The sequence below is a fragment of the Anomaloglossus baeobatrachus genome, chromosome 4, assembly GCF_048569485.1.
Source record: "Anomaloglossus baeobatrachus isolate aAnoBae1 chromosome 4, aAnoBae1.hap1, whole genome shotgun sequence".
Classification (NCBI taxonomy): Eukaryota; Metazoa; Chordata; class Amphibia; order Anura; family Aromobatidae; genus Anomaloglossus; species Anomaloglossus baeobatrachus.
The window spans coordinates 213,773,777-213,917,955 of record NC_134356.1 but is presented as its reverse complement, the minus strand read 5'-3'; positions in this window follow the sequence as shown (position 1 = coordinate 213,917,955).

The following is a 144,179-nucleotide window of genomic DNA, read 5'->3' as shown; positions in this document are numbered from 1 at the left end:
ACTCCTAGGCAGCAGGCTAGCTGTCTGGGTGTTATATTTGACACTGATCCTGCCTTCACATCCTATATACAATCTCTTGACCGCTCTTGTCGCCTGCACCTCAAGAACATCTCTAGAATCTGCCCCTTTCTCACCATGGAAAGTACAAAAACCCTGACTGTGGCACTGATCCACTCCCGCCTTGACTACTGTAATTCCCTATTAATTGGCCTCCCCCTAACTAGACTTTCTCCTCTACAGTACATCCTTAATGCAGCAACCAGGGTCACCTCTCTGGCTAATTGTTACTTGGACGCTTCTGCTATGTGCTAGTCATTGCACTGGCTGCCCACACAACATCGGATCCAATTCAAATTGCTTCTTCTCACCCACAAAGCTCTCCATAGTGCAGCACCTCCCTACAACTCTACCCTCATCTCTATCTATCATCCTACATATTCTCTATGCTCCACAAACGACTTTCGACTAACATCTACACTAATTCAAATGTCCCACTCCCGGCTCCAAGACTTCTCTGAGCTGCACCAGTCCTCTGGAATTCTCAACCCCAAGAAACCAGGACAAACCACAACTACATAGCTTCAGATGCTCCCTAAAAGTACATCTTTTTAGAGCGCCCTATCGCACTCCCTAATGGCACTCAATTCAGAGTCCATCCACTAATTCTCAGAACAGAACCCTCCATCAAACTGCATGGCATCCAAAAGCATCACAAAGATTGGCTAAGGAATGGTTCATGCAGCCTTTGTTTATCCCCATTTCTTTGAGATGGCTGGATTGTCACTGTAAATAAGAATCTGTACCTCGACCCCCACCCCTACCACACCTGTTATGATCTGGTAACCGTGGACTATCACAAAAATCCCATCAGCAGAAAAACACAAAAAAAACCCACAAGAGTAGTTGGAATCTGAGCTGACCCCAATCCCCTATCTGTCAGACCACACTAGAAGTAGCCGTGGAGCGTTCCTAAACACTCCTAGATGCCTCATCACAGCCTGAGAAACTTACTACACCTCACAGATAGAAATGAGTAAACCTATCTTGCCTCAGAGCAGTCCCCAAAGGAATAGCAAGCCCCCAACATATAAAGCCACTAGTGATGTAAGAAAACGCAATACACAGATAGGAAATATAGATTAGCAAAGGCGATTCCCAACTTCCTAGATACAACAGGAAACGAAAGAAAACTGATTATTGTCAGTGCAAAACCATGCGGAAAAATACCAATCTCCTGATATACAAAACCCCTGAGACCACACGGTTTCTTCCCCACTATATCAGGTACGCTTGTAAATAATGGAATAAACAAAACACCAAAAAACACAAGAAATACAAAAGTTGCAAATTATCAAGTAGAACAGGGAGAATCTCCCTTTTCTTGCCGGGGGGCTTCCAGAGGGGGAACCCCCATGCTCATCAAAGCAGAAAGACAATTCCTCTCCTGCAAGAAAACAGACCTTAAGCAAAATGAAAAGAAACACAAACACCCTTAGGTGTGGATCAGGCAATAAGCCAAAGAACTTGCAACTTATCTAGACTGGTACAGGCACAGGATAAATGGAAGGACAAATTCCAAGCCAATTCAGAGACTGAGGAAAAACATCTATCACCACGCAAAGCCAGCAGACACTGCTCTTCTATATAGCACAGGCTGATCTGCAATTGGACTTCCCAAACTCCCAACTAACTGCCACACCTGTAGAGTCACAGTCAGCTCCAAATCATCACGCTCTCGGATGACATTCATAACACCTACCTCATTGTAGATTATAAGCTCTTAAGAGCAGGGCTGTGTTTAATTTTGCTCTAATTATTTTATTTTTCTAGAACTGTTACTTGTATGTGAACCTCTAAATTGTAAAGCGCTGCGGAATATGTTGGCGCTATAGAAATAAAGATTATTATTATTACTGATATCTTACAGATGTTCAACCATGTAATCAAGAAAGCTCATCATTTGTCACTAAGAATCCAATACAGTATTTGGGCAGGCTAGATACTAAATCACTCTTCATTGGTGATATATGGGAATAAAAAGTATCAGTCATACAGTTTATTGATCTGTTTTGGGTATGGATTTTACTTAGGAGCCACCACGCAGCCAAGGCATGACTGTGATTGTGGGCATGTCTGTGTGGTTTTCAAATGGACTGTTTAAATTAATCCAATTTTGCTCCTCGATTTGCAGTGTCATGCATACCCTTTCAGCATGCCTTAAGGACTTTTCAATTTTTCAGTTTTTGTACTTTAATAGTTTTTTTTTTATGTGGGACAAAATGTAACTTTGATTGACATAATTAATTTTTCCAAATAATGTTCTGAAATATAATATATACTATTTCAACATGATCCTTCAGGTTTTGACAATTCCATTGAAAGAGTTTAAAAGTAATTATTTGTATTACTTTGCTGCAATGGGTTGTTCCTCAAGTTAGGAAAATTGGTTTCTGCTATAAGCCTAGGTTACGCTGGCCAACCCATGGCCATAAATGACCACCAATAGGCTACATCGGCAGACATTTTATAGCCTGTATAGACAGTATGACTGTACTTTCCATGCACTGAGAACAGTCAGCGATGAATCATTCTGTGTTCATAGGCTACGATTATTTTTGGCAGGATGTGTCAGGCTTACCCAGTTTTATGTGCTGCCAAAAACATTGATTTTAACAAAGCAGAAAAATTATTTTACTCACAAGTGATTTGCTTATTCGTAGAGTGATGTTTCCATTGCCGATTACCAAGATGTGCCTGATAATCTGTTTCTGTGGTGATATTTCTGTGGGTGATGTTTCCATTGCCATTACGAGGATGTTCCTGATAATTGTACATTGTAAATACACCCTTATTCAGGTTTCTGCGTTCCTCTACATCAACCTCAAAGATAAGAGTTCAAACCTAAAAGAAGGACCAGTAGTGGACATGTCCTGTATCAGTTAACATCATACAGTTCTGATGCATTCTTCATAGATTCTGTTACAAACGGAACTGATGGGCAATAACTAATGAAGGGTACAAGCTTTAGTTATCCTTCAAAGAACTATATAATTTATGATGTCTACCCTTTAGTTGACCTGTGAACATTTTTAGACTATTACTGTTCTTTCCATAGCTCTCAAAGGATTTCCATTACTGCTGCTGAAGACATGTTATAAGGATACCATTCTTAGCTTGCGTTATTAAGTGAAAGCAAATATAGAACATTTTAACTACATAACACTTTATTTAAAAGAAAAAAATCTATATTAATTTTAATTATAACTTATTGCCCAGATTTCTGATTAGCTGTTAGTCTCAACACATTCCAATTAATTCTATAATTTGTTTAGATAAGTGAATATTTTTTTTCCTTCCATTGATTCCATCGAATGTGGGTCACTCAATAATTCATGCCACCATCTATACCAGCGAAATAAATCTTAAGTAGTTATGGTTATTTTAATTATTGTAGTTGTGTTTTGCTGAAGAACATATTGCATTATATAGTGCATATTATATTACTAGGCCTATACTAAAGCCAACTAATACCATTATGTAGCGCCCCACGGAGCAGGTGTTTTAACCTACTCGTCGCCGAGCCGGGGGTGCACATCCTCTGCATCATCACTGGGTAGCCTGGCCTGGTTCCGTTGCTCCGAGGCGTACAGAAAGGAGAGTTGGAGGGTGGTAGGGAGGATGGAGGTGGTAGTTGGAGGTTTGGAAATTCTTTTTAAGGATCGTGATGCCACCTGTGGTATGCGGCCAGTGATGGGCCGCCACTGCAGAGTCTCTCACCAGGGCAGATGTTGGGTGCAGCTGGGATGGTATCGCTCCCCACAGGTGGAGGGGGCCCTGGGAGGATGGCGGAGGTGCTGGTAGTCTCTGTTGGTGCCACAGCACTGGGCAACAGCGACGGTAAAGGAAAGGCAGAGACGGAGGCTGCAATTCCAGGTCTTTTACTCACAGGTAGTTCAGGCGCTGCCCCAGAGTACCGATCTCTGCTACGATGGGCTCCAGCCAATCCTGACTAGTCGGCAGTCAAAAAATAAAATAAAAATTATCGGTCTTGAACAAGGTTCTACGTTTACTGCATAGTGTTCATTCTTAAAAGTTACCAGAAAGTGAAGTTACACTTTAAATATTATTTTTTCTTAGTTCAATGTAAAAAAAATATATAATTTCCGTTGCTTAAGCAAAGTGATTGCAATCAAGTAAAAAGTCTCTTCACAAGAAATGAAAGATGTAGACTGCATGTGCATAAAATATTTTCTAATATATGATATCTTAACTGCATTGTCCAGTCTGACAGGACCTTGCCATACTGTCCTTGTGCTGAGAAGTCATTGCTTTTTGAATATCAGTAGAATTAGACAAATAAATAAATAAATTAAATGTCCATTGTTCATAAATTTAATGCGTGCCTGTCACTTTAGCTATTTTTTTCAGAATAAGCTGTTTTGTGTGTACATGACGATTAGCATTATTTCTGGCCTTTATCTGACTTGTATTCTGCACTTTCTCCAAGATTTCCTATATATAGGCTTGAATTCTCAGTTGTGTGTACTATGATGTCACCCATAAGCAGCTGAAATGAAAAATGAAAACTCCAAATTTATTGTTGTATAATTAAAACAGTGAGGGAGGAGGCAGGGTGCGCTAGGATGAAGGCTGTTTTGCATCTGATCACTCTTCAAATTGTCCCACGTCAAGGTGAAGCGTGATTGGATGCAAACGGCCGTTGTCCTAAAGCACCCTGCTACCTCCCTCACTATTTTAAGGATACCACAATAAATTTTGATTTTTATGGATGGTGAATACTACCGTGTTTCTTTGAAAATAAGACACTGTCATATATTTTTTTGTGCCAGAAAAAGCGCTAGAGTTTATTTTCGGGGTGTGGCTTATTCTTGGGGAAGATTCTCCTTCCCAAGAGATTCATACTTACCAGACCCCGGGCAACAGCATCACTCACAGGTCCTCCTGCGATTTTCAGTGGCCGCTCCCAGCAGGTATGCTACACACTGTCCTCCCCTTCTTCTGATCAACACACACTCATGCATGCATGCACACACTCATGCACACACACATCAGATTGCACACACAATTGCACACACACTCACCACATCCAACAATACCGATTGCTTTCAGCCGGCAGAGAATCCTGGGACACAGTGCAGTGGAACATGAGGACCTGCGGGTGGAACGCATAGAGGATCTGCAGGTTGAACTGCCGGGTCCTGCATGCATTCTACATACAAGTCCTCACACTCCAGTACACTGCGTCCCTGGTCCTTATGCTGGCCAGAGGCAATCGATATCACTGGATGTGGTGAGTGTGTGTGCAATCTGATGTATGTGTGTGATCTGATGTGTGTGGGTGTGCAATTTGATCTGTGTGTGATCTGATTTGTTTGGGTGTTTAATCTCATGTGTGTGTGAGTGATCTGATGAGTGTGGGTGCGCGATCTGATGTATGTGCGAAATCTGATGACTGTGGGTGCGTGATTTGATGTGTGAGGGCGTGCGATCTGATGTGTGTGGGTGTGCAGTCTACTGCAGGTTCTAACGATCAGAATCTGGTGAGTATGAACATGGGATCTTCTATCTTCTCTCTTTTGGTGGTGTTTGCTGTCTAAAATGAAGTGTCCTGCAGGATTCTTTTAACTTTTTTAACTGCACGGACCCTTTTTTTATTGAACCACGACAAGGGCTTATTTTCAGGGAGGGCTAATATTTAAACCTTATGACGAAAATGCTGAAAACTCTTGCTAGGGCTTATTTTTGGGGAAACACGTCATTTGATTTTTTAATTGTTGTGCTTGAAATTCACCGACTTTTTCAGGTTAAGCATCATCCATTTGTATGGGATGTTCACTCTAACTAGCCCACAGGTGTTTGAGTTGTGTCCCCAAGATTTCCTTTTTCTATTGTCACCCATATGCAGCTGTGGCGCCCTGAATTTATCAGGGTGCCACAGGATGCTGCAATCCTTATCAAGGGTGCAGGATCTACCCCCATGGTTTCAGGTTCCTAAGAAACCAGTGTCACTAACATCAGCACAAATCCCAATCACACCTCACATCATGACCTGTCAGATACACCAGTGGGTTGGATAAGCAGAATAAGGCCACCCATCTAGGGGTCAGGCAGACTGGTGGGAGGGAGGAAGGAGGACAGTAGAGGGAGAGCCCTCAAAGAGTGAGGAGCTGGAAGAAGTAGCTCCTGGGGAGCTAGACCGAGGTTGGGTCGCAGACTGTGGTCCAGGACCAGCGGAGTTGGGGACCAGTGGCAGCGACATTGGAAGGGTGCGACGGACATAGTTTAGGAGGACTGTTGGCATCAGAAATCCAAAAGAACTAATCGGTACCGAGCACGATGGGGTACAGGACCCTAGGTCAGGAGCCAGTTTATCGTCCTGATAATTAACCTGGGAGGAAGAGTCTCCTTATGAACTTACCTAGGTGCTAATATATTGAAGGTGACAGCACACCATGGGGGATAGGGCTTTCCAGTAACGCGGCTCACTAAAATCCCAAGTGCCAGCCATCAAGAGCACAGCTACACTAAAAACATAGTGAGTGGGGCCCCAACAGCTTCAAGCCAAGGGGCCACACAGAGAACTAACTTGTGCATGGAGATGGCTCCGGATTAATCAGTGACACCGGTGGGAGAGGACACCTGGACAGGCTCCACCGTAGAGACTGTGATGCACAGAGTCTTTGGTTTATCTTCAGTGTGAGTGTCTGCTTTATAATCCTCATCCTGCACCACGACTACCCGCAGTGAGTACCCTGGTTCCCCTGCACCCTGTGCTCTCAAACATCTCACCAAAAACCCCAGAGGCTGGGGCCTTCCCTACTTGCGGAGGGACTGACACCTTGCTGCTCCTCACCATCTGCCCCGGTACTCCTTCCAGCAGCAGCAATATTCCCATTACCGCAACCCGCAGGTGGGGTCACGAACTTCTCCCCTGTAAATAATCCCCTTTCAAGGATCGGAGCAAGTGCTGAGCCCGGGTCTTGAGCCCTTGAGCCACGACCACCCCAGATCCGAGCAGCCCGTTCTGCGTCGAGGCAGCACACAGCCACACAGACATAAGGGATTACTGGTCTTTTGTCCTCACACTACACACAGAGAAGCAGCGACATGGAAGACATAATACAAAAGCACTGAACAGTTTGTCTTTGAATCCAGCATTGAAGTGAAATAAATTTGCTAGACCCTGCAGAATTGTGTGCTTGTTTCTGCCTGGTCTTTCATTGTGCTGAGTGTCCCATGCTCCTCTTCCACTGACCCTACTTTATCCATACATTTAATAGGCTCTGTTATCTGGTCCCTCACTGAGCAGGCAGTTTGTCTTGCTTTGACCAAGTTGGATTTAATCTAGTTTCCAAGGTGGATGATGAGTTCAGGAGGCAAAGTGAGAAGATGAAATGGTTCTTCAGTGGAGAAAGAAGAATATTTTTATGCTAAGATATGTACCAACGTTTCTAATAGTTTCTTATACTATTAATTTATGCAAAGTTTGTTGAAATGACAGCATTGTGGTTCTTGATAAGGCTTATTGACAGTCCCCCTCCTTTCCCAAATCATTAAATGAAATTTTATATTTCTTTATATTAAAATACCTTTACGACTGTGCTATTTTGTCCTTACCTCTCCCAACTATCTCTTAAAATGGATGCCTTTTATATCAATTGCAAGAGAAAACAAAGCACATACCAAGGTACTCACTGAACTTTATAGTTATTCATAGGGTCCATTATACTAAAGGAATGTCATGTGACTTGCGCTATTATAGTTAAGGTTCTTATTAAAACAGTACAGCCCGTAGCCTTCCGTACTATGGCATATTTACTTGATGTGTTTTTTGCATTATTGATTGGAAAACTGGAGAACCCACTTACATAAAGTTGTTTGCATTCAGAAGGACACATCCCCTATTTAAAAATTTGCTAATGAACACATTATATCTTTATTAGAGTTTGGTGTCAGTGGCTTTAGCTTAATTGAGGATGCTTTTGTATAAACGTACCATGTTTTTTGTAATTCATCAGATATTTACTTCATTAAGTTAAATCCCTACTTTTTACATTTTTACACACCTGACCCTGATCCTGGCTTTGGATTCTCATGTCTTACCTCCAAGAGCATCTTCAAAATCCCCTCCTAGACCAACCGCAACAGAGCCTATACAAAATGGTTCAAAGAAATTGCCACCAGCCAAAATATCCCGTCGACTTGCCCAGGGACTGTGTTTATATTGTCATGAAATAGATCACTTCCGCACAGACTATTCCAAACTTAAGGCCAAACAGGGAAACTTTAGCCCTTAGGCGAGACAGGAGGTATCACCCGGGAGGGGGGGGGGCGTAAATGTCCTCCACAACAAATAAATTACTCATGCCTACAGTCATATGAAAAAGTTTGGGCACCCCTATTAATGTTAACCTTTTTTCTTCATAACAATTTGGCTTTTTGCAACAGCTATTTCAGTTTCATTTATCTAATAACTGATGGACTCAGTAATATTTCTGGATTTTAAATGAGGTCTTTTGTACTAACAGAAAATGTGCAATCCGCATTTAAACAAAATTTGACCGGTGCAAAAGTATGGGTGCCTCAACATAAAAGTGACATTAATATTTTGTAGATCCTCCTTTTGCAAAAATAACAGCCTCTAGTCGCTTCCTGTAGCTTTTAATGAGTTCCTGGATCCTGGATGAAGGTATATTTGACCATTCCTGTTTACAAAACAATTCCAGTTCAGTTACGTTTGATGGTCGCCGAGCATGAACAGCTCGCTTCAAATCATCCCACAGATGTTCAATGATATTCAGGTCTGGGATGGCCATTCTAGAACATTGTAATTGTTCCTCCGCATGAATGCCTGAGTAGATTTGGAGCGGCGTTTTGGATCATTGTCTTGCTGAAATATCCATCCCCTGCGTAACTTCAACTTCGTCACTGATTCTTGCACATTATTGTCAAGAATCTGCTGATACTGAGTTGAATCCATGCGACCCTCAACTTTAACAAGATTCCCGGTGCCGGCATTGGCCACACAGCCCCAAAGCATGATGGAACCTCCACCAAATTTTACTGTGGGTAGCAAGTGCTTTTCTTGGAATGCCGTGTTTTTTTGCCTCCATGCATAACGCCTTTATGTATGACCAAACAACTCAAACTTTGTTTCATCAGTCCACATGACCTTCTTCCAAAATGTAACTGGCTTGTCCAAATGTGCTTTTGCATACCTCAGGCGACTCTGTTTGTGGCGTGCTTGCAGAAACGGCTTCTTTCGCATCACTCTCCCATACAGCTTCTCCTTGTGCAAAGTGTGCTGTATTGTTGACCGATGCACATTGAAACCATCTGCAGCAAGATGATGCTGCAGGTCTTAGGAGGTGGTCTGTGGATTGTCCTTGACTGTTCTCACCATTCTTCTTCTCTGCCTTTCTGATATTTTTCTTGGCCTGCCACTTCTGGGCGTAACAAGAACTGTACCTGTGTTCTTCCATTTCTTTACTATGTTCCTCACAGTGGAAACTGACAGTTTAAATCTCTGAGACAACTTTTTGTATCCTTCCCCTGAACAACTATGTTGAATAATCTTTGTTTTCAGATCATTTGAGAGTTGTTTTGAGGAGCCCATGATGCCACTCTTCATAGGGGATTCAAATAGAACAACTTGCAAGTGGCCACCTTAATTTGGTTACAAAACCAATTTAGTGCTTTAGTAAGTCAGTAAAAAGTAGTTAGGAGTGTTCAAATCAAGAAATTGATAAGGGTGCCCATACTTTTGCACCAGTCAAATTTTGTTTAAATGCGGATTGCACATTTTCTGTTAGTACAATAAACCTCATTTCAATCCAGAAATATTATTGAGTCCATCAGTTATTAGATATATGAAACTGAAATAGCTGTTGCAAAAACCCAAATTGTTATAAAGAAAAAAGGTTAATATTAATAGGGGTGCCCAAACTTTTTCCTATGACTGTATATCTGTTTCCTTAAACGTCTCTGTGTTCACAAGACAAGCATTTGTTGATTATGTAGCAACATAGAATTTCATTGAATTTTCTGTGTCAAAAAAACTTTTTTTCCTCTGTGGACGCATCTAAAGCTAATCTGCTCAAAAGGCTTTGCAATTACAGAAGGGTGTATCAAATTCTGGATTCATATGGTAACTCTTCAAATTAGTCTACCACTGTTTGTGGACATTTTATTTAAAAGTTTTGCCACTCTCTAATGCGCCAGTGCTTTTGAGAATATATGGCTTCATATTCCAGTCATTGACTCATCGACTAACCCAATGAGGTCTATCTTGTTTAAAAAATTGCCTCAAAATTCTACCCCAGCCTCCTCCTGTGAAGCTCTACTCAGCATCTACTACCTCCATATTATATTTGCCCTATAAGGACTTCACAGATATTTTCCCCAAGTAGAGGGCTGAGACAATACCACCTCATCAGCTGTATGACAGTCCATTCCACTTCTTCTGGGCATGCAGCCGTCCAGAGGTAGAGTTTATCCCCTATCTCTCCCAGAGACTGAGGCAATATAAGCCTACATTAAAGAGAAAATTAAGATGGTTCTCTGAGACCGTGTCTAGATTATCGGGATTTGAACAAAATCTCTCTCAAAGATTGATATCTATTCCCTGATATTTCTGATTTATTAGACAGGATTATACATGCTACCATCTTCACTAACTTAGACATGTGGCAACTTATTAGTATGTCTTAGTTGATCATAACGATATCTTAATCTTCCCAAAGAGATGGACGCTCATCAGCTCCGTCTACACTCAGTTCAAGTTGCAAAAATGTCTGTTCATAGGCTACATCATCTCTTCTAGCGATCTTCCCATGGATCCAAAGAAAGTTTCCGCTATATTGGATTGGTCTTAGCCAGTCGGTCTCAAGGCTGTCCAAATATTCCTTTTCTTCTACCCCCAGCTTATTAAAAACTACTCTAAAATGGTTGCTCCACTAAAAGCCCAAACTCGGAAAGGCGTTAATTCTTGGAACTGGTCAGAATCTGCTGTTCCAGCATTTCAGGAACACAAGCCTTGTTTTTAGTGCTCTAGTCCTGTGCTCTCCTGATGTGAACAGACCGTTCTTACTTGAAGTGGACGCCTCCACTATTTGTGTAGGAGCACCTCTCTTGCAAAATTTTTCTAGAGCAGAGCAGTATACCATTAATGATTGTGGACTCATAAGTTGGGCCTTGAGGAATGGCAACATTTTCTTGAAGGAGCGAAGTTCCCATGACTATCTATAATGACCACAAAAAGTTGAACTACATGCAGTCTGCTCATAAGCTGAATCTCTGCCAAGCTTGGTGGTTGCTCTTTTTCTCACAATTTGATTTAATCCTCACCTATTGCCCAGCTGAGAAAAAACACAGGATTAACACTCTATCTAGGTGCTTATATTCATCTGATTCTGCTGAAGATCCTCCTGCACATGATATGGAGCCTGAACAAATTGTTGCTGCCATTTCTTCTTCCTCGAGTTCACCATCAAAGGGCCGTTCTCTTGTTTCAAAGACACTAGGTCTTGTCCTGAGCTCATTCATCTAACCTCTCCAGTCACCTGGGAGTGAAACGTACCACTGAATTTCTCTCCCATTTCTACTTGTGGCCCAAATTAAGACAAGACATCAAGGAGTTCATAGCTTCCTGCCTACGTGTGGACAGTTCAAACCTTCTCAGCATGTACCTTTGACGCCCTGGCAAAACCAGGTAGTCACACAGTTAGACCCCGGCATAACACCATCCCACACAGGGTTACACACAGCCGACCTGAAATCCTAGTCCCCCCCCCCCCAGGGAAAGAAAGGCACACCAGTGGGCGGGACCAAGCGGATGGAGAATGCCCACCTAGGAGTCTGGAGAGAGCCGGGGGTGAAAAGCAGTAGTCTGAAGTTGAAGTTCTAGTTTGGAGGAGTGAGGAGGTAAAGCAAAAGGTCAGAAAGGAAAGGTGTCGGGGTTGGAGCGCCGGTGTACTAGCTAGGTGGCAGACAGTGGTCCGTGTCTGACAGGAGATGAGAAGACGGCTGCCGGAGATCCGAGGTGGACCGGGGCAGGGTTGGAGCTTGCCGGTACCGACACCAGAGACCCGACCCGGAAACCGTGCAATGAGGGGGTACTTGGACCCTGAAGCCAGGACCAGAACCAATGGCCTGGCTAATTAACCAATTGAGGACAGGATTATAGGTCCTGTCCCAACCAAAGTACCAAAAGCAGACAACAGACCACCACGGGGGATAAAGGGCATCCGCTAGGGCCCGGTAGATGCCACGGGCCAGCGTCAGTGGGCATGGCTCCCAACCAAAGGACCGGGAGGGGATTTTCGTGTTTCACACCGGGAAGTCCACAACATAAAAACACAGAGTGCAGAGGAAAGTGACACAGACCATCAGCCCGGGTGTGGGACCAGATACACCCGACAGCAGCGACCGGCCACCAGCACCTTGGTTTACCATTGACTTGTGTGATTCATTTAATCGTGAGTAAACTAACATCCCCCGGTCTGACCGGGCGCGCCACCATCCCCAGCATAAGAGACACTGGGCCCTGGGGCATCCATCCCTACCCATGGAGGGGTTAACATACAGCTGCCATCCCATCATCCCCCGGGTGCCCCACAACAGCAGCGGTGGTGCCACATCTCACCACACACCATGGGTGGCGTCACAGACAGTTTACGGCAAATCCCATTCAAATACGTCCCCTTTTATTTGAAGTGTCCGCGCAACCCCCGGGTCCGGTAGAATCCCTTGAGCCACACTGCGGATCCGGATCCGAGTAGCCCGCCTGCAGGCACGGGGGCGGCACACACCTCTAGGTCTTATTCAGCCTCTTCCTATTACACAAGATCCTTCCACTCTATGGACTTTTTCACTGATGTTCCTGAAGTGCAGGGGTTTATGCTGTCTGGCTTTTAGTAGACCGATTCTCCGACATGTCTGTATTTTGTGCCCTTGCCAGGTCTTCCATCCACTTTGCAGTTGGCTCAAGCATTTTTTAAAGAAATGTTCTGATTCCATGGTCTTTCAGCTTATATTGGCTCTAACTGCAGTGTAGATAGAGCCAAAGAAGAAGAACTGAACAAAAGGTCACAAAATAACTATCTTTATTAGTATTCGATAAAAAGAGGATATATTCGATATTTAAATTATTTTTAAAAAACACAACCATTGGCTGGAAAGAGAAGGGCATCACAAATGAGGTAACCCGCAAACCACATGGTATGCAAAAATGGGGGTGGGGGTTGTACAATAATGTAAATAAGGTTTAAATACACACAATCTACCAACAGGTGAATGTATTATGGGCATGCGCATTGGCCGCAGATTGTAAAGAGTCACGTGGGGGGGCAGGGACTACACACGTCACAGCTGCAACGCTATCCAGATATTGCAGCATTGTGACGAAAAAGTGGCCGTGGATTCGCAGTATAAATGTGCCACCCACCGCTAAGTCCGGGGTGGGGGAAAACACGGTCCTTATGTGATAACCAGACAGGTGCTGTACATGCGCCATCGGTTTTACCAGGAGATGGCTTCTCAGTCCAACACAGTATTGGAAGTGAAACCATCATCTACAATATATACAAACCCGGACAGTATGGCCGGGGAGGTGCGGTCACGCCCACCGCCCTGTCTGATGATTATAATAGATTCGGGTTACCACTATCCCGTACTCTAGTGGTGGCATGTTTATAGTACGAATCCACACCCACTTTTTTGTCACAATGCTGCAATATCTAGATAGCATTTAAGCTGTGATGTGTGTAGTCCCTTCCCCCCACATGACTCTTTACAATCTGCAGCCAATGCGCATGCCCATAATCCATTCACCTGTAGGCAGATTGTGTGTATTTAAACTCTCACAATGTTAGATGACCCCACCCCCTAAAGAAGACGGCACTGAAACATTATGTGACCTTTTGTCTGGTTTTACTTCTTTGGTTCTGTTATAATTTTTTCCGAATGGTCCTATTGGTCCTGTATACCCCCACACCCATGATTATGATTGCATTATAAATTACAGTTTTACTTATCCTGTGGGTGTTGGTATGGGTTTTCTTCTCTAACAAAATTGGTGATTATTTCTAACTGCAGTGTGCAATTTGTTTCCAGGTTCTGTAGTGAACACTGCAAGAACCTAAAAATTTCCCTGGACTTCTCTTCAGCCTATCACCCCAAAATTAATGGGCAGACTGAAAGAATTAAGCAGTTCATGTAGCAGTATTTAGAATATTCTCCAGCTCCCACCAAGATAACTGTCCAGACCTGCTTCCTTGGGCCGAATTCATTCATAATAATTCTGTTTGTCCATCTTTTGGAAAATCTCCATTTGTTATTGTCTTTGGCTGAGAACCTCATCTCCTATAGGCTAAGAGCCTACTTACAGGTCACAATCCTACAAGGATGGGCACAATTCTACAGGGCACAATTCTACAGGGCACAAGGATGGGCATAATACTACAAGGATGAGAAAAAAACAACAGGGCAGAATGCAACAAGGATGAGCACAATACTACAGGGCACAATACCACAAGGATGAGCACAATACTACTGTGCACAATACTACAGGGCACAAGGATGGGCACAATACTACAGGGCACAATACTACAAGGCACATTAGCACAAGGATGGGTACAATACTAAAAGGATGAGCACAATACTACAAAGATGGGCACAATACTACAAGGATGGACACAATACTACAAGGATGGGCACAATACTACAAGGATGGGCACAATACTACAAGGATGAGCATCTTACTACAGGGCACACAGATGGGGACATTACTACAAGATGTTGGCTAAGATTACTATATGATGATGCTAATTTTAAAACAATTTTACAAGAAGGTGATGAAATTCAAAATAAAGCATGAATTTGATTTTTATTTTTTGCCATTAAAAATCCTTTATATATAAGATTAACTAAACAAAAAAAGTGCAGGTTTGTTATAATAAACAAGCAAGAATTCATTAAAAATGTCACTTTGTCCTGCAAAGAATGCAGCCCCTCTCAATTTTTTTTTCTATATGCGGCCCATACACCCAGCTGAGTTTGAGACCCCTGCTCTAATATATCCTCTGATTCTCAATAGATTCTCTCCTATATTTAAGGATGTCCTGATTCTGCATGTGATCCAGATGTGGAATATGAGACTAAAATTAAAACTACAAAAAATAGGAATTACAACCTACCAGTAATGATGTTTCCAGGAGCCCATCATGACAGCACCATAGGAGTTGTTCTTTGACCTCTACAAGGACAGAAAAACACAAGAGGTTAAAAACCCCTTCCCACCGACCTCCTCGGTGACTTTTCCAAGTACCACATCAGGAAGGGTACAACACAATTTTATTATTGTTTCCTTCATACAATGTTTAGTTCACATTAAGTATAAATAAAAAACTTAGGGATGGACATAAGGGTGCTCTCATGAGGGGCTCCTGGAAGCATCATTACCGGGAGGTTGTAATTCCTATTTTCCAGGTCACCACATGACAGCATGACAGGAGAATTCCAAAGAAAACTTATTATCAGGGGGGGACCACAGCTTGAAGCACTTTCTTGCCAAACAAGGTCTGCTGGTTGGAAAGGATATCTAATTTATAATGCCTGCAGAATGTATTGGGACCTCACCAGGTGGCCGTTCTACAAATTCGCTCAATCGAGCTGCCTGCTTTTTCGCCCATGAGGTGGATAATGCCCTAGTAGAGTGGATCCCAATGTGTAGCGGGGGGTCTTTACCTATCGACCTATAGGTGGAACTATAGCGGATCTGTCCCACATTGATAGGGTTGCCTTTGCAGCCTTTGTACCTCTATTTTTCCCCCTGAATTGTACAAACAGGCTAGAGTCCAACCTCGAGTTCTGGGTGGCCTCAAGATAAGACAGCACTGTCCATCTGACATCCAAGAAATGCAATCTGCTTTCATTCTGGTTTTTGCAGTCTTGGCAGAAGGAGGGCAAGATGAATTCCTGCTCCAGATTCAAGGATGAGACTACCTTGAGATGAAAAGCTAGATCCAATTTCAGTATTATCCGATTGTCTAGGACCTGATGATAGAGATCTCTGATGAAAGAGGCCTGGATTTCCCCAAATCTTTTGACCATTATCACTGCAACCTCGAACACTGCTTTGACAGACAAATTTTGAATAGAGATCTGATCAATTGGCTCAAATGGGGGTTCGCAGAGTCCGTTCAGAACCAAACCCAGGTCCCAAGGAGGTACTGAAGTGGGTCTCAACCTCTGGATAACTCTCACAAACCTTGAGACCCACGGATAGGGAGTTAGTGCGGCATCAAAGAAGATGCTAAGGGCCTAAATCTGTACCTTCAGCGTATTTGGTTTCAGTCTCATGTTGAAGCCCATCTGAAGGAATTCCAAAATCTTGGGAATATCTGGATATGCACTGTCCACCGGACAGTCCTCGTCCAGGAATCTGCAAACCTTTTCCAGACCTTCCTGTAAATGGTCCTTGTTATCGGCTTCCTGCTCACCTGGAGGGTGGAAATAACCTCATTTGATAGTCCCTTATTCCTCAGGAACCTCCCTTCAGGATCAAGGCTGACAAGTGTAGCTGTTGTATTCCTTGGTGAATCACTGGTCCCTGGCTGAGGAGATTCTCCCTCAGGGGAAGAATAATAGGGTCCTCTAAGCGGAGGTTTTTTAGTGAACCAGCTTCTCTTCGGCCAATAAGGCGCTATCAGTATCACTTTGGCTCTGTTCTGCTGGATCTTCCTGACGACACTGGGGATCAGTGGAAGTGGAGGGAATGCATATGCGAGACTCATGTCCCAAGTTTGGCACATGGCATCTACCGTGGTTGGATTGTCTCTTGGACTCAAGGAGAAGAATAGTTGTGTTTTTGCATTCCTTTTGGAAGCAAACAGGTCCACCTGAGGGACACCCCATGTATTGACTAGACTCTGGAACACGGCCTCATCGAATTACCATTCTGAGGGGTCTATACTGCAGCTGCTGAGATGGTCCCGCTAGGCAGTTTTCTGATCCTTTCAGGTGAACTGCTGAAATGAAAAGCACTGACCTTTCGGCCCAATGGAAAATCTTTCCCCCCTTTTCCATGGCGAACCTTAGGTTTTAAATTTATTATAGTGTGGAAATCACCAGACAGGAAAACTCGATCCGGAGTCCTGGAGCTATTATCTGGAGAACCCATGGATTGGAGGATATGCTCTTTCACTCTTCCAGAAAGCCACCCAGTCTCCCATCTATGTACTTGACATCAGGACCTTTCTGGTCTTCTCCGGGAATCAAATTGGGGGTTCCTATCCTTCCCCCTTTTGGGTAGCTCCATCTCCCCATTTTCCTTTTTCCTTTGTAGTCTTGCCCCTTGAAGGACCAAAACCTAGGAAAGGGCAGATACACTTCCGTGATTTCTCCTATAGGAGTCCCCATTTTTTTTATCCCAAGCCTTCTCCAGGATATCGTCTAACACTGGACCAAATACCCAGAACCCTGAAAAGGTTTTAGAAGTGCTGTCTCCTGACCAGGTTTTAAGCCATATCGAACAGCGAGCTGAGTTTGGCAACGCTTCATTCCTAGCAGAGAACCTTACAGATTCTGCTGAGGCATCTGCCATGAACCCTGTGGCCATCTTTAAAAGGGGAATGGAATATAATATCGCTTACCTATGGGCCTTACGCCTGATCTGAGACTACAGATAATCCAAACACCTCGATATTGTACCTAGCTACAGAAGTAGCTGCAATATTAGCTTTAATAGTGGGTGCCAAAGCTTCCCATGCCTTCTTCAGAAGAACATCTGCTTTTCTGTCCATCGGGTCTCAAAGACCAGAAGAGTCCTCAAAATGTATGGATGTCTTTCTAGCCACTTTTGCTACAGGAACATCAATTCTAGGAACATCTTCCCACACCTTGATGTCTTTTGGTTGAAATGTGCCACCCCCACGTTAGCAGACAGGCTGCTCGGATCCAGATCCGCAGTGGCTCGAGGAGTTTTCCAGACCCGGGGGTAGCGCGGACACTCAAACAAAAAGGGACGTATACATACGGTGTTACGGTTGCTGTGGCTCTGGAGACTATGTCCGGATTTCTTGCTACTGCACATGTGCAAGCGCTGGAGACTAAGTTCTATCTTGGAGCCATTGCACATGTGCGGGTGACATCATCACTGACACGAGGTCACATGTCTCTGACACCTTCTAAGCTGATTGGCTGCTGGTCATGTGCTTGTGACACGTGGTCACATGTCTCTGACACCTTCTATGCCGATTGGTCGCTGGTCGTGTGCTTGTGACGCTTTGCTCGGTGATAGGCCAGTGTGACGTCATTGCTGTCATTCTGGCAGCGGATTGGCTCTGGTGTCCTCCATCTTGGATGAGGCACAGAGTCTATATAAGACCCTGACGCACGCCGCCCGGTGCTCAGTCCTCTTGGGTCATGCATGAGAGTAGACGCTCTGTGCACGTTCCTCTAGGCATCTCTCTGTCTATGTTAGGTGAGCGCTACCGGCAGGGTAGCGTTCTTATACCTTACAGCTTCAGCTGCAGTCCGTATCCTTACCTCTTAGTGGAGCGGACATAGGCAGGTGCCTGAGGCACATGGTCCGGCTGGGCCTTGTGATTCTACTCATAGGTGGACGTTGCCGCTAGGGTAACGTTCCTTATACTGCGTCTGGCAGTTGTTCGTATCCTCACACACTAGGGGAGCGAACGCAGGTAGGAGCTTTGTGCGGCTTACGCTGCTGTCCGTCTCTTTTGCACCACTAGAAGAGCGGACCTAGGCAGGTGCCATATCTAGTGGTTCGTGTCCTCGCACACTAGTGGAGCGAACGCAGGTAGGAGCTTTGTGCGGCTTACGCTGCTGTCCGTCTCCTGGCACCACTAGAGGAACGCACCTAGGTAGGTGCCATTTCACACTCACTGCTTTTGTCTCTGTGATCTTTAACAGAGACCATTCCACACACCCTCCAAGTAAGGGAGGAACTGCTTTATTTTCTAATTATATTCCTCTGTGAGTTTAACAGAGGTATTGCACTCTGCACTTGTGCTATTATTATTTACAGTGGCACACTTATATACCCCTTATCCTCTGCCATAGTCTGCAGCAGAGTCTCTGCATGGTGGACCCTGACTGTCTGATATTCCTTTAAATTTTATTATCAGACAGCCCCCCGTAACATTAGGACTGAGCCAAGGGTCTGGCAGTTATGGCAGAATATCAGCAGTTACACCGTTACATACAAGTACTTGAGTTGCGGCTCAAGAGTATAGAGGATAAACCTCAGACCATGGTGACATCTGCACATGATCCTCGACTTGCTCTGCCAAACAGATATTCTGGCGATGCCAGATCATGTCGTGGTTTCATTAGTCAGTGTCAGATACACCTAGAGGTCAATTCTTCTAGCTTCTCTACAGAGAGGTCCAGAGTAGGCTTTATCATCTCCTTACTTCAGGACAAAGCCTTAAAATGGGTGACTCCCTTATGGGAGCACTCTGATGTGGTTACTCTGAGACATCAAGACTTTCTTGATGCTCTTAAAGCGGTATTCATGGGTCCGCAGGTTACCCATGATGCAGCCCTGAGACTCTTAGATCTATCTCAGGGTTCGTTATCCACTAGTTCTTATGCCATTGCTTTTAGAACTCTGGTAGCAGAACTAGATTGGCCAGAGAAGGTGTTGATTCCTATCTTCTGGAGAGGGTTGGCAGGCTATGTCAAGGATGCCCTTGCTACTCGTGAGGTCCCTGCTTCTCTGGAGGACTTGATCACAGTAGCAACGAGTATCGACGTACGCCATAGGGAACGTAGACTCGAGGTCTCTTCCTCACGCCCTAAGCATCGGGCTATTCCAGTTGTTGAGGGTCCACTACCATCTTCCTTAGCATCTGAAACATCTCCCACTCCTATGGAGTTAGGTCATATGTCCTCCAGACTACGCAAGTCTGGTCCTCCTATATGTTACGTATGTCGTCAGGCTGGGCACTATGCCAACAAGTGTTCTAGTCGTCAGGGAAACCCCCAGGCCTAGTAACCATTAGAGGGGGGTTACTAGAGACGTCTTCTGCACCCTCTAAGTGTAGTATCCCAGGTCAGCTCTCATTCTCTGAGAATACATGGCCTATTATGGCTTTTGTGGATTCCGGAGCTGACGGGACATTTGTGTCCTCAGGATTTGTAAAGAGACACAATATTCCCTCTATCATGTTAGAGGCGCCTATTCCTGTCCGTGTTGTTAATGGGATTATGTTGTCTGACTCCATTACATGAGGACAGTTCCCTTGCGCCTTTCCCTGCCTCAGGGTCACATAGAGGAGATTTCTTTTCTTGTTTTGCCTGAGGGTATAGACGACGTCCTTCTGGGTCTCCCATGGCTTCGGACTCATGCTCCTCACATTGACTGGGAGTCCGACAGCATTATTAGTTGGGGTTCGAAATGTCAGTCCCGATGTCTTCCCTTACCACCTAAGGTCGTTGCGGTTGCATCAACTGATCTCTCTCCCATACCTACACCCTATTTGGATTTCGCTGACGTGTTCTCCAAACAGGGTGCTGAGGTTCTTCCACCCCATAGGCCGTATGACTGTGCCATAGACCTTATCCCAGGTTCGGTTCCACCTAAGGGCAGGGTTTACCCCCTGTCGATACTTGAGTCGGAGGCCATGTCGACCTATATAAGAGAGAGTTTAGAGAAGGGGTTCATTCGTAAGTCTGTCTCTCCCGCGGGAGCTGGGTTTTTCTTTGTTCGGAAGAAAGAGGGTGATTTGCGTCCCTGCATAGATTACAGGGGTTTCAACGCAATCACAATAAAGAACAAATACCCATTACCTTTAATTTCGGAGCTCTTTGACAGACTGAGGGAAGCTCAGGTTTTTACGAAGTTGGATCTGCGGGGTGCGTATAACTTGGTACGAATTCAAAAGGGTGATGAATGGAAGACCGCTTTTAACACCCGAGACGGTCACTATGAATACCTCGTCATGCCTTTTGGTTTATGTAATGCACCCGCAGTATTTCAGGACTTCGTAAACGATGTGTTCAGGGATTTACAGTTATCCTCCGTGTATCTGGACGACATCCTGATTTTTTCTCCTGATCTGGAGACTCATCGTCAGGATGTCGTTCGTGTCCTTTCCCGTTTAAGGGAGCACTCTTTGTTTGCTAAACTCAAAAAATGTGTATTCGAGCAGCCATCCTTGCCTTTTTTGGGCTACATTATCTCACAAGAGGGTCTGGCTATGGATCCTGCGAAGCTCTCTGCTGTCCTGGAATGGTCCGAACCTCATTCCTTGAAGGCGGTGCAATGCTTCTTAGGATTCATAAATTATTACACGCAGTTCATACCCCATTTCTCTACTTTGGTGGCTCCTTTGGTGGCCTTGACTAAGAAAGGTGCTAATCCAAAAGTCTGGTCTACTGAAACATCTCAGGCTTTTGAGGCAGTAAAAAGACACTTTTCAACTGCTCCCGTTCTTCAAAGACCCGATGAGAATAAGCCCTTCCTTTTGGAGGTTGATGCCTCTTCAGTGGGTGCTGGTGCGGTCTTGTATCAAAAGAACGGTGCAGGTAGAAAAAGGCCGTGTTTCTTCTTTGCTAAAACCTTTTCACCGGCAGAGAGAAACTATACCATTGGGGATAGGGAACTGCTCGCCCTGAGACTAGCCTTGGAGGAGTGGCGTCACAAAGAATCTGACGTACTTACAAACCGCTCAGCGTCTGAATCCTCGCCAAGCCCGCTGGTCCTTGTTTTTCTCCTGCTTTCACTTCTCCATCAACTATCTGTCTGGGAGTAAGAATAACAAGGCAGACGCCCTGTCTCGCTCTATGGTTTCTACCCAGGAAGAGATTTACGAACCTCATCTTATCCTTCCCTCCAGGGTTTTTCATACGCTCTCCCCTGTGACGTTAGACCAAATTCCACCGGGCAAGACCTTTGTTCCGCCTGATCGACAGAATGATATACTGTCGTGGGCCCACACCTCAAAGGTGGGTGAGCATTTTGGTATTAGGCGGACACGAGAGTTACTGGAGAGGTGGTATTGGTGGCCACACTTAGCCAGCCACATCAAGAGATATGTCAGTTCCTGCTAGTCGTGTGCTCACAACCGTCCATTACGGCAGAGACCGGCTGGGCTCTTGCATCCTTTACCAGTGCCAGATAGACCATGGGAGGTGGTAGGCATGGACTTTGTGGGTGATCTTCTGTGTTCACAGGGACATAGATTTGTGTGGGTCATTACAGACCATTTCTCCCGGATGGTTCATCTCGTACTGTTATCGAGAATCCCGTCTTCCAGGGTACTAGCCAAACTATTCCTCAAGCATGTCTTTAGGCTTCATGGGATGCCAGATCGTATCATTTGTGATAGAGGCCCGCAACTTGCTTCCCGTTTCTGGCGAGATCTTTGTAGCCTTCTGCAAATTGAGTTGAATCTCTCTTCGGCATACTATCCGGAGACCAATGGTTTGGTTGAGCGTACCAATCAATCCATGATTATATACCTTCGACACTTTGTTGCTGAGAACCACGATAACTGGTCCTCCCTCCTACCCTGGGCAGAATTTACCCTTAACAATTCGCTGGCTGAGGCCACTGGGCAGACATCATTCGTACTCAATAATGGGCAACACCCTAGGGTACCGGTACCGTTTCCCGCTGCTGCACCTTCTCCTCTTGTGGCCGACTGGGCAACTAATGCCAGAGAGGTTTGGGATCGGACTCAAGAGTCGATCCAAGCAGCTAAGGACCATATGAAGACGGTGTCCGATCGGTTTCGTCGCCCGGCTCCTGTCTTTTCTCCAGGGGATTTTGTGTGGCTCTCTGCAAAATACGTGAAACTAAAGGGGGCTTTACACGGTAGCGATATCGCTAGCAATTTCTAGCGATAGCGACCGTGTAAGTACCCGCCCCCGTCGCGCATGCGATTCTTTGTGATCGCTGCCGTAGCGAACATTATCGCTACGCAGCGTCACACATACTTACCTGGTCGGCGCCGTCGCTGTGACTGCCGAACAATCCCTCCTTCAAGAGGGAGGGACGTTCGGCATCACAGCGACGTCACCGCAATGTCACTAAGCGGCCGGCCAATCAAAGCAGAGGGGCGGAGATGAGCAGGACGTAACATCCCGCCCACCTCCTTCCTTCCTCATTGGGGCCGGCGGCAGGTAAGGAGATGTTCCTCGCTCATGCGGTGTCACACATAGCGATGTGTGCTGCCGCATGAGCGATGAACCACAACGCTAAACAACCCTTACCGATTTTTGACTTTGGGACGACCTCTATAGGGTGAACGATTTTCACCATTTTTGAGATCGCCTAAGGTCGCTGGTAAGTATTACACGCTGCGATATCGGTTATGACGCCGGATGTGCATCACTAACAACTTGACCCCGGCGACTAAACATTAACGATATCGTAGCGTGTAAAGCCCCCTTTAGAGTGAGCTCTGTCAAATTTGCTCCTCACTTCCTGGGTCCTTATGAGGTTCTTCGACAGGTAAATCCTGTAGTCTACCAATTGAAGTTACCTGTCCATCTTAGGATCCATGACAAATTCCATGTTTCATTGCTAAAGCCGGCTATTTTACCTCACGCTCGTGATGTGCACTCTCCTGCCTCTGATTCCTCTCGCTCTAGCTATGAGGTACGAGCCATAGTTGGTTCTAAGATGGTTAGAGGGCGCAGGTTATTCTTGATGGATTGGGAGGGCTACGGCCCGGAACATCGCTCTTGGGAGCCTGAGGAGGCTGTCCATGCTCCCGACTTAGTTGCCAATTACCTGCGTCGCCGGGAGGGGGGCCCTTGAGGGGGAGGTACTCTTACAGTTGCTGTGGCTCTGGAGACTATGTCCGGATTTCTTGCTACTGCACATGTGCAAGCGCTGGAGACTAAGGCGGGCTTTGCACACTACGATATCGCAGGAGCGATGTCGGTGGGGTCAAATTGAAAATGACGCACTTCCGGCATCGCATGCGACATCGTACTGTGTAAAGCCTCGGTGATACGATTAACGAGCGGAAAAACGTCATAATCGTATCATCGGTGCAGCGTCGGTGTAATCCATAATTACGCTGACGCGACAGTCCGATGTTGTTCCTCACTCCTGTGGCAGCGCACATCGCAGGAGCGAGGAACATCTCCTACCGGCGTCACTGCGGCTTCTGTAGGATATGCGGAAGGAAGGAGGTGGGCGGGATATTTACATCCCACTCATCTCCGCCCCTCTGCTCCGATTGGCCGCCTGCCGTGTGACGTCGCAGTGACTCCGCACGACCCACCCCCTTAACAAGGAGGCGGGTCGCCGGCCAGAGCGACGGTCGCAGGGCAGGTGAGTCCATGTGAAGCTGCCGTAGCGATAATGTTCGCTACGGCAGCTATCACAAGGATATCGCTGCTGCGACGGGAGCGGGGACTATCGCGCTCGGCATCGCAGCATCGGCCTGCGATGTCGCAGCGTGCAAAGTACCCCTTAGTCCTATCTTGGAGCCATTGCATATGTGCGGGTGACATCATCGCTGACACGAGGTCACATGTCTCTGACACCTTCTAAGCTGATTGGCCGCTAGTCATGTGCTTGTGACACGTGGTCACATGTCTCTAACACCTTCTATGCCGATTGGTCGCTGGTCATGTGCTTGTGATGCTTTGCTCGGTGATAGGCCAGCGTGACGTCATTGCTGTCATTCTGGCAGCGGATTGGCTCTGGTGTCCTCCATCTTGGATGAGGCACAGAGTCTATATAAGGCCCTGACGCACGCCGCCCGGCGCTCAGTCCTCTTGGTTCATGCATGAGAGTAGACGCTCTGTGCACGTTCCTCTAGGCATCTCTCTGTCTATGTTAGGTGAGCGCTACCGACAGGGTAGCGTTCTTATACCTTACAGCTTTGGCTGCAGTCCGTATCCTTACCTCTTAGTGGAGCGGACATAGGCAGGTGCCTGAGGCACATGGTCCGGCTGGGCCTTGTGATTCTACTCGTAGGTGGACGTTGCCGCTAGGGTAACGTTCCTTATACTGCGTCTGGCAGTTGTTCGTATCCTCGCACACTAGGGGAGCGAACGCAGGTAGGAGCTTTGTGCGTCTTATGCTGCTGTCCATCTCTTTTGCACCACTAGAAGAGCGGACCTAGGCAGGTGCCATATCTAGTGGTTCGTGTCCTCGCACACTAGTGGAGCGAACGCAGGTAGGAGCTTTGTGCGGCTTACGCTGCTGTCCGTCTCCTGGCACCACTAGAGGAACGCACCTAGGTAGGTGCCATTTCACACTCACTGCTTTTGTCTCTGTGATCTTTAACAGAGACCATTCCACACACCCTCCAAGTAAGGGAGGAATTGCTTTATTTTCTAATTATATTCCTCTGTGAGTTTAACAGAGGTATTGCACTCTGCACTTGTGCTATTATTATTTACAGTGGCACACTTATATACCTCTTATCCTCTGCCATAGTCTGCAGCAGAGTCTCTGCACGGTGGACCCTGACTGTCTCATATTCCTTTAGATTTTATCAGATAGCCCCCCGTAATATACGGGGATTGCTGTGGATACTTAGTGGCGCCACCCACGGTGTAATATGGAGTACCACCGCTGCTGTTAGAAAGCACCCAGGGGCGATGGAGTGGCAGCTGGTTGTTTAACCCCTGCGTGGGTAGGGGTGGATGCCCTGGGCCTCAGTGTCCAGGACACGGGGAGTGATGTAGGCCAGAGGTGGTGCGCCGGGCAGGACCGGGGAAAGTTAAGTGTACTCACTGTTGAATAATTGCACACAAATTTGTTGGTAACCAAGGTGTCAGTGGCCGGCTGCCGCGTCTGGGTGTACTCGGGTCCCACACCCGGCTGGTGTACCGATGTCCTTTCCTCCGGCACTCTGTAATTTTCCTCATTTCTGGACAACTCCTTATAGAACGGGGAAGTCCTCTCCCGGTGCTGTTGTGGTTGGGAGACGTGCCCGTGAAAACTGACCCTTGGAATTTCAGTGGGTGTTTGCGGATACTCTATCGCCCGACGTGGGATGCCGTTTTGCTCTATCTGGCCTAACACTTTGGAACAATGTCTGGAACCTTGCTCCCGGCTTGGTTAATTAGAGAAGGGGCTTGCAACCGTCTTTTAACTAGGGTCCAGCTACCCCGCCTGTGCACGGTTTCCGGACCGGATCTCCGCTGTCGGTACTGGCAGGCTCCAACCCTGTCCCAGTCCACTCTGGATCTCCTGCGACCAGACTCCCGTCGCCTTTGGACACGGTCCACTGCTTGCCACCTAGCCAGTAGACCAGGCCACTACCCTAACTACCCTTCACTAGGCACAGCTTGACTTCACTCCAATTTGAACTTCAACTTCCAAACTACAACTTCAACTCACTGGTTCCCGCCCCCAGATCCTCAAGTCCCCTAGGTGGGTGCTCCCAAGCCGCCTGTGTCCTTCGTACCCTGAGGGGGGTGGCTAGGGTTTTGTGGCTGATGGAACCTGGTGTGGGAAGGTGTTATGTGGGGTGTATATTTTCTCTGTGACCACCTGGCAGCGCCAGGGCATCACACAAATAAAAAATGAGCCCTAAAGTCCAGGGGAATCACCAGCTTCTTTATAGCCTTCTTCCACTCCTCCATGAAAGTGGCTCAGACTTGTTGGTTAACAGGGAAGACTCTGTTTCTTTAGGATCTGAGACCCCCAAACATCTCATCCTAGATGCATCGAGGTTTCTCCGTTTCCTCCATCATCATGGTCCTTCATACTGCCTTCAGGAGTTCATCCATATCCTCTGATGAAAAAAGGTACATCTTCCATTCTTCCGGCATTGCTCCCCGAACTTCCTCCTCAAATTCCGATCCTTGGTCACAAGATAGATCTTCTTCTCCAGATGACTCCTCTACTTCCCAGCATTGTCTTTCTGACACCAGTTTGGCAATACAGGCCTAACACAGCTTTTTAACATTAGTTTCGGGCAATTTCCCGCTGCATACTGGACACTGTCTAGACTTCTCTGTCACTTTTTTAGAAGACTCTTTCTTAGGGATGGTACCAGAGCCCGCCGAGGAACCTGCACCCTAGAACATACAAGGGCTCAGACTGTTTATCATGCCAAATCCCCCTGCGGGCTGATCCTACTGACTGTACTCACTTGGACCTGAGGCACATCAGGGGAAATGTCTGATACTCACGGCATCCCTTCCCCTTCCCCACAGGTTTAAAATTCCTGATCCGGGTTGCATCTTGGTCCTCGTCCTGCCTCCTGAGTTCCATACTGGAACTCATGCCACCCTCTGGAGTGTCGTTCTGAGCCAGAACCGGAAGTGCTACTGAATCCTTTGTGCACAGGCGTGGCAGTGCCTCCCAGTGTGGAACGCATGCCGCGTGCAAGACCAGAAGTGCCGGCAGCCGTGGCTCACATGCAGGATGCCGAGAGCCCTCTTGCTGAGGGAAGCGTCTGGCGCTGGGAGCCCCTGCTCCATTAGCGAGGCTGAGGGACCTCTGCTCGAGAGATGTCCGCCCAGGGCTGCTTGACAGGCCGGAAGGAGAGCGTGAGGCCCCCCAATCCACCTGGACCCCTTTCATCATGATGGTAAGATTCAACTTAACTGTTACTGACCCTACAGTTCTACAACATCCTAAACAAATGCTATGCAACACATTAACATTACTACTGTCATATGAAAAAGTTTGGGCACACCTATTGATGTTAACCTTTTTTCTTTATAACAAATTGGGTTTTTGCAACAGCTATTTCAGTTTCATATATCTAGTAACTGATGGACTGAGTAATATTTCTGGATTGAAATGAGGTTTATTGTACTAACAGAAAATGTGCAATCCGCATTTAAACATAATTTGACCGGTATGCAAAAGTATGGCCACCCTTATCAATTTCTTGATTTAAACACTCCTAACTACTTTTTACTGACTTGCTAAAGCACTAAATTGGTTTTGTAACCTTATTGAGCTTTGAACTTCATAGGCAGATGTATCCAATCATGAGAAAAGGAATTTAAGGTGGCCACTTGCAAGTTGTTCACCTATTTGAATCTCCCATGAAGAGTGGCATCATGGGCTCCTCAAAACTCTCAAATGATCTGAAAACAAAGATTATTCAACATAGTTGTTCAGGGGAAGCATGCAAAAAGTTGTCTCAGAGATTTAAACTGTCAGTTTCCACTGTGAGGAACATGAGGATCTTGCTGCAGATGGTGTCAATGTGCATCGGTCAACAATACAGCGCACTTTGCACAAGAAGAAGATGTATGGGAGAGTGATGCGAAAGAAGCCGTTTCTGCAAGCACGCCACAAACAGAGTCACCTGAGGTATGCAAAAGCACATTTGGACAAGCCAGTTACATTTTGGAAGAAGGTCCTGTGGACTGATGAAACAAAGATTGAGTTGTTTGGTCATACAAAAAGGCTGTTACGGGGGGACCGGCAGATTAGGACCAGGGGTATATATCCCAATCACCAATCGGGGCCCACCATGCTCCAGATGGTAATGGAGCTGCTGGCACCCTGTGGGTTAGGCGGAGACTATAGAGCTGGATGGCTCTGAGATAACTCAAGGATCCGGTCACGTGTGTAGGGACACATCAGACCGGACGACAACCCAGTTAGCGTTTCGGGGGAGCGGACGCTACTCCGACCACGTGTGCAGCAACACGTCAGGCCGGATGGTAACCAGTTAGCGTTGACCAAGAAGACCGCTGCGACAGCGCCCTGTCGGCCACGTGTGTAAGACACGTTAGGCCGAGCGGTCCTCCAATTAGCGTTTCTGGCCACCACTCGACTGGCCACGTGTGTAAAGGACACGTCAGACCAGGTAGTCACACCAGTAGCATTTGACTGGAAAGCCAAGGATGATAATAGGGTTCACACACCCAATCCAGGAACACCCTGTTAACTTCACAGGGGTTCTGGGGTGTGCTGTCCATGCGCGTAGAGGGCACAACCGGACAGGTGGCGCAGTAGGTACACTGTCCGTGAGCGTAGAGGGCACTCTCGGACACGTGACGCAACAGGTATTCTGTCCGTGTGCGTAGGAGGCACAACTGAACAGGTGACGCAGCAGTCGCAGCCCAGTTAACGCCGATGGACTGCTCTAGCACAACAGGAACGGTAGCAAGGAAGCACGGCGCCTGACCCTCATGTGCTGAGCCACGAATCTTGGCGTGACAGGCACCGTTCGCCTAGCCCTACCTACCGCTTCCAACAAGGCTTATGCCACCAAGAACTCTAAATGAAGACTGCGCACCTCCATGTTGTCTCCAGCCCCTTTTATAACCTGGGTCTGCCCCAAACCCAGGGTGGAACCACCAAGGTCCAATAGCAGAGGGCCATGTCATCAGTGAGGTCACATGCGACCTATCCGGAACCACCACGTCATTGATGACCTCATGGCAGCCACGCCCCAAACACTTCACCAGTCATCGTCTGATGACCAATGGTGAGGTGCCAGATCATAGGGGCGGGCCTCTGCGAGCCAGTCCGGAGTTGCCACGTCATCAGGACACCTGACACCCTCTGCCCTATCAGGGCCTGCCACCTCACGGACATGCTCAGTGAGGTCCTTACCGGACCTAGCCTCTGATGCACTAAGTGCCTGAGCATGCTCAGTAGCCTGAGCAACAGGCTTAGAAAGCAGACTATCAGTTTGAGCATGCTCAGTAGGCACATCCCAGAACTTAGAAACAGCACGAAGTCCAAGTACCTGTGCAAAGAGGCTGTTAGGGTTAATTGTGGGAGCATGCTCAGGAGCCTGAACTGAGGACTTAGTCTCAGACATAACACAAACAGGCTGAGCATGCTCACTAGGCAAAACACCGGGCTTAGATTCTGGCTGGGGTAAATCGGCGCATGCATGCGCACTAGCCGCCTCTCCACACTTAGACGTGGTGGAAGGAACAGCCAACTGGACGACCCGAGGCACAGCCAAGAATGTCAGCCGGCGCCTGGGCGCAACAGGAACCGCAGAAGACTGCTTGCGGCTATGGCGGCGCCGGTTCGTAACAGTACCTCCCTCTCTAGCGGCCCTCCCACTCGAATGGTCTATAGTCGCCACAGATACCACTGAGCGACGGGCGGAAGATGGATACATGCAGTGGGAGCTACAAGACTCGCTCCACCGTGTAATCACCCCAGACGACCAGTCGATATGTGAGGAATGCCGCTTCAACCAAGGAATACCCAGCAGAATATCATCTGCACCCTTCGGGAGAACCAGAAATGAAATGGTCTCCCTATGACCAGATGACATGGCGAGGGTAATGGGCACTGTCCGCTGGTGAATTACCTTGGGCAACAAGGACCCATCCACCACACGGACTCTCACTGGCCTTGGCATTTGCACCAGCGGGATGGCATGCCGCCGGGCAAAAGAGGAGGAAATGAAACTATCCCCAGCACCTGTGTCCACACTTGCCCTTGTGGACCATGTTGACCCCTTAAAGGAAATGGACGCGGGAAATGTCACCCTAATGGATGACGCAGAGTCCAGTCTACCTCCAGCTATGGTCACCAATCGCGGTCGCTTACCCTGACGCTTTGGGCAACGGTTGGCATAATGACCATACTGCCCACAAGCGAAACAGGAAATTCCCTTGTGACTCGAAGACCTAGCAACACCAACCCTAGCGATGTCCATAGGGACAGAGATGTCCTCTAAGGGAGGTGCAGTAGGAGAGACCACTACAGTGGCTGAACGACCCTCTGACCTGCGCTCCAGCTGACGTTCGGAGGTCCGCAGGTCAATGCGGGTAGCCAGAGTCATGAGGCCCTCAAGGGTAGTTGGTACCTCACGCGACACTAATGCGTCCTTCACGTGCAAGGCTAATCCCCTCCAGAACAGTGGAATGAGAGTCCTCTCTGACCACCCCAGTTCTGCAGCAAGTGTCCTGAAACTCACAGCATATTGACTTGAGGAGGTACGCCCCTGCTCCAAAGTGAGTAGCTGTAGGGCCGCATCATGAGTGACCTGAGGCCCCAGGAACACTTGTCGCAAGGACTCCAAAAACTCCTTAGAGTCCTGTACTATGGGGTCATTCCTCTCCCACAATGGTGTAGCCCACTCAAGTGCTCTATCAGAGAGCAAGGAGATGATAAACCCCACCTTTGACCTCTCTGTAGGAAACCGTGCAGCCAACAGCTCTAGATGGACTGAGCACTGGTTCACGAATCCCCTACATGCCTTGCTGTTCCCCGTAAACTTGTTGGGCAGCGAGAGGTGAGGGAGGGTTGGAGTAGGCTTGGTGACTGACACCATTGCAGCCGCTTGAGCCACCACATCATCCATATCAGCAGCAAGAGCAGACTTCTCCAGAGACCTCACTCTGGCATCAAGCTGCAGCATGAACTGACGTAGCTGCTCCATCTCCGCCATGCCAGCCAGACCCTGGCACAGTCTTACTGTTACGGGGGGACCGGCAGATTAGGACCAAGGGTATATATCCCAATCGCCAATCGGGGCCCACCGTGCTCCAGATGGTAATGGAGCTGCTGGCACCCTGTGGGTTAGGCGGAGACTATAGAGCTGGATGGCTCTGAGATAACTCAAGGAACCGGTCACGTGTGTAGGGACACGTCAGACCGGACGACAACCCAGTTAGCGTTTCGGTGGAGCGGACGCTACTCCGACCACGTGTGCAACAACACGTCAGGCCGGATGGTAACCAGTTAGCGTTGACCGAGAAGATCGCTGCGACAGCGCCCTGTCGGCCACGTGTGTAAGACACGTCAGGCCGAGCGGTCCTCCAATTAGCGTTTCTGGCCACCACTCGCCTGGCCACGTGTGTAAAGGACACGTCAGACCAGGTAGTCACACCAGTAGCATTTGACTGGGAAGCCGAGAATGATAATAGGGTTCACACACCCAATCCAGGAACACCCTGTTAACTTCACAGGGGTTCTGGGGTGCTCTGTCCGTGCGCGTAGAGGGCACAACCGGACAGGTGGCGCAGCAGGTACACTGTCCGTGTGCGTAGAGGGCACTCTCGGACACGTGACGCAACAGGTATTCTGTCCGTGTGTATAGGAGGCACAACTGAACAGGTGACGCAGCAGCCTCAGCCCAGTTAACGCCACTGGACTGCTCTAGCACAACAGGAACGGTAGCAAGGAAGCACGGCGCCTGACCCTCATGTGCTGAGCCACGAATCTTGGCGTGACAGGCACCGTTCGCCTAGCCCTACCTACCGCTTTCAACAAGGCTTATGCCACCAAGAACTCTAAATGAAGACTGCGCACCTCCATGTTGTCTCCAGCCCCTTTTATAACCTAGGTCCGCCCCAAACCCAGGGTGGAACCACCAAGGTCCAATAGCAGAGTGCCAGGCCATCAGTGACGTCACATGCTACCTATCCGGAACCACCACATCATTGATGACCTCATGGCAGCCATGCCCCAAACACTTCACCAGTCATCGTCTGACGACCAATGGTGAGGTGCCAGATCATAGGGGCGGGCCTCTGCGAGCCAGTCCGGAGTTGCCACGTCATCAGGACACCTGACACCCTCTGCCCTATCAGGGCCTGCCACCTCACGGACATGCTCAGTGAGGTCCTTACCGGACCTAGCCTCTGATGCACTAAGTGCCTGAGCATGCTCAGTAGCCTGAGCAACAGGCTTAGAAAGCAGACTATCAGTTTGAGCATGCTCAGTAGGCACATCCCAGAACTTAGACACAGCACGAAGTCCAAGTACCTGTGCAAAGAGGCTGTTAGGGTTAATTGTGGGAGCATGCTCAGTAGCCTGAACTGAGGACTTAGTCTCAGACATAACACAAACAGGCTGAGCATGCTCACTAGGCAAAACACCGGGCTTAGACTCCGGCTGGGGTAAATCGGCGCACGCATGCGCACTAGCCGCCTCTCCACACTTAGACGTGGTGGAAGGAACAGCCAACTGGATGACCCGAGGCACAGCCAAGAATGGCAGCCGGCGCCTGGGCGCAACAGGAACCGCAGCAGACTGCTTGCGGCTATGGCGGCGCCGGTTCGTAACAAAGGCGTTATGCATGGAGGCAAAAAAACATGGCATTCCAAGAAAAGCACTTGCTACCCACAATAAAATTTGGGGCTTTGTGGTCAATGCTGGCACCAGGAATCTTGTTAAAGTTGAGAGTCGCATGGATTCAAGTCAGTATCAGCAGATTCTAGACAATAATGTGCAAAAATCAGTGATGAAGTTGAAATTACGCAGGTGATGGATATTTCAGCAAGACAATGATCCAAAACACCGCTCCAAATCTACTCAGGCATTCATGCAGAGGAACAATTACAATGTTCTGGAATGGCCATCCCAGTCCCCAGATCTGAATATCATTGAAAATCTGTGGGATGATTTGAAGCGTGCTGCCCATGCTCGGCAACCATCAAACTTAACTGAACTGGAATTGTTTTGTAAACAGGAATGGTCAAATATACCTTCATCCAGGATCCAGGAACTCATTAAAAGCTACAGGAAGCGACTAGAGGCTGTTATTTTTGCAAAAGGAGGATCTACAAAATATTAGTGTCACTTTTATGTTGAGGTGCCCATAATTTTGCACCGGTCAAATTTTGTTTAACCCCATTACGACCGCGTTACGTTTTAAAACGGCACCAAAAAAGGGTACTTATTCCTTTCTGCCGTTTTAAAACGGCGGGCAGAAAAAAGTGTATAGCGCCCCCCAGCGTCAGAAAATCTCCGGGGTTTCAGCTACCGGGGGTAGCTGAGACCCTGGAGATCATGATTCGGGCCGGTTTTTCCGGTCCCCAGTCACGTGATGACCGGTATACACCGTATACCGATCATCAAGTTATAGTAAATGACCGCGCCGGTAAAAAATGATTTATCTCCCATCTGGCATGATCAAACATGTCAGATGGGAGATAAATCTCTTTCTCGGTTCCCTCCGGTCCCCCGGTGTCCCCAAAGTGCCCCTCCCGACCCCCAACCCCCTCCCAAAAATCCAAGATGGCCGCGCGCACCGGCGAGCACAGCAGCGCGCCGGCCACATTCACACTGTTCCTATGGTTTCTGTCTTATGTGCCATAACATATGCGACAGAAACCTGCTCCCTAGGCCCTGCCAAGTCACCCCGTATCCCCACCCCGGTGTTCCCCGGTGTCCTACATACCTGTCGAAGCGCTGATCCCCCGCGGCCCCCTCCTCCGGCTCCTTCACAGCAGACGCCGGTCACATGTGCCGAGCAGCTGACAGCTTCCTGTGTTCAGGACGCTGGCTGCTGCTGCTGCTCGGCACACTGCAGCTGTGACCCAGGGAGGGTGGGTGCAGATTCATTGCACCCACTCTCCTCAAATTGAGGGTCCTCACACCTAGAAAATGGGGGATACGTTCCCTGAACGTGTCCCCCATATTCTAGAAGGTCCAGAGTCGACGTGGGACGTCCAAATGGATTACAGCGGATTTTTTTTTCTTTTCTTTTCAATAAATTGGCTAATCAGGGAATGTTTTGGGGAGTGTTTTTTCAAATAAATTTTTTTTTGTCAATTTTTTTTTTTATTACTGTCAATTAGTTATGTCGGGTATCTGATAGACGCCGTGACATAACTAATTGCTGGGCTTGATGCCAGGTGACATTACACATCTGGTATCAACCCCATTTATTACCCCGTTTGCCAACGCACCAGGGCGCGGGATGAGCTGGGGCGAAGCGCCAGAATTGGCGCATCTAATGGATGCGCCATTTCTGGGGCGGCTGCGGCCTGCTATTTTTAGGCTGGGAAGAGTCCAATAACCATTGCTCTTCCCATCCTGAGAATACCAGACCCCAGCTGTCAGCTTCACCTTGGCTGGTGATCTAATTTGGGGGGACCCCACGTTTGTTTTGTTTTTTTTTAATTATTTATTTATAAATAATTAAAAAAAAAACATCTTGGGGAGCCCTCCAAATTGATCACCAGACAAGATGAAGCTGTCAGCTGTGGTTTGCAGGCTACAGCTGTCTGCTTTACCCTAGCTGGCTATCAAAAATAGGGGGGACCCCACGTCATTTATTTTAATTATTTTTTTTTCATTTGGGCTAAATACAAGGCTAGGCACCCTTTAGTGTCACATGAAAGGCACTAAAGGGCGCCAGCTTAGAATCTGCAGAGGGGGGTGGACATTATATATATGTTTGACATCTATCCATTCATCCATTGTAGCATTTTACGCTGTGTGCCCACAATCAGGGTTTGCAGCGTTATGGGCGCAGAGTGTTTTCCCTGCGTCCATAACGCTGCGTTGTGCAGTAGAAGCACAGTGGAAGGATTTTTAGAAATCCCGTGCCCACTGTGTTTCTTTTCTCTGCAGCATAAACCGACCTGTGGCGCAGCTTCCCGAGCCTCAGCATGTCAATTTATGCTGCGGAGATGAGTGTTTTCTGCAGGTAGAATAGAGCCAAAGTCCACAGCAGCCTGAACCCAAATCGTGGGCATGGGCAGCTGCGTTCTCCCGTGGACAACACTCACATCTCTGCAGGAAGGCTGACACTGTGTACTAGCAACATTTTTGTGAAGTACCTGTGGATTCAAAATGCTTAGTATACTCCTGAATAAAATCCTTGAGGGGTCTAGTTTCCAAAATGAGGTCACTTGTGGGGGGTTTCTGATGTATAGGTACCCAAGGGACCCTGCTAATGTGACATGGTGCGCGCAATTTACTTCAACTTTTCCAAAATTCAAATGGTGCTCCTTCCATTCCAAGCCCTCCCATTTATCCAAACAAAGGTTTTTGGCCACATGTGGGGTATCCCTGCGCTCACAAGAAATTAGATAACAACCTGTGGAGTACATGTTTTGTTGTTGCCTCTTGAAAAAGTGAGAAATGTGTCGCTAAATCAACATTTTTGTGAAAAAAATGAAAATTTCAATATGGCAATCTAAGCTTATCAAATTCTGTGAAGTATTCGTGGATTCAAAATGCTCAATATACACCTCGATAAAAGCCTTGAGGTGTCTTGTTTCCAGAATGGGGTCACTTGTGGGGGACCTCCACTGTTTAGGCACCTTAGGGGCTTTCCAAATGTGACATAGCGTCCGCTAATTATTCCAGCCAATTGTTCAGTCAAATGGCACTTTTTCCCTTCCGAGCCCTGCTGTGCACCCAAACAGTTGATTTCCACCACACATAAGGTATCAGCATACTCAGGAGAAATTGCACAATAAATTTTATGCTGATAGTTTTCCGTGTACTCTTGTTAAAAAAAAGCTATCTGGTTGAAGTAACAATTTTGTGGTAAAAATACATTTTTTTTATTTTCACAGCTCAACATTATAAACTTTTGTGAAGCACCTGGGGGTTCAGGGTACTCGCCAAACATCTAGATAAATTCCTTGTGGGGTCTATTTTCCAGAATGGGGTCACTTGTGGGGGACCTCCACTGCTTAGGCACCTCAGGGGCTCTCCTAATGCAACATGGCGTCCGCTATTGATTCCAGCCAATTTTGCAGTCAAGTTGCACTCCTTCTCTTCTGAGCCCTGCAGTGTGCCCAAACAGTTGATTTCCACCACGTACAAGATATCACCAAACTCAGGAGAAATTGCGCAATAAATTTCATGGTGATTTTTTTCCTGTTACCCTTGTGAAAAAAAAGCTACCTGGTTGAAGTAACAATTTTGTGGTAAAATTTTATTTTTTTAGTTTCATGGCTCAACATTATAAACTTCTGTAAAGCACCTGGAGGTTCAGGGTACTCACCAAACATCTAGATAAATTCCTTGAGGGGCCTAGTTTCCAATATGGGGTCACTTGTGGTGGTTTTTTGCTGTTTACATACCTTAGGGCTCCTCCAAATGCGACATGGTGCCCGCAATCTTTTTCAGCCAAATTTCCTTTCCAAAATTCAAATATTGCTCCTTCCGTTCCAAGCCCTCCCAATTCTCCAAACAAAGGTTTCAGACCACATGTGAGGTATCACCGCGCTCATAAAAAAGTGGGTAACAAACATTGGGGTGAAATTTTTGGAATTACCTCTTGAAAAAGTGAAAAAATTGATGCTAAAGCAACATTTTTGAGAAAAAAATGAAAATTTTCAATGTGACAATGTTACGTTATCAAAATCTGTGAAGTACCTGTGGATCCAAAATGCTCACTATACCCCTAGATAGAAGCCTTGAGGGGTCCACTTTCCAAAATGGCATCACTTGTGAGGGGTTTCTTCTGTTTAGGTACCTTAGCGGACCTGTAAATGCAACATGGTGCCCGCAATCTATTTCAGCCAAATTTGCTTTCCAAAATTCAAATATTGCTGCTCCTGTTCCGAGCCCTCCCATTTGTCCAAACAAAGGTTTCTGACCACATGTGGGGTGTTGGCGCGTTCATAAGAAAGTGGGTAACAAGTTTTGGGGTTCATTTTGTTGTGTTATTTCTTCTAAAAGTGAATAAATTTGGGGTAGAGCAACATTTTAGGTAAAATTTTATTTTTTGCTTTTTTTCATTCCACTTTGCTTTAGTTCCTGTGAAGCACCTGAAGGGTTAATAAACTTCTTGGATGTGGTTTTGAGTACTTTGAGGGGTGCTGTTTTGAGAATGGTGTCACTTTTAGGTATTTTCTGTCACTTAGGCCTCTCAAAGTCACTTCAAATGTGATGTGGTCCCTAAAAAAATGGTTTTGTGAATTTTGTTGAAAAAATGGGAAATTGCAGATGAACTTTGACCCCTTCTAACTTCCTAACCCCAAAACATTTTGTTTCATAAATTGCGCTGATGTAAAGTAGACATGTGGGAAATGTTATTTATTAACTGTTTTGTGTGACATAACTCTCTGGGTTAAGGGCATAAAAATTAAAAGTTTGAAAATTGCAAAATTTTCAAAATTTTCATCAAATTTCCGATTTTTTCACAAAGAAAAGCAAAAAATATCATTCTAAATTTATAACTATCATGAAGTACAATATGTCACGAAAAAACAATGTCAGAATCACCGGGATCTGTTGAAGCGTTCCAGAGTTATAACCTCATAAAGTGACACTGGTCAGAATTGCAAAAAATGGCCTGGGCATTAAGGACAAAACTGGCTCCGTCCTTAAGGGGTTAAATGCGGATTGCACATTTTCTGTTAGTACAATAAACCTCATTTCAATCCAGAAATATTACTCAGTCCATCAGTTATTAGATATATAAAACTGAAATAGCTGTTGCAAAAACCCAAATTGTTATAAAGAAAAAAGGTTAACATTAATAGGGGTTCCCAAACTTTTTCATATGACTGTATAAAAACACTGCTATACATTACATTACCATCTGTTACAGGTTACACAATACATTACTCAGAAACATATTACAATACATTACAATTTACATTACACAATATTTACAAAAGACGCAGAACATTGTTCACATTACAAGACAATAACACAATCAGTGTCTTCATGGGTAGGAACGCAACTGCAACAGTCCACCACACTTACAGAGGCAACACAGGTTGTCTGTCTCAGTGAGGTGCTCTTATAGATGCAGAGCAGCCCGCCTAATCTAGTAGTATGGGTGTCATTAATAGGCTGCAAGCCATACAATTTGCATTACACGTGTGTGACCAGCACCTTATACAAGCCATATTTTTGTGCAATCTCAATACTAAGCTATCACCCCACCCATGAAGTTTTAGGTTATGAGTGGCTGTCTCATTAGTACGTTTTTTTGCACCTGTGTTGCCTCCATCTTTATCTTGGGGGCTGCTGCATCCTGCTAGTGTATTAGTTTCTGTGACCTGGCCAGATAACTATTGTTGCCCTGTCTGTGTTGGTACGGTATGTGAGATGAACCAAACAAGGAACTATAAGGGTTTGTGGTAATCTCTCCTACTTGATTGACTGGAAGAAATATGGCCCTGATGAGAGATGTTGGGTGCTAAAAAAGGACTTAAATGTTTCAATATTTATGAAACGATTTCATGCTAATCATCCACTTTCTTCTGTCATGGACTCATCTGAGAGGGTCACTAAAAGGGAGGAACTGTTACACACCTCTCCTGTGTCAGGACTTTGCTCTCCTCACCACAGTCCGTTGGACTCTGTTTTCCTCTTCACCCTGCTTTGGCATAGCAATATCCCATGTGATTGTCTGCTGGAGCATAGAGAATACAGAGTAAATAGCTGGATCCAAGAAGAGCCAAATGGTCTGACCAAAAATAAGACCTAAAACGTAACTTTTAATGAGTACCAATTAAAAGAGCTAGACGCTCAAGGATATATTAAAAACCGTGAAGCAATGATATAACTCATGCTCTACAAAAGGGCATCAGATATAGCCCAGTACAAACCCTCATAAATAGGTCCTAATCACAATGGTATCATGTAAACCTGGTCCAAGTCCAGGAAGACCCCGGTAGGTACCTAGAGGATGTTTTGACAAAATTGAACCATACTCACCCCCACTACCCCTTACTATATTACTCCAACTTAAAGGAAAGAAGGAGGGGGGGGGGGGGAAAGTATGTTACAAATGCTGAAAAAAATACTGGCAGTGCAGATCAGATTAACATGGTGTAGTTAGATCCCATATCAGAGGGAACCAAATGCTGATCACACAATACTAGCGGTACAGATCAGATTAACATGGTGCAATTAGATCCCATATCAGAGGGAACCAAATGCTGATCATACACAAGGATCAGAGTGCAAAACGTAATACGTCCAAAAATGGAACAATCTTACCCCGTCCTGTAGAAAAAGGATACTGTGGGTCCCCCTGGTATTTTGCTAATTAAGCATAGAGAATACCTTCCAAGACACACACCTTTGTCTTGATGTTAAGACATTAGTGTTCCTGAATAACAAAAAGAAGACCGTTTCATACTGTAGTGCTAAGATAAGTAAAACACTGAATATGGGAATATAGACATACATTACTGCTATGAAAAACCTGAAAATTTAAGATACTTAGCACACAAAATTGGCCAGATTTTATGTGAGCCCAACAATCAGCAGCTAGGCAACCTAATTTTTGTTGAATCCCTACCAAACTAATGTGGCGCCCCTGAGGCTTCAGTCGCTACAGAGTATTGCACTCAAATTTGGGTGTAATGCTAAACTCGGATCCTGAGGAGGTCAGTCCCGGTTTCACCACTTACACACTCAAATACACACCAGGTTTCCCTGTTACCCCTAGTGACTGGGCTAGGGTCAGGTAATAAAGGGGTTGCTTACAAAGTGGCATTTACAGGATGCCCTCATACAGGGACCCCAGTCCCACTAGCTTAGGACCTGGGAGGGGGGAGGTGCAGCCAGCAGGGGAGTCAGGAGCCAACACAACAGTTAAGGTACCGTCACACTAAGCAACTTACCAGCGATCCCAACAACGATAGGGATCGCTGGTAAGTTGCTAGGAGGTTGCTGGTGAGATGTCACACTGCGACGCTCCAGCGATCCCACCAGCAACCTGACCTGGCAGGGATCGCTGGAGCGTGGCTACACGAGTTGCTGGTGAGCTCACCAGCAACCAGTGACCAGCCCCCAGCGCCGCGTGGAAGATGCTGCGCTTGGTAACTAAGGTAAATATCGGGTAACCAACCCGATATTTACCTTGGTTACCAGTGCACGGAGCTACAGAACAGAGTAGAGAACAGGGAGCAGCGCACACTGAGCGCTGGCTCCTTGCTCTCCTAGTTACAGCACACATCGGGTTAATTACCCGATGTGTGCTGCAGCTAAATGTGCACAGAGCAGGGAGCAGCGCACAATGCTTAGCGCTGGCTCCCTGCTCTCCTAGCTACAGCACACATCGGGTTAATTAACCCGATGTGTGCTGTAGCTACATGTGCACAGAGCAGGAGCCGGCACTGACAGTGAGAGCAGAGGAGGCTGGTATCAAAGGTAAATATCGGGTAACCAAGGACAGGGCTTCTTGGTTACCCGATGTTTACATTGGTTACCAGCCTCTGCAGAAGCCGGCTCCTGCTGCCTGCACATTTAGTTGTTGGTGTCTCGCTGTCACACACAGCGATTTGTGCTTCACAGCGGGACAGCAACAACTAAAAAATGGCCCAGGACATTCAGCAACAACCAACGACCTCACAGCAGGGGCCGGGTTGTTGCTGGATGTCACACACAGCAACATCGCTAGCAACGTCACAAAAGTTGTTCGTTAGCAGCGATGTTGCTAGCGATGTTGCTTAGTGTGACGGGGCCTTTAGAGAGTTTTTAATCAGGAGAGCAACAGAGCAGACGTGTCTCCCAGGTGCTCCTGTGGCAAGGAGGAGAAGTTTCCCACGGTTGCCGTGGGGAAAGTGCATCTGCTCCCCTCAGAACTGGCACCACTCAGGGTGGCAGGACACTAAAACGTTGGTTTTCCAGAATCTGCCTGGATGGGGATACTTTCAAACTTCCCTGGCCACACAGCGCCCTAAAGCACAGTGCCAGAGAGGCATGACACCAGACCCCATAGCGGAATCGGGGCACCTGCATATAGGGACAAGAGTACTACTCGTGAAAACCCGGGTCCTCAAGTAGCATCAAGCCAGGGATCCACTGCACAGGCGCTATAAGGAGGGAACCCACTGAACACCACACAGGACTGATTCTCTAAAAGGATTTGGGTTCGACGGAGCCCATCACGGCAAGTGACTGGTATTACCCGGGTGAGCGGCACAGCACAAAAAGTGAGTAAACAACCTGGAACCACAGCCATAGACTCTGTCTCTTGATTACCGACACCGCCGCTCAGCGATTTGGCGCCCACCAATACTACTCCCCTCATCATCCTCCCCGGGGCCTGCTCCACCTGTGGGGAGCGATACCATCCATAGCTGCTACCACCATCCGCCCCAGAGGACAGCAACAGCAGCGGCGGCCGATTCACTGGCCATGTACCACAGGCGGGGTGACGACATTCACCTCACTACTACCCCCAACATCTCTCCCCTGCCATCTTCTGTACGCCTCAAGGCAACGGAGCTGGTCAAGGCCGCCCGTGACAATGACAGTCGATGGCCCGGCAATGAGTAGGTTAACCACCTGCCCCATGGGGCGCTACACTAATGCCTCTGTTTGGGTTAAGAAAGACCTACAATTTATGGGCAGAAAGGAACCTACAAATGGAGAATTAAATTCGCCTAAGGCTGAAGAGCAGGAGTGCTCAATCAGAAGGCTTAACCCTTATTTTAGTATTCCTTAGTGCTGTCTGCCTGTGGCTTTCAGTTCCTCTGCTAGCCAGGACTTCTGCTACCTTTCTGCAGCCTCCAGCCATCTCCTGTCCGGCTACAGTCTCCAGAACCTCTACTATTTGTCTCTTGCATGTCTCATCTGAATGCTGCACTGATTCTAGTGGCCCATGTGCCGACCAGGACCACGAGCTTGGAGGATCCACCTCACTAGGTGAGCCTAAATATATACTATATCCATTTTTTTCTATCAAAGGGAATCACCAGTTTTTCGCCACCTAATTTGGGAGCAGCATAGTGTATACTATGATTCTACCAATGTGTTACTTATTAAGCTACTTCCTGAGATTTTTATAAAACTCACTGTTAGGAGATTATCACTAGAGGACTAGTAAATATGCAATCACCTAGTCTTCTCTATATTCATGAGCTATTTATTACCCTGCTCTCACCACAGATAGGAAGCTTTCTGCCTATGCACAGTGTACACGGAAAGCTGCTAGTCAGTGATGTGAGTGCTTTCATACAGAGCTCACTATGCAGAGAACTGGTAAGTCTGCAGAAGATAAAATAGAGGTGGTCAAAAAGCTAGTGAAAGATTAAATTTGTTATTTTTGGTATCCTTTTTCTATCCTTTCTAATTCTTGATTTATTATAAAATCATAGCTTTGTGTGAATTATCAGGACTCCTGATTTGTACAAAGATTTCTTAAAGCATACAAATGATTCATTTCAATAGTCTCATGTAATCAAGCAACAAGGTGTTTATATATCAAGTGTGTCACTTGGGAGTCTTGTGTGCCTGTGTTGTCGGATCGCGTCCGCTCTCTCCAGCTCCGGTTCCTATTACTTGGGCACAGTCATATGTACATTGGGAACTCTAGTGCTGCTTATAATTACAAACTCACCAAATTGGAAGACTTATAAGTATAACAGATTTACATTATGAAATTCTTCTTACTTCCTTTTTGACCTTAAAACATTGCAAGGGTTAGATCATCATTAGAGAGAATAATGAAACAAGTCTGATCCTCACATACTCCACACTCTAATCAAGAAAAGTAATTATAGAAATGACTGTAGAAGCCACGAGTAATGTGCAACGTTAAAGTCAGATTCCACCTTTGCAGCACATTTTTTCAGGTGCAGAATTGGAATAATGAGTCAAGGAGACTAAGAGACGAGATTAAATTAACTCTTTGCGTGCCGGGCAATCAGCTGTACACTAACGCACAGGGGATGAATCATTAAAAGTTTTCTATTGGGTGGGTTTCTATTACAGGGAATATATTGCATGTTTGCAACCATTATAATTGTAATAATTTTGTATGCATTTTTTTGAAAGAAGCAAGTAATATTTTCAACAAGATTAGCCACGTTGTTATAATTAGATCATTATGACTAACTATATTTAAAGAAATTGCTAGATTTTTAATTGAGTTAATAAATATAATTTATAGTTTTCTCATCCAATTAACTACTGTATTTTTTGCAAATACAAAAGTATGTAAGTACCATTTTTACTTGAAAATGTACAGTGCCTTTTATAAACTTCTTGGCTCCTAAACTGTTTCATATAGATGTTAACAATATATTAAAGACTTATGCACTGTTCCCAATAAAATAAAATCTGACCGAGCCAAACATTGCCGCCTATAAGCAAAGGCTGCCAAACAAAGCATACCTAAACTGCGTAACATTAAAGGTTACCATGTGATTATGACTAGCGATGAACGAACTCGAACTGTAAAGTTTGGGGTTTGTACCGGACACTGGGTGTCCTGGGCCTAGACAAAGGTTAATGTCCATGTTCAGTGTTCAGAAAGTTATCAGAATGATGCTCCATAGGACTTGGTTAGCATAGTGGGTCATTACTCAATTGGATTACATCACAACTTCCAACACTTACTTCTTTATTTTGAAGTAATATATTGATGACCGAGGGAGTGTGAGGGAGTCTTGATTAAAATAAACTTTTTTTTCTTTGTTTTTGTGTCTTTTTTAACTCTATACTTGTTGGTTTATAGGGGTGTCTGATATATGCCTATCCATTACTAACCCCTGCGTTTGCTGTCAGCTGCCAATTTACAGATGAGATCAGCCCCAAAAGTATTACCCTGATGATCATCAATACAATCGGGAAGAGCTGGGTAAAGCCCAAGAATTGGCGCATCTAATGGAAGCGCCTCTTCTGGGCTGGCTGCAGGCTACTATTTTTAGGCTGGGAAGGGCCAAATAGCCATGGGCCCTCCCACTCTGAAAAAGCCAGATCTCATCTGTCTGCTTTTCCTTGGCTGGTTATCAAAAATAGGGCAGAGCCTATAGCATTTTTTTAATTATTTATTTAAATAATTTTATAAAACGGCTTGGTATCCCCTGTCTTTTTTATAATCAGCCAAGGTAAAGCTGACAGCTGAGGGTTGCAGCCCGTAGCTATCTCTTTTACCTTCGCTGGCTAAAAAAATGGGCGGGAGTCCACTCTGTTTTGTTTTTTTATTCATTCCATATCCACATGTTTGTAGGGCTATTGCCTCTTTTTGCTTTTTTCTGCAGCCCCTTAGGCTATGTGCGCACGTTGCGTAATTACATGCAGTTACGCTGCGCTTTGTAGCGAAGCGTAACTGCATGCGTCCTGCGTCCCCTGCATAATCTATGGAGATTGTGCAGGGGCCATGCGCACGTGGCGTCTTAGAGTGCAGCGCTTCGTCTGCTGCCCTAAGCGCGCGTTCTAAGAAGTGACATGTCACTTCTTCCGTGCGCTTTGCCGGCAGCGCCTGCTCTGTCTATGGCAGGAGCTGCATGCAGAGCGCATGTTCTCTGCTGGCACCATGCGCTTCAGAACGGAGCTTTTCAGCTGCGCTCTGAAGCGCACCTTTTAGGTGCAGTGCAGAGCGCACATGTGCGCACATAGCCTTAGCCCTTACTACGACCATTTTACAGCCATCTAACAGCACAGAGGTGTGTGTCTCCATTGACTTATGTAAGGGTTCACGGTCCGGGGTCAAGTTTGAGTCAAGTCCGGATCACGTCTCAAAGTTTTAACTTAAGTCTGGCCGAACGCAGGGAATTCGAACTTCCACAGGTCCTCTCATCTCTAATGATGACTTACGGTATACTGCATTGTAGTAAAGGCATATATTGCCTAATAATAATGCCTAAAGTGATTGTATAGGATCAGAAAAGGGTTCTCTTTTTGCCAGAAACAGAGCCATATATGATCATAAATTCCATGTGATTTTGCTGATTATCCCTAATGAAATTATTGGGACTTTAGCAATACCAGACTCAGTCCATAGACATTAGTGATACTAGTTGTAAACAAAATACAGTTTTTTCCTAATCCTGGATAAAATATTTAAAAACAATTGCAGTGGTATTCAATAATGATGGCCTAACATGCCTAATTAAGACCTTTCAAAACTAGGAGCTGCATTAATTTTTAGATCTAGTACTATCTATTGAAAAGTAATTCAAAAACCAGCAATATAGACACGACCTTTAAGAAACCTGACCCCATGGATGGAGGCTCGTACTGCAAATAAGCTGTCAATTGACAAAGGCCTAAACTGCTTAATGATATGAGCTTAATCTGACTGATGAAAAAGGACAATTTAATTATCCAATAATGCACTTATATTGACTAATGATAAATCTGGCATTGTTCATATAGCAGTGATTGCAGTGATTTCAGACAATTTAACATAATGGATAAGAATGTGTCTTGTTTAAATATCATACTTTTCTGTTCATAGAATTGAATCTAGGCAATAAGCAGTAAAATTGGGTTTTAAGCATACAGATTACTTGTGCCAGTAACTGCCAGAATATCAATAGCGAAAAACACTGATTAATAGAACATGACTGTACAATCATGACTGGACTATAGATTCAGCTTGAGATTAAGCCATATACTTTTAGATTGGTAGGCTTGAAATAGACTATTAAGGCATTTTGAGCTAATAGATTGGAAGCATCATTGAATTAGATGGAAAAGATGACAGATTCATATAAGGTCCTTGTCTCTCAAAGGTCCAAAATACCCATATATTACATAAGCATATGGTTTACCATGAGTATTATGTAATGCTTATTGTTCCAGTTGTGATGCTATAAGGAAATTGGATACTTGTTGCCAGACCCTATTCCCCCTACAGCTTATTTGGTGCACAGTGGGGAGAGTAATGGGCTCACGGTTGTGTTTGTATCATGACACCATGTAGAAACCCATAGAAATACCGGCTCCATATCTCACCATCCTCTACAACTTTGAGCATGAGACTACATTCAATTTATAGACAACCATCATGGCTATCTCATACATAAATTTTACTTGCAACTATTTAGCAGATGATTAGTTATCCAGATTCTTGTCATTTCACTTCATTGTTACTGTTTTGCTCCTGGTGGTGGAAATTCTTTTTTTTCCTGTATACTAAAAATTTTAACCTGTTTTCATATTCCTCAATACTGTAGTTTAGTATGTTGTGCCAAGCGAAATGTCACTGGCTTAAATCAACGAGCAGCCCTGAATAAGAGTTCTTAGAAAAGGGAAACCAAACCATTTAGTTTATCAATAGTGGTCCCTTGGCCAAGAAAATTGCCAAACTGCATCATGTGAGTACCATGACAGTTTAAATAATACAGAATAAAGTTAGTTTATTATCTTTAAAATGAAAGTAGCCTCACAATTCGAAGCAGCAGTATGGCAGTGAAATCCCATTTTTCTGTGCAACCGACAACAGTGGACAATAGGTTCCAGGAATCCCTCACATCCAAGGGGGAACCCTGCTGTGAGAGGGTGACAACACTTAGTTCACTGGATGTCAGTTCCAGGTTCCCACAATGTGACCTCAGGCTTACTGCTGGATTGTCAAACTGTGAGACATGGCCATGGTCCGCAGTCCAACAGTCTGGCAGTCAGGTTAGCTGAGGTCACACTGGGGATCCCCCTCAGCCCTCAGTGAAAGTGGTGCCAAATTGAAGGGCTGCAGGACACGGTTGTGACCCACAATCTGACAGTCCAGAAGCAGCTTCAAATTTCACAGAGGATAGTGTGGAGCCCCCAGTTTGACCTCAGGTGACCTGACTGCCGGACTGCCGGACTCCGGTAGTCAGATCACCTGGGGTCACACTGTGGGATCTCAGGTGTGCCTCTGGTGAACTGAGTGATGTTACTTGCTCACAGCTGGGTCTTCCTCGGCTGTAAGTGATTCCCAGAACCTCCAGAGAGCGGACATGTTTTTCCTCACTGCAACCTCTGGCTGTAGCATAGCAGAGGATCATTGTGGGACTTCGTATGAATTACATTGGATCTGCAAGGGTGTTTGGGGGTTATTTAAGGGTGAAAGTGGGTGTGTGTATTTTATTTCAAATAAAGAATTTTTTCAATGTTTGTGTTTTATTTATTGTCGCTTACAAGATTAGTATTGGAGGTGTCTCATAGACGTCTCATAATATTAATCCAAAGCGTGATGACAGCTGTCATTTTTTGACAAATCACAGGTATCATTAACCCCTTATATTACTCTGATTGCCACAGCACCAGGGTAATTGGGATGAGCCTGGTAAGGCACCAGGATTGGCACATCTAATGTGATGTTCCAATTCTGGACAGCTGTGAGCTGGAATTTTTATGCTCTGGGACCAATATCCATGGCTCCTCCCATTCTGATAATACCAGACCCCACCTTTCTGCTTTAATGTGACTGCTTATCAAAATGGGTGGACCCTATGCCTTCTTTTAAATTATTTATTAAGATAATTTTAAAAAACGCCATAGGATTATGTCACGGGCGGGGAGGGGACGCTGCGCTCACCACGCTCGGGTCCGGCGCTGCTGCTGCTCGGTGGCTTGATCGATGGGCCGGATCCGGAGACTCGAGCGGCACTCCTCGCCCGTGAGTGAAAAGGGGATGGTTTGGTTTGGGGATGTTGTCCGTGACGCCACCCACGGTTGTGGTGAGGTTGGGACACCACCGCTGCTCTAGACGGGGATCCCGGGAGCGATGACAGGGAGCAGCCGAGATGTTTTTCTCTCCCCTCCGTGGGTAGGGGGATTTGGTGGTCCCGGGGCCCGATGATGGTGACTGAAAGGTGGATGGCGGGGTTTAGTGAGGTGCAGGGTCGCGGGAGGGCAGCGCGGTGCCAGACGGCACGATGGTACTCACTCAGCCAATGATGTAGACGGAGTCTCTGGTAAAACAAACAGCTGGATGGACGTGTCCCGCAGCCGGCTGCGATGGTCACTCCCGGTAGGTTGGCGGTGACTGTCTCTCCCTGCACCTGTGTTGTGTTGTCGGCTCCGATGGCTTCCCACCGGTAGCCCGCTCCCCAGCGGTGTATTTGCCAGTTGAGCCCCCTTATGCCCGCAGGCTCTGGCCCTGGGAACTCTAGCTGTGGAGGTAGCTGTATTTCCCTTCACGATTGAGCGGTTGCCTTTAGTCGGGTCTTTGCTGCTGGGAAACCCCGGAGGTTCCCGTCGCTGAGGATTTGACTGGTTTAACGGCGACTCCAAGCCTGGTCGGGGTCCGTAGGCCCTGCCGAATGGTGCTGGCTTCTCTTTGCTCCCCGGTCCGGTACTGGCGGGCCACCGCCTGTCCCCGGTCCTTACGGTTGTGCGTCAATCGGCCTTGCCTGCAGACGGTCACCACCGTCTGCCAACCTTGCTGTTTGTGCCCGGGCCACGTACCCGGACACGGCCAGTCTGCTCCTCTACCACATCCCTCACTCTCCAACTCTCTCTCTCTCAAACTGCCTTACTTTTCCCGCCTACAGGACTGTGAACTCCTCGGTGGGTGGGGCCAACCGCCTGGCGCCAACCCACCTGGTGTGGACATTAGCCCCTGGAGGGAGGCAACAAGGATTTGTGTGTGTAACTGATGTGCCTGACCGGGGTGTGGGGTGTGTTGTTGTAGTACCTGTGACGTCCTGGCTTGTCCAGGGCACTACAATTAACTCTATTTTGATATCCAGCCATGGAAAGGATCTTAGGTGGGAGCTGCAGCCTGTAGCTGTTGTTTTATCCACATTGGCTATCAAAAGAGGGCAGGAGCCCAAGTCATTTCTTTCTTTTTTCTTTTTTTTTAAGGATTTCCTTGAAAAATCATGCCATGGCATTACTTGACATGGCTGTGATGGGGCCAGAAGTACTTACATCGGAGAAGTATGCTGATTGGCTGCTCTGCAACCTTTCAACAAGCTTTATTCGAATGACAAACCTGAACAGGAACTGGACATACATGGAAGGGTCTGTGTCTTGGTCCGGGACCCGGACACCTCTTGTTCAGTACAAATCTCAAACATTACAGTTGGGGTTCACTCATCCCTACCCATGACATGAAAGTCAGGTTGATAATATAGCTTTCATTACAAAATCTTTAGTTGTATTCAAATAACATCAAGCAGAAATTAATACATCCTACATCAAAACCATATAATTTAGTATTTTGTATGACTTCCTTTCTTTATAAGGAGAAAAAAAAAATCTTCTAAGCATGGAATGAACAAGTTGGCCACATATTGCATCATCTATATTTTTCCATTCCTCAAGAATGACCTCTTTTAGATACTGGATCGTGAATGGAGAGTGATGCTCACTGTTTCTTTAAAATTCCCCAAAGGCATTTGATTTGGTTCAGATCAGGAGACAGTTGGTCACTGATTCACTTTCACCCTGTTTTTCTTCAGAAATGCAACAGATGTGTCTTTTGGATCATTTCCATGTTGGAAAAGTGCATGTCTACCAAGGGCAGGGAATAATTGTAGTATATTCTCTTTCAAAATAGTGAATTAATCCCTTCCTGACATTGAATGTACTGGGTATGTCCGGATGGTCAGTGTATTCCTGACCAAGAACGTACCCAGTACGTCCTGGTGATTACGGGGGACCAGGAACTGTGCCCACAAGATTGCCGCCAGTGATTTGGCCTTTCTGACAGCCGAGCCCTGGCTCTCACAGCCAGGGATTGTGTACAAGCCATCCCTAGCTATTTAACACCCTAAATGAAGCCTATGATCTCGATTTCAGCATTTAGAGATCTGAGAGAGGGATTATACTCCCTTCTGATCGTTGGTCATGTGACGTCATCATGAGTGCACAATTGTTGCCATGGTAAGCCGGGGTCATCAATACGACTTTTTTCTCACCACGTTATGGAAACCCTCTGGAATCATGCCAAGAGCATGATCCCTGATGTACTGACAGTATAATGTATTGCAATGCTAGAGTATAGCAATACACTATAGCTGCAATCCGTGCAGTAAAAGTTAATGTCCCATATAGAGACTAAGTAAGATAGTTAAAAAAAAAATAAAAAAATATATTTAAAAAAATCAGAAAATAAAGAACAAAACAACAAACAATTATACCAAGAAATATGTATATTTATTTAAAAAAATAAAAAAGTACACATATTCGGTATCAGCGCTTTTGTAACAACACAATCTATAAAACTGTTACACTAGTTAACATCTTGAGTGAACACCGTAAAATAAATTAATAAAAAATGTAGCAAAAACTATGTATTTTGATCATACAAGTGACAAAAAAGAGGAATAAAATGTGATCAAAAAGTCATATATAAATAATCATGGTACCGCTGAAAACGTCATTTTGTCCCACAAAAAAAGCTGCCATACAGCTCCATCAGCAAAAAAACCCAAAATTATATAGCTCTTAAAATACAACAATGCAAATTTTTATCCTTTTTTTATAAAATTATTTTTATGGTATAAAAGTAGTAAAACATGTAGCATCACTGTACTGGAACTTAGCTGAAGAATAAAGCTCTCTTATCACTTATATGACATGATGAGCCATGCATATTAGCATGTACTGTGACATACTGAAGCAGAGCATAATCCCCTTCCATGATTTCAAAATGATAACGAACCCAAACACATCTCCAAGATGACCACTGCCTTGCTAAAGAAACTGAGGATGATAGTCATGGACTGGCCAAGCATGTCTCCAGACCTAAACCCTGTTGCGCATCTGTGGCGTCCTCAAATGGAAGGTGGAGGAGCGAAAGGTCTGTAATATCCACCAGCTCTGTAATGTGGTCATGGAGGATGAGCAGGATCCAGTGACTCCTGTGAAGCTCTAGTGACCTCCATGATTAAGAATATTAGAGCAGTGATTGAAAATAATGGTGGCCATGCAAAATATTGACACTTTGGGCACAGTATGGTTTTTTCACTTTTGTTGACACCTTTTTAGACATTAATGGCTGTGTTTTGAGTTACTTAAAGGCCACACCAAATGTACACTGTTAAACAAGCTGTATACTGAGTACTTTACATTGTACAACGTGTCATATCCTGAATTTTCTTCATTGGCCCTGAAAGAATTTTTGATTGTACGTGACAGCAACAAAGACTGTATCGCAATGAACCCTACCTAAATGGCTCTAAAACACTATCCCTATTCCAGAAACTAACCTCACACTAATTACAGCTAAGATCGGTAATAACATTGCATAGGAACTATTTAAATTAGCCCTGAAAAGAACTGTTAATTTAATGTTGCACCAGGAGTTACTGTGATGCTGTAATACACTGTCCCTTCTCCAGCAGAATCTCTCCGTCCACTATTTCTGTGTACAGTGCGCTGAGCATGGCATCACCGGGTCTTCCATAGACTTAATGATACTATGCAAGCAGCCAATCACAGTAATGGTGGTACTCAAGATGGCTTTAGCATTACTGAGATTGTCAGGCTATCCTCGCATGTTTATTGGCTGAAAAATAGCCACAAAGCATGCAAGGCCAGAACCCTAGCATTGAGCCCAAGTTCCCCAATAGCCTATTGAGTGTCGAACATCTCGACCACCCCGATGCTCGATCGAGTACCGTGCAGTACCGCCCGTCCATCACTATTTATTTTATTAATTAACAAAATGCAAGGTGAACACACAAAAGAGAAATCAAGAGGAACACAATATTTGTTTTGACCAGTCCACCCTTTGCCTTCAAAACAGCATAAATTCTTCTAGATATACTTGCACAGTGTCAGTGATTTTGTAACATTATAATCAGGGAGGTGTATGAGCAACCAATTATACCAAAGAGGGGATAAAGATTATCATTTTCATTTGTAATTTGAAATATAGTTATTAACAGAAACAACTGTGTAGGAAACTTAAAACTAGGTGAGGAACAGCCAAACTCTTCTCCAAAAGTTGTGCAAGTCAGTTTTATGTCACAGGGCGTAAACCATGGCAATACTGCACAGCAACTAAACCCAAGATAGATATACTACATCTGCAAGGACTCTCCTTGGGAAAGATTTCAGAGCACACTGGGTTTTCAAGCTCATTTGAATAAGTATCAAGAAATGGGCAATGTTAAGGGCAGTAGAAGCCAAAGAAACGTAGACACATCAAGCATCAAGCTTACGTCTCTTCAAAATCAGATGACCGGCAGTGCAATCAGCTTAGAACTGACAACAACCAGTAACACCATTCCACATGCATCTATTAGCATCTACTTTTGAAAAGATCTTGCCAAAAGTGGTTTTCATGGAAAAATTTTGAACAAAAAGACATGGAAACAAAGCCAAGCATTTCAACTATGAGCTAAAACATAGGAACTTCTGCGCAAACAAATTCAACAAGTACTCTGGACTAATGAATTGAAAATTTGAAATATTTGGTTGTCTGTAACAGAAAGCAGGCTGTTCACCAGAGGGCTGGAAAGCAGTACAATGCAGCGCCAACAGCACTGGAATGGCGCTGCTGGGATAGGCGCGTATACATTGTTTATATTTTCCATGGAGGCCTCAATTAATTATGCAGTTGTTTTCCAGTAGTGGACAACTCCTTTACAGTGAACCTGTCAAGTGCCATATGCCTTCTAACCTAGCAGCAGGGACATGTGTGGGCTAAAAATCCCTGCTTAACCAGTCCAGCCTAATAATATTGTGTAAAAGCAAAGTATAAAAAAAAGGTTTTATATAACTTACATTTTCCTTATGTTAATAAGCGCTGGGAGCAAAGCAAGCACTAAAATATAACTTTTAATATATGCCAATAAAATTATCCTGAGACAAAACATAAAGTGCCGTGCTTAATAATAAAGTGCAGAGATAAAAAGGTTGTCATAGATCTCACCCAATCCTTCTCCACAAGTGGTACCGACACCAACGATCAGACAGACGGATGGAAGCCTGCTGGCAATCCTGAGGTTAAGTATAACACACTAACCCCTATCATGCCCCATCGTGATACTTCCGCCCTGACAAGGGCAGCACCCAAGTATGGAAGCTCTCCCCAACTAGAATAAGGCACTCCTGACGCGTTTCTTTCTCAATTAGGAGAATTCATCATTGGACTGAGATAAATAAACCTGCAGTGGCAAGAAATAATAGTACACAACACAAACGGTGTGTGCAGGCGCATCAGGAGGGTCTAATTACTTTATTATTAAGCACAAAACTTTATGTTTTGTCTCAGGATAGTCTGTCCTCTTTCCGTGGTATCACGCCCCTGTGGGCATTATACCATTATTTCTATGAGCCGACGTCACTACTGGTTCATGGAAATGTTGCGCATGCGTGCATCTCATTCCCGGGTCTTCGCATGGTCAGAAGACTTCAGATCACGCAAAGTGTGCTTGTGAAGCTGACAAGCGCTTGCCTGGTTAAGGAGGCCAAGAGTTGCTGTAGGAATGAGATGCATGCATGAGCGAGATTTCCATGAGCCGGCAGTGTCGTCGGCTTACTGATGGGGAAGGTGAGTATACACGATACCATGATACCATGAAAAGAGGGCAGACTAGTTTGGACGAAGCATCCCCCTTGCTACTAGTCCCAGTGCTTATTAGCATAGTAAAAACATAACTTATAAACCCATTTTTTATATTTGCTGTTATACAATATTATTAGACAGGGCTGGTTAGTAAGCAATTTTTTGCCCACACATGATCCTGCTGCTAGGTTAAAAGGCATATGGGACCTGACAGGTTCACTTTAAGAACTGATTTTATATTACTGACATTTTTACTCAATTAGTGTGCATTTACACATCCATAAGAAATATCTGACTCCTGCCTGATTTTTTTTTATCAGTCTGCAATAGACTTTTGCATATCCTTTCATACATCCATGAAAATCACATATCTGAAAATGAGATGGATGAAACTCAGAGCATGTCCTGTTCTTATCCAATGTTGAGGATTTTCATAAGTTGTACCCAAGGATTCTGTGTGCTGTCCCACAAAAAATCAGACTGCATATCAACAATAACACAGATGCACCCTTAGACTAATAAAGAGTAGATTTTCAAATATTTTATTGGTAATATTGAGCAAAATAACACTACTAGCTCAAAGGTACAACAGTTTTGCCACAAAAGGGAAATGAAGATTCAAGTGTCTACTAGTCAAATAAAATACAAACCATGTAATGTGTGGGCAAGCTGGGTTATCCACACTGGGAGAAACTCTGTAAGGCTACGTTCACACTGGGCATTTTTGCTGCTTATTTTAGCTGCAGATTTGCCTTTATTTTATGCAAATCCATGCTAATAAAATGCTCTTTTTTACAGTCCCAGCAAAGTCTATGAGATTTCTGAAATCTCATGCACACACACAAACACGTCAGGATTTTTTTCCTGACATTTTTTTGAACCACCTCCGGTTTTGCTGCGTTATGAAAAGAATGAACATGTCAATTCTTTTCAGCGCTTTTGCCATGCTTTTTCACCCTAGTGACAGGTGGACTCACAGATACCCTGGATCAGCGGGTCTAATCGGGTTAATAAAAAACCCGGTTCTGGCCCGGAATTCATCCAGGGTACATGGCTGGCACTTAAAAATGATGGTGGAGATAGAGGGATTGGAGCAGGTGCGTTATATTTACCGAATCACCACGATGGCTGTACGTTTCCGCGGCTCCTCCACTTCTCCTCTCATTACATATTCACTGCTTTCATCTGTGATTGGTTGCAGTCAGACGCGCCCCCAGTGACTCGCCCACCCCAGGGCTATGGGACACCCGGTGCCGGGCCGGACTAGTCCGGTGGTAGTCAGTGGTGGCTGGGCCCGGCTCCGTGGCCCTGGTGGGTGTCAGTAGAATATGTGGCTAGGTGAATAAGGTTTGTGTTCGTGACGCCACCTGTGGTATGCGGCTATTAAGCCGCCGCTGCTGTGTGAGGCCACCGGGATGATGTTATGGCAGCAATGGTGGTACTGCTCCCCACAGGTGGAGCAATGCCCGGGGCACAGTTGGTGCTTGTGAATGTCTATGCAGCTGAAATAACAGAGACCACTCCAAGGGTGCAGTTCAAGTTCTTTACTCACAATTCTTGTCGGGGCCCAGGGGCCCTTGGACTGCTGGGACCACTGTCAGGGACCTCCGCCGTTTCTGGGTGATTCTGAGAGTAAAAGCCGGTACCCTTCTCTTTAGTGTCTCTATCTTCTGCTGTCTTCCTTAGCCTTGCCTTTGATAGGATGAACCTGGCTTGGCCTCCACTACAGCCTCCAGGCTGGGGGGTCACCTGTCGGCTGATTACCCCTTTTCTGGAAGGTCTGCTATGGGTTCTGGCCCGGGGAGTTTACAACATTCCCTGGGCCTCGGTTTTTACTGTTTGGAGATGATCTTTGCACTCCTCCAGTCTCTAGGGACCGTCCCCTGTTGCAGCTTGATCCCTCCACCGATGTTCTTGTGGAACAGGCCACCGCAGCTCTAAACTGCCCTGGACAGCGCTACAGACTACCCGTGGCCCTGCGACTCCTTCTGTTCTCTGCGTGGTGTCACCTGGACCCTCTGAGTCCCAGGATCTTCACCAGGAAGCGTCTCTTTCTGTTTCTCAGCTCCTGACTGACTTGGAGCTTTCTTTCCTTGCTCTTCTCCTCCTTGCCTGCCTCCAGCAGGCCTCCTCCTCCTTCCCCACTTTCTCTCGTTCTCCTTCTTCAACTACATGCTGGCTCCTCACTCTCTCACTCCCTGAGGTAGACTGAAACTAACTTGACCTTCCTTTTTCTATCTGCTCTCTGGTGGCTCCTCCCACCTCCCCAGTTGCTAAGCTACCACCCTATGGGAGTAGGGATGGGTCTTACGGCCCCTTTCAGCATGCAGCATGGGAGGGTTTTCTGCCACTATCCCTGGTCCCAGTATGTTCCTAGCAATGGGTGTAGTGTGGATTTACCAGGGGACCGGTGTTCACTCCCTTCCTCACCCAGAATGGGGCATCACACTGCTGATGGGGTGCAATGACCTGTGGCGACGGAAGCCTCAGGGGCGCCACACTCCCCCACAGCGAATCCCAGCACGTCCTCGGGCTGAAAAACAACAAAAACATGTGGAAGGACTGCAAAACATTTTTGTTATGAATAACAGTAAAACAGTAAACATCTCTTCCCTTTATGGGAGGCACAATGATTCGAACGTTACGAACTTCTTATAAAGAAACTTCTACGTGTGCACTTCCAGTCCATTGCACGGTTCGGGCACATCCCCCATAATTCTGGTAGGGGGCACAACGGGTGCAACTATATACATTTCTTGGCTACAACAAGTCCAGTAGCCTGGCAGTTCGTTTCTTTTTCAATCAACAAAAGTGCAAAAACTCAACCAGCCACTAAGTCCAGTGGCCTGGTTACACAGGACACATACACATTCACCGGGGACCACATTCCAGTTCCGTGGCCCGGTACACATACACATGGGGGGTGACTTCTTCAAAAAGCACAAGGGGCAGTAAGGCAGGAAAGGGTGTCATCTTCAAAAAGAACATTAGGGCAGCACAAAAGGGACATCTTCACAAAGCATGAGGGGCAGACAGGGGCTATTTACAGTTCAGCTTCTTTTCTTCACTTTCATTTTTACTTCTTTACATGTAGGGATTCTTCTCCGGCTCCCCACCTGGCAGCAGGTAGACAGCGGTCAGCACAGTCTGCGTCTGCTGGTCTTGGTGTGCCGCGCCTGGCATGGCGGCGGCCTGTATTGGAGTCGCTGCTGTGACCGATTCTTGAAGGGCCGCACCTGGCATGGCTGCGGCCTGGGCTTGGCGGGCCGCATCTGCGGCGTGGATTAACGTCACCGCTGCGGCGGGATCTTGCTTGTCCGAGCGGGGTATCGCTGCTGGGGCCTGAGCTGGACGGGCCGGGCTTGGCATCGCTGCTGCGGTGTGGATGGGCGTCGCTCCGGCGGCGAAATCTTGGCGGGCCGCACCTGGCGTGGCTGCGGCCCGGATCGGCGTCGCCATGCCGGGCATCTCTCCAGGGACCGCGGGCATGGTAGCGGGGGTTGGGGCACTCGCGTCGGCAGGGGCATTAAATGACTCACCCATCAGTAGCATCTCCGGTGTTCTGGCAGTCGCTGCTCCGCGCGTCGCTTGCTGGATCTGCTGCATCACCTCCGCCTGCAGCCTTTCACACCACTGGTCCATCTCCCTGCCCCACCAGTCAGCGGAGTCTAGCTCTGGATCGCTGCTTGTGGACGCCATTCTCTCTGCGTCTCCTTCTGCACAATCTCCCAGCAGTAGGCTCGTCGCTTCTTCTAGTAGCAGACTTTTGATGTTGCTCAGCAGCAGGCTGGTAACTTCCCGCTCCTTCATTCTGTCAGCCATCCTCCCGACCTCAGCCTTCAGCTCAGCGGCGGTCACAGGCCTGATCCAGGTGAGCTCTTCCTGGCTTCCACTTACAGGAGCCATCTTCTTTATCTGCTGGTCTGGCATTTAGACTCTTTCTGCCAGCCGGCCAGCTTGTCTAGTCACCATTTCTTCTTTCTCCGCCTTCTATGGCGGGCACCGCTTTGCGCTCTTTTCTGGGACAAGGGGGCGGGGCTTCTCTTCGCGCCCTTGCTTCTGGCACGCCCCACTTCTTCCCGCGCTCAGTGGCTTCAATGGCGGCAGTTTCTCAGTAAAACACAGGCTTTTCCACGATTCTTCAGGCGCACAGTACCCGGTGTAATCGGGCACGAAATCCTGTTCGTGACGCCAAAGTTGACTCGCCCACCCCAGGGCTATGGGACACCCGGTGCCGGGCCGGACTAGTCCGGTGGTAGTCAGTGGTGGCTGGGCCCGGCTCCGTGGCCCTGGTGGGTGTCAGTAGAATATGTGGCTAGGTGAATAAAGTTTGTGTTCGTGACGCCACCTCTGGTATGCGGCTATTAAGCCGCCGCTGCTGTGTGAGGCCACCGGGATGATGTTATGGCAGCAATGGTGGTACTGCTCCCCACAGGTGGAGCAATGCCCGGGGCACAGTTGGTGCTTGTGAATGTCTATGCAGCTGAAATAACAGAGACCACTCCAAGGGTGCAGTTCAAGTTCTTTACTCACAATTCTTGTCGGGGCCCAGGGGCCCTTGGACTGCTGGGACCACTGTCAGGGACCTCCGCCGTTTCTGGGTGATTCTGAGAGTAAAAGCCGGTACCCTTCTCTTTAGTGTCTCTATCTTCTGCTGTCTTCCTTAGCCTTGCCTTTGATAGGATGAACCTGGCTTGGCCTCCACTACAGCCTCCAGGCTGGGGGGTCACCTGTCGGCTGATTACCCCTTTTCTGGAAGGTCTGCTATGGGTTCTGGCCCGGGGAGTTTACAACATTCCCTGGGCCTCGGTTTTTACTGTTTGGAGATGATCTTTGCACTCCTCCAGTCTCTAGGGACCGTCCCCTGTTGCAGCTTGATCCCTCCACCGATGTTCTTGTGGAACAGGCCACCGCAGCTCTAAACTGCCCTGGACAGCTCTACAGACTACCCGTGGCCCTGCGACTCCTTCTGTTCTCTGCGTGGTGTCACCTGGACCCTCCGAGTCCCAGGATCTTCACCAGGAAGCGTCTTTTTCTGTTTCTCAGCTCCTGACTGACTTGGAGCTTTCTTTCCTTTCTCTTCTCCTCCTTGCCTGCCTCCAGCAGGCCTCCTCCTCCTTCCCCACTTTCTCTCGTTCTCCTTCTTCAACTAAATGCTGGCTCCTCACTCTCTCACTCCCTGAGGTAGACTGAAACTAACTTGACCTTCCTTTCTCTATCTGCTCTCTGGTGGCTCCTCCCACCTCCCCAGTTGCTAAGCTACCACCCTATGGGAGCAGGGATGGGTCTTACGGCCCCTCTCAGCATGCAGCATGGGAGGGTTTTCTGCCACTATCCCTGGTCCCAGTGTGTTCCTAGCAATGGGTGTAGTGTGGATTTACCAGGGGACCGGTGTTCACTCCCTTCCTCACCCAGAATGGGGCATCACACTGCTGATGGGGTGCAATGACCTGTGGCGACGGAAGCCTCAGGGGCGCCACACCAGCATCTGACTGCAACCAATCACAGACCTGGTCTGTGGGTCTAGTGTAGAGAGAATGAATGAGCCGCACATTCAGCAATGACCTCACTAAGGCTACGTTTCATATCTGCATGCGTCCTGCATCCCCAGAACAATCCCTCTCTTTTTCCTACTCACCAATCATGGGCGCGACGCTGTACGGCTGTCACAAAACTCGGGCGGCTTTTCCTCTTTTGAAAATGGCTGCCGCTTCATTATTCAATCAGGTATTCTCTGCTTTACCCGCCCACCGGTGCCCATGATTGGTTGCAGTCAGACACGCCCCCACGATGAGTGACAGTTGTCTCACTGCAACCAATCACAGCCGCCGGCGGGCGGGTCTATATCGTGCAGTAAAACAAATAAATAAATAAATAATAAAAAAAAAAATGCGGTTACCCCCAATTTTGATACCAGCCAGGATAAAGCCACACGGCTGGAGTCTGGTATTGTCAGGATGGGGAGCGCCATGTTACGGGGAGCCCACCACCCTAGCAATATCAGCAGGCAGCCGCCCGGAATTGCTGCATCCATTAGATGCGACAGTCCCGGGACTCTACCCAGCTCATCCTGAATTGCCCTGGTGCGGTGGCAATTGGGGTAATAATGGGGTTAATCATGGCAGGAGTCTCCCCGAGATACCTACCATGATTAACGTGTAAGTGAAAGTAAATAAACACACAACGAAAAATCCTTTATTTGGAATAAAAGACAATAAAACACCCTGTTTCACCATTTTATTAAAATACTCAAATACTTCTCCAGGTCTGGCGTAATCCACAGAGGTCCCGCGACGCATCCAGCTCTGCTACATAAAGCTGACCGGAGCGCCGTAGAACACGAGCGCTCTGTGTCAGATCCACGGAGCAATGAAGTGAGCTGTGCTGTCAGCGGGGACGTCACTGAGGTAATGCCTGCGTGTGCGGTGATGATGGGGGTTGTAGTGCCTGCGTGTGTGCGAGGATGATGAGTGTGGTACTGCCGGTGTATGCCCGCCCATCCCCCCATCCGCTCATCCATCTGCCCATCCTTCCATCCATCCGCCCATCCATCCATCCATCCGCCCATCCATCCATTAATCCATCCGTCCATCCATCCATCCATCCGCCCATCCATCCATCCATCCACCCATCCATCCGCCCATCCATCTATCCGTCCATCCGCCCATCCATCCATCCGCCCATCCATCCATCCATCCACCCATCCATCCATCCGCTCATCCATCCATCCATCTAGCCCATGTGAAAAGAGACGGAAGGCACTCACCAAATATGTGTTAAAAAAAGCTGTTTTATTCGTGGCCTTTCATTGGAATGAGCACCGTGGCCAGAATGCAAGGAAATTTACAAGCCATATAATGCGTGTATAAACCTGAAATGCGAAGATTGAGCGGTTAGCTCGCTGAATGGTGCCAGTGTTTCCTCCTTTCACCATCCATCCATTCTTGCAGCTGAACAATCTGCTTGTAGATTCTCTATTGCAGTATAGAGGTCAAGATTACCAAATCTTCCTATGTTTTTTATTAGAGGCAGTGGCTCAATGGATAGAGGTCCCGCCTAAGAAAAATTAGTTCACGAGGTTGAGTCCCGGTCGTCCTGGTAAAGAATTTAATTTCTTTTTAGTTTTAAATTATAAATATTATTTATTTAACATTACAATTTAATTTAATTACGCACTGAGGGGAGTAGGCGGACATCAGCTGTGAGCCACGGGACACACCTCTAAAATCGGAGCAGTTCACGGAATGAGGCTGCATTGCTCTCTCCGCTCTCTCTTCTCTCTAGTCTCTCTCTCTCTTTCTCTCTCTCTTTCTCTCTCTCTTTCTTTCTCTCTCTTTCTCTCTCTCTCTTTCTCTCTCTTTTTCTCTCTCTTTTTCTCTCTCTTTCGCAATCTCTCTTTTTCTCTCCTTCTCTCTCTCTCTTTTTCTCTCTCTCTCTTTCTCTCTTTTTCTCTTCTCTCTCTCTCTCTTTTTTTCTCTCTCTCTTTCTCTCTTTCTCTCTCTCTCTTTTTCTCTCTCTTTCTTTTTCTCACTTTTTCTCTCTCTTTTTCTCTTTTTTCCTATCTCTCTCTCTCTCTCCTCTATCCTCTCTCCTCTTTCTCTCTCTCTGTCTCTCTCTCTTCTCTCCTCTTCTCTCCTTTTCTGTCTCTCTTCTCTCACTCTCCTCTCTCTCTCTTTCTTCTCTCTCTCTTCTCTCTCCTCTCTCTCTTCTCTCTCTCCTCTCTCTCTTTTCTCTCTCTCCTCTCTCTTCTCTATACAATCAGCTGCTGTGTCATGTGATTCAGGCCCATGAACCTGACACATCATCTGATTACTTTGCCTTCCAGCAAACCGATCAGATGATATTTTATCTGGATTGGACGGCGCGGGACCCTTGACCCAGGATTACTGTGGAGGGAGGTTCTTTATTTCAATAAAAATGGAGTCACTAATTGTGTTGTGTTTTATTTCTAATAAAAATTTTTTTTTGTGTTGTGTTTTTTTTTATCTGTACTAGAAATTCATGGTGGCCATGTCTAATATTTGCTAGACACCATGAATTTCGGGCTTAGGGCCAGTTGATAATATACAGATATCCCTAACCCCATTATTACCCAGCGAGCCACCCATCACCAGGGCAGCTGGAAGAGTTGGATACAGAGCCAGAAGATGGCGCTTCTATGAAAGCGCCCTTTTCTGGGGCGCCTGTGGACTGCAATTCGCAGCAGGGGTGCCCAGAAAGCTTGGGCACCCTAAGCTGCGGATTCCAATCCCCAGCTGCCTAGTTGTACCTAGCTGGTCACAAAAATTGGGTGAAGCCCACGTCATTTTTTTTTTAATTCTTTCATGAAATTCATGAAATAATTAAAAAAAAGGGCTTCCCTATATTTTTGGTTCCCAGCCGAGTACAAATAGCCAGCTGGGAGTTGGGTCAGCCCGTAGCTGCCTGCTGTACCTGGCTAGCATACAAAAACATGGCGAAGCCCACGTAATTTTTTTGGGGGGCAAAAAACTCCTGCATACAGCCCAATTTTTGTGTCCAGCCAGGTACAACTAGGCAGCTGGGGATTGGAATCCGCAGCACAGGTTGGCCCGAGCTTTCTGGGCTCCTCTGCTGCGAATTGCAGTCCGCAGTCGCCCCAGAAAATGGTGCTTTTATAGAAGCACCATCATCTGGTGTTGTATCCAACTCTTCCAGCAGCCCTGAAACCAGGTGGCTTGCTGGGTAATAATGGGTTAATACTAGCTTTGTTTTACTATCTAGTATTAAGCCAGAGATTCTTAATGTCAGGCAAGTTTGACCCGGCCATTAAGAATCTCCAATAAGGGTTAAAAAAAGACACCACACAGAGAAAAAATACTTTAATAGAAATAAATACACCGACACATTTAGAGATAGAGACTCCATGTTTATTACTCCCTCTTAACCCTCCACGATCCTGGTCTTCTGTCTTCTTTCTCCTTCAACCCATGCAGCTCTGCTACATCAGACAGCACTGCATCTGAGGAAGACGCTGCTGCTCCCGTGCAGTCTAATCACTCAGTGAGTGAGCAGAGGCTGCGGGTTGTAAGCGGTGACGTCACCGCTGCCACAGTTGCTATAGTAACCGGCTGTGACATCCAGTCCTTGCTTGTGGTCTGACTCTGTAAAGGACACTGACATGCAGGGACGGGGAGTTGACCATGTGCCCAAGCATCTCGCCGGCATACGGAGATGCTCAAAGGAGCACCGAGTACCGGAGAGTTGCACTAACAGAACCTAGCATGACGTCTAGTCATGTGACCAGTCTGTAGCCAATGAGATAATAGACACGTGACTGGTCACATGCTATAACGACGTCACGGTAGGTCCTATCATCAGTGCTGGTTACCGGGAGGGTGCAGCGATGATCGTAAGGAAAAGAGGCGGGAGACAGAGTGCAGGACTTCGTCACGGGGACCTGTAAGTGTAATGGCAATGTTTATTAACTGTATGTGTACATGTATAATGTGTTTGTATGTGTTTTTGTTTGCCTGCCATTGTTTTCAATGGGGTTCGAAGGTGTTCGTCGAACGTTCGACGTTCGCCGAACTAAGCCGCCGTTCGACGAACCGAACTGAACTTGAACACTAGGGGGTGGCTCAACACGACTTATTACAGATTGGTGATAGGGGGTGTCTCATAGATGACTGCCATTACCAACGTAGGGCTTAGTCACAGCTATGAGCTGCAATTAACCCCTGATATTACCGCGATTGCCACCGCACCAGGGCAAATCGGGAAGAGCTGGGTAAAGTGCTGGGATTTTCGCATCTAACGGATGCGACAATTCTGGGTGGATGCAAGCTGATATTTTTAGGCTGGGTCTCTCCAGCCTGAGAATACCAGCCCCCATCTGTGGGCTTTATCTTGGCTGGGTATCAAAATTAGGGGGGGGGGGGCACCAAACTCTGTATATTTTCTTAATTATTTCTTTAAATAATTAAAAAATAGCATGGGGTCCCTCTTATTTTGATACATAGCCAAGATAAGCACACAGCTCGGGGCTCCAGCCTGTAGCCGTATACTTTATCTGTGCTGAGTATCAAAATATGAGGGGACCATACGTCATTTTTTAAACTGATTTATTTATTTTATACCGTACGATAGACCCACAGATTCCAGTGGGTGGGGAAGCGGTGAGTATGCATGAGGCTCATGAGCGGCACTGGAAGTAGGAGGGGCCGATTGAGCAGGTACAGATGATCCTAGAATGTATGGGCTCCTTCCAAGTTAGTGATCATGACCAGCTGGGTTAGTGGGCATGAACAGCTTGGTTGTGAGCTTGGCGATGTTTTCTCTCTTCCATTATATCATGCTTTGTCCCCCTGCCCCCCATTTGATAGGGGCTTGTTGAATAACGTCATACCTGGAAGGAGCCCATACACTTTAGCATCTACCGGAGACTGATAAGTATAGCGCGCTTGTTTTAATCTTTATTCTCTTTCTACCTTTTTTTTTTCTACTACCCGAGTGTTGTATCCAGATCAATTCCAGCCCTTCCAGCTCTCGGGTACTTTTGAACCCTTTCTGGTCTTGACATCACGGAAAAAACGCTGTAAAAATGCCACAAAAAACGCACTAAAAACCGCACCAAAACCGCAGATGACTCCCAGGAGACATCCTGCCACAAGATCAGGTTTTGGTCCGGAAAAAACAGTGCAAAAAAGTCCTGTGTGAACATAGCCTAATAGCAACTTTCCATTTTGATTATAAAGTTTTGGAATGAAAAGAAGTCTAAATCTTTCGGAAACAAATTATCTTGAAAGTATTTATTTATTTATTTATTTAATTTCCCCCCCTTTTTACCCCATGTAATCACCATCCCTAATTTTTCCTTCTGTGTCCCCATACCTTTCTAATTCATACCCTACTCAACATTTGAAAATCAATAAAAATAATTTAAATGATAGTGTACACAGACTGTACGTACATGCTGTATGTACTGTATTGTATTGATGCTTTTCTTGAGCTTAGATTTCGCATGTAGGAGGCTGGACAATGCCCTGCTCAGGTTCTCAACAGTTGATCAGGGACTAATCTGCTGCTCATTTGGACTTTATTATGGAAAATAGATCCTTTGCGAGATTGAATCTGATCGGTAAAATATTTATGTTGCTTATAATCTACTACCGATACATGCCATAAACGGCCAACAATTAGTGACATAATGCATATGTAGAAACTAAATTACTGTTCAAGGTGATGATGATTTCCATTTAAAGTTGCTTAGTTTTCTTTTCTTATTCAATGAAATCTAATTTACTTTACAATTTATTTACAACATATCGCCATGTGCAAAATTTCTCAAAATTTCAAGATCGTAATGAGGGCATGTGATTTATTGTCAGTTCTTTCATACATGTGGATGGTAAAGATACCTAAGTCCAGAATTCTCCTATTACCCAGAGAAAAGCATTATACGGACTTAATCCCAAATGGCCACTGATATATTGAAGATGCAACAAGGGAGCAGACATGAGGTTTACTAATTGGCTATCATTTGTCGTCAGTCATCACCAGCAGCAAGAAACTAAGTTTATAGCTTTCACACAACACACAAGAGACCCGGGAACTCTATCAGAAAGTTTCACATTTCAGCTAAACTTATATTTACTTCTTGCATTAGTGGCGTTTGCTCATTGGATAGAAATACATGTCCAAGTTTATTTTTTCTATAATTGGGTGGCCTAAAAAGTAATAAAAATTATGTACAGAGTTCACCAACACTATAAAAACTTTGCTATACTTATTTGACACTTATGCTGAATTATATGTACAGTAGTTTTCTCTTCATCCATATCTAAAGGTAAATTAAATTGTCTCCTGTTTTCCTCAAACCAGAGAACATGACACAGTAGGAGCTCAGATCACAGTGACCATTAGAGCTAAATGGTTGATCAAGGAGTTTTAGGACTAATTATATTATTTATTTCATTGGGAATTTCCTGCAATATGAGAAACAAACACTAGACATTAGTGGCACTATTTTTGGACAATAAACAGACTTTTTTTTACATTTTATGGACAATAAGTAATTTTATCTAAACTTATTTTTTTTAGTAACAGGAGCATGTCATAAATAGTGATGTTGAGCATCGAGGTTCTCTTGCACGCTCGATAATCGATCGAGTATCCCAGTTCTCAGACACTATACTTGTCCTTGCCCTACATGTTTTGTGGTTGTTTTTAAGTGTGTGCAAACTTCTGGTTTCAACTGTACATCACAGGAGGGACTAGGGCATAGACATTACAGAACGGGCTGGGGGCACATATATCACAGGAGAGGCTGGTGCTTATACATCACAGGAGATGCTGGGCCGTATACATCACACCAGGGGTTGGGGCTGGAGCATACGAATACATCACTGGAGGGGCTGGGGACATATTCATCTCAGGAGGGGCTGGGTCATATACATGATAGGAGGGGCTGAGGTATAAATATCACAGGAGGGGCTGGGGCTCATACATCACAGAGGGACCTGGGGAATATACATCACAGGAGGAGCTGGGGATGCATACATCATAGTAGATGCTGGGGCTTAAACATCACAGGAGATGCTGTGGGATATACATCACAGGAGGGGCTTGGGCATAGATATCACAGGAGGGGCTGGGGGCACATACATCACATGTGGGTCTGAGGCATAGACATGACAGGAGGGGCTGGGACACATGCATCACATGAGACAAGGGGCTTACACATCTCAGGAGATGTTGGGGCATATGCATCACAGGAGGGGCTGGGGGCGCAAACATGTCTGTGGCATACAGACATCACTGATCACTGGAGAGTATATACTACACTGGGTGGCACAGACATTACTGGAGTGGCACACAGCATTGGCAGCAGCACACAACACTGAGAGCAGCATACAGCACTGGGGGTGACATACAATACTGGGGGCGGCAGAGCACTGGATGAGCACAACACTAGGAGCATAGCACAACACCAGGGGACTGCACAGCACTTTTGGGTATACACAGTACTGGGGGGTAGACAGGACTGGTAGACATGTACAGCTTTCGGGATGTGGGGCTGACGCTCCTCTTCTTCTGTGGGATGGGAGCACATCCCTAACCTCGCCCACAAAGTAAGTCCATACCAGGCTGGGACTGGCAGGCATGAGGGCCTACTCCTTCGGTCAATGTGCATGCAGCATTCAGTAGTGAATGCAGTCCTTCCTTCTAATTTTTACCAGGCCTTACACAGTGAATAGGTTTTACTAATCTAGGAGTCACACTCCTTAATAAAGGGGGGGGGGGAATTGCTGAGGCATTTAGTGTAAGGCAGGCTGATGAAGAAGGGATAGTGTATTAGAGGCCTGTAAGCAGGGATTTTAGCCTTACAGACCTTGCTGCTGCTGCTACCTAAAATTCTATTCTATCTTCTGACAATACCACTATTATCTGCATTTAGTGTAGGGAAAGCTGCTAGTCTAGGGATATTTCAGACCTGTAGGCCGAGATTCTAGCCTTACAGACCTTGTTCCTGCTACATAAAAAAATCTATTCCATTCTCTTATTTTTCTGCTTTTAGCTGCATTTCGTGTAGGCAAGCTGATGGAGTAGGATAGTGTATTAGAGGCATGTAGACAGGTATTCTAAGCCTACAGACCTTACTGCTTCTACATAAAAAAATCTATTCTTTAATAATACCTGTCTTAGCTGCATTACTGTAGGGCAAGCTGCTGGAGAAGGAATAGTGTATTAGAGGCTTATAAGCAGGGATTCTTGCCTTACAAACCTTGTTGCTGCTATGTAAAAAAATCTATTCTCTAATAATATTGCTCTTAACTGCATTTAGTGTAGGGCAAGCTGGTCAAGAAGGGATAGTGTATTAGAGGCTTGTAGGCAGGGACTCTAGCCTTACAGACCTTGCTGCTGCAAACTAAAATCGAAAGCCATTTTCAGGCCTTCATCTATTTTTTTCTATTAATACTGCTGTTAGCTGCATTTAGTGTAGGGGTAGATGCTGGAGGACTGATAGTTTTGGATTAGAGGCATATAGTAAGGGTATATTGCTTTACAGTCCTTCTATAGGTATACTACCTGCTGCAACCTCACTATGTTGGTCTGAGCATGAGTGATGTTATGGCATAAGTTCAGATGTATCACGGAGACAGCACCATGCAGGGAAATATATTAACTGCTGGGGACCGAATACCACAGGACAGCCATCGCCATCAGGTTGTGGAAAGCCTCCGAGTTCACAAGCCTAAACAACAACATTTCCAGGGCAAGCAGTAAGGATATCCAAGCATGTAGCACCCTGTGTACTTTCTCCATCTCCACAAGGTTCACATGAAAAGCTGCGCCTTTAATTCTCAACATGGAGTGTTTGAGTAGACACAGAAGTGGGATAGTTATGCTGATTCCGGCATCACAGACGCTCATCATCTTTGTTGAATCCTCATAGTTTTGTCAGTTCAGTGAGGGCCAGCTAATGACTAGAGATGAACGAACCCGAACACAGACTTTATAAACAAATTAGTTTTCGAGTTCCAAGTTAAGGTGCTTTACATGTTCAAACCTCTTAAGTGACCATCACTGTGCTCGGGTATGCTCGATGCTCGATGCTCGACCCAGAGCGAGCTGCTTGCAGTGTTTAATTGGCTCACACTGAGGGAAAAAACAGCCTTATCGGATGTAGTGTGTCCAAAAAAGAAAATTAAAAAACCCTCCCTCCAGCGGTAGTGTTCTGTATATGGCTGGCTGTATGTGGACAGTAAGCCAAACTACACAATCAATGACTTCCACTCAGGTTCGGGTCAAATTCAGGCCCAGAACAGAACTTTATCTAAAGTCTGGCTGAACCCAAACTTTCACGGGTCTGCTCACCTGTAACGTGAATAACATTGTTCAAAGCAGTGATCGGGGAGTCCAAGATGTGTCCAGGCGTATTCCCCATGCTGTTCACATCCATTTCAACGATATTCCTGCCCCTCCCCAGATTTCCTGGTGGGCTCTGAATAGATGCTTGAGTTTCCCATTGACTTCCATTATACTCATTAATAGAATTGAGCCCATCCGAGCCTTTGACCTGCTTGATTCAAGTATCGAACACTTGAGCATTTTAGTGCTCACTCATCACTAGTCATAAATCTAAAGGTAGCCTTCTCTCTCAAACTTTTGAGAAAAAGTTGAACAGAAAGAATTCTTTGAAAAATAAACTTATTAAAAGTTTATTTTCATGAACTAACAAAATGTAAAGTGAGCAAGTAAAAGAGAAATATAAATTAAATAAAAATTTGGTTTTAAAAAAAACAACACATCAATTCTACTTGGTACACTTTTACAAAGTCAGGGATTTTATAAAATCAGGGGTGTATGAGTAACAATTTGTATCAAATATGAAGATAATGATCAATAGTTTCACATGTGGGTTGAAACATTCATTAAAGTGTAACCGACTAACCGCTGTTTTAATTTTAATTTATTAAATCAAGAGAAAACACCACAAAAGTAATCAACTTTGAAATATATCTTTTGAGAGAAATGTGCTTTTTTTCTCCACCTTGATTGATCTTTCACTTTATTAGTAACATTTGCAAAATATGTATTCAGTGAAGACAGATTCTCCCATCACTAGGATAGGAGATAAAAATTGGTGCTTTTACAATTCTAAGAAGAGGGGAGAAGTAAATAAGGAGGCGCTAGAGGAAGACCCAGATATTTTGTTGCAAGTTCTCCTGAAACTATGGTTGCATATCTCTGTAGAACTTTAGAAGCACCTAATGTCAACTAATTTGTATATCAACAAAACCCAATCTAAAAATAACATGAACATACGGTATACTCTGCTGTAAATAAGTAAAAAGCAAGAGTGCATATAAATAATTTGAATGTCAGTATGGTGAACTCTGTACTGAAGAAAAACCTTACCTGTGAATTAAGAATTTTGAAAAAGAAAGTTCAAGAGGTGAAAGAAACAGATTTCTCTAATATGACACACTACTCACAAAAAGTTAGGAATAATTGGCTTTGGGGTGAAATTTCAGGATGATCCAAAAATGCACTCTAAGGGTATGTGCGCACGTTGCTTTTTACCTGCTTTTTACCTGCTTTTTTGCTGCTTTTTCTTCTGCGCTGTTTAATGCCAAAATGGATGTGTTCTTCTATTCAAGCAAAGTCTATGGGAATTTGGGTTTCTTGTTCACACTATGTTGTTCAAAATGCTGCCTTTTTGAGGCAGAACTTTAGTCAAAAACTCAGCTTTGCAGTGCAAAACCCAAATGGCAAAAACAATTGACATGTTGCTTCTTTGAAAAGCTGAGTTTTTGACCAAAGTTCTGCCTCAAAAAGGCAGCATTTTGAACAACATAGTGTGAACAAGAAACCCAAATTCCCATAGACTTTGCTTGAATAGAAGAACACATCCATTTTGGCATTAAACAGCGCAGAAGAAAAAGCAGCAAAAAAGCAGGTAAAAAGCAGGTAAAAAGCAACGTGCGCACATACCCTAACCGTTTCAGGTGAACTTAAGGTGACCTTCTCTAATCTTTTAAATGCACTTTTAAATGTCCATCTGTTCAGTGTTTCAGTACGTTTTGCACATCTTTCTGTTCTCTAACAATGAGCTTAATGGCAAATTTCACAACAGGTGTTTGATCAATAAGTTTCGGGGCTCAATTAGAATTGGTATTTACACAGTCCTCCTCATCATGCTGTTCACATTTTGACGTCATAAAATCAAGACGACACCTAACAATTTATCTAACAGTACCTCTCCATTGTGAAGTTTCAAGCACGATGTTCTCGGACAGAAGTGGCCACTGAGCTTAGAATGTCAGAGTGTCATCAGCAGGTTACAACAAAGATACAGAGAGACTGCAAGAGTCACAGAAAGTGTCCTTTTGCCACACCCAACACTGATGACCGCTTCAATGTGAACAATGCTCTTTGGAATCAGGATATGAGTGCCACACAACTCCAGGCACATTTAAGGGAAGTGAGAGGAACCCAAGTGTCAGTAAGTCCATTCAAAACTGTTTACATCTGCATGGTCTGCGCCTTAGATGACCTGTAAGAGTATCTGACCACATCACAAGGCACAGGCGTCATCATCTTCCATGGGCCAGGCAGCATCTAGGTTAGATGAGAGACCAGTGGGCTTCAGTGTTGTTCAATGATGAAAGTTGATTCTTGCTGACCAGAAATGATGGTCACCAACGATGTTGGAGACATCAAGGAGAGCGCTATGTCTCAACCACTGTTGTCACCAGATGAACCTTTGGTGGTCGTTTTGTTACAGTGTGGGCAGGTGTCTCCAGTAGTGATGGGTGGACCTGCGGATAAGCAAGATCGGTGGGTCCAACTGGGTTAAAAAAAAAAATTGTAGATTAGTAATGGGAGGGTCACTGTAAGTGAAATTAAATAAACACAAACACCAAAAAATCCTTTATTTGAAACAAAATACAGAAAAAACACTCTGTCACCCCTTTATTAACACCAAACACCCAGTTTTGACAGAATCCACATGAAATCCCATGACGATTCCAACTCTAATACATTACTGAAGTGACAGTGCGTGGGAACAGAACATGTCCGCACGCTGTGGGCTTCTGGCAGAGACTGACTTAGTGACTTAGCTACAGCGATAAGTGGCAACATTACTCAGTTTATTTGTGGTCACAGCTGAAGGTTCCCATGGTCCTCCAACTGTGATCACAGGTAACTTGACCTCAGGTATCCTCATTAAACTCATTGAACTCAGTGAGGTCACTGAGTTCTCAGACCTACATCTAGCAGAAAAACACATTTTTTTTTGCTAAAAGATGCAGCTTTGGTGCTGAAATGTTTTCACCATATTCCAGCATCCAATCTACAACTCCTGGCAAAAATAAATTGCATCAATACTGCATCATAAAGCATGCTGATTTGATGCAATTTTTTTGACAGGAAGTGTAGATTATGTGGAGTAATATGGTGTAAATATTTCAGCACCAAATCTGCATCTCTTGGCAAATAAAATGCACTAAAACAGTTTTCATGCCATATCAGTGCGGTTTTCTGCCAGGACGTGCAAATTTGGTGCTCAAAGGTCTGCACCAGATTTCAGCACCAAATTTGCACCTCCTGGTAGAGAACCACACAGAAACAGCGTCAAAATTGTTTTTGTGCATTTTTTGCATCATTAGGGAATGACTATTAGAGACTGGGATACCTCAAATGGAGTGGTTTGCACTTTCTCCAGACCTGAAAACCTATGGGATCAGCTGTGTCGCCGTGTAGAGGCTCATAACTCTGTACACCAGAACCTCAATGACCTGAGGTTACCCTTCAAGAAGAGTGAAATGCCATGCCTCAGCAGACAATAATTCGACTTTTGAACAGCATCAGTCATCGTTGTCAAAGGCACATGACAAGTTACATAGTTGCATGGGTGGAAAAAAGGCCTAGATCGATCTAACTCAACCTTCCTTCACCAATTATACATTTTTGTCATTCAATCATTTATAAACTACAATGTTGTGTGCACTGAGAAAATCATCGAGGCCTTTTTTTAAAAGCTGTTATATTGTCTGACACTGCTACCCCTTGTGGTAGGGCATTCCACAGTCGAAATCACCTTTCTTCCCTCCACAGTGAGTACCCCATGGTCCTTAGTATTGTCTTTGGAGGGAATAAGTCATGTACCAGTCCTTTGTATTTATACATGTAAATGAGATCTCCTGTGAGATGTCTTTTTTCTAAGCTAAACAAATCCAACTTTTTCAACCTCTTATCCTATGGGAGGACTTCCATCCTTTGTAACAATTTAGTTGCCTGCCTTTGAACAGACAAACTTCTGAATATCATTTTTAAAATGTGGAGTCCAAAACTGGATCCGATGTTCTACATTCCCTGACAGAAGTTCTGTTGCTTATTCATGTTATGTAAATAAATATTATAAACTGACTTTAAATTCATCCATTGGTTTCATAAATTACTCTTTTGAAAGCTGAAACCCTCCCAAATTTTGTTTAGGTTATGAAAATAAAGTTGCTGCAAAGCTCAAATATTGATTATTTAATGAACACGGAAAGGTATTTTGGCAAGACAAAAATGTTGTCGCCCACAGAAAGTAATGGGAAATTGAAACAAATAATTAACTTCTAATACAAAGATATGTTGCATAACATTGCTGAAAAAAGTTGTGGTGCTATTAGAGCCATATTTAATATTTTGTGTGACTTGCATGAGCTTGAAAGACTGCATCCATGCGGTTCAACAATGATTCATACAATTTATTGATGAAGTCATTAGGAACAGCAAAGAATGCACTCTTACATGCCTCTCAGAGTTCATCTAGATTCTTTGGTTTTGTCTTCCAAGCTTCCTCTTTCATCCTACTCCAAACATGATCAATGATGTTCATGTCTGGTGACTGAGCAGGCCAGTCCTTGAGCACCTTGTTCTTCTTTGCCAGGAGGAACTTTGTTGTAGAGATGGATGTATGAAATGGAGCACCATACTGCTGCAGAATTTGACCCCTTTTATGATTGGGAATGTAAGAGGTAGCTAATAATTCTTGATATTTTAGGCCATTGATATTGCCTTCCACCTTGCAAATGTTTAGCACACCCCCATACTGAATGTAACCCCAGACCATGATCTTTCCACCACCAAACTTAACTGTTTTCTGGATCCATATGGACTCCAGTAGGTCTCCTGCAATATTCGCGGCGGCTGTGGTGTAATTCAACTGAAGATTCATCAGAGAAATCCACCCTCTGCCACTTTTCCAGCGTCCATCTGTTTAGCAGGCTGTGGGACTTGGCAAATGCCGCATGGTTTTTCAATTGCCTTTTGTTTAGTGCTGGCTTCTGGGCACTGATTCGACCATGAAGGCAATTTCAAGACAGAATCCTACAAACTGTTCTAGTTGACACAGGGACTTTAGGTGACCAGGCCAGTTGGAGCTCTGCTGCACTGGAAGCGGGGCTTTGGATTTTCTAACCAACAAATGTTACTCCTGAGCAGTTGTCTTGCGGGGTCTGCCGGACCTGGGCATGTCAAAAACATCTGCAGTCTCTTCTAATCTTTTTTTAATTATTTGTACTTGACGCTGAGACACATTAAAGGTGCCAGCCACCTCTGCAGTGGATCTTTGTCTTTAGCCTCTTGATAATCAAGGCTTTGGTCGCAGGGTGGAATTTTGGCATGTGGTCAAAGGTCAAATTGCAGTTGAAGTGAAGGTCTGGAGTGCTGGGTTTCTTTTTATACACACCCACTAATTAAGCGATCATTTAGTGAGCACAGGTGAGGATGTAAACTAGGATTGGGTGCATTATATGACAAGGCGACAAAACTTTTGTCTTGCCAAAATCTGACCTTTCTGTGTTCATTAAATGATCCATATTTCAGCTTTGCAGCAACTTTATTTTCATAACCTAAACCAAATTTGGGAGGGTTTCAGCTTTCAAAAGAGTAATTTATGAATCCAATGGATGACTTTAAAGTCAGGTTATAAGTTTTTATTTACATAACATGCATAAGTGATGGAATTTCAGTCAGGGACTGTAGATGTAGCCTTAAGAATGATTTATAGAGGGGAACAATATGTTGGGGGTCACAGGATTTTATCTTTCTTTTTAAACACTCTAAAATCTTGTTTGCTTTTGCAGCTGCTGCTTGACACTGAGTGCTGCTGCTCATCTTACTTGAAACCAGGATACCCAAGTCCTTCTGCTGTTCTGCAGTTTACTTCCATTTAATGTATATGCAGCAATAGTATTACTCCATCCTAAGTGCATTACGCTACATTTATCAACGTTAAATCGCATTTGCCAAGTTTTTACCAGTTAAAATATCCTATCCAGATTGTTTTGTAATATTGTGCTATCAAAGTCAGTTTTTATAATTCTACATAGTTTGGTGTCATCAACAAAGACTGACACATTACTATCAATCCCCTCCACAAGATCATTAATAAAGAGATTAAAAATAATTGGTCCTAGCACAGATCCCTGTGGCACCCCACTGCTAACTATAGCCCATTTAGAGAATGTACCATTTATGACAACTCTTGGTTTCCTATCTTTTAGCCAATTCCTTATCCATCTGCTTATATTTTCCCCTAGTTCCCACTTCTGGAGCTTCAGTTAAGACTAATAAAGTTGAAACCAGAAATTTACATACACTAAAGACACATTTTCATGCTTTTTCACTATCTGACATGAAATCAGAATATACCTTTCTCATTTTAGGTCAATCAGGAACCAAAATGATTTATATTTGGCACAATTAATTTATAATTAATTATTGTTAATTAATTTATATTATGCCAGAATAATGGGAGAGAATATTTTAAGACATTTTTATTACTTAAATATGTGACTTTTTAGATAGTATATATAAACTTTTGGTTTCAACTGTATGTGGTACGCTATCAAATGCCTTTGCGAAGTCCAGAAAAATCTCATCAGCTGTATTACCATCATCCTGTATTTGTAGTAACCGTCTCATAGAAACCCAACCTGTTGGTTAGACATGTTAGATAGTTATATTGCATCAGCAAGGTATTTACCAGTCAAACATTTCAAAACAAACTGGGACATCAAACAGTGCTTCTTATTTGAAGCTCCAAAAAAATTGGCAAAGATGAGGACTATAGACACAATGGTCATACCAAAAAATGTAGTGCAGCAGATGAAAAACACATCATGTTTATTTTTCTTGGAAATCAGAAGACGTCTAGCAGTGCCATCAGCTTAGAACTGGCAACAATTAGTATAACAAGCTACACATATTTACTAGAATCACAGAATTGCAGCCAAAATCCCATTCCATTGACATGAAATCAAAGCCAAGAGATTCAATTATGCATAAAAATACAAAACTGGCATCAGGTGCTCTGGGCAGATAAGTTAAAATTTGGAAAAATGTCACTGTCTGAACAAATATGAGTGCAGGCAACAGTGAAGCATGGTAGAGGTTTCTTCCAAGTTTGGGGCATCAAATAGAGTTGGGAATTTGGTCAGTAATAATAGTGTTTTCAATGCTATGGGTTCGGTTCCACTTGCATTTTGCACGGGCAAGTGCTATCCAATAAAACATTGGTTTGCCCTCACTTTAGAGCAAAACTGTGAGGCAGTATCCATCTGCAATTGATTCCTCATACCATATCGGCCTGAGAAAAAAATCGCAGCATGCTGCGTTTGGCAGCGAGTCTCGGCTCACACCCCCCATATAACTTTATGGGGGTGTGTAAAACATTGCACTGCACTCGCATGTAATCCAAGTACAGTGTGATATCTGCAGAGACAGGCAGCGGAGGAGATGGGGAAAAAGTGCTCCTCCCTCTTCTCCACACCTGTGATGCGATCGCAAGATTGCATCACAGTTGCATGACCCTCAGCTGATGCTTGCAGCAGAGGGTCATTAGCATATTGCTTCTGAAGCTCTCGCATCGGAAGCTGTCCGCAAGTGGAACCATACCCTAAGAAATACAGTTACATACTTAGACATCGTGCAGTACTGTCAGGGAGGTGTCTGATTGGCTCAAAAATTATTCTCCATTGGGATAATGACTCTTCACATACAACCAAATATCTTTTCTGTAAACAAAATGCAAATCACAAAAAGTCATTGAAGTGATTGATGTAGCCCCCATAGAACTCTGATCACCACATCATCAAGTCTGGAAAGGATTACATGAAGAGACCAAAGGATTTGTGCAAGCCTAAATCCACAGAAGATCTGTGGTTAGTTTTCCAAGATGTTTGGTATAACCTACCCACTGAGTTTCTTTAAAAACTGTATGCCAATGTATGTAAAATAATTGACTATGTTTTAAGGGCAAAGGATGGTCATACCAAAAATTGATTTGGCTAGCTCTTTGTTTTTTTTGTTGCAAGGTGGGTATGGGGTATATATTTATGCTCATAAATCTGTCAGTATGCCATAAATATACCAGATAACAATTCTTCTATAAGTTTTATTGAAGCACCTGGAAGTAAAACAATTCCTAGATATACCATTTAGACCGTAAAAAGGTTTAACAACCCTGTCCTAACTAATGTCATAGTTTACTTGAACCTCTCTGAGCCTTTATATTGTCCAGTTTGGGGCTCCAGCGACAATGAGAAGAAATCTCAATTTAAACTGATAATTAAATCTAATATATGCCTACAGAATCATTAAGAAATGTTATCTGTAACTGTCCAAATGAAATACAGTAAATCATCTTAAATGTCACAGAGATATTTGGGCATTCAATGAATATTAAAATTTAAGCTTTTATAATCAATATAAAAAAGTTGAATATCTCATCACATAATTTAAAATCTATTTGTGCTATAATGTAGATATCAAAAAATGTCGGAATAAGACTGTGAATGTCATATGAAAAACGGTCAAAGTATTTTGGGCTTTGCTTTCATTTCTTACATAAAAGAAAAAGAAAAATGTTTCAGATGTCCAAAACTTAGGTCCAACCTCATAGATTTAACCAGGTAACGCACAGGAAATGAATAGAAAGGTACATGATTTTGTCATATTGAATGGTTGTCAGTGCATCTCAATATATTTAAATATCCTCAAAAAGTTAATTTGTTTCTGTAATTCAATACAAAAAGGGAATCGCATATATAATATAGCATCATGACACACAGAGGGATCTATTTCAAGTGTTTATTTCTGTTATTGTTGATGATTATGGCTTACAGCCAATGAAACCCCAAAAGTCATTATTTCAGAAAATAAGAATATTATATAAGACCAACTGTAAAAAATGATTTTTAGCTTTGAAATGTTGGCCTACTGAAAAGTCTGTACAGTAAATTCACTCAATACTTGGTCGGGGCTTATTTTGCATGAATTACTGCATCAAAGCATCGTGGCATGAAGGTGATCAGCCTGTGGCACTGCTGAGGTGTTATGGAAGCCCAGGTTGCTTTGATAGCAGCCTTCAGCTCTTCTGCATTGTTGGGTTTGGTGTCTCGCATCTTCCTCTTGATAATACCCCATAGATTATATCAATCAAGCACAATGATACTGTGGTTATTAAACCAGGTTTGGTACTTTTGGTAGTGTGGACAGGTGCCAAGTCCTGCTGGAAAATCAAATTTCCATCTCCAAAAATCTCGGCAGAGGGAAGCATGAAGTGCTCTAAGATTTCCTGGTTGACGGCCCTGCTGACTTTGGTCTTGATAAAACACAGTGGACCTACACCAGCAGATGACATGGCTCCCCGAAATATCACTGATTGTGGAAACTTCACACTAGACCTCAAGCAGCTTGGATTGTGGCCTCTCCACTCTTCCTCCAGACTCTGGGTCCGCAATTTCCAAATGTAATGCAAAATTTACTTTCATCTAAAAGCAAAACCTTGAGCCACTGATCAACAGTCCAGTTCTTTTTCTCCTTGGCCCATGTATGTAAGATGCTTCTGACGTTGTCTATTGGTCATGAATGGCTTGACACAAGGAATGTGACACTTGTAGCCCATGTCCTGGATACGTCTGCGTGTGGTGGCTCTTGAAGCACTGACTCCAGCAACAATCCAATCCTTGTGAATCTTCCCAAATTTCTGAATGGCCTTTTCTTAACAATCCTATCAAGGCTGTGATTATCCCGGTTGCTTATGCACCTTTTTCTACCACACTTTTTCCTTCCACTCAACTTTCCATTAAAATGCTTGGATACAGCACTCTGTGAACAGCCAGCTTCTTTAGCAATGACCTTTTGTGGCTTACCCTCCTTGTGGAGTTTGCCAATGACTGCCTTCTGGGCATCTGTCAAGTCAGCAGTCTTCCCCATGATTGTGTAGTCTTCTGAACCAGACTAAGGGACCATTTTAAATACTTAGGAAGACAGGTGTTTTGTGGTAATTATTCTAATTTTCTGTAATAATGACTTTTGGGTTTTCATTGGCTGCAAGCCATCATCAACATTAACATACAGTGCCTACAAGTAGTATTCAACCCCCTGCAGATTTAGCAGGTTTACACATTCGGAATTAACTTGGCATTGTGACATTTGGACTGTATATCAACCTGGAAGTGTGAAATGCAATGCAGCAAAAAAGAATGTTATTTCTTTTTTATTTATTTTTTTTTAAATTGAGAAAAGTTTATTCAGAGGGTCATTTATTATTCAACCCCTCAAACCACCAGAATTCTGTTTGGTTCCCCTAAAGTATTAAGAAGTATTTCAGGCACAAAGAACAATGAGCTTCACATGTTTGGATTAATTATCTCTTTTTCCAGCCTTTTCTGACTAATTAAGACCCTCCCCAAACTTGTGAACAGCACTCATACATGGTCAACATGGGAAAGACAAAGGAGCATTCCAAGGCCATCAGAGACAAGATCGTGGAGGGTCACAAGGCTGGCAAGGGGTACAAAACCCTTTCCAAGGAGTTGGCCCTACCTGTCTCCACTGTTGGGAGCATCATCCGGAAGTGGAAGGCTTATGGAACTACTGTTAGCCTTCCACGGCCTGGACAGCCTTTGAAAGTTTCCTCCCGTGCCAAGGCCAGGCTTGTCTGAAGAGTCAAGGCTAACCCAAGGACAACAAGGATGGAGCTCCGGGAAGATCTCATGGCAGTGGGGACATTGGTTTCAGTCAATACCATAAGTAACGTATTCCACCGCAATGGTCTCCGTTCCAGACGAGCCCGTAAGGTACCTTTACTTTCAAAGCGTCATGTCAAGGCTCGTCTACAGTTTGCTCATGATCACTTGGAGGACTCTGAGACAGACTGGTTCAAGGTTCTCTAGTCTGATGAGACCAAGATCGAGATCTTTGGTGCCAACCACACACGTGACGTTTGGAGACTGGATGGCACTGCATACGACCCCAAGAATACCATCCCTACAGTCAAGCATGGTGGTGGCAGCATCATGCTGTGGGGCTGTTTCTCAGCCAAGGGGCCTGGCCATCTGGTCCGCATCCATGGGAAGATGGATAGCACGGCCTACCTGGAGATTTTGGCCAAGAACCTCCGCTCCTCCATCAAGGATCTTAAGATGGGTCGTCATTTCATCTTCCAACAAGACAACGACCCAAAGCACACAGCCAAGAAAACCAAGGCCTGGTTCAAGAGGGAAAAAATCAAGGTGTTGCAGTGGCCTAGTCAGTCTCCTGACCTTAACCCAATTGAAAACTTGTGGAAGGAGCTCAAGATTAAAGTCCACATGAGACACCCAAAGAACCTAGATAACTTGGAGAAGATCTGCATGGAGGGGTGGGCCAAGATAACTCCAGAGACCTGTGCCGGCCTGATCAGGTCTTATAAAAGACGATTATTAGCTGTAATTGCAAACAAGGGTTATTCCACAAAATATTAAACCTAGGGGTTGAATAATAATTGACCCACACTTTTATGTTGAAAATTTATTAAAATTTAACTGAGCAACATAACTTGTTGGTTTGTAAGATTTATGCATCTGTTAATAAATCCTGCTCTTGTTTGAAGTTTGCAGGCTCTAACTTATTTGCATCTTATCAAACCTGCTAAATCTGCAGGGGGTTGAATACTACTTGTAGGCACTGTAAATAAACACTTGAAATAGATCACTCTGTGTGTAATGACTATATATAATTTATGTGTTTCCTTTTTGTATTAAATTACTGAAATAAATTAACTTTTTGAGGATATTGTAATTTGTTGAGATGCACTTTATTTTAATGGATAGCTGCTGTGCTGTACTTAGCTTTGCGTCACTCTGGTCCTCACATAATCTGGACACTGTAAATTACACTGTTGTGGGCTAACTAATGCTGTTCAGACAATACTTAAAGGGGTGGCTCTCTTTCAATGTGCTATTTACATTGGCAAAACTGCTCAGCTCAGTAGTTGGCTACAGAGCAGTCAATGTGATTTCATGATACAGCCGCTGAATGACAAAAGTGGAGGCATTGATGGCAAAACAGTTGTTGGATCTGGAAAGGGTGAATGAGGCTCAGATAAAGTTTTATAGATAAATGAGCCCATAGGGAAAAAGTTTTGAAAAGGAACAATCCCTTTACTATTTTTATTTTACAATTGTGTCCAGCTTGTGCTTCTGGAGGCACACACCCCACAAATTAAACAGTTCTCCTCACCACAACAAAGCCAAACTTGTGGACGCTAAGGCGTGCTTTACACGTTGCGACATCGCTAGCAATTGCTAGCGATATCGAGCGCGATAGCATCCACCCCCGTCGCACATGCGATATGTGGTGATTGCTGCCGTAGCAAATATTATCGCTACGGCAGCTTCACACGCACATACCTGCTCGGCGACATCACTGTGACTGCCGAACAATCCCTCCTTCAAGGGAGAGGTGCGTTCGGCGTCACAGCAACATCACCGTGGCGTCACTAATTGGCCGGCCAAGAGAAGCGGAGGGGTGGAGATGAGCGGGACGTAACATCCCGCCCTCCTTCTCCCTTCCACATTGTTGTCGGGACGCAGGTAAGGAGATATTTGTCGCTCCAGCGGGTTTACACACAGCGATGTGTGGAGCTGCAGGAACGACAAACAACATCGTACCTGCGGTCGAACCGACATTATGGAAATGAACGACGTTACACAGATCAACGATATTGTACGCTTCTGTGCTCGTTTATCATCACACCTAGGATTTACACGTTGCGATGCCGCTACCGGCGCCGGATGTGCGTCACTGACGACGTAACCCTGACGATATATGTGTAGCGATGTTGCAACATGTAAAGCCCCCCTAAATGTGGTTTAGACACATTGTCATGCTCAGAAGTGAGGTATCATTTGGATTTGTGAGTGAAGATTTTGCTGGATTTCTTTTTGGGAGGAAGCAACAGTGCTTTCCAGAGCCTTTGTGCTACCAATGTCATGGAAGCCCCCTATATTTCCATTACCTTGATGATGAACCTGAGTGAGGACTTTTTTTTTTGTGGGTTAAATGCTATTTGGTTGCAATTTGGGATACAGAACATTTTGGATCAGTTCGCATATATTCTTTGCTCTATGCTGAGCATATCCATTTCCATCCACATCTCTAAAATATGGGATTCAGGTTTAACCCCTGATAGATCCATTCACTATAATGAGGCAGCAGAGTTAGAGGTACTTTGCATGCTGCGACATCGCAAGCCGATGCTGCGATGCTGAGCACGATAGTCCCCGCCCCCGTCGCAGCTGCGATATCCTTGTGATAGCTGCCGTAGTGAACATTATCGCTACGGCAGCTTCACATGGACTCACCTGTCCTGGGACGTCGCTCTGGCCGGCGACCCGCCTCCTTATTAAGGGGGTGGGTCGTACGGCGTCACTGCGACGTCACAGGGCAGGCGGCCAATAGGAGCGGAGGGGCGGAGATGAGCGGGATGTAAACATCCCGCCCACCTTCTCCCTTCCGCATATCCTATGGGAGCCGCGGTGACGCCGGTAGGAGATGTTCCTCGCTCCTGCGGCTTCACACACAGTGATGTGTGCTGCTGCTAGAGCGAGGAACAACATTGGACCATCGCGTCAGCGTAATTATGGATTACACCGACGCTACACCGATGATACGATTACGACGCTTTTGCGTTCATTAATCGTATCATCTAGGCTTTACACACTACGATGTCGCCTGCGATGCCGGATGTGCGTCACTTTCAATTTGACCCCACCGACATCACACCTGCAATGTTGTAGTGTGCAAAGTACCCCTTCCTCTGGAATTTAATTGTTGAAGAAAACAAATCAGACAAATCCAATTTTTTGCTTTTAAAATACAAAACAATGTCCTGATGATAGTTCCAGTGATGTATTTCTGTACTCCTGGTGGTTCTGGTGATGTATTCATATACTGATCATGGTTCTGGTGATGTATTCATGTACTGATGGTAATTTTCATCAATATAGACTATATTTGATTTGCATTGATCTATTCTCGTACATCAGTTTATAGTAAATATTGTTTAAGATTTGTAAATGAGTACATCACCAGAACCACCATTTGCACATGAATTTAGCATCACAACCACCATCATGATACATCAATTATAATGTCAGGTCAGACCCATAAACATTTGTATTACATGAACTTACATCTTAAAGTATATCCCTAACGATGGTAAGAAGATAGTAGACATTGTTATTATCAGTCATGATCAGACTGTGGATCACACAGGAACCACAGTATTCATGAGAATTATTTATAACAAATAAACAAATGCTTCCCCTCTGTATAGTAAAGAAAACAAAAAAGTGAGCTGGAGTATGAGATGGTATACATGCAGCTTTTATATTCATAAACATATACCATGCTGTAAGTAAATGAAAGCATAATGCATATAAATAAACATAGGGTACTTAGTAAACACTATTTTTTATCAAAAAAGCGTAAAGCTATCCCACCAACGACAAGGTGTACCCAATCGGGACAGTACCTACACTCTCTAATATTAAAACATTAAAACCTCACCATGTGTCAACAGACATCAATCTGAATAAAGGCAGAGAGTGGCTGGGTCCCAACTGAACACGCAGCCATGGGAGGCACTAGATGAAATGCCCAGCTCACTAAGAAAGGGGCCGCACCCTATTTGTCTGTCAGTGTTTGTCTATCACTGCTGGTGTTTACACACTCCTATCTGATCCCTGCCCTGGTATAAGGAAGGATAGAGTACTAAGTCAGGGCTGAACAGGGGTAGGAAGGTGGCCCGGACATCAACATCAAATGTATCTCTGGGATCAGAGACAGCTAGGGCCTCCCTTGCCTGAGGGCCAGTTTAGGAGTGCCAGTTCCCTGTTATCCCCTGCCACCTCATGACAATATTTTCACAACTCGTAGCACTCATATGTAACTGAAAGCCAGCAGCTCGCAGGAGAAATAAAGTTCATTTTCTCCAAGGTGCCACACTTTCAGTCTGATGTCTGAGCACCTTCGTAATGCTATTATCCTGCAAATTAACCCTATATCTGCAAGTCAATAGTGTTATCTGACCCGATAGGTTCCCTTTATATTTTCTCTTTCTGAGCTATTGTGCTGAAAGTATAAGAATAAGAATCTTAACTTAAAAATATAAATTCAGCTGTGCTGAAACCTTCTTGTTCTGTCACTCTGTGCTGTTTTTTCTATCACTGTCATGTTTTCTTTTCTGGAGAAGTGATGATCTAAGTTACAGCAGACATTTTTGGTTCATTAGTCACTCAGAGTAACCCAGACTTCACAGACATACACAGTTTTTTCTCTTCTATTTTCCTTGCCCCTTTCTTTTATCAATGGTTTCTTTCATAACACTTCATGCAAAATTGAATGATGTTTAAAGGAAAAGTAAGTGTATATTAATTTGGATTTTATTACAAACATATTTCCATGTATATTTCAAGGGTGGGTAAAAACATTTGGCTTCCACCTGGAAACCACAGCGATGTGTCCAATGCAGATTAAGGGTGTCTTTGCACGTTGCAACATCGCACGTGCGATGTCGGTGGGGTCAAATCGAAAGTGACGCACATCCGGCATCACTTTCGACATCGTAGTGTGTAAATCCTAGATGATACGATTAACGAGCGCAAAAGCGTCGTTATCGTATCATCGTTGCAGGCTCCGTCTTTTTCAAAATTACGCTGCCGCGACAGGTACGATGTTGTTCCTCGTTCCTGCGGCAGCACGCATCGCTGTGTATGAAGCCGCAGGAGCGAGGAACATCACCTTACCTGCCGCCGGCGGCTATACGGAAGGAAGAAGGTGGGCGGGATGTTTACATCCTGCTCATCTCCGCCCCTCCATTTTGATTGGCCGCCTGCCATGTGACGTCGCTCTGACGTTGTACGACCCTCCCCCTTAGGAAGGAGGCCGGACGCCGGCTAGAGCGACGTCGCAGGACAGGTGAGTGCATGTGAAGCTGGCGTAGCGATAATGTTCGCTACGCCAGGAATCACAAGATATCGCTGCTGCGACGGGGGCGGGGACTATCGCGTGCGACATCGCAGCATCGGCTTGCGATGTCGCAACGTGCAAAGCCCGCCTAACTATTGAATAGGGCTACTCCATGTGCACACTTGCAGCAAGCATACCCTCAGGAAGGTATAAGATTTCTGAAATCTATTTACACAGAAACATTTGTACCCAAATCTGCTGAACCTCAATAAGAAAATTGATACTACAATAAATACACAGATCTGCTGAAAGAGTAAAAGTTTTTTAAAGTGTTCATCTTTATATACTTTCGATCCCTAAACTCATTAAAAATATTGAAACTATCCATCACGTACAGTTTTTTCACAAACACTGACTCCATAGGCTTTGTTGCACCACACATGGACCCCTTTGTATGACCTTTGTTGGATGATATTGGTGTCATTAGATTGGTAAATTTAAGGAACATAACCTGCTAGGTCTTGTACATGTTTTTCATCGTTCAAAAGCAGAGAAAAGGAATTCCTTCCATACTTTTCTCAAGACAGTGTCCAAGTGTATTGCAGTAATGCTCCTGTACTGATGGAAAATTTTAACATTGAGTCCAATGCGAGCAAGTGGGGACTCTTCATTGATTCATCAAAAAAAAAAGGTCTGAAAGCTGTGCTATTGCACAATGGCAGCAAATATGTTTCAGTGCCTATAGAACATTATGTGCACTTGAAGACAAACTGTGAGAATTTAGACTTTATTCCCAAAAAACTTAACTACAAGGATCAGGGATGGTCAATATGTGGTGATCTGAGAGTTCTCTCTTTGCTCCTTGGGCAGCAAGGAGGATATATGAAGCTTTTTGTGTGACTGGGACAGCTGGGATTGGACTCATCAGTAGAACCAAAAAGAAGTTGGACAATGAGAATATCTTTGCAACCTGGACTCAAGAACATAGTTGAGGAAAGGAAGGCATTTTTGTTGGTTTGGATATTTGGAAGCTCATGAAGGAAAAGGGCTTCAGATTCTTTTAAAGAAGCCGTGAATAAATTTCTAAGCAACAACAAATATCCAACATTTAAGTCCATGGTGGATAATATGTGACCTGCCCCAGGGCCGTGGGGTACTCGGTTCCGGGCGGTGGATAATGGGATTATGTCACGGGGGCCTGTGCCCAGTCCCGTGGCCCTGATGGTCACTGAAAGTCAGTAAATAATAATAAAAAAAAAGAAAAATTAAAAAAATAAAGAATAATAAAAAAATAATAAAAAATAAATAAAAGTATTTTGTGACTCCACCTACGGTTCCAGTATGGTTACTGGGGCTGCAGGTCAGACCTCTGGGGTGATGGTTAGGCAGCCAGTTGTTTACGCTTCCCGTAGGTGACGAAGGATCCCCAGGGCAATTTTTGTAGCCTTACACAAATATGGCAGTTTGTCTTCACAGCCTTTTGCTCTGTCACTTTGAGGCAGCAGCCTATGGCTCCTAAGATGAAAGAAATAAAGTATGTCACACCAATTCATTAACTCTGACCAGGTTTTACTTGCAGGTGTTATTAAAAAGGGGTTCAGTTTCTGATGTGACAGTTTTTGGTGATCTGGGAACAGTTCAGGATCTCTGCACCAGGTGAGTTGTGTGGCCTCCCTGCTGCGCTGTGTCTCTCTTTGGTCCTAGGCTGCCTGTAGCTATACCTTGTCCCTCTCTCACTGTCTTCACCTGTATGGCAGGCGGCGGAAGCTTCTCTAAAGGGCACTGCTGTACTCACTGCGGTCCCTAAGCTCTGTGTAGCGGCTTTGCCTTCAGGTGCTGCTGCGGCCAGGAGATCTGGAGACACCCTGGCCTCCGGTCTTTATTGCTGGGCAGATTAGATCTCAAAAAGAGGAATAAAAACCTCCAAAAGTTAGACAAAAACTCACAGACTAATGGCAGAAGATGTAAGCTGCCCAGGCCAAAAAGACTAATGCACTGCCAGGATGCAGCAAGACCTCCATTAAATGGAGACATCACAGGTGCAAAGGGAGATGGTAGTAAAATTGCACACTGGCAGTGCATTAGTCTTTTTGGCCTGGGCAGCTTACATCTTCTGCCATTAGTCTGTGAGTTTCAGATTAGATCCCTCACAATCTCGGACACCGGTGTCCGGTAATCAGCGCTGTTACTCGGGGATGAACCAATCTTGCTCCACCTCCCTGGTCACTCCTCTTTTGCCTCACTTCTGGATCCCTCAGTCTGTCACACAGCTACTTGTGTGGGCTTAGCACAGCCCTCTCCATTTTGATGTCTTCCCTCTCCTCGCTCGAGCTCAACTACTCCAACTGTCTGTCTGACTCCGCCTCCAAACCTGGATTTAAAGGGGACTTCACTTGAACTCGGCTTGTAGAGCTCCCCCTCCAGGCTTGGAGTGGAAGTGTTGTTTGTGGGATTAACTGATGTGGAGATCCTTCTGTATCACCCCCGTGCCAGCAACCGACGCTGCTCGGGCCCTGACCTTCAGGGGTGGTGGCTCGAGGGTCTCCGGACCGGGGGTCTCGCGGACATGCCGAATAAAAATGAGGGATGTAGATGTACGGGCTGGGCCGTAATAAGTTTGTGACACCACCCACGGTGTGCGGTGAGGTGGGACACCACCGCTGCTGTTACGGGGCACCCGGGGGAGATGTTGTGCAGCAAGTTGTTAACCCCTCCGTGGGCAGGGATGGTGGCCCCAGGACCCGGTGGCTCTAGTGCAGGGGAGATGATGACCGCAGGGGGTGCTCACTGTTAGTAAAACACACAAGTCTCTGGTAAACCAAGGTGGTGGTGGCCGGTGCCGCGACCGATTGCGTTAGGGATCTCCCACCCGGCTGGTGGTCTCTATCCTTTTCCTGCGCTGTTGTGTAAGGTGGACTTTCCCAGCATAAAACTCAGGAGTCTGCTCCTGGCTGGATGTGGCCTAAGGAGCCGTGCCCGCAGACGCTGGCCCATGGGATCTATGGGCCTTGGCGGTGACCTCTTATCCCTAATCGGTGGGCTGTTGACTTCTATGAGGGACTTTAAGTGGGACAGGACCTCTAGTCCTGGCCTCAATCAGTTAATTAACTAGTTCCACTTGTTTCTGGTTCCTGGCTTCAGGATCCGAGTACCCCCCTTTGTGCTACGGTTTCTGGGTCGGTTCCCCGTGTCAGTACCGGCGGGCTCCAACCCTAGCCCGCTCCACCTCGGTTCCACCGAGCCATCTTCCCATCTCCTGCTGACAGAGACCACTGTCTGCCTCCTAGCCAATGTGAGCAAGGATGGTTGACCTTAGGGAGATCAACATCCACCACTGCGGAGACACCATCACGTGTTTCTCAACACAGTGATTCTAGAGCAATGCCCCCTGGGAAATATTCAAATCAAGAAGGCCTGCGGAGACACCATCACATGTTTCTCAACGCTGGCAGGAAACTAGCCAGGTCTTTCACCGGGAAGGAACAACCACGGGAAGGGCAGTCTCCAGTCAAGGAGACCACCTATGCCAAACATGGTATCCATCCACAGACAGCCGTTTCGGGGTATTTGCCCCTCATCAGTGTGGAGTAGGAATCTGGCTAGTGGGACATTGCCTAGTAAAAGACTATGTGAGCAAGGATGGTTGACCTTAGGATGGATACCATGTTTGGCATAGGTGGTCTCCTTGACTGGAGACTGCCCTTCCCGTGGTTGTTCCTTCCCGGTGAAAGACCTGGCTAGTTTCCTGCCAGCGTTGAGAAACATGTGATGGTGTCTCCGCAGGCCTTCTTGATTTGAATATTTCCCAGGGGGCATTGCTCTAGAATCACTGCGTTGAGAAACACGTGATGGTGTCTCCGCAGTGGTGGATGTTGATCTCCCTAAGGTCAACCATCCTTGCTCACATAGTCTTTTACTAGGCAATATCCCACTAGCCAGATTCCTACACTGATGAGGGGCAAATACCCCGAAACGGCTGTCTGTGGATGGATACCATGTTTGGCATAGGTGGTCTCCTTGACTGGAGACTGCCCTTCCCGTGGTTGTTCCTTCCCGGTGAAAGACCTGGCTAGTTTCCTGCCAGCGTTGAGAAACATGTGATGGTGTCTCCGCAGGCCTTCTTGATTTGAATATTTCCCAGGGGGCATTGCTCTAGAATCACTGCGTTGAGAAACACGTGATGGTGTCTCCGCAGTGGTGGATGTTGATCTCCCTAAGGTCAACCATCCTTGCTCACATAGTCTTTTACTAGGCAATGTCCCACTAGCCAGATTCCTACTCCACACTGATGAGGGGCAAATACCCCGAAACGGCTGTCTGTGGATGGATACCATGTTTGGCATAGGTGGTCTCCTTGACTGGAGACTGCCCTTCCCGTGGTTGTTCCTTCCCGGTGAAAGACCTGGCTAGTTTCCTGCCAGCGTTGAGAAACATGTGATGGTGTCTCCGCAGGCCTTCTTGATTTGAATGCCTCCTAGCCAAGGCACCAGGGCTCCTACCCTGGCACCGCTCAACTTGGACTTGACTGCTGGAGCTACCCCTAGCTCCAGCCCACACTCCTCTCCAAACTGAACTCTAAGACCAACTGACTTACTTTCCCGTCCCCGGGCTGTCTGAACCCCTGGGTGGGCGTGTCCCAACCACCTGGTCACGCCCACTGGTGTTTCTTTTTGTCCCTAAGGGGGGTGACTAAGGTTTACTGGTTGGCTGTGTGTTTCCTAATGAGGGAAAGTATTATGCAGGGGCCTATTTGTGACTACCTGCTTTTGCCAGGGCGTTGTGCTTTTGTGTACATAAAAATGTCTTAGATCTCTTTGAGTTCAGCTCATGAAAAAATGGAAGAAAAACAAAAGTGTTGCTCCCCAAACTTTGTCCTCAAAACTTTCCACTGTTTCTCTCCTTCCCCTTGCCCTCCATTTTATTTCAGCACAAATCCCCACCTCATTTCTTAAACTATGTCCTCATATTTCTCCCTCCTGGCTCTCCTTGTGTCCACATTCATCTCCCCCTCACCCATTATAATAAATCATCAGTGTCTTCAGCTCCACTGGAGCACTTACCACCAATATTGTCTGTACCCCTATGTCAGCTGTATGGCCAGATTACCTGATCACAAAGCTGATTTTACCCTGACCCAGAAGTGTTGGCAGACAGGGCTTCAATTGTACTCTTGTCTAAAATTGATAGCTGGGAGCCAGTGCACTGCACCTTCCCTGAGCTGTCTCTCAGCATAATCGGAGCAGTAAGGAATGGCAAGCTGAGTAGGTTTTTTTTTTCTTTGAATTGTATCAATAAATGCTTATATTTGGCTGTCATTCTGTTTTTAGTGGGATTTATTTTAGGCCCATCATATTGTGGAAGCAAAGATGTAGGGCCATCATAAAGTGTTGGGTGCTTTGGGGACCATCATCTTTATGTGATGTGGGTGATCAAACTGTGTGTTGGTGATAATATTGTGCAGGTGTGTTTGTGGGGCCATTATGCTGTGTGGAGGGATGCGTGCTGGCCATTTTACTATGTCAATGGAGGTGTTGGAAACATCATAATATTTGTTGGGCTGTGTGGAGCGATTATACTGTGTGTGGGACTGTGGGGGTCATAATATCTTGATTTGCTTAATCTCGTGTGTGTGGGGGAACTGAGGGGAGATCATTATGTCGGGGGCATCAAACTGTTTTAGGTCATTTGGGGACATTTTAAGATTTATATGATTCAATAGGAACAAAATTACTTTGTAAAGGCCGCAATACAGGTTTCTTTATCTTTAAATGTTGCGAAATACGCCCTTCTGTGACTATTCCTATGTACAGTGACACCGCCTGCTCTGCCAAATATAGGTTTTTATTATAGGTGGGCATGGGGTAACAATTAGGACTTCTGTTATGGGGCCACAGGATTTCTATGTATTATAAGATGGCACCCAGCTACATTATTAATGGCAGGTATGTACCACAGAGGTGGTATGAACCTGGAGGTCCATACTGGTACTTGTAATGCCAAAAGTTCTCCTATAGTATTCATAGGGCCAGGTTCACAAGTGGCTGGAGAGATGGAACTGGCCATTTATTATTATTATTATTATTATTATTATTTATTTATAGAGCACCATTAATTCCATGGTGCTGTACATGAGAAGGGGTTACATACAGAATACATACACAAGTTATAGTAGACAGACTAGTACAGAGGGAAGAGGGCCCTACCCTTGCGGGCTTACATTCTATAGGCCATGCACATACCCTGCCCATGGGTGGGTCTGTCACATGATACAGGTAAACGTCTGTGTGTGTTTGACATGTGGAGAGTCTGTTGCTAGTATGAGTAGTGCTGGACTGTGGGAAGTAGCCATTGGGACAGGTCCTGTTTAGACGCTGGCAGAAGTCAGTGTTTGGAGGCTGCCATACCTCTGGTGCGGGCGTACTACGGACTTTATGGACCAGAAATCCGGGTGTCTGAGGAGCAACATCTGGGAGAGGAAAAGAAGCTACTGGACTCGGAACAGAGGTGATGAATTCTCTCCGAAGAGACCTCCTGAGAGAGAGGGTTCGCATCATGTGACCGGGGTCACTGGGATAACGGACTGAAATCCGTGAGTGTGTTTCTGTATAAGAGCCTCATATTATGTTTCTGAGGAGCTGTTTATGTCTTGTAATAAACTGCTGGACGTTTTCATGAACTGTGTGCCTATGTGCTAACTTGAAGACCAGCAAGCGAATGAGTAACCCCCATTATACAGTGTGATATGTGTGCAATATGCTTCTGAATTGTGCACATTCCAATAAAAACAAGGGAAACCAATGTATGAACATGTGTGCCCAAACGTTTGACTCGTAATTTAAATTTAACATAAAAACTTAATCTAAACAATAAAATTTTACATTATAGAATTATTGAACTGGTTCTGCTATTCTGACAAGCCAAAGAGTATTGCCCTTTATTGTTTACTGTCTTGCCAAATGTTAGAAAATTAAACTAAAAGGTGCTTTATACACTGCAACATCGCTAATGATATATCGTCGGGGTCACGTCGTTAGTCCGCACATCCGGCGCCGTTAGCGACATCGCAGTGTGTGACACCAAGGAGCGACGATCAACGAGCGCAAAAACGTGAAAAATCGTTGCTCGTTGACACGTCGATCCGTTTCAAAATATCGTTGCTGCTACAGGTATGATGTTGTTTGTCATTCCTGCAGCAGCACACATCGCTATGTGTGACACTGCAGGAACGACGAACATCTCTTACCTGCATCCACTGGCAATGAGGAAGGAAAGAGGTGAGCGGCATGTTCCGGCCGCTCATCTCCGCCCCTCCTCTGCTATTGGACGGCTGCTGCGTGACATCGCTCTGACGCCACACAAACCGCCCCCTTAGAAAGGAGGCGGATCGCCGGCCAGAGCGACGTCACAGGGAAGGTAAGTCCGTGTGACGTGTGTTAGCGATGTTGTGTGCCACAGGCAGCGATTTGCCCGTGACGCACAACCGACGGGGGGACTTGCTAGCGATATCGGTACTGATATCGCAGCGTGTGAAGTACCCTTAAGACTTGCCATGAGCTGCCGTAGATTTGCTCTATTTCGGATCATCCTAATACATCTATTTGAAACATGGTGGCCAGATCTGCTCCTTTGTTACCATCACCACTTTTTTTTTAAGGTCTGGCAAGAACAATTAAAAATGTTGTATTTAAATTCAGAATCATTTCATAATAAATTGTCTTTTTGGGATAAGCTGCAACTTTTTTAATGATTAAACGGATTCATAAATGTGGACAAATGTTTATGTAGTTTGTCTTGTTTTAAGGTGGAGTGAGGGTCCTGCCCATAATCAAAAGGCATGCAAAATAATCAAACATCTCATTGTAGTTGTAATGCACAGTTCTTTATTTTAACAATTGAGATAAATACTAATACAAACCGTAAAATGCACAATAAAATTAAATGCAAGAAAATGTCCTTTAGGCTACACGATAAAAGAAGCTCGTAATGAGTTTAATCGATTTCTTCACCAAAGTATGTCAAATATGTATGAGAACATCTGGTTTTCCAGTACCATTAAATAGGCAAAAGCTAACATTTCTGTTATTAATTTTCTTTTGCTTATATAGTAGTATCATATTTTCTGCACAGAAATTGCTATCATTCACGTTAATCCCTCGGGCTCACACACATAGCGGTGAATTTCATTGGAAGCCAATTAACCTATCAGTGTGAATTGGGACTATGGGAAACCCACACAAACGTGATTGAATTCAGACTGCAGTAACAAGACTGCAAGACAATAGTGCTAACAACTCAGGCTCTGTGCTATCCATTATCTTTTTAATTTAAATGACAAAAAGAGATCGTAAAATCACTGAAATTTAAACTGGTTTTCCAATTTTGGAAAACCTCAGTCTACCAAAGGTTTTCATATTACTGGTACACAAAAGCTCTGGAAAAGTGTTTTGTCTCCTTGCCCTTCCACATGTTTGGCATTTCTGTAGTGAGGAGAGCCCACTTAATTTACGATGTGCAGGTCACCAGAAGATCAAGCTGGGAACAATGTACAGTCACTACAATGTACTGGGCACTGCAATGTACTGGGCACTATATTGGCAGATTTCCATGTTCATTCTGTAACTTCCATTGCTGCTTGTTTCTGGAAAACACCCATGGAGTCAAACTCATAACTACACCCATAGATGAATTCCCAGAGAAGTAAAATTTCCAAATTGGGGTTATTTGAGGGGCGTATATGCCCTCTTGGCTCCTAGGGGATTTATATATGGATTACACAAACTATTCTTTAAACAACAAATAGCGCTCCTTTTCTCCCGAGACTCGCCGTGTGGCCAAACTGTACTGTACAGTCACATATGGTGTAATGCCATACTCACAATAAATTTATTAACAATTAAGCAGTCATTTTTAGATAAGTCCCATTGTGAAAATGTAAAATCTGGGGCTAAAACAACATTTTAGAAGTAAAAATATAATTATTTTTTCCTCGCTGTACAATAGTATATCGTTTTGTGAAACATAAGAGGTGTTAATAGGCTCACTGCACCCCTAGATAATTTCATGCAGTTTGTAAACTGGGGTCACTTATTGGGGGCTTTTCTGTCCTGGCACCTTAGGGGCTCCGCCAATATGACATAGCGCCTCTAAACCATTCCAGCAAAATCTGCACTCTGATATGGCGCTCCTTCATTTCTGAGTTTTGCACTGTGACTGAAAAGTAGTTTCTGACCACAAATGTGGTATGTCCATACAGAAATAGCGTAACAAATTTTATGGTCCATTTTTAACTGTTACGGGTACTTGACACGTTGCGACATCGCTAGCATCGGCTACCGATGCAGAGCGCAATAGTACCCGCCCCCGTCGCACATGCAATATGTGGTGATTGCTGCCGTAGCGAACATTATCCCTACGTCAGCTATACACGCACATACCTGCTCGGCAACGTCGCTGTGTCTGCCGAAATATCCCTCCTTCAAGGGGGAGGTGCGTTCGGCATCACAGCGATGTCACCACGATGTCACTAATCGGCCGGCCAATAGAAGCGTAGGGGCGGAGATGAGCGGGAAATAACATCCCACCCACCTCCTTCCTTCCGCATTGCCGTCGGGACGCAGGTAAGGAGATGTTTGTCGCTCCTGCGGGTTTACACACAGCGATGTGTGGAGCTGCAGGAACGTCAAACAACATCGTACCTGCGGTCGACCCGACATTATGAAACTGATTGACGCTACACAGATTTTTAACGCATTTGCGATCATTGATCGTTGCACAAAGGATTTACACTTTGCGATGTCGTTATCGGCGCCGGATGTGCGTCACTCACGACGTGACCCCGATGATATTTCGGATGCGATGTCGCAACGTGTAAAGTAGCCCTTACTCTTGTGAAAATTAAAAACAGTATGTGGGCTTCAGCATCAGTTTTGTTGAAACAAACATTATAAAATTCTGTGAAGTATACCTGTGTTCAAGATGCAAACCACACCTGTAGATAAATACCTTAAAGGCTGTAGTTTCCAATATGTGGTCACTTGCGGAGGTTTCTACTATTTAGGCACATCAGGGGTCTGCAAAAGACTTGGCATCTGCTTTAAATTCCAGCCAAGTTTACAATCCAAAAGTGAAATGGCACTGCTTCCTTTCCAAGCCCTGCCTTGCATCCAAACAGTAGTTTTTCATCACATATGCGGTATTAGTGTACTCAGGTGAAATTACACATCAAATTGTTTGGTCCATTTATTCCTGTTACCCTTTTGGGTTTTTTTTTATGTATTTCTTCATTTTCATGACTCAACGTCATAAAATTCTGTGAAACACTTGTGGGTTCAAAGTGGTTGCCACACATCTAGATAAATTCCTTAAGGGGTGTGGTTTCCAAAATGAGGTGACTGATGGAGGGTTTTTCCCAGTTTAGGCACATCAGGGGCTGTACAAACACAACATGGTTTCTGCTATTCCAGCCAATTTTGTATTCCAACAGACAAATGGTGTTTCTTCCCTTCCTAACCCTGCCGCGCACCCAAACAGTGGTTTCACACCACATATGGGGTATCGGCGTACTCAGGAGAATTTTGACAATAAACTGTAAAGTCCATTCTCTCCTGTTATCCTTGTGAAAATGCAAAATTGCTAAAGTAACACTTTTGTGGGAAAAAGCAAAATGTTGATTTTTTTTTCCCTACCACATTGCTTTACTTCCTGTGATGCACCTAATGTATTATTAAACTTCTTAAAAGTAGGTTTGATTTTTTTTCTCAGGGGTGAAGTTTTTAGAAGGGTGTTACTTTTGAGTATTTTCTGTCAGGCTACTCAAAATCACTTCAAATGGGTATAGTGCTTAAAAAATTGGTTTTGTAAATGAGATATTGTTGATAAACTTTGAATCCTTCTAACTTCCTAAAAAAAAATTTTGTTTAAAAAATGGTACTAAGTTAAACTATGGGTAGCCACGTGGCAAATGTTATTTATTAAACTATGTTGTGTGGTATTACTATATGGTTTAAGGACATATGACGCATCCCAGGGCTTTGGGGTACTCAGTCCCAAGCAGTATGTTTACAGGGACAGTTCACTGGGTGGACGCTGCCCAGTTCCGTGACCCTGGGGGTTGCTTAAAAGGGGTTACGTACATGGGAATCATAATAAAGTTTTGTCGTGACGCCACTTGCAGGTTGCGGCTATATGGATGGAGCCGCCGCTGCACAGTATCTCGCTGCTGGGGCTGATGTTAATGGCAGCCTGGATGTTGGGACCTCCACAAGTAGGGCCAGGCCCAAGGGGATAGATGATAGGGTTGTTGCTGGGGTCTGCTGATAAGACTGGGCATGGAAAGAAGGTAGGCCACACAAGGGATTGCAGTGTAACTGGGTCTTTTACTAACAGCTTTGTCATTGCTGACAATCCGATGGAGGCTGGTCCTCACCACTGGTCCCCTTAGTTCCAGTGCCAGAGTGGTGACCTGGTGGCTTTCTTCCCCTGCATCTGTCTCTGGTTGGTGGGTCCCTGTGGTTTGGAGTGTCTTAGGGTCCACTCCTGGTTGTCTCTCAGTCTTAGTCCGTACAGGAGGTAACTTGAACCCTGTTGGGCCAAATCTCTGTCTCGTTCCCAGGTTCTCCCGTTGTTACTGTCCCCCAAACTTTTAGGTCGGTGAGGTCCTGGATGGTCCCCTCACCATGCAGATTTTATCAGGTCTGCCAGGAGCATTTTTCAGACCTAGGGTATCTGTACCCCGCCGGTGCTATGGTTCCGAGTGTACTCCACCGCACTCCTTTGGCAACCACATGCCTGAGCCTGACAGGTCACTGCAACACTATCCCGTTAGTACCGTTACGTCCATCTGCTTTCAATTCCACTTACAGACTGTCTGACCCCTCCTCCCTGGTTGTCGTCTAGTGGACTGGATCGGTTCCACCTCTAAATGGCCATCCATTGGGTCCAACCCTAGGCCGTCACCACTTTTGGGGGGGGGAAATGGGAATTGTATGAATGTTTTGGTGTTTCTGGCACTGGTCTTCTGGGTTCCTGGGGATAAGCCCTGCATCTTTGACAGGATGCAGTACCTCGTAGCTCCTGATGGCTCAGGGGCGCTACACATACATTTTTTTGCCATGCTTTCGATATTTTCATAAAAAAACACAAATAATATTGACCGAAACAACATGTCACGCAAAAACATTCTCAGATTCAGTGGTATATGTTGAACCATTTCAGTGTTATTAACTCATAAATTGATGCATGTCAGACCGGACCTTGGGTTTGCAGGATCCACCTTACGTGGTGAAGACCATGGAACCCCAAGGTGCAGCTGCAACAACACTGAGGTTGTGGAATATGAATGAGTTGCTTTGACTTGTTATGCAACTGTCTGGCATCCAACGTTCCAACGTGATCTTGTTCAGGCTGTGCAAAACCTCACAGCCAACATAGATACATGACTTAGGAAAGTCTGACTGTCGGCCCTATCTTACCGTACTGACCCAAACCAGTTATCCACCTTTTTACCGCTTCTCAACCAAAATAAGACACAGACTGCGTGACATTGGATGTAAAAGGCCACAGCAGCCTCGTTTATCACCAAAATAATCAATAACATTTTATTCATAGATATAGTAATAACTCCATAAAACATAACCACCAGCAAAGGAGGGGGGGTAAGTGAAGAGTCCCGTTGTACATGATTGCAACACCAGCTCCACCATGTGCCCTCAGCCGTACCACACCGGCTCGAGGACACCCAGCACATTAACATGCCCTGCTGTGAACCAGCACAGCAGGGTCCCACGTTAACATGTCCCGCTGTGACCGAGCACAGCAGGGATCCACAAACTATACCATTGCACCACCAGGGGTAACCCGCTCCTGCACTGGGTTCCCCCCCGCTCTTTGTGCAATCCACCGACTTCAAATATCCCCCTCCTTTCCGCCACAGCGAGCACGTATGACACCTTGTACGTGCGAGCCCCACCACCAAAACCCGACCCGAGCTGACTCCTCGGCTCGAGTAACCAATGCTTCGGGACCAATGCCCTTCGAGCAAAATGACCCCCAGTAGACCTCACAATACCAACCTGCACCAAACCACCAGTACAACAAGGTCAGCCGCACCCAACTGCAACTAGCCGACCACATCGTCCGATCCTATGCACCGCCTGCGCGACCAGTCCCCAACGAGCCACCTGAGCCGCCGCCCCCATCTCCATGGAATAGGGGGCAAACTCTGGCTCGTTGAGACCGCAACATTCAAGGCGCCTCCGAAAATTACACATCAACTGATAATTAAGCAAAGCCAACCATCACTGGTGTAACAAAAGCACCTCCACTATTTCCCCAACCTCGAACAGATTCCTAAAAACATACCCAGGAACAAACTCACTAGGCGGTCACACCCCACTGAACAACAACACGAGCACGCACCCAGGCAGGAAGAAATGGCCCAAGGCAGTCAGGCCCAATGTCACGGATCAAGTACCGCGGATGCCCCAGCGACCAAGTCTCCTCCACCCACGCGCAGCACCAAAACGCTGTTGTTCCCATGAACCGTGTGTGGTAGCACCAATCCTGAAATTTCCACCTAGCCTAATAGCCAAAACCAATCCGCCCCGAAATCACAGCAACACTGAACCAAAGACAGTCAAGCCGAACGCCGGCCTGAAAGGACCTTAACTATATACCAATGTATCACGATACCAGAGGCATTCCCAACACCTAAGTCAGAATACACCCTTCTGACAACCACATATTGCTCAATGCCCAGTAAAAGGGGCACATGACCACAGTTAATTGTTGGTGTCCCTGGGCACTTTGAACGCGAAATCACAACACTGCTGTTGCCACATTCTTGCCAAAATTTACTGTACTCCACGCCCAATCCCCGCTGAACTGCAGACTCAACACTACTCACAAAATGAGAGAACAGCAACTCCCACACGACCCGAAGTCCAGGAAAACTCAGACACCACATTTCTCCGGTTTTCTTTCAAAACAGCACACCAATCAGGTGCCCAGTGGCCACTACATGTCCACCCTTCAGCCTGAAAACGCTGCCAGCAACATAAGACCCTTTGAACCTAAAATGTTGCCTACCCTGTTATAACCCCTAGTTCAGCCTGATGCCACTTCCCCAATCTTGGAGGTCCACTACTGGATGGAGGAGGGGCCACCACCGATGCTGCCTTGAACATATACCAATATCAAGCAGTCCCCCCGCGACAAAATACAATGCCTACAAGTAGTATTCAACTCCCTGCAGATTTAGCAGGTTTGATAAGATGCAAATAAGTTAGAGCCTGCAAACTTCAAACAAGAGCAGGATTTATTAACAGATGCATAAATCTTACAAACCAACAAGTTATGTTGCTCAGTTAAATTTTAATAAATTTTCAACATAAAAGTGTGGGTCAATTATTATTCAACCCCTAGGTTTAAAATTTTGTGGAATAACCCTTGTTTGCAATTACAGCTAATAAACGTCTTTTATAAGACCTGATCAGGCCAGCACAGGTCTCTGGAGTTATCTTGGCCCACTCCTCCATGCAGATCTTCTCTAAGTTATCTAGGTTCTTTGGGTGTCTCATGTGGACTTTAATCTTGAGCTCCTTCCACAAGTTTTCAATTGGGTTAAGGTCAGGAGACTGACTAGGCCACTGCAACACCTTGATTTTTTCCCTCTTGAATCAGGCCTTGGTTTTCTTGGCTGTGTGCTTTTGGTCGTTGTCTTGTTGGAAGATGAAATGACGACCCATCTTAAGATCCTTGATGGAGGAGCGGAGGTTCTTGGCCAAAATCTCCAGGTAGGCCGTGCTATCCATCTTCCCATGGATGCGGACCAGATGGCCAGGCCCCTTGGCTGAAAAACAGCCCCACAGCATGATGCTGCCACCACCATGCTTGACTGTAGGGATGGTATTCTTGGGGTCGTATGCAGTGCCATCCAGTCTCCAAACGTCACGTGTGTGGTTGGCACCAAAGATCTCGATCTTGGTCTCATCAGACCAGAGAACCTTGAACCAGTCTGTCTCAGAGTCCTCCAAGTGATCATGAGCAAACTGTAGATGAGCCTTGACATGACGCTTTGAAAGTAAAGGTACCTTACGGGCTCGTCTGGAACAGAGACCATTGCGGTGGAGTACGTTACTTATGGTATTGACTGAAACCAATGTCCCCACTGCCATGAGATCTTCCCGGAGCTCCTTCCTTGTTGTCCTTGGGTTAGCCTTGACTCTTCGGACAAGCCTGGCCTCGGCACGGGTGGAAACTTTCAAAGGCTGTCCAGGCCGTGGAAGGCTAACAGTAGTTCCATAAGCCTTCCACTTCCGGATGATGCTCCCAACAGTGGAGACAGGTAGGCCCAACTCCTTGGAAAGGGTTTTGTACCCCCTGCCAGCCTTGTGACCCTCCACGATCTTGTCTCTGATGGCCTTGGAATGCTCCTTTGTCTTTCCCATGTTGACCAAGTATGAGTGCTGTTCACAAGTTTGGGGAGGGTCTTAATTAGTCAGAAAAGGCTGGAAAAAGAGATAATTAATCTAAACATGTGAAGCTCATTGTTCTTTGTGCCTGAAATACTTCTTAAAACTTTAGGGGAACCAAACAGAATTCTGGTGGTTTGAGGGGTTGAATAATAAATGACCCTCTGAATAAACTTTTCACAATTTAAAAAAAAAAAAAAAAAGAAATAACATTCTTTTTTGCTGCAGTGCATTTCACACTTCCAGGCTGATCTACAGTCCAAATGTCACAATGCCAAGTTAATTCCGAATGTGTAAACCTGCTAAATCTGCAGGGGGTTGAATACTACTTGTAGGCACTGTAACTCTTCCGACGCCCCAAACGGGGCCCAGCCCCCCATCAATTACCGGATGCCTGCGCCCCGCTCAGCCAACAGACTTGCAGCGCGCAATGCCTAAAGTCCAGTTCCATTGCCTATCACCCGCCGCCTGTCGGCTGCTCACACGTGACTGCCAACTGTGCCTCTCCCAGGCTGCGCAGTGAAGTTATGTTCTCACAATCCCGTGCAGGACATACAAATACGTGGGAACAGTTGGCCCTCAAGGCTCTATAGTGCCACAGGCGCCACCATCATGTAAGGCCAAAAACGCGTACAACTAGACACTCTAAATAACAGTCCCAACCAATGGAACCTTCCTTAAAATCTGCATTGGTCAGTCAGGCAATGACCATACACCAACAGCAGCAGCCCCCCGGTTCCAATTGTCAACAAAGGGCCGCGTACCCCAAACTGTCTCCCCATTCCTCAACCGCGACGTACCTTGGGCCCCGGCCCTCCTGGAGGAGGCCAAAAGAGGATACCCAGCTAACCAAACCTGCCGATATAAACAAGGCCAATATAACCTGTTGGGAAGCAGGACAAGTTGCCCCCCCAAAAACCCTCTGTCCGCCGTGACCGCAGAACCACCTCCACTTTATACTAACCTCCTGCAGGGCCCAAGACCCACTGCAGGGAACGAATACCACCCAATACAGCCCTCCGATTGCACTGACTGCAACCATACTAAATGCCGTGGAGGGAACATACCCGTCCCCGCGTGCAAACCATTGAAAATACCCTTGTGTAGGTACTACCCCGCAGCCTCTAGTAAGCCCCCCAAGTGCTGCGCATCTAACAGCTTGATTTAGCAAGTGCCACAAGCAACATATGACCCCAGATCGATCAACCAATACCGATCAACCAACTGGACCACTAAAGCACCCACTAAAGCACCCGTCTGATATAATGCTGAAATCTAATATTTACCTGTGACTGTTCCCAGACATCGGGTCCCCCAAATGATTCAGGGCCGTTGGACTGTCAAAACACACACATCCGGGCCACCAAACACCCTGAACATCAAAAAAACCTCTAGCACCCTTCACTGGCCCATTTACTGGAAACTAAGCACGATACCACTCCAGTTACCGATCTGTTGATCGCCTCCTAATAGTACCACAAACGGCCACCCAAACGGCCACAAACAGCCAACCAAAAAAACCACCCCCGCAATGGAGCTACTACAAAGTGTCCAGCCCCACAGGCTGCACATGCGCACCCGACAAATTGTCATGAAACTGTAATCTCCAGCTACGGAAAGAATGGCCCTCAATCTCCAACAAAGGAACTACCATACCACCTTGAAAACCACTAACAACGTCCCTCTTAAGAAAACCAACCCGGACCCTAAATCCAGGTAAATGGCCTCATCCAAGGCTCAAAAGGAGGTATCCTCTCACTGCAATGGAGGAAGGATACCACAAACCTGCTGTCTAAACCAGCTCGACCTCGTCTGACCTCAACAACCACACCGTACCTGCCAAGCGGACCTAAAACTCCCCAGGAAACACCCATTACTCATGCAGCCCCCTTTATGGAAGCTTCTGCCGTGGACATAGGTATAAAATTCTCACCCTCATGAAACAACAGCAACAATCACGCTTAAGCTGACCCAATGCACCCACAAAATGGATCGTCATGTCCCTGAACTACCATCAAAAACCTTATCCAATCCGAGGAAGCCGTGGAAACCCCCAGGACCACCAAAACAAAACACAAAACTCCGGGTTCACGGCTATCCTCCGCCTCTCCGCCAATGTCCCTCACCTCGCCTCAGGCTCCGCACCACCGCCGACGTCCACCTGATCGACTCACGAAGCACCGTTAACACCACCACCAAGCATACATAGTCCTCTAAAGAGCCTGAGCAATAAGATGCTGACCAAAACAACTCATCCCCTTTATAAACATAAACATACGCACCAGCATGAAAAACTAAACACCCATGAAACGCATATCGTGCAAAACAATAGTACCTGCAATCCTGTCTGGACTCCCTGCCAGCCGCCCAAAATGCCGCTAAATTCTAATATCCACCACAGGGCTACCACCCTCCTGTCCAGCCAGACGCCGGTCACATACCCCCTGACAAAACTCCACCACCTTAACCCACCCAAAAGCCATACATAATAACAACCCTATCAACCCCTATAACCAAAGCATTACATGAGGTGTAAGTGAACCTTTATCTTACTAGGCTGACTCCGAGGTGTCCCATGGAACAGCCGCCACGTGTCCTTCGCGACGAGCACTGCCATCTTCTATGTGGAACGACCCAGGCTGCAGTCCTCCTGGGCCATAGAGTAGTCACCCCAGGCCCACTGGTCAGCCTGGGACGCTGCCCGCGATGATCACTGACCCGGAGCCACCACTGGGGGGAGGGGGGTTGCACTCCGGTCGCACCGCCGCACACAGGAATCCGCACATGGCACCGAGGGCACATGAGCGCAGTGCCAGACCCCGTGACCGCTCCACGGGTCACGCGGCCGCACCACCTATGTCGTCACGCCAACCCCACGCGCCGCTATCCAACCGAGGCAGGGATGATTCACGTCGCCTGGCCCTGCGCCTGCGCAGGCCGCACTGTCTGGCAGATGTAGCCGCTCACCTGACCGCACCACTGGGTCAGGTGACCGTGACACCGGGGGTGCGTAATTACAATGCCGGACCCCATAACCGCGCCTCAGGCCACAGGGCCGCACCGCCAACATTGCTACGCTGACCCCCGCGCCGCACTGGATGAAGGAGAAGGGGCGTAGATGTCACTCACCCCCCACCGTAGTGCTGGTCGACTGCTGCGATGCCATCCGTTGACCAGGCCCTGCATGGATACGCAGGCCGCTCCTCCCGGTTACTGCAGGACGGTCACGTGCCCATGACGCCGGACCATGCGCCGTGCCCCGGGTCACATGGCCGCGCCGCCCTCACCCCTATCCGATACTGTCCGCCACTACCCGGGTTCCCGTTCAGGCCCTGCACTGTTGTGCAGGCCGAACTTTCGGTTTCGGCGCCCGGTCACATGACCGCACCGTAGGGCTATGTGACCATGACGTCAGGACGCCGGGGCCATGTGACTGCGACGCCGGACCACGTGACCGCGCCCCGGGTCACGCGGTCGCGCTGCCCCTTCACAACGCTGACTCCGCGCCGCAACACCACAGAATAGGAGGCATCACTCACCACCCCGCCGCCGCTGCAATCCTCTTGTCTTCCACCAACGTCCTAGGATGCCGCTGCCAGCGCCGGAGGGGTCCTGGGGCCCATCCGGATCCAGCTCCTGCGAGGGCCTTGTCCTCCTCCCCCTCCCGGAGGCACCAGGAGCTCGGCCACCTCCATCCGATCGTCCACTGTCCACCACTGCTGCAGCACCCAGAGCCAGCGCTCCCACGTCTCTCCGCCATAGTCGACATCCTTCGGGACAGGGACCTCCTCTTTGGACCGTCCTGTACACCTCGACAATTCTGGACGTCTTCCAGGTAGTGAATGACCTCCCACCTCATATCTTGCCCTATATATACTCCCTTACCATTGACAACACGCTGACCAATTACATGGTGGCCCCACAGCCCTTATAACTACACCTCCCACTTTTCCCGCACAAAAATGCCCTACACCTTAACCCCTTGCTAACCCTCCGGCCTAGCATCCCTCCTCAGTCATGTTGCCCTCCATTGAGCCCCTTCAGGGCAGGCGTCCGGGCTTTTCTTTGCTTCAGACTCGTGCAGTCTGTCCTCTAGCACTTCAACGCCTGCACACCTTAATCAACAACAATTTGCTTGGGAAATATCTCCTCATTTACCAGTACCTGTACAATTTAAGGGTTTTTCTAAAGCCTTCTGGAATTTTGTAAATCAATGCACTGTACACTTTGAATTATGCCCCCAGCATTTTTCTTGGTGTAAAGTGGCATATATTTTTTCATTATTATCTGGTGATTCTTTGGTGTAGGCAGTGCCATTTTGGGAGCTGGACGACACCCTGATGCATTCTCTACTCTCATTTCTGACATCTGAGTGTTTGATGAACTAGGTCACATTCAATCAACTGCCAATTCCATATTAAGACAAGGAACTATAGTTAAAACCAGAAGTTTACATAAACTATATAAAAAGACACATCGGCAGGTTTTGCTCACTAGCTGATATGAAATCAGAATAAACCTTTTCCGTTTTAGGTCAATAAGGAACCAAAATTGTTTATATTCACCAAATACCAGAATAATGAGACATAGAATGTTTAAAGTCATTTTTATTACTTTCTGCAAAGTCAAAAGTTTACATACACTAAGGGAACTATGCTTTTAAACAATATGGGACAGCCCATATGATGATGTCATGTCTTTGGAAGTTTCTGATAGGTTTATTGGCAACATTTGAGTTAATTAGAGACCACAATAAGACATTCCAGCGGAATGCTTTCGACACCAGAAAATGTCCATTATTTATCTTTCCTCTCTCCAGTCATCCCGAGTTAGACGTACCAGTGAACTGCTCTCCCGCTTCTATTGGTGGCCCCAATGTAGACAAGACATCAAGGTGCATATTTAAAACTCTCTCATCAAGCCTCTTCTCAGTCCTCTTCACCCTGTACCAATTCCATAAGAGCGTAGGGCTGAAATCTCTATTTACTTTGTACCTAATCTTCCTGAAGCACAGGGGTTCACTACTATGTGGATTGTTGTGGATCATTTCTCCAACATGTATCATTTTGTACCCTTACCAGGTCTTTCATCCAATCCACAGTTAGCTCAACAACAGATTTTCCAGTTTCACTTTCAGCTTGTATAGTCTTGGATTGTGGTGTACAATTTGTTTCCAGATTCTAGAAGCTGATCAGCAAGAACTTAAAGATTTAACTGGATTTTTCCTCAGCCTATCATGCCCAAATTAATGGGCAGAATAAAAAGGTTAATCAGTCCATGTACAGTATTTGTGAATGTTCTCCAATTTCCACCAATTCTTTTGCTGAATCTTTTTCTGAGTCACAGTTTTCTGGGAGATATTCATTCATTACAGTTTTCAGCCGAGACACTCAGTATCGGCTAAAGTTTCACTTCCTGCTATGAACAGCACCTTTATTATCTCCCTAATATTTGGACTAAAGTACAAGCTTATTTAGCTGCAGCTTCAGCAAAGGCTAAGGGGTACTTTGCACACTACAACATCACAAGCCAATGGCAGCAATGCCGAGCGCAATAGTCCCCGCGCCCGTCGCAGCAGCGATATATTGTGATAGCTGCCGAAGCGAACATTATCGCTACGGCAGCTTCACATGCACACACCTGCCCTGCGACGATGCTCTGGCCGGCGAACCGCCTCCTTCCATCACAGCGACGTCACACGGCAGGCGGCCAATAGAAGCGAAGGGGCAGAGATGAGCGGGACATAAACATCCTGCCCACCTCCGTCTTTCCGCATAACCAGCGTGAGCCGCGGTGACACAGGTACGCTGATGTTCCTCGCTCCTGCGGCTTCTCTCACAGCAATGTGTGCTGCCGCAGGGGAACGAGGAACAACATTGTACCGTCGCTGCAGCGAAATTATGAAAATGTCAGACACTACACCGAAGATACGATTACGACGCTTTTGCGCTCGTTAATCGTATCAAAAAGGATTCACATACTCCGATGTCGACAGCGATGTCAGATGTGCGTCACTTTCGATTTGACCCCACAAACATTGCAGCTGCGATGTTGTAGTGTGCAAAGTACCCCTAAGAGGAGTGTTGACAGTTGCCATCAACCTGTGCCCAACATCGCCCCTAGAGATATGAATTTCCACAAGAAACATTGAAAGCTCACTGCAAAAAAACTGGCATCCAAGATCATTGGTCTTTTACCAATTGAAAAAGTCAATTCAGTTACGTTCTGTCCAAAACTACCTCCCACTCTGAAAATCCAAAATACCTTTCATGTCTCTCTGCTACACCCTCTGCTTCCCAATAAGTTCACTCTGAAGCTTAAGACTGTGCTTGCACCCACATCTGATTCTGACATGGATTATGAGATCAATCAGATCTTGGACTATATGAAGATTTGTGGTAAACTCCATTACTTGCTCGACTGGAAGGGAGATGATGGGGACCAAAAAAGGACTTAAATGCTCCAATGTTGGAAGGAAATTTCATGGAAAGCAACCCCTATCTTCTATTATGGTTTCATATGGGAGGGGCCCTAAGAGTGGGGGTACTTTTATGCACCTGTTCCTGATCCATGCCTTGCTTTCCTCACCCTGGTTCACTAGACTCTGTTACGCTCTACGTTGAGCTTTGCAGATAGCCTGGTATAATCCCATGTGAGCTTTCATCTGGGCCTATATAAGACTCAGCAACACACACACTTGTGTCTTGGTATTGAGACTGTAGTGTTGCAAATACTCTTGCTTGCTCTGTAGACCTTGACCTGTTCATTTGCAATCTGCAGTCTAATGAACGTCCTTCACCCACCTGCAAATGGTTTCCTGCATCCCTCTACCTGCAATCTGCTACACCAATGCCTGTGACCTGTGTACCCACTCGAACCTTAGGCTTGGAGGATCTAACTCATCCGGTGAGTCTAACAGGATGCCTCCAGCAGAGTCTCATGTAACCTATATGATATATGATGGATTCCACACTACAAACACAGGCACATCTCATCACTATATCATAGTACATAGTGTGGAGCTGTAAATAGAGTATATAGTGTTGAAATGTGAATATATTATTTAATATATGCAGAAGGAGGAGGAGATCCAGCAAATACAGTAGTCGGGGAGTCCAGGTGGCATAAAACTTGTGAATTTTTTTGTAGAAAATTAAAAAATATAACAGAGCTAAGGACATAGAATAAATGCAGGACAAATGCATCACGGACAACATGTTTCAGCGGTGAACGCCGCCTTTTTCACGCTTCAAGCCAAAAGTACACTAGTTGATCAAGGCTAATAACGTGTATATATACTACTTATGATCACCAGGAATAGAGATAACAGTCATTACTGCACTAGATCTGGATGCTCCTTAAAATTATTCTTTATGCAGCCCTGTAAATCTGACTGCTTTTTAGCTAATTATTATAGTGGTGATATTTATTGGATGCAGTTCTGTATTGCCTGGTTTAGAAGGAACTGTGCCTAGGTACCTTGCACAACAACTCCTGGGAAAAGATCATGATTCTGTCCTGTCTGGTCACTCTGGAGTTTAAGGTACTCTTGATCTCATATTATGTCGCTTTTGGTGGCCCCAGATCGGAAGGGATGTGGTAGCCTATGTGTCTGCATGTGCCACCTGAGCGCACTCTAGGCATCTCACTCTCGTCCTTTGAGAAGTTTGTAGCCTTTGAGTGTTCACAGCTAACTATATAAAGACATTTGTATGGATTTTATAATAGATTTAGCCTTCTCTGCTAATAAAACGGTAATTTTAAGGGTGGTTGATTGGTTTTCAAAAATAAAACATTTATCACCTTACTAGAAATGAGCGATGTTCGAGGTTCGAGGTTCACCAATTTCATGTTCGAGTGATTTTGGGGGGTGTTCGAGTCGTTCGACGAACTCGAACAATTTGGTAAAAGTTAAGTAGTTCGAATTACGTTCGAGAACGGTTCGATCAACAAAAAGCCTCGCTAGTTACTAGCTGGCTTTTCACTGTAATAGTGTGAGTCACCGTGAATCATGCTGTTATCAAAATTCAGCGTATAGTGTTCGGGGGGGACGGGGTTTAGATCAGTGCTGCTGCTGAGTGCTGAAAGAATGCCGATCGTCATTTTTTTTTTCCCCCTACCCGCGCATACTGTGGGGCGGGCCAGGCTGTCAGCAAATCACAGAGACACACACAGCAAAGTGGATTTTTGCCAGACAAGCAAGGGCTTGTGTCATAGGCTGTGCATGTTATATGTCTTTGCTCTATAAGATCCGGCCATTTTCCCCGTCGCCGCCATTATCATTCTGCTGTGGGTGGGTGACAGTCACTGTTCTGCTCCCGCTGCTGTTGCTGCTGTGTGCGCTATAGACATACAGTGCAATCTACACAGCGCTTTAGGGATTATGGACTCCTTGTAATTTAAGACCTTTTCAGGGTTACATTACAGCCGTTTATAAGCATTGTTGCTAGGCAGGTCCGTGCAAACGTTGTGCAGGGCTTTAGATAACAGCGTCTGGCTACATCAGCTCTGGCAATTCCTTGCTGCATTTTTTCATTGGCAGGGATAGAAAGTGAGGCTTCCATTGCTGTCCTGCTACCTACAGCACCTGTGTATTCTACCCTCCTGTACCATTTTTGCTACGTTATTTTTATAGCAAACAGTGCTGACACGTAGTGGCATCCAAAAAGTGTCTGCTATACTAAATTAGTGTCCCACTGGTGCCAAGCAAGGTCCACCACCTGTGCGTTCTACCCTCCTAACCATTTTTGCTACGCTATTTTTATAGCAAACAGTGCTGACACTTAGTGGCATCCAAAACGTGTCTGCTATACTAACGTAGTGTCCCACTGGTGCCAAGCAAGGTCCACTACCTCTGCATTCTACCCTCCTGCCCATTTTTGCTACACTATTTTTATAGCAAACAGTGCTGACACTTAGTGGCATCCAAAAAGTGTCTGCTATACTAACTAAAGGAGGCATTACACGATAGCGATATCGGTACCGATATCGCTAGCGTGCGTACCCGCCCCCATTGTTTGTGCGACACGGGCATATAGCTGCCCGTCGCGCACCCCCGTCACACGGCTTACCAGCCCTGCAACGTCTCTCTGGCCTGCAATCCGCCTCCTTTCTAAGGGGCCGGGTCATGCAGCGTCACAGCGACGTCACACGGCAGGCGTCCTATAGAAGCTAAGGGGCGGAGATGAGCGGGATATAACATCCCACCCACCTCTTCCTTCCGCATAGCCGGTGGAGGCAGGTAAGGAGATGTTCCTCGCTCCTGCGGTGTCACACACAGCGATGTGTGCTGTCACAGGAACGAGGAACAACATCGCTAATGAGAGGTAAACGATTTTTTGTTTTAGTATGACCTCTCCGCGGCAAATGATTTTGGCCGCTTTTGCGATCATTTTAGATCGCACATAAGAATCACACGCTGTGATATCGTTAATGGTGCCGGATGTGCGTCACTAACGACATGACCCCGACGATAAAACATTAACAATATCGTAGCATATAAAGCCCCCTTTAGTGTCCCACTGGTGCCAAGCAAGTTCCACCACTTCTGCCTTCTACCCTCCTGCCCATTTTTGCTACGCTATTTTTATAGCAAACAGTGCTGACACTTAGTGGCATTCAAAAAGTGTCTGCTATACTAACTTAGTGTCCCACTGGTGCCAAGCAAGGTCAACCACCTCTGCATTCTACCCTCCTGCCCATTTTTGCTACGCTATTTTATAGCAAACAGTGCTGACACTTAGTGGCATCCAAAAAGTGTCTGCTATACTAACTTAGTGTCCCACTGGTGCCAATCAAGGTCCACCACTTCTGTATTCTACTCTCCTGCCCATTTTTGCTACGCTATTTTTATAGCAAACAGTGCTGACACTTAGTGGCACCCAAAAAGTGTCTGCTATACTAACTTAGTGTCCCACTGGTGCCAAGCAAGGTACACCACCTCTGCATTCTATCCTCCTGCCCTTTTTTATGCTATACTATACTATATAATATGCTATTTTTATAGCAAACAGCGCTGCCAGTTTTAGGCCCATAGTTGCATTGTCAGGGATAGTCAGTGTTGGTTCTTGAGCTGTCAATAAAGCTAGACCACCTCTGCATTGTACACCACCTCTCCATTTTTGCTACGACAATTTAAGTGTCCAATCTGGTCACAAACAAAATGATTGGCAAAAGGACAGATGCTGGTGGAAAGGGGAACAGGCGTGTAGGAAAGGGAAAAAAAGTATGTGTCCGTGGGGTAGGTGGTACAGCTACAGTAACATCTGCTGAAGAAAGGCCATCTTCAAGCAAAAGTAAGATGTCTACTACTTTTCGTGGACAATCCGATGTACTCCCTTTTTTACGGAACAGAACAACTGTAACAAAGGTAGATGATGCACAAAAAAAGAACAAAAGAACATGCTTGAATGGATTGCAAGTGCTCCAACAAGTGGCCTCTCCTACACCTCAACTTCAACATCCAAAAAACAACAGTCCTCTGAGTTGTCACCCCAATTGCACTTGCTTTCTCCCAGCTCTCAAGTATCCATCCGCCCTGCAGAGTATGGTGTAACAGAGAGGGGTGAGTCTGCAGAGCTGTTCAGTCACACTATAGGCTGGGAATCAGAGGTATGCTCCCAAGCTACAGTGAGTACAGACCAGGAAATGGTCTGCAGTGATGCCCAGAAGCTTTGTGAGTCTGATTCAGGACCTGATGACTAAGTTTCTGAGCATAATGTAGATCCTCATTCACAAACTGTAACACCTCTTGGTGGAGACACTGAGGAACATACTGATGACGATGAGACTCAGATACCTGATTGGAATGACAACTTAACTATTCAGTCAGGGCAGGAAGAGGTTAGGTCTGAGGGCAAGGGGAGTGCAAACACAATGGTTGATGATGAAGTTCTAGATCCCACTTACTGTCAACCCTAAGTCAGGCACTTGAGGAGGTCAGCAGAGGTGGTGGAGGAGGATGAGGCTGACGACGAGGTTAGCTTGCGCCTTCCTGAACAAAGACGGAGTACTGGCTGCACGTCAACAACTGCATCCTCAGCCACAACTCTGCCTCTGAGCAAAAGGCGAGGTGGCTCTGCAGGTCGCATGGGCTCTAATAGTTGCATTGCCTGGTCCTTTTTTGACATCACAAAGGATCACCCAACTCATGTGATCTGTAGGCTTTGTCGGCAATCTGTAAGTCGATGCCAAAAACTCACTAGTTTGACCACTTCGTCCATGAACCGTCACATGAATAACAAGAGTTTGTCTCCAAAATGGTTGTCTCCACTCAACCTGCAGCCAATACACTTATTTAACTGGGGTTTTTTTTCTATATCTCTGATTCACCAGTTCAGTTTTTTCCTGTCCTGCTACTTTTTGTATGTATACACTCATGTATTGCTTTAATTGATTTAATAAAATATACAATTGTATTTAACTTTTTTGGTTACGTTGCTCTGCACATTCTTTTCTGTAGATTCTTAAAAAAAATATAACCTAAGCTCTGAACAGTGCAAAGAGCACTGTTCAATCCATCATGCAAAAATGTAAGGTGTTTGGTACAACTGCAAACATACCAAGCCATTGCTGGCCCTCTAAACTGACATTACAAGCAAGGAGTACACTAATTACAGAACCAGCCAAGAAGCCGTTGGTGGTAATACTAGAGGAGCTGCAGAGATCCAAAGGTCAGGTGGAGAATCTGTCCACAAGACAACTATTAGTCACAGAGATTCTGTTCAGACCACAGACTTTTATGCTATGTCCGCACTTTGCGTTCTGTTCCACAGCGTGTAAGTCACTGCCTGTGCATCTCAGAATGCAGCCAAAAAAGTTGCATTCTGAGGCGCATTTGGCAGAACGCAAAGTGCGGATATTCCTGGAGAGAATTCATGCATTCTGGATGCTTTCTCTGCCATAGACAGAGTGGGAAAAGCATCCAGAACGCGCATTTTTCACAGTGCGGTCACACTCGGCTCTGCTGCATCCCCATAGACTTGCAGCAGAGCCGAGTGGGACGGCACTGTCAAAAAGAGCTTTGCTGGCTGCGAGACATAGCCACGCGATCAGAATGAACTCGTATGAACTTCACCTGGCTTCACTGTGATCGCACGGCTCTGTGCGTGTGCCGCGGCTTCATTTGCGGTCACACGTGAAGGACTCACCTGTGATCGCAAATCCCCTGAGTGACTGCAGTGAGCCACGCGATCAGCTGTGCTTTCACTCAGGTTACTCGCGGCCACAGCTGCAGTCCTCCACCTGAGAGCGGTGGCTGCGAGTAACCACAGTGACAGCACAACTGATTGCGCGACTCACTTCAGTTGCTGCATGGAGCTTACAGGGGCGGCAGTGCTCTACTGTTGCTCCTGTCAGCTTCCAATGTAGCAGAGCTGGAAGCGTCGTGGGACCTTGCGTGGATTACGTTGGACCTGGAGGTGTTTTTAAGGGGTTAATAAAGTGGTGAAAGAGGGTGTTTTTTTTTCTTTCATTCCAAATAAAGAATTTTTTGGATGTGTGTGTTTATTTACTTTAACTTACAGGTTAATCATGGAAGGTATCTCGGGGAGACGCCTGCCATGATTAACCTAGGACTTAGTGGCAGCTATGGGCTGCTGCCATTAGCTCCTTATTACCCCGTTTGCCATCGCACCAGGGCAATTCGGGACGAGCTGGTAAAGTCCCGGGACTGTCGCATCTAATGGATGCGGCAATTCTGGGCGGCTGCTGGCTGATATTGTTAGGCTGGGGGTCTCCCCATAACGTGGAGCTCCCCATCCTGAAAATACCAGCCTCCAGCCGTATGGCTTTACCCTGGCTGGTAGCCAAATGGGGGGACCGCACGTCGTTTTTTTTTCATTTATTTATTTATTTATTTTACTGCTCGATTAGACACACCCACCGGCAGCTGTGATTGGTTGCAGTGAGATAGCTGTCACTCAGCGTAGGGGCGTGTCTGACTGCAACCAATCATAGGCGCTGGTGGGCGGGGGAAGCAGGGAATACGTGATAGATTAATGAGCGGCCGGCATTTTCAAAAGAGAAGAAGCCGCCACAGTGTGAATGCCGTGCAGCGCAGCGCCGGTGATCATGGATCGGTGAGTATAAGAGAGGGGGTGGGAGGGAGAGACCGACATGGACAGAGAGAGACATAGAGAGAGAGACCGACCAACAGACCGACAGATAGAGAGAGAGAGAGACTGAAAGACCTGCCTTTGTTATGTTAAAAAAAAACGTGGATCGCAATAATAATGCAATGCAAACGCACTGCTTAACATTTTGGCAGCGATTTTCTACAACTCATTGATTTCAATAGGTGTAGAACGCAGCCAAAATGCCAAAAACAATTGACATGCTGCTTCTTTGAACACAGAGTTTTTGCCCAAAATTATGCAAATTAAACTGGGGTAGGGAGGGAGGGTGTACTAGATTAGGGCAGGGCTGGTCAGGAGCAGGGGTAGGAAGGTGACCCAGATATCACCACATTCAGACATATCTCTGGGATCAGGAAGAAGGTGCTCTGGTCAGATAGAAAAACTTTTTGGGATAAATGCAAAACAATATGTCTAGTGAAAAACAAACACTGCAAATCACCCTGAAAACACCATTTCCACTATCAAACGTGGTGGTGGCAACATCATGCTGTTTGGATGCATTGCCTCACCAAGGACAGAGAAGTAGAAAAGAGTTGATGGGAAGATGGATCAAGCTAAATACAGGGCATTCCTGGAGGAAAACTTTTTACAGGCTGCAAAAGATTTGAGACTGGGGTATAGGACAAAGACTCTAAACATGCTGCCAGAACTACAATGGAATGGTTTAGATCAAAGCGTATTCATGTGTTTAAGTGGCCCAGTCACAGTCCAGAACTACAGAACTACAGTATTGAGAATCTGTGAAGAAAATAAAATTGCTGTTCACAGATGCTCTCCATCCACGCTCCATAAGCTAGAGCTATTTTACAAAGAATGGGCAAATATTTATGCCTCTGGATGTGAAAAGCGGGTAGAGACATATCCTAAAAGACTTGCATCAGTAATTGCAGCAAAAGGTGTCCTTACAAAAGCAAGTCACAATTTTCATATTTATATTTTTAAATTGTTTAGAAAACCATGTATCATTTCATTTACATTTCAATAACACTTGGTACTTAGTGTTAGTATACTGTATCATATAAATTCTAATTAAATACATTTAAGTTTGTGGAAGTAACTGAAAAAACGTGGAAAAATTAATGGGGGTTTGAATACTTTTTCAAGGTACTGTATCCCCATGTTCATGGATAGGAGAGCTAATAAGCTGTGAAAGGCCAAGAGAGGATATCATATTTTATTTTCCTTCCAATGATATGGCAGTTGTTCTAAATCAGATGTTGGATCTCTCAGACAGTACTTTTTAGATACAAATGTTCATTCTACAGATTTATTTTCTTTATTTGGCATCCTGTTCATTATGTGAATCACAATGGATGGATTATAAACACTTGATGGCCTCATTGTTATATTAAAGTCTGGTAGATGAAAGCATTTCATTTTTATTACAATAAGGAAAATTCATTTGCAAACAAAAAAACTTCAAAGCAATTAATGCCAACGTTTATACTAAAGCATTTCATTTTCTACACATGAAAGTCCGTAAAGGGGTATTCTATCTCCAAGATCCTATCAATATGTAGTAGGTGTAATAATAATAAAATTAGCAAATACCTCCAATTGGAAATTTAGTACAGTTTTCTTGATTAGCTATAGTGGCGAAAATAAGTATTTGATACACTGCTGATTTTGCAAGTTTTCCAACCTATAAAGAATGGGGAGGCCTGTAATTTTTATCGTCGGTACATGTCAACGGTTTCAGACAGAATAAAAAAAAAATCCAGAAAATCTCATTGTATAATTTTTAAATAATTAATTTGCATTTTATTGCATGAAATAAATATTTGATACAATAGGAAAACAGAATTTTGTTTGCAATTACAGAGGTCAGTCGCTTCCCGTAGTTCTTGACCAAGTTTGCCCACACTGCAGCAGGGATTTTGGCCCAATTACTCTTTACAGATTTTCTCCTTCAATGCGTTCCACCCCAGGTCCTCCATGTGCTCCATCACAGGTCCTTGCACTCGATTTCACTGCATCCCATGTTCTGCTGCTGCCCGGAAGCAATTGGTATTGCTGGATGTGGTGAGTGTGCGATTTCATGTGTGTGTGTGTGTGTGCAATCTGACATGTGTGGGTGTGTGATCTGATGTGTGTAGGTGTGCGATCTGATGTGTGTGTGATCTGATGTGTGTGGGTGTGCAATCTGATGTGTATGCGATCTGACATGTGTGGGTGTGCAATCTGATGTGTGTTAGTGTGCGATCTGATGTGTGTGGGTGTATGATCTGACGTGTGTGGGTGTGCGATCTGATGTGTGTGGGTGTGCAATCTGATGTGTGTTCGTGGGTGATCTGATGTGTGTTAGTGTGCGATCTGATGTGTGTGGGTGTATGATCTGACGTGTGTGGGTGTGCGATCTGATGTGTGTGGGTGTGCAATCTGATGTGTGTTCGTGTGTGATCTGATGTGTGTGGGTGTGCGATCTGATGTGTGTGGGTGTGCAATCTGATGTGTGTTGGTGTGTGATCCGATGTGTGTGGGTGTGCGATCTGATGTGTGTGGATGTGGAATCTGATGTGTGTTGGTGTGCGAGCTGATGTGTGTGGGTGTGAAATCTGATGTGTGTGGGTGTGTAATCTGATGTGTGTTGGTGTGCGATCTGATGTGTGTGGGTTTGCAATCAGTTGCGTTCACGATCTGATGTGTGTGGGTGGGTAATCTGATGTGTGTGGATATGCATTCCACCGCAACTCCTTGACGCTTTCCAATGCAGGTCCTTCCGTTCGGAGTCTAGCGAGTATCATTACAGGGTATTCTGTCTTCTTTCTTTTCTCCTTTGTTGGTTTTCGTTTACTGGGCACGCATGCACGGTTGCCATGGTCACATGTCCATGTGCCGTGCACGCGCCACTCGCTATGTCTGCCCCTTCTCCCCTGGTTGTCTACATTGCCGCCCATGCATGCACTACTATACGGCTCTTGATTTGATTTCCCTCACCTAGCTACTGTCGCGGGCGGAGGGGCCGCGTTCGATACGCTCGGGTCCGGGGCTGCTGCTGCTCGGTGGCTTGAGCGGTGGGCCGGACCCAGGGACTCGAGCAGCGCTCCTCGCCCACAAGTGAAAAGGGATGGTTTGTTTGGGGAGATAGTTCGTGACGCCACCCACGGGTCGTGGTGATAATGGGCACCACCGCTGCTGGTGACGGGGATCCCGGGAGCGATGGCAGGGAGCAGCTAGGATGTTGGTTCCCCCTCCGTGGGTAGGGGTTGGTGATCCCGGGGCCCAGTGGTGGTGGTATGGGGAGGCAGGAAGGCCGGGGTGCAGGGTTGCAGGGGCAGCGAGGCGCGGTGCCGGAGGGCACTGTTGTACTCACTCAGGCACTGATTCACAGAGTCTCTGGTAAACCAAACGGCTGGATGGACGGGTCCCACAGCCGGCTGCAGTGTCTTTGCTCTCCCCGGACAGGTTGATGGTGGCTGTCTGTCCCTGCACTGCTGTGAATGTATTGACTCCGATGGTTGCCCACTGGTAGTCCGCTCCCCGGCGTGTACATACAGAAGGAGCCTGTTTTGCCTGCGGGCCCTGGCCCTTGGATTTCTAGCCTATGGCGGTGGCTCTTTATCCTCACTGTGTGGACGGTTGCCTTCTGTCAGGTCTTGGGTGTGAGGGAACCCCTGGAGTCCTGGTCACTATCGGATTTGACCTTTTCGGTGGCTCCTAGCCTGGTCGGGGTCTGATGGCCTTTCCTTTGTGCTTGGTACAGATCTGCTCCCCGGCTCGGTACCGGCGGGCCACCGCCCTTCCCCGGTCCTACGGTTCCGCTGATCTGCACCACTCCTGCAGATGGTCACCACCGTCTGCCGACCTTGCTGACAGTGCCTGGGCTCCTACCCAGACACCAACAGTTTTTCCTCCTGTCACTTCCAGCTCCCAACTTAAACTGACTACTTTTCCTGCCTCCAGGCCTGTGAACTCCTCGGTGGGCGGGGCCAACCACATGGCTCTGCCCCACCTGGTGTGGACATCAAGCTTGAAGGACGGCAACAAGGATTTTGTTTGACTGTTGTTGCCTAACCAGGGGAGGGTGTGTGTGTGATGTTGTGTTTGTGACTACCTGGCTAGTCCAGGGCGTCACACTACCAAGCATTTAAGCCCTCCATGCTTTGGGACATGATACAAGCCCCGATGAGGAAGCTGCATTCCCAGTCGGCGAAAGGCACATTAGGGTCTCCCCATTCTTTGTGACGGCAGTCAATCAGCCTTCCTGTAACCCCTCCACACTCACCATACCGGTATGTATTATCTTTACCAGCATATCGCTGCAGTTATGCTGAAGCACTGTTTAATTTGGGGCCACATGGATTTTCAATAGCTCGCTGTGGGAGGACTGTTCTTTCTCTACTGACTGCATACCTTTCTCACACTGATGTATCTTGTATTGTATGGACATATTTACTCACTATTTGCAATAAGTAATTGATCCATATACTTGTGTGTGTGCTCAGTATATCTGTTTATAGTATAATGTCCAAAGAAGGGATGAGACCGCACTCTCCAAAATACTGTATGCCAAAGGATATTCTTTATTAAATTACAGGTGCATGATAAAGGTAACGCTTGCTGGTGTGGGACTTTTTTCTTCTGTTTTTTTATATCTGTTTAAAGTATGTTTAGTCATTTTGTTCAGACCTTACACACAGTGTCACGCAGCAGCAGTTAATGCGCTGAGATTAACTCTGTCCTGACATTGGTTATAGCACTTGGTATCTTGCCACCCAATTTCTTTGCACTTTATTCTTTCTATATGTATTTGATATACAATTATTATAAATAAATACATTTTCTACTATTTTTAGCATTTACACGCCTTGTCCTCTTATTTTCTTATGTTGTTTCGAAGTACTTGTGCTCACCCGCCGGATCATCATTTTGCATAGTGTTCTTGGTTTATGTAATGCTCTCTTTTGGGGGTACCCACTTTCTATAAGTGTCCTGCAGTATCTTTAACTTTTTTAGCTGCATAGACACTTCATTATTGAACCATGACTATGGCTTTTTTCGGGGTAGGGCTTATATTTAATCCTAAGGCTGAAAAGGCTGAAAATTCCTGCTATGACTTATTTTTGAGGTAGTGTTTTTTTTTGGGTAATAATAATATTAGGAATTACCTCCAATTAGAAATGTAGTATAATTCTTCAGACTCACTATGTCACCTCATGTTCAAGGCATTGCAGGACCTTAGCTATCCATGGTACTGGCCACGCATATAGTCACAGTTACTTAATTGGCTTGTGCCGCCCCCGTGCCAGCAGCCGGGCTGCTCGGATCCGGATCCGCGGTGGCTTGAGGGGTCTCCGGACCAGGGGGTCATGCGGCCACTCAAATATTTACTGCATATTTACAGGGGATTGTGTTAGAGTTCGTGATGCCACCCATGGTATGTGGTAATTTGGAGTACCACCACTGCAGTTGGGAGTACCCGGGGTGATAGAATGGGGCAGCCAGGTGTTAGGATTCGGTGATGGTGTTTGCGCAGTGCCGTGGGGAGCGAAGGAGTCACTTGCATACTCACTCAGTCTATTAAGCTGACACGACAACTGGATAAACCAAAGTTCTGGATACTGCTGCCGCTGAGGGGAGCTAGTTCGGGTCCTGTCCACAATGGTGCTGCCTGGTGATCCGTGACCTGCCTCCTGGCACTAAGTTTACTTCTCTGTTGGTCCCGGTAGTATGGAACTTGCCGGGTTCCGCTACCCACTATGGCTAAGTGTGGGAGCTTGCTCTCAGGGTTCATGCTTGGGATTTTCTGGACCGTTTTCAGTGGAAAGTCCTATCCCCCTCATTGTGCTAGTACCCCAATTTTGGAGCAGGTGGAGAGCGGATCTTGAAGGCTCCATCCTCATCGGATAAATTGTCAGGTTGCCTGAAGCTACTCCCTGACCTAGGGTCCACGTACCCCGTTGTACCCTGGTCACAGCCTGGTGATGGAGCAAGGCCGCTGGCCATCCTCCTCGACAGTTCCTTGCCCCTTGCCACGATCCCCTGCGACCGGGGGTCCAGCTCCTCTAGGCCCAGACCACCGTCTGCTACCTAGATGGCTTCCTAGGAGCCTTGCTCCTGAACTCCTCTCTCCTTCAATTCCAACACACTTCTCTTTACTACTGACACTACTGACAATCCTGACCTCCCCTAACCAACCCCCGAGTGGGCGACCCTATTCCACTCAGGCCGTCCACTGGTGTGTCTGGTGGGGGTGATGCAGAGTGTACCTAGGATTTTAATTAGCTGTTGTAGGCAACACCATGTATTTGGGGACCCATAACCAAGGAGGAGGTGGATATTGCACGGGAGGGCAGATTGTACAATACTCTGTGACGACCTGATAGTCCAGGGCGTCACAGGTTAGTTGCTAGTGGTCATAACAATGATACCTAAGGTCCTGCAATGCTCTGAACATGAGGTAAGCGACATAGTGAATCAAAAAATCTATACTACATTTCTAATTAGAAGTATTTGCTGATATTCTTGTTATTCCACCTACTGCATATTGGGATAGGATGTCGGAGATGGGAACACCACTTTAAGCGGGCTTTACACGCTACAATATATCTAACGATGTGTCGGCGGGTTCACGTCGTAAGTGACGCACATCTGGCATCGTTAGTGTTGTTGTAGCGTGTGAAACCTACGTGCGACCCAGATTGTACGTTAAAACGTTGGTCGCATACACGTCGTTCAATTTCTAAAAATTGAACGTCCGGTTGTTCAATGTTCCCGGGGCAGCACACATCGCTAAGTGTGACAACCCGGAAACGATGAACTCAGCTTACCTGCGTCCCGCGGCTCTCGCCGGCTATGCGGAAGGAAGGAGGTGGGCGGGATGTTTACGTCCCGCTCATCTCCGCCCCTCCGCTTCTATGGGCCGGCTGCCATGTGACGTCGCTGTGACGTCGAACGTCCCTCCCACTCCAGGAAGTGGATGTTCGCCACCCACAGTGAGGTCGTATGGAAGGTAAGAACGTGTGACGGGTTGGTTACTCGTTTGTGCGACATGGGCAAGAAATTGCACGAGCTGCACAAATGATGTGGGCGTGTGCGATCGCATACGAGCTCGCATAGGAAATTGTAAGGTGTAAAGCAGCCTTTAAGTCTATCAAGTTCAACCCATAGCCTAATATTGATCCAGAGATAGGCAAAAACTCCATGGGGTAGACAGTAAGCTCTACATTAGGGGAAAAAAATTCTTCCATCTCCACGTACAGAACTGATAAAGAAGACATGGTCAAAACCATTTGACTACAGATAGAGTTGCTCCAAGCTGATAATGAGGATGAGACTGAACATTAGCAGTTGGTATTGGACTGGCTATTTGTTGTTGAGAAGGGATGTTGGACTATATAATAGCTGCAGGGAGCATTGCTGAGGGGACTGCAATCTTAAGATTTCAGCAGGCACTGTCTTCATGATTAGAGTTTGCTAATACTGTATTGTATAACCTCTCAGTCTTGTATGTATCAGTCCTTCCCTGTTCCTAGAATCCTCCATGTTGTGATGATCTAGATAATGGTTGCTATATATCCCAGTCAAAAAAGTGAATTCTCCCACAATGTCTGATTGCTTATGATTCTGCTGAAAGCTGCAATCTGGAACAACTTCAACACAAGTTTAATTGTTCATCCCTTCAGTTTGGAAATATATATTTTTCACAACAAAAAATACAATTGAATAATTGGCTTTGCTTAACATAGGGGCAAGACAACATGTCTCACTATTGTAATTTTCAATTTATAAATGATAAAATGCAATATTTCCTCGGTCTTCTCAGACAAATTACTAAAACCTCCTACAGTTTCAGACTAGTAATCTTTTCTCCTTTACAGTGGAACCTTGGTTTACGAGAACAATCCGTTCTGGGAGTGTGCTTGTAAACCAAGTTACTCATTCAGCAAAGCAAGATTTCCCATAGGAAATAATGCAAGCTCAGACAATTCCTTCCACAACTTGTTCAATGTCCCATCCTGCTCCCCTATTGTGCCATTCCACACACGTACAAATACACATACACACACACACATATTATGCTCACCTTACCTTCCGTTCCATCGCCGGCCTCATGGCTCTTGTAATTCGTGGGTACAGGATGTGTATCGGGTAACGATCGCGACGATGGAGGAACTTCCGTTGCCAGAGCACTGACGACAAAGGCAGGAGCCGCTTGGCTCTGATTGACCAGCGCGCTGCCTTTGAGTAGCGACTGACAGCAGAAGCTCCGGCGTCCATCGCGATGGTTACCCGATACACATCCTGTACCGGCAAACTACAAGAACCATTAGGTCGGCGATGGAACGGAAGGTAAGGTGAGCATAATATGTGTGTGCGCGTGCGTGTTTGTGTGTGTTTGTGTGGACTGCAAGAGCGGGTCAGAAAGCCATGGAACCCATAGGGTGTAGGGGCTACATGACAGCCCGGAGGGTAGGGAGTTGATGGGGTTAAACAGTGTTGGTTCGTTTAGGAATAAGGAAAAGAAGGTGATTGGTTAGGGGGTGGAGTGTGGTGGTAGTAAAGGAGGGAGCTTCATGGTGTATATAATAGGAGGTGGGAGTCAATTACCTCCTCTTGCACTTCCTGGATGACAGCTTGGACGGGCTGGGGAACCTCCATCATGATGTCATCATCATAGTCATAGTTTATCATAGTTTTTAAGGTTGAAGGGAGACTCTAAGTCCATCTAGTTCAACCCGTAGCCTAACATGTTGATCCAGAGGAAGGCAAAAAAAAACCCCAATGTGGCAAACAAGTTCCAATGGGGAAAAAATTTCCTTCCCGACTCCACATCCGGCAATCAGACTAGTTCCCTGGATCAACACCCTGTCATAAAATCTAATATACATAACTGGTAATATTAAATTTTTCAAGAAAGGCATCCAGGCTCTGCTTAAATGTTAGTAGTGAATCACTATTTACAACATCATGCGGCAGATAGTTCCATAGTCTCACTGCTCGTACAGTAAAGAATCCTCGTCTGTGATTATGATTAAACCTTCTTTCCTCAAGACGTAGCGGATGACCCCGTGTTCCAGTCGCAGGCCTAGGTGTAAAAAGATCTTTGGAAAGGTCTCTGTACTGTCCCCTCATATATTTATACATTGTGATTAGATCCCCCCTAAGCCTTCGTTTTTCCAAACTAAATAACCCCAAGTTTAATAACCTGTCTTGGTATTGCAGCCCACCCATTCCTCTAATAATCTTGATCGCTCTTCTCTGCACCCTCTCCAGTTCAGCTATGTCCTTCTTATATATCGGTGACCAGAATTGTACACAGTATTCTAAGTGCGGTCGCACTAGTGACTTGTACAGAGGTAGAAGTATATTTTTTTCATGAACACTTATACCTCTTTTAATACATCCCATTATTTTATTAGCCCTGGCAGCAGCTGCCTGACACTGTCCACTAAAGTGAAGTTTACCATCCACCCATACACCCAAGTCTTTTTCTGTGTCTGTTTTACCCAGTGTTCTACAATTAAGTACATAATCATAAATGTTATTTCCTCTACCCAAGTGCATGACCTTACATTTATCTACATTAAACTTCAATTGCCACTTCTCAGCCCAATCCTCCAATTTACATAAATCTCCCTGTAATATAAAATTATCCTCCTCCGTATTGATTACCCTGCAGAGTTTAGTATCATCTGCAAATATTGAAATTCTACTCCACATGCCCCCAACAAGGTCATTTATAAATATGTTGAAAAGAAGCGGGCCCAATACTGACCCCTGTGGTACCCCACTATGAACTGAGACCCAGTCCGAGTACGTACCATTAATAACCACCCTTTGTTTCCTATCACTGAGCCAGTTTTTAACCCAGTTACACATATTTTCCCCTATCCCCATTATTCTCATTTTATGTACCAACCTTTTGTGTGGCACCGTATCAAAAGCTTTTGAAAGGTCCATATACACAACATCCACTGCATTTCCCTGGTCCAGGCTTGAACTTACCTCTTCATAGAAGCTGATCAAATTAGTTTGACAGGATCGATCCTCATAAACCCATGTTGATACTCTGTCATAAAGTTATTTTTCTTGAGATACTCCAGTATAGCATCTCTCAAGAAACCCTCAAGGATTTTACCAACTGTAGAGGTTAAACTTACCGGCCTATAATTTCCCGGCTCAGTTTTTGTCCCCATTTTGAATATTGGCACCACATTTGCTATGCGCCAGTCCTGCGGTACCGACCCTGTTATTAAGGAATCTGAGAAGATTAAAAATAATGGTCTATCTATCACAGAACTCAATTCCTGTAGTACTCTGGGGTGTATGCCATCCGGGCCCGGAGATTTGTCAACCTTAGTGATTTCGAGGCGGCGGCGTACTTCCTGCTGGGTTAAGCAGGTAATATTCAAGGGTGAATTTATGGTATCACTGGTCATGTCATCTGCCATGGCATTTTCTTGTATAAAAACCGTAGAAAAAAAGTCATTCAGCAGGTTGGCTTTACCCTCATCCCCTTCCACCATTTCACCAAGACTATTTTTAAGGGGGCCAACACTATCGCTTTTCAGTTTTTTACTGTTTATGTAGTTAAAGAATATTTTAGGATTATTTTTACTTTCTCTCGCAATGAGTCTCTCTGTCTCAAACTTAGCTAACTTAATTTGCTTTTTACATATTTTATTTAATTTTCTATAATTATATAATGCCTCATCACTACCTACCCTCTTTAATTCTTTTAAAGCTTTCTGTTTTTCTTTTATTGCTTCCCTTACAGCTCTATTTAGCCATAGGGGTTTCCTCCTATTTCTAGCATGTTTGTTCCCATAGGGTATATTTTCTGCACAAGCCCTATTCAGGATGCTCATAAAAGTCTCCCATTTGCTTTGTGTACTTTTATTACTTAGTACATCATCCCAGTTTATTGCACTAAGATCATCTCTCAACCGTTTAAAATTTGCTTTCCTGAAGTTTAGTGTCCTTGTAGCCCCTCTACTAGACATCTTACTAAAGAATACATGAAAACTTATTATTTTGTGATCACTATTCCCCAAGTAACCCCCAACTTGTATATTTGATATGCGGTCTGGCCTATTGGTTAGTACAAGGTCTAGTAGTCCTCCCCCTCTTGTGGGGTCCTGTACCATTTGTGAAAGGTAATTATCTTTCATTGTTATCAAAAATCTATTTCCTTTGCTAGAACTGCAAGTTTCTGTTCCCCAATTTATATAGTTAAAGTCCCCCATAATAATTACCTCTCCGAGACTCGCTGCTTTATCAATTTGCTTTATGAGGAGATTCTCTACCTCTTCCATAAAATTCGGCGTCTTATAACACACCCCTATCAGTATTTTATTATTCATTCTCCCCCCCCCCCCTTATCTCCACCCATAGGGACTCTACATTCTCAGTACCCTCACATATGTTGTCACGCAGGATGGGTTTTAAGGATGATTTTACATATAGACACACACCTCCCCCTCGCTTATTTGTACGGTCATTCCTGAATAGGCTATAACCCTGTAAATTAACAGCCCAGTCATAGCTCTCATCCAGCCATGTCTCTGATATCCCCACTATATCATAATTTTCTTCCAACAATATTAATTCTAATTCCTCCATCTTATTTGTGAGGCTTCGGGCATTAGTGTACATGCACGTTACGTATGACTCTGTACCTGTATTCCTGCTTACTGTATTAACTGTTCTAACCCTTCCCCCCGTACCACCCCCAATTTCATTACTTGTGCCCTGGTCACTATCTGCACTACATTCCCCTTCTATAAAGTGAATACCCTCGCCCCCCATTCCTAGTTTAAACACTCCTCCAACCTTCTAGCCATTTTCTGCCCCAGCAGAGCTGCACCTTCCCCATTAAGATGCAGCCCATCCCTAGCATAGAATCTGTAGCCAACTGAAAAGTCGGCCCAATTCTCCAGGAACCCAAAACCCTCTTTCCTACACCAAAAGGAAGGAGGGTTTGTCCTGAGGAATCCTTGGATCTGGTCAGCATGGCGGTGAAGGGCGCCCAGGCAGTGCAGTCCCACACCCAGGCTGCCTGGGTGTCTCCTCGGCACCTCCCCCCCCCTCTTTGCTGCAGTGCTGGCAGTTTCAGGACTCGCCGACTTGGGGAAGGTGGGGGTGAGGAGGACAACGTGAGAGCCCCCACTCCCGTGGGGACCCTCCGCAGCTGGGCGGGCGGCGGTAGCTTGCTGTGCCCGCTCTGGCTGTCGGGAGGAATCTCCTGCAGGGCCACGACGGCCGAAAAGGGGGCGTGTCCAGCCCGGGCGCCTACTTCCGGTCTGAGGCCTCAGGCTGGATTTCTTTGAGCGATGCGGCCGCTCCCGGCCGGGAGCGCTCCCAGCGGCGGTGGATGGACAACACCCCCCCCTCCCTCCGCGGGGGGGCCGGAGGACGGCTGCCTGCAGGGTCACCTCACCTGTGTGGCTGGATTATCGGGACCGGAGGACTGGGCGCAGCAGGCGGCGGCGAGAAGGAGACAGGAGGCGCCTGCAGGGTCACCTCACCTGTGTGGCTGGATTATCGGTACCGGAGGACTGGGCGCAGTAGGCGGCGGCGAGGAGGAGACAGGAGGCGCCTGCAGGGTCACCTCACCTGCGTGGCTGGATCATTGGGACCGGAGGACTGGGCGAAGCAGGTGTCGACGAGGAGGAGACAGGAGGCTTGCTGTCTATCGTGGAGCAGGCATTGGGACAAGGGTGCAGCTCTCATCAGTAGCGGCTTCCCCCAGGAGGGGAGCGCCCAGCATTGTGGAGGCGACAATCGACCCAAACAGGGCATGTGGACACGGTGCTCCTGGCGTCAGGGGGCGAACCCGGCGGGCATTCGGTGCCTGCAGCTTGAGGGACTGTCCCAGGATCAGCGACGGACGACTGGCGAAAAGGACGGCGATGGCTGATCTGAGGGCGTCCTCTGGAGGCAGCCTGGCGCGGTAATCAATTTAAGTTTCAGCCTTTTTGTAGTGGTGGTGGGACAGTCGCTGTAGTGGAGTAGTGTCTGGAGATATGGGTAGCAGCTGGGGGGGTTTGGAACATGTGGTTAGTTCATAGGTCGGTTGGTGCCGTGGTCCCCGGGGGGTGTGGGTTCATGTTCTGGAGGCCAGGGGCAGAGTTACGGACGGGGTGGTCTCATGGCAGCGGGGCCGTGAGGGTGCAGGTGGCGTCAGGTCCGGTGGTAACAGTTGCAGGTTGGGGATGGCGAGGTTCGGCGTTTACCGCAGTTTAGGTCTTGTGAGACTTGGTTAAGGGGGCTGATGATTGCGGCACATGTGAGCGGGTGAGACGGCGCAGGTATTGAAGGTTTGCTGGGGTGTTTCATTATTAATCTTCTGATGCATGGTGGTTCTTATTGGATGAATTATGGTGGGTAAGGTAAAGGAGCGAGGGGTCCCGCGGTACGGTGTGTGCGAGGAGTTTTCAGGGGGGTTTTTGTGAGTGATGTGTATGTGCGGGGCCCCGGTATGGCGCGAGGGTTGCTGTGGATAAGTGAATAAAGGAGAGCGGAAATGTAGGAGAAGGTGAAGTGTTGGTTGATGTAATGGGTTTGTAGGTTTGCAACCGCATCAATGGTAACATGGGGTTAATTTGTGGCTAGTCAGCATGTTATCCCATTGTGGAGGTTGGTGCTGGGAGGAATGTTGAGTCCAGCGTGACTGAATTGGTGTCAATGTAGGTGCTGGGCAGCTTTGGGCTGCTGTGGGTGAACTCGGTTAATCAGCAATGGTGGGCTGCGGACGGAATAATGAAGTTCTTTGGACAGCCGTGATTACGGGTGGGGACTATGCGAGTTATGTTTGGACTAGAGGATTGGGTACTTGTGGTGCATAGAGTGTAAGTCGGATAGCTTAGGGCCATCTGGTATTATTGGGTGTTTTGCATGGGTGGACTCCTGGCATCTTTGGGCTGGTGGAGTCTATTTTATATTCATATACAATTTAAAAAAAAAAAAAAAAAAAGGAATGCTTGGCCCGGTGGTAGGTATGGGCATCTGGGTAAGGGTTTGCTTAGGGAGTCGTGGTGCTCCGGTCTCACGGCACGAAGGTATTTGGTTTTAAGGTGCAGTTGTGCGTTACGGGAATATAGTGGTACGCCCCTCGGTGGTCGGCTTTGAGCGGATACTATGGTGTGGCCAAGGTTTTAATTTATCTTGGGGTGTAATATGAGAGGTCAAAAGGGGTTGCGTGTCACAAGGTTTTTCCTTGAGATAGAAAGGCCCGGACATGGTGTTTGGTAAAGTTGTGTCTCCTGATGCCCATAGTTGCATATGGAGTCAATCGGGCCAGTGGTGTGGCTGCAATTTTCCGGTGGGCATTGTAGTACAGGGAGCTTGTCGTGGTCCGGTTTGCGGAGGCAAGCGGACTATGCATTATGGTTGGAGGTGTGGTTGGGGACCTTGGGATCGAAGGTAATGCTTCAATATCTTCGCCTCAGTAAGGGGTACAGGGCAATGGTTGCGGTTGTTTTGTTTTTTGAGGCCGTGTTCATTTTGGGGTGGAGCATGGTTCCTTTAGGCCGTGTGGGCCTCGTTGAAATTAAGTGGGCCTGATTTCGGATGAAGAAGGTCCATTAGTGTGGTAGTTGAGTATGTGGGAAGATTTTGGGATTTTCTGGGGAAGACAGCTCGAGCCTCTGTTGTTTTCAGAGGGTGTGATGGCGGAATAAATCGGTCAGGGGAGACCGGTAGTGATGTTTGGCTCTGGGGAAGCTGCAAGGTCAGCTGTAGGGGAAATTTCAAGGCTATGGATTGCAGTCGTTTTACAGCGGGGTTTCACTTTAGCGGTTTCCTGGGAGAACTAGGTTTGGGGTGCGAAGTGACCCAGTAGCATAAGCAGTGTGAGTGTCATCCTGTTGTTGTATCTCAACCCCAGTGGTGGTTTAATTCAGCTGGAGACAGGAGGAGGACTGACTGTACAGGGTGACTGTACAGTGGTTCTTTGGTCGGTACTGGGGAGGACGATGGTACAGTCGGTACTGCATTTAATTGGTTATAATAAGGCCAGCGGGGCATGATGGGCCTGAGTGGCCGTCAGAGGGACCCGGTGGCTCCTGCCACCAAGGATCAGGGGAGTGCGGTGCAGTAAGATGGACTGGGTACGCTGGCTGGTGCATATATTGGATGCTCAGAGTTTAAGTGATGGATAGAAAGGTTTTAATGTTTGGTTTGGCTTGCAAGTTGGGGGAGCAAGCGTTGGATGTGTGGGGGTCCAGGCCACGCAAGGTGTCACATGGCCTGTTCTGTGGCAGGGGTAGGTCTGGTCCAGAGGCGGTTTAACGGATAATGTTATTTGATTGGAGAGTCACTTGTAGGATATAGTGGCTCCGGTTACAAGGATCTTGCAGGAATGGGTCCTGCAAGGTGGGGGGTATTGATCCGTAGGTGATTCATACCTCATCTCCGGCCCGGTGTGTGTTGCGGCCAGGGATCATGTTTTGGTGGTGGAAGGTGGTTTCTGGACCGGGCCTACCCAGGGTTACGTATTGTATTACGTACTGTAATATTATTATTATGGTATTACCTATTGTTAAATGTTGGGGACGCCCGTTGGACGGCGCCCCCTTGTGTTAGTGTGTAAACAATAGGCAATAAAGGGCTGCTGTGGCCATTTTTTACCAAGTCGCAAGCAGTGTCCGTGTATTATTGATACCGGGTAAGGGTAATTGGGAATAATATAGGAATCAACGACCGGAAAATCCCTCCTGGAAATGTCAAGAGCGTGGTTAAAGTACGGAAGCGGAAGTGTGTGCGGTGAGGATTTGCTCGTACAGCAAAGCTTGCTCGTAAACTGAGGCACAAATTTACAGCAAGCTTTGCTCGTATAGCGAAATACTCGCACACCAGGTTACTTGTAAACCAAGGTTCCCTCGTACTAAGAGGAACACGGAATGCTTACATACGTAACTTCTGTACACGAGTATTTCTGATATTATAGTATATTCTATATATGAAAGCCAGGCAGAGATCAAAAAGACCTTTTAGGTAGCTAGGAAGAAAATGAAATCTTGTTTTGTATATTTCTTTCATGTAAAAATAGAAAAAAAGAGTGAACGATTTCTGCTGATCTGATGATCTGCATTTGTAAAGACAAACTCACATTTATGTGATATTTGTGTATAATGTTGACAGTCTAGAGCTCATTTTAGGAAAATAATTCACATACTGTTATCATTAATCAATAACACTGTTCTACAGCCAAATAGGTTGAGAGACAAAAACAGCTGAACTTAACGAATTTTGCAGTTCTTAAAACAAATATGATGCTTAAAGGGAACCAAACATCAGGATTTTCGTGTATAAGCTGCAGCCAGTGCAGTACTGGCACTATCATGCACAGTGTGTACATGCCATCAGGGGGCAGCTCGGGTGTTTAGGCAGTGAAATACAACTTTATAAAGTTTGAAATTTCGTGCACTTTTTGATTGACGTGTGCACCTCTGCAGATAATGTCTGGGCGGGTTATGCAGGAGTTCCCCGCCCCCCCACCAGCCTGTTCCTCCCTCTTTCCTGATGTCCGGGCGGGTTATGCACATGTTCCCCGCCCCCCCCCCGCGCCGCCTGTTCCTCCCTCCCTCCCTCTGGCTGTATGTAAATATCTAATCTTCAGAAACATGGCGCCGGAGTGGGCCTCTGCGCATAGCGCTTATCTCCGGCGCCATGTTTCTGAAGCCCCCGCATTACACAACTTGGTGTCTGAGAGGGCGGCGCCACAGCGATGTCACACCGGCTGGTGTGTTGGCCCGGTGTCCTGGGGCGGCACGATACAGGAGCAGCAGGTAATCGCGTCCTCCGGTCAGCTGTTCTGTCCTGTTCTAATCGCGCGCGCTCCCGCGGTCACAACGGGCTGTGAAGAAACGAGGGCGCATGCGCCGCCCTCTCAGACACCAAGTTGTGTAATGCGGGGGCTTCAGAAACATGGCGCCGGAGATAAGCGCTATGCGCAGAGGCCCACTCCGGCGCCATGTTTCTGAAGATTAGATATTTACATACAGCCAGAGGGAGGGAGGGAGGAACAGGCGGCGCGGGGGGGCGGGGAACACGTGCATAACCCGCCCGGACATCAGGAGAGAGGGAGGAACAGGCTGGTGGGGGGGCGGGGAACTCCTGCATAACCCGCCCGGACATTATCTGCAGAGGTGCACACGTCAATCAAAAAGTGCACGAAATTTCAAACTTTATAAAGTTGTATTTCACTGCCTAAACACCCGAGCTGCACCCTAATGGTATGTACACACTGTGCATGATAGTGCCAGTACTGCACTGGCTGCAGCTTATACACGAAAATCCTGATGTTTGGTTCCCTTTAAATTTGCTGATTGACTCTAATGTTCAAGATGCAGAGGCAGTAGGAATTACTTATGACACCTTTCATATAGGCCTATAAAAAATTGTGCCTTTTATTATTTCATCATTATTATTGCATTGTTAGTAGCTTGTCTATTATATCATCTAGTTAGCCCTTGAGCCTCAAGTATTCTTGACCAATCAAAAAACGCCAACTCAGCTCTGATGACGTATTCATAATTACAGTTATATCACCTACTTTTATAAATGCTCTCTGTGTAATGTATACAGTTTTAAGATTTCTTAACTTAATTTTTCAGCATATTGACATGTTTCTATATGTTTTATTTCAGATATGCCTCATTCTTGCATTTACAAATCAATAGTTTTTTTGCTACATTTGCGGAGATGTCACTTTTGCGTCACAAAGGAGAAACTTTACTTCCATGATAAGGAAAGCGTACAACCTATATTTTGGCTGCAGAATAGGAGATCAGGATAGGAGTTGGGATCCTCACACCTTACCCAGTGGTTCCAAGAGAGGAGGCAATCTATGCCTTTTGCAGTGCCAGTGATCAGTTGAGTGCCAACTGATCACACTAACAATTGTTATCTTTGCATGGTGCCCCTCATTAGGAAAGGATTTTCAAGGAAGAAGTGGACTTTACAGTATCCAAATATTCAATCTGCAATACGCCCAGTACCACACACAGAATCTGCTGGTTTCAAAAGCACCAGAAACATTTTCAGTCAAATCAAGTGGAGAAGAAAAGGACGCTTAGTGTCTTGAAGTATCTTCCTCTAATGATTCAAACTTTCTAACAGTAACCTTAAATGAACCACACCTTATAACACAAAGTGAACTGAACAAACTTGTTGGAGACTTCGATCTGCCCAAAAGTAAGGCTGAGCTTGTAAGGGTGCTTTACACGCTGCGACATCGCAAACGATATATTGTCGGGGTCACGGTGTTTGTGATGCACATCCGGCGTCGTTAGCGACATCGCAGCGTGTGACAGCTAGGAGCGACGATCAACGATCGCAAAAACAACAAAATTCATTGATCACTGAAATGTCGCTCCTTTTCATAATATCGTTGCTGCTGCAGGTACGATGTTGTTCGTCATTCCTGCGGCATCACACATCGCTATGTGTGACACCGCAGGAACGACGAACATCTCCTTACCTGCGTCCACCGGAAAAGAAGGAAGGAAGGAGGTGGGCGGGATCTTCCGCCCGCTCATCTCCGCGCCCCGGTTCTATTGGATGGCTGCCGTGTGACATCGCTGTGACGCCGCACGAACTGCCCCCATAGAAAGGAGGCGGTTCGCCGGCCAGAGCGACGATGCTGTCGCGGGTGGGAAGGACGCCGCCGCTGCGCACTCGCTCACGCTCGGGTCCGGCGCTGCTGCGGCTGCTCAGTGGCTCGAGCGGTGGGCCGGATCCGGGCACTCGAGCGGTGCTCCTTTCCCGTGAGTGAAAAGGGTGGTTGGTTTGGGGGATTTAGTCCGTGACGCCACCCACGGGTCGTGGTGAAGATGGGCACCACCGCTGCTGGTGACGGGGATCCCAGGAGCAATGGTAGGGAGCAGCTGAGATGTTGTTTTCCCCCTCCGTGGGTAGAGGTCGGTGGTCCCAGGGCCCGATGATGTGACGGGGAGGCTGGGTTGGTGAGGTGCAGGGTTGCAGGGACAGAGCGGCGCGGTGCCGGATGGCACGCGTGTACTCACTCAGTAAGAGATGCACAAAGTCCTCGGTAAACCAAACGGCTGGATGGACGGGTCCCGCAGCCGGCTGCAGTGTCTCTCCCCGGACAGGTGATGGCGGCTGTCTTTCCCTGCACCTTGATGTACTTGTTTGACTACGATGGATCACCAACGGTAGTCCGCTCCCCGGTGTATGGATGCCAGAGGAGCCCGTTTGCCTGCAGGCGCTGGCCCTTGGGTCTCTAGCCTTAGGCGGTAGCTGTATTGCCTCACAGAGTGGGCGGTTCCCTTCTATCAGGTCTTTGGCTGTTAGGAAACCCCTGGGGTTCCGGTCACACTCGGATTTGACTATTGTCGGCGGCTCCAAGCCTGGTCGGGGTCCGATGGCCCTGGCTGTGTGTGCTGGCTTCACTTCGCTCCCCGCTTGGTACCGGCAGGCCAACGCCCGACCCCGGTCCTACGGTTCTGCGTTGCTTCACCACTCCTGCAGACGGTCACCACCGTCTGCCAACCTTGCTGTCAGTGCCTGGGCCACAACCCAGACACTCAAGTGCTTGCTCCTCTCACTTCCACCTCCTGGACTCAACTCCAACTTCTAACTGACACTTTTCCCGCCTCCAGGCCTGTGAACTCCTCGGTGGGTGGGGCCAACCGCTTGGCTCTGCCCCACCTGGTGTGAACATCAGACCCTGGAGGGAGGCAACAAGGGTTTTCTGTTTAGCTGGTGTTACTATCTAATGGGGGTGGGGAGGTGTGAGTGTTACCTGTAACGACCTGGCTAGTCCAGGGCGCCACATCGCAAGGAAGGTATGTCTGTGTGATGGGTGTAAGCGATGTTGTGCGCCATGGGCAGCGATTTGCCCATGACGCACAACCGACGGGGGCGGGTACGCTCGCTAGCTATCTCGTTAGCAAGATTGCAGCATGTAAAGTGCCCTTTAGTTTCCAGGCCACAGTAGTGGATTCTCCTAGCAAGCAATAGTCAGATTTTATTTATCCACAATGGTGATAAAGAGCTTGTCCATTACTTCCTCATGAAAGGCAGTTTTGTGGCATGCAAAAAAATCAACAGTTTAATAGAAGCTCTGAAGATAAGTCATAATACAGAGGAATGGAACTTTCTTCAAATCATCCAAAACATGTCTAAAAGCTGTCTTGCTGTATAATGGCAATGTGCTACCTTCAATTCCAGTTGGTTATGCTGTCCACATGAAAGATACCAATGACAACATAAAAAAGCTGTTGGGCTGTGTCCGCACTTTGCGTTTTCACCTGCGTTTCAGCAGCGCTTTGAGCAGCAGCGTTTTCATGCCAAAAGGCATGCGTTTTGATTTTCCATGATAGTCTATGGAAAATGAAGATTTCCTGTCCGCATTTTGCGTTTCAAAATGCTGCGTTTAATTTGCATAATTTGTGGCAAAAACCATGCGTTCAAAGAAGCAGCATGTCAATTGTTTCGCCATTTCTGCAGCGTATTGCTAACATTGAAGTCAATGAGAAGTAGCAAAAAGCAACAACCATCAAAATTCCAGTGTTTTACCTGCTTTTTAGCTGCAGAAACACTGCGTTTTTAACTTCAAAATCGCATGCTTTGCTGACATTAAAATAATGGATTAATATGACTCTTTACACACACACACATAATCCGACAATTAAATTTAAGAAAATTATGATTTTATTGCTATTTTAGCAATAAATATTATAAAACCGCTATAATTTAATGAAATATAACTATTTTCATTATTAATTCAAAAAATATATATGCTTTGGGTTTTTTTTCTCTTTTTTTAATTCTGGTTGACTGTTTAAACTTTATTTAGCAGTGTCTTGATGTTCAAAACGCATCTGTCAAAACGCAAGGGAAAAAGCATGTAAAAAGCGCTGAAAACGCATCTAAATAATGCATGCGTTTTTAGCGCTAAATTTCTTAAAAAGGCAACTTTGGCTAAATCAATTAATGCAAAAAGTGCGTTTAGAAATGCAACTAGGGCGATGCGAAGTGCGGACATAGCCTTAAGGTGCCTGAACTATGACCAACATTTGTGGCCCCTCTGTTGTGAAATGTGGTTGCCCTCTTACTTGGTCTCCAAGGTGGATACACAAATTACTGCTAATTTCTGTGTGAGTGGGATAGTTGTGCAAGAGAATATCACTACAATAAAAGAGACCGGCCTCTCCGATATTCACTTCAGCCAGAGATTAAAAATGTCCTGCATCCAGCACTTACTGACCCACATAAGATCTTGTTACCACCATTACTTATCAAGTTGGGCCTAATGAAGAACTTTGTAAAGGACAGGCAATGGATAAAAATATAAAAGCATTCAAGTATCTCATTGATAAATTTCCAAGGTTGAGTGAACCAAAGTTAAAAAAATAACAATTTTACAAACATTTTTAAAACTTCTCAATTTTTGAATTTTCACTTTTTATGTATTTAAACCAGATAGGTATATCACACCTTATCCTTAACAAATAACCTTTGCCACATGCTTACTTTAGATACACACCATTTTTGAAACATATTTTTCTTGTTAAAACATTAGAGGGGTTAAAAGTTTATCAGCAATTTCTCATTTTTACTACAGAAATTTACAAAGCAATTTTTTTTAAGAGAGCACATCACATTTGATTGTTCATTCGGCAGCACGGCATTAACCCCGCTTTTCCTTTCCAGCACCGAATATTAACCTACATGGGGCTGCAGCAGCCGTCATTTCTTACGAGCCTTCATAGGAGTTGTGACTTTCACAACCCCATTAGCTGAGTGTAATATTGTGCATATTGCAAATTTATATCTCGTAAGACCCTATTTTCTCTCCTTTTTCTCAGCTTTACATAGAAAGTAAATTGTTTTTGCATTGCCGTGTTCTGAGAGCTATAGCTTTTACATTTTTTGGCAGACGAAGCTGTATGGTGGCTTGTTTTTTGGGGACAAAATAAAATTTTCAGCAATACCATTTTTATTTATTTACAAAATTTTTATCATGCTTTCTTTCAATTTTTTTGTCCATTCTATGATGAAAAGACATAATTTTGCAATGTTTTTGCTTTTATTTTTGTTATGGTGTTCACTGAAGGGGTTAATTAGTGTGACAGTTATAGAGATCGTATTAATCCACTTGCAGTAATACCAGAAATGTGTACTTTTTGTTTCTTTTTGTTTTCACATAAATATGCATATTTATTGGTCTAATACTTATTTCATTTTTTTGTTCTTTATTTTCTGATTTTTTCTAAATATTTTTTACAGTTTTTTCATTTTTTTACTTAGTCTTTATATGGAACATTACTTTTATTAGTTTGATTACTGGTATAATGTATTGCAATGCAACAGCAATGCAATACATTATAGCTGTCAGTTCTGCAATGACAAAAGCCTTTTGGATCATGCTCCTGGCATGGTCTAACAGGCTTGCTGGAGTTGGCTGACCCGGAAGTTGTCATGGTGACTTCAGGTTTCCATGGCAACCATCGGGCCCTCTTGAACATATTGTGTGAGTCCATATTGGGTGGGAGAGGGAGTGAGGGCTCTGTCCCTGGCTGTGAAAGCCCAAGGTTGGCTATACGTTACTCTGAGCTCCCAGTGTCATTTGTGCGGGCATAGCCCCTCTGCTTTCATGATCCCCATGATGTAAATTTACATAAGTTTGTGGGAACCCCTTGCTGACCATGGCATAACCTTCAAATGTTGTGAAGGGGTTAAAGATTGATTTCTTACATTCACATATAGACTCTTTTCCATAAAACTGCTGAGCAGTGAGCGACGAGTATTGTGAGAGATCTCACATAGATATTGCGACTATGGAGAAAAGATATCAAGAAAATGGAATCCATCATGCTTGCAGATTACTGTTGGACAATCGTAAGAGATGATCCAATTCAGGAATACAAGAGACTAGCAAGAAAAAGTTGTCAAAGAATAAGAAAAAAAATCTGTAGTGTTTCTGTAACTGTAATTTGCATTAGTGTTTAGACATGTACTTGAATTGTTATAAAGATTTCTCTAAATAAATCAGAAAATTGGTATAACAAAATTTATCTGAGAGCAGCAAATAATGTAAAGACAGAAACCCTGATTCTAGCAATGTGTCACTTACTGGTCTGCTTCCTGAAGTTTTAATAAAACCACAGTTTTATCTGCAGGAGATTATCACTAAAAGGCTAGTAAACCTTCTGCCAAATAGTCCTCCATATTCATGAGCTCCGTATAACCCTGCCCCCATCACTGATTGGCTATGCACAGTGTTCAAAGGTATTGGTCTGCACTTGGATAATTATAGGAGGTGCAAGACGAGTAGGATCTGGCCCAAATGTAATGAATCCACCACTCTCAAGAAATGATTCCTCACGTTGCTATTAGTTTATTTATGAACACACATAAAAGTAATGCAATAAGATTTGAAAAATCGACATAATGAAAAAAAAATGTATGTTTCAACCTTAGTCATGAATTCACTACAAAATACATAAAAAAAAGATATGAGGGCGTTATGCAATATAATACAATGCAAAATTAAAACAATATAAACATAAAGTAACAAAGTAGATATATGATTAGAAAATTTCAGAAGCAGAGTATCATGCCTTAATCATTAAATAGGTTGGTATATAGTTAATAAAGAGAGTTCCAGTACAAAAATATAAAGTAGCAGAAATTGGAAAACATAAACAGGATCTCGATTGGACAAAATCTGCATAAAGTCAGATGAAATATTGGATAATATATGTGCGCGCCGGCTGAGGTCTAGCAGGGTATTCAGTAGGTGTAAGAACACAGAGAAGTGGAATGGGGGAGTCAGAGAATGAAGCTATAGGAACTAAGACATAGGAGAAGGTAAAACATGTAATGAAGTTACAATACAATAAAGACAAAATAATCTATATCTGTAACCAAAATGGATAATTGCTTGGAGTGAGGAAAGTGCTGGAAGCGCTAAAGTGAAAACTAATAAAGAAACAAAGAAAGGGAATAGGATTTATGAGGAAATAGTATAGATGGGCTGTGGAATAAAAAGCCTGGGAAACATGCCTTTGTCTTGTGTAGTATAATATTGATGCAAGCTCTACCAGCGCTGTTGATGAAGCAGATGGAAGACAGAGAAAGGTGTTTTAATACAATAAGAATGAATCATTTCCGGTAGTAGGGGTCACCGCTTTGGAAGCAGCGGCACTGCCAACGCTTTGTTGTAATGACGCAATGTGATCTGCATTGGGTTCACTGTACACTGCCAATCTGTCAAGCAGGGTTAACTCACCATTCACAGAACTGGTAGTTCAACAGCAGATAATTGAATGATTTTATCAAATCGGCATCGAGAAGCGAAGCAAGTGACATATTGCTGGAAATGAGTATCTGTCCCTGCATTCATGCTGCTCTAACATAGCATAGAAAAATCCTGGTGACATATTTAATTTAAACCTTTTTCCCCTTTTGTAATTACAACATACAGTGGGTGAAATAAATATTGAACACATCACCAATTTTCTAAGTAAATATATTCCTAAAGGTGCTATTGACATGAACTTCTCATCAGATGTCGGCAGCAACCCATCCAATCCACACAGGCAAAAAAAATCAAACCAGAGATGTCCATAAATTAAGTTATGTGACATAATGAGAAATGATACAGGAAAAAAAAAAGGTATTGACCTCATGAAGAAAGAGATGTGCAAAAAGCCATTGAAAGTCATGACCCTAGCTGAAATCTATCAGTAATTAGAAAACAATCTTGCCACTACATGAAAAATAATATCGTTTGGTTCAAATAATAGCCTATAGATAGGTGTCAAATTACCAAGGTGCACACAAGAAATAACTCATGATGGGTAAAACCAGTGAGTTGTCTCAAGACTTTCGCTACCTTATTGTCACAAAACATACTGATGACATTGGTTAAAGACAAATTTGTAATATAAACTACTGAAGCTTGCAGTGAGCACTGTTGGGGCCATAATCCAGAAGATGAAATAACATAATTTCACCTTAAACTAGCTGTGACCAGGTTCTCCCTGCATGATTTCAGATAGAGGAGTGAACGAATTATCAGAAGATATATCCAAGAGCCAAAAACTACTGAAGACCGATTTTTCCCCTTTTGTAATTACTACATACAGCAGGTGAGATAAGCATTGAACACATCACCTATTTTCTAAGTAAATATCATACTAAAGGTGCTATTGACCTGAATTTCTCACCAGATGTTGGTAATAACCCATCCAATCCACACAGGCAAAGAAATCAAGCCATAGATGTTCATGCATTTTCTGATGTGTAATAATGAGAAAGGGAAAACATTGTTGAACACGCTTACTAACATTTGTTTATCACTTCAAACAAAAGCCTTTCTTGGTGATGACAGCTTCAAGACACATCCTGTAAGGAGAAATTAATTGTGTGCATTGCTCAGGTGTGATTTTGGTCCATTCTTCCATACAAACAAGTTTCAATTCCTGAAGGTCCCCTGAGCTCATTCTATGAACTTTAAGCTTTAGTTGCTTGCATACTATTTTTTGTTGAATTCAGGTTGCGTGATTGGCTAGGCCATTCTAGCAGCTTTATTTTTTCCTTGGCAGGAGATTTTTAACTAGAATGTCTTCGTATATGTGTCTCGGTACATTTGTCTATTCATCCTTCCTTCAACTACATGAAGTTTTAAAGAAAAATAGGACCTCAACATAATGTTCCCAACTCCAATATTCACTGTTGTTGACTATTTTCCTCCACTATTTCAAAATCTTGTCTAAATGTTGTTGAGCACACTTTACACACACTTGAACATGCTTTTTGTATAAAAAAAAATAGAGTCTTGCGTAGTGAGCATGCATACAAGCCATACAGATTGAGTGATTTACTTATTTTCTGTGAAATAATTGTCCCAGGTCTTTTTGTAGCTCTTTCCAGGTAGTTTTTGGATATTGGATATTTCGTCTGATAAGTCTATTCACTCCTCTATCTGAAATCATGCAGGGAGCACCTGGTCCTAGCTACTTTAAGGTGAAATTATGTTATTTCAACTTCTGGATTATGGCCCCAAAAGTTCACTGGAACCTTCAGAAGTTTATTTTAGAAATTCTTCTTTAACCAATGTCATCACTATGTTTTGTAACAATAAGGTTGTGAAAGTCTTGAGACAGTTCACTGGTTTTACCCATCATGAGATGTTTCTTGTGTGGCCCCTTGTAAATAGACACATTTTTATAGGGCATCAGTTGAACCTGCTAATATTGTTTTTCACTACATGGCAGGAATGTAGTGTAGTTACTGATAGATTTCATAGCTTTCAACGACTTATTTCACCTCACTTTTTTCATGTGTTCAATACTTTTCTCCTGTGCCATTTCTGATTATTGCATCTAAGGTTAGATTTCTTTGCCTGTGTGTATTGGATGGGTTGTTGCCAACATCTGGTGAGAAATTCATGTCAATAGGACCTTTAGAAATATATTACTTAGAAAATTGATATGTTCATTACCTATTTTACTCGCTGTATATTTTATATAATTATACTTATAATAATCCATACATATAAAGCTTTATTCCAGATTTGATGATTTTTATTCATCATTTTTATTTAATCTCACCTTACCTAAACTATGGTACCAATGAAAACTATAGTTCATTCATCAAGCACAATAAAAAAAATACTTATTGGATGAAGTATATCAGATAATGTGTATTTGTGTAGTGAGGGAGGGTGAGGTCTAAGGATATCAACATCGTTTATCAAGGAGTGCAGATTTTTTAGACAGCTTGTTTTCCTCAGGCAAAAAAGACAGAATGGGCCAAATAAGAGATTTAACCAACTTTGAAAAGTCAAAAATTGTGAAAAGTCTTATAATGAAATGCTGCACTAATGAAATTGCTAAGATATTGGGGTGTGATCTGAGAACCATCAAAAGTTTTGTTGCAAATAGACAATAGGGTCACAAAATACATGACATAAAGACTCATTAACTGCCAAAGCTTTGAGAAGAATCAAAGATAGGGCGACCAGGAACCCTTTATCCTAATGTGATGTCATATTCCAGAACAGCATCCTTCTTGGGGTGCCCACAAGCACAAGTTGTTCAATGCTCAGAGACGGTAATGAAAGCTGAATCCTGACCACCACTGAAAAAGGCACAGAAGTTGAAGTGTCAAGACTGGGCCAAAAAATACTCGTAGACAAATTTTTCAAAGGTTTTATGGACTGATGAGATTAAAGTGACTCATGATGGGCTCTTTCCTTTAAAAATTCCCCCATCCTAGACTCTTCCTGGTATAATATCCCCCATTCTGAGCCCCTTCCTATATTAATGTTCCCCATCCTGGGGTATTATATTTAATAATGATCTTCATCCTTACCCCTTCCTATAATAATGTCCTCCATTCTGGCATTTTTCTGTAATACTGTCCCCCATCCTGTATCCTTTCCTGATATAATGTCCCCCATCCTGAGCCCCACACAGTAATAATGTCCCCCATCCTGGGCACCATCATGATTTAAAGTCCTCCATCCTGAGTCCCTTCCAGCAATAATGTAATCCATTCTTTGGCTTTTCTCCAACACATTTTAAAAATAAATAAATAATTCTTCTTTTCTTCGCCCACTCCCATGACATGCAGTTCAAATTCTGGCAGTTGATTCCAGGCTCTTGTGAAAAGCAGCACATGATATCAATGCCATATCCCGCCCGTGATGGGCTGCCTGCCTCTGATTGGCCGGCGGCATGTGAAGGGAGCCAGAGGTAGTCTCTGGGTCACAATGAATGTCAGCTGAATGTGTGTCCATTCAAGGATGCGCATCATGGTGAAATATGCACTAAAGTAGGCACAGCTTCCCAGCATACGGGCCTGTTAGTGGTTGCACCCACTATAATCATTATGCCCCTAAGTGAACTATTTTTAAGTACACCCCCTCATATATCAATTACAGCTATTAAATTGAACTAGTTGGACCTATTGGGGGTGCAGATAGATTCAAAATCAACTCCCAAACCTACTGCTAGTAATTAGAAGACACTTTCTTCAAGCAGTAGTACAAGAGAAAGTCTTCATCTTTCACAAAATACATTATTTTTTTGTAGGACAATGCTCTAAAGCATGCATTGAAGTTCTTCACTGCTGGACTAGGCAGTAAAGCCTAAAAATGACCTAAATGACCTAAAACTTATTGAGAACTTCAAAAAGTTAATTGGCAACAAATTTAGAAACTGACTGACTTCATGGATGGAAGACTAATGACAGATTTTGAAAACAATGGTGGCTATACTGGTCACTGATTTTTATATTTTCTATTTTTTTTTTTTTTTTTTTTAATGCCACAAATGTAATTTTGAACATTTTGAGATGCTTGGTTATTATTCTAACTTCACATATGATAATAAGCATTTGACAAGGGACTATTTATATTTTTCATTTAGTTGCATAATAATTCTGCACCCTAATAGTTGCCCAATAACTACAGTTAGGTCCAGAAATATTTGGACAGTGACACAAGTTTTGTTATTTTAGCTGTTTAGAAAAACATGTTCAGAAATACAATTATATATATAATATGGGCTGAAAGTGCACACTCCCAGCTGCAATATGAGAGTTTTCACATCCAAATCGGAGAAAGGGTTTAGGAATCATAGCTCTGTAATGCATAGCCTCCTCTTTTTCAAGGGACCAAAGTAATTGGACAAGGGACTCTAAAGGCTGCAATTAACTCTGAAGGCGTCTCCCTCGTTAACCTGTAATCAATGAAGCAGTTAAAAGGTCTGGGGTTGATTACAGGTGTGTGGTTTTGCATTTGGAAGCTGTTGCTGTGACCAGACAACATGCGGTCTAAGGAACTCTCAATTGAGGTGAAGCAGAACATCCTGAGGCTGAAAAAAAAGAAAAAATCCATCAGAGAGATAGCAGACATGCTTGGAGTAGCAAAATCAACAGTCGGGTACATTCTGAGAAAAAAGGAATTGACTGGTGAGCTTGGGAACTCAAAAAAGCCTGGGCGTCCACGGATGACAACAGTGGTGGATGATCGCCGCATACTTTCTTTGGTGAAGAAGAACCCGTTCACAACATCAACTGAAGTCCAGAACACTCTCAGTGAAGTAGATGTATCTGTCTCTAAGTCAACAGTAAAGAGAAGACTCCATGAAAGTAAATACAAAGGGTTCACATCTAGATGCAAACCATTCATCAATTCCAAAAATAGACAGGCCAGAGTTAAATTTGCTGAAAAACACCTCATGAAGCCAGCTCAGTTCTGGAAAAGTATTCTATGGACAGATGAGACCAAGATCAACCTGTACCAGAATGATGGGAAGAAAAAAGTTTGGAGAAGAAAGGGAACGGCACATGATCCAAGGCACACCACATCCTCTGTAAAACATGGTGGAGGCAACGTGATGGCATGGGCATGCATGGCTTTCAATGGCACTGGGTCACTTGTGTTTATTGATGACATAACAGCAGACAAGAGTAGTCGGATGAATTCTGAAGTGTACCGGGATATACTTTCAGCCCAGATTCAGCCAAATGCCGCAAAGTTGATCGGACGGCGCTTCATAGTACAGATGGATAATGACCCCAAGCATACAGCCAAAGCTACCCAGGAGTTCATGAGTGCAAAAAAGTGGAACATTCTGCAATGGCCAAGTCAATCACCAGATTTTAACCCAATTGAGCATGCATTTCACTTGCTCAAATCCAGACTTAAGACGGAAAGACCCACAAACAAGCAAGACCTGAAGGCTGCGGCTGTAAAGGCCTGGCAAAGCATTAAGAAAGAGGAAACCCAGCGTTTGGTGATGTCCATGTGTTCCAGACTTAAGGCAGTGATTGCCTCCAAAGGATTCGCAACAAAATATTGAAAATAAAATTTTTTTTTTGGGTTTGGTTTATTTGTCCAATTACTTTTGACCTCCTAAAATGTGGAGTGTTTGTAAAGAAATGTGTACAATTCCTACAATTTCTATCAGATATTTTTGTTCAAACCTTCAAATTAAATGTTACAATCTGCACTTGAATTCTGTTGTAGAGGTTTCATTTCAAATCCAATGTGGTGGCATGCAGAGCCCAACTCGCGAAAATTGTGTCACTGTCCAAATATTTCTGGACCTAACTGTATATGCACATATAAATATTCTCCTAAGAAAGACAAAACTTGATTTTTACTTTACTAAAGAGGTTGTCCACTACTTTTACATTGATGGCCTTTTCTTAGAATGGGTAATCAATGTCTGATCGGCTGGGATCTGACACCCGCATTCTCGCCGATCACCTGTTCTCGGTGCCAGTGGTGACAGTAGGCAGCTATAAATGCTTAGTTTTGGTTCTGCCTTGTCTTCTGATGGCGGCCATGGCCAGGTACTGCCCATCCACTTCCTACTAATTTGACTGGGGGGCAGATGAGCAGTAACGAGAGAGAGAGAGAGAGAGAGAGAGAGAAAAAAACGGATCCGGATCATGCACCCCGGATCCCGGGTACTGGTCGGACTCGGATCGGAACCTCGAACCGTGCGGATCCGGATTTTTCAGATCCGGGTCCGCTCAACACTACTTAGCTGCTATCAGTTGACTGATCAGCTCCTAAAGCTGAGCATTTCCGACCACCTGCTGTTGGCGCTGGCACCAAAAACAGCTGATTGGCGGGGAGTGGGGTGTTGTACCCCTGCCGATCAGACATTAAGGACCTATCCTAAGGATAAATAAAGAAATAATGTTTGGAACACCATTTTAAGTCTGAACTGGGTGCAAAAACCTAAAAAAAATCACTATATGGAGAGAAGGTATGCACACCAGTGACTATGCAAGGGGAATACATGTAATAGCAGTAACTGTTGTGTGAATACTGGCCTGAAAAATACAATAGCTACATGGAAAAATGGAAAAATGACTATGGAATCTGCATTACTGCCATGAAATATGAATAAAGAGAAATTTAGCTATTGAATTGATCAATGCCACAGAGCCCCAAAACCTCTTCACAGTATTCTCTTATTTTTGGGGTCCCTAGCTAATGTGTGTCCTCTCATGCAGTTAAAAAACTTACCAGATATGGGAAGCTGAGACCCAGGCTATATATGTTTGATGTG